Below are 144,179 nucleotides of genomic sequence, written 5' to 3' on the forward strand. Positions count from 1 at the left end.
GACGGATGGTGGGGGATGCTTCTTCTTCGTGTTTTGTATGTTATTTTCAGATAGAGGAGGAAGGAAACGGGAAGAAGGATAGAAAGGAAGTCGTTGTAGAGGGAATTATATGGAAATGAGAATAACCAATGAAGCAGATCAAAGATAACACAACATCGTTATAGTAATTAAGGAAGAGAGGAAGAATGTGATAAATAGATAAGATGTTGTATTCACATGCAATGTTATGTTATTATCCTTGTTAAAAAAAAATAAAGAATTTCTAAAAACAAAATAAAAAAAAAGTGTTCATTTTATAGGCTTATATGTAAGTTTATTGTTATAAAAAGTGTTTGCAGTCCAGCCCCAGGGGACATGTATAAATGCAATTTATTTATACGGACATTTTTTACAGGAGCAGTGATTATTATTTTTTTTTTAATTCTTAAAGTGAACCAATAAAAATGGAATATTCCTTTAACCAGTTGCCGACCGCCGCACGCCGATGTACGTCGGTACAATGGCACGGGCAGGCATAAGGACATACATGTACGTCCCTTGCCTCCCGCGGGTCGGGGGCCCGATCGGGCCCCCGCCCGGTGCCTGCGGCGGTCGGAATTCGTACGGGAGCGATCCCGGACGAGGGGACGGCCATTCATTCATGGCCACCCCCTCGCGATCGCTCCCGACGAATAGAAATCCCCGGTGACATCACTTCCTCTCCTGTAATGTAAACACAGGAGAGGAAGTGATGTATTCTCTCCTCCGTGTCGGTATTTTTCGTTCCGACACGGAGGAGAACGGATCAGTAAGTTGCACCAACACTCACACACACAGTAGAACATGCCAGGCACACTCACACCCCCCCTTTACCCCCCGATCACCCCCCCAATTACCCCTGCCCCCCAGTCACAGTGACACCAATGTCATTTTTTTTTTTTTTTTTTTTTTTTTTTGCATTGGTGTCATTTGTGACTGTAATAACTGTTAGGGCAGTTAGAGTTAGCCCCCTTTAGTTCTAATGTACCCCCCTAACCCCCCCAATAAAGGTTTAACCCCGTGATCACCCCCCGTCGCCAGTGTCACTAAGGCTGGGTTCACATTGCAGCGGTTTATGAGAACGAATGTGATTCGCACCGCACTGCAGTGCAAATCACATCCGATCTCTGTGCGATTCGAGTTCAGCCATTCGCCGCACCCGCCACACCCGCCGCACCCGCCGCAAATTCGCACGGGACCCTTTTTTTGGCCCGCAGCAGAATCGGATCGCATGGGTGTTCACACCATGCGATCCGAGTTTGCAGATCGCACTGCGATATGCGAACTGATCTGGGGGTGTCAGTAACATTTCACTGACACTCCCAGCAGTTCGCATAGGGCAGTGTGAACTGCCGCCGGGAGGCATGCGATGCGGGAACCCGCCGCGCATTCGTGGCGTTCCCGCATCGCTCCAGTGTGAACCCAGCCTAATAAGCGATCGTTTTTCTGATCGCTGTATTAGTGTCACAGGTGACGCTAGTTAGGCAGGTAGGTATTTAGGTTCGCTGCAGCTTTTTATAGCGCCAGGGACCCCCATATACTACCGCATAAAGCCCCCTGATTGCCCCCTAGTTAACCCTTTCACCAGTGATCACCATATAACTGTTACAGGTGACGCTGGTTGGTTAGTTATTTTTTTATAGTTTCAGGGCACCCGCCATTTATTACCTAGTCTCACTAGTGTACCCCTAAATTTAGGGGTGTCTACTTTCCAAAATGGGGTCATTTGGGGGGGGTTTGTGCCATCTTGGCATTTTATGGCCTTCAAAACTGTAACGCCCTTAGAAAGCCTGAAGGCGGTGCTTGGTTTTCGGGGCCCCGTACGCGGCTAGGCTCCCAAAAAGTCCCACATATGTGGTATCCCCATACTCAGGAGAAGCAGCAGAATTTATTTTGGGGTGTCATTTCACATATGCCCATGGCATGCGTGAGCAATATATCATTTAGTGACAACTTTGTGAAAAAAAAAAAAAAAAAAAAAAAGTTTGTAATTTTCCCGCAACTTGTGGCAAAATATAAAATATTCCATGGACTCAACATGCCTCTCAGCAAATAGCTTGGGGTGTCTACTTTCTAAAATGGGGTCATTTGTGGGGGTTTTGTGCCATCTTGGCATTTTATGGCCTTCAAAACTGTAATAGGTAGTGAGGAGTGAAATCAAAAAATTACGCCCTTAGAAAGCCTGAAGGCGGTGCTTGGTTTTCGGGGCCCCGTACGCGGCTAGGCTCCCAAAAAGTCCCACATATGTGGTATCCCCGTACTCAGGAGAAGCAGCAGAATTTATTTTGGGGTGTCATTTCACATATGCCCATGGCATGCATGAGCAATATATCATTTAGTGACAACTTTGTTAAAAAAAAAAAAAAAAAAAAAAAAAGTTTGTAATTTTCCCGCAACTTGTGGCAAAATATAAAATATTCCATGAACTCAACATGCCTCTCAGCAAATAGCTTGGGGTGTCTACTTTCTAAAATGGGGTCATTTGTGGGGGTTTTGTGCCATCTTGGCATTTTATGGCCTTCAAAACTGTAATAGGTAGTGAGAAGTGAACTCAAAAATTTACGCCCTTAGAAAGCCTGAAGGCGGTGCTTGGTTTTCGGGGCCCCGTACGCGGCTAGGCTCCCAAAAAGTCCCACATATGTGGTATCCCCATACTCAGGAGAAGCAGCAGAATTTATTTTGGGGTGTCATTTCACATACGCCCATAGCATGTGTGAGCAATATATCATTTAGTGACAACTTTGTGTAAAAAAAAAAAAAAAATTTTTTTTTTTTGTCATTATTCAATCGCTTGAGGCAAAAAAATAAAATATTCAATGGGCTCAACATGCCTCTTATCAATTTCCTTAGGGGGTCTACTTTCCAAAATGGGGTCATTTGGGGGGGTTTTGTACTGCCCTGCCATTTTAGCACCTCAAGAAATGAGATAGGCAGTCGTAAACTAAAAGCTGCGTAAATTCCAGAAAACGTACCTTAGTTTGTAGATGTGACAACTTTTGCGCAAACCAATAAATATACAATTATTGACTTTTTTTTTTACCAAAGACATGTGGCTGAATACATTTTGGCCTAAATGTATGACTAAAATTGAGTTTATTGGATTTTTCTAATAACAAAAAGTAGAAAATATCATTTTTTTTCAAAATTTGCGGTCTTTTTACGTTTATATCGCAAAAAATAAAAATCGCAGAGGCAATCAAATACCATCAAAAGAAAGCTCTATTTGTGGGAAGAAAAGGACGCAAATTTTGTTTGGGTACAACATTGCATGACCGCGCAATTACCAGTTAAAGCAGCGCAGTGCCAAAGTGTAAAAAGACCTCTGGTCATTTACCAGCAAAATGGTCCGGTCTGAAAGTGGTTAAATATCATGCCTGGGAAGGTATCTATAGTATGTCTGTAAACTGGCGCATTTTTCCCGTGTTTAGAGCAGTACCACAACAAAATTCAATTTCTAAAGGAAAAAAGTAATTTAAAGCTGATTGTGGCTGTAATTGTCGGGTCTCGGCCATATAGATAAAACTCATTGAAAAAAAACTAGCATGGGGTATAATATATATATTATATGGAAATTAACCATTTCACTCCTACATGTAAAAATCATAATTATTTTGCTCTAAAATTACATAGAACACCCAAACACTAATATATATATATATATATATTTTTTTTTTTAGCAGACACCCTAGAGAATGCAAAGGCAGTCATTGCAACTTTTTATCTTGCACGGTATTTGCGCAGTAATTTTTTTTCAAACACATTTAAAAAAAAAAATAACCCTGTTTCATGCTTTAAAAATTAAACAAAAATAGTAAAGTTAGTTCAATTTTTTTTTACATAATGTGAAAGATGAAGTTACGCCGAGTAAATAGATACCTAACATGTCACACTTCAAAATTGCCTCTGCTCGTGGAATGGCGCCAAACTTCAGTACTTAAAAATCTCCAAAGGCGATGCTTTAAAAAAATGTTTTTTTTACTGGTTACGTGTTTTGAGTTACAGAGGAGGTCTAGGGCTAGAATTATTGCTCTCGCTCTACCGATCGCAGTGACAACACATGTGTGCTTTGAACAACATTTTCATATGTGGGCGGGACCTACGTATGCGTTTGCTTCTGTGTAAGAGCATACGAGGACAGGGGCACTTTAAAAAAAAAAAAAAAAAAAAATTGTTAATTTTACATAATGTTTACACTTTAAATTTTTTTTTTTTTATAATTTTTATTCCTATTACAAGGAATGTAAACATCCCTTGTAATAGAAATATGACATTACAGGACCTCTTTACAGTGAGATGTGGGGGTCAATAAGACCCCCACATCTCACCACTAGGCTGGCAAGCCTGAAATAATAAAACATTTTTTTTTCTTTTTTACCTTAGAGGCCGAGCGCAACACCTTAACATCATGCCCGGCCTTCATAGAGACTCCGGCGACCATCTGGTCCACCAGAAAGCTCTGTGATCAACATCTGGGGTCGGCAGATCCTTTGTCCGACTCACCGATGGAGGCGGGGGGGGGGGACGTCCCCTTTCGCCGCCCGTAAGAATGATCAAGTGGCAGAACAGCCGCTATGATCATTCTTATGGTATAGAGAATTGCCGGCTGAAAATGCCAATATCTGAATGATGTCTGTGGGGTTATATCTGAATGATGCCGAGTATGTCATATGATGGCCTATGTATGCCAAGTGGTTAAGGGGAACCCTGCACCAATTTTATTTTTTTAAATGGCGTAGGTACCACCCCCAAAATACTTACCAGACCCTTCAGGTCTGGTATGGATTTTAAGAACACTGCTCCAAAATGTAAAAGAAAATCCATACCAGACCCTTATCGGAGCATGCAACCTGGCAGGCCGCAGGGAAGGGAGGGAGGGAGGGAGGGAGGGAGAACGCTCCATCCTCCTGAACCGTACCAGGCCACATGCCCTCCACATGGGGAGAGTGCTTTGGGATAGGGCCTCATCCCCTCAACCCTTGTACGGTGGTTAGGGGGGGGGGGTCTGTGGGCGGGGCCTTATCAGAATCTGCCCCCTTTGGACCCCCATATCCCAGCCTCCCACCCCTGTGAAATAGTAACGAGGTACAAGTACCCCTACCATTTCACACACCAAAAAAAAAAAGTGTCAAAATATTACAAAGGACAATACAATAAACGACAATACACAGCTTGGGAACAAGTCCTTTATTAAAAAATAAAGAGGTCCATTTATCTTCTTCACACCATGATGGACCGAAAAAGTAAAAAAAAAAAAAATCTGCAGCCGACCCACCTCTATGTCTATGGGAGGCTCCTGTAGTGTGACGCTTCTTCGATGACAGTTCTTATACAACTGAGGATGGAGCCACTCAGTGACATGCCTGGGTGACCCCACCCACTCTGACACCACAGGGACTTCCCTATAGATTTCTTGTGGCATCAGAGGGAGCAGGGTCACCCAGGTACATCACTGGGTGGTCCTGCCCCCAAAGCCTCACACTGACAGAGTGGTAAGGAGAGCTGATAACCGGAATCTACATGTTTACCTGTGACCAGCTGTGATTGGACACAGCCGATCATGGTTAAAGAGCTGCGGCCATGGCTCTTTACACAGATCGGGGGGTCGCACCATGTCCTAGCAACACAGCACGATCGCCGCATACCCAAACTGTGTCCCAGAACAAGAGCTGCACTATCCCACCATGATTTGGCAGAGGGCGGCAACAGTCAAGTTAAAATTTACGTTAATACGTACCAGACCTGAATGGTCTGTTATGGAAATTTAGGGGAACCCTGTGCCCCCAAAATCCATAACAGACCCAAAGGACCTGGTCTGGATTTTTAATTTTTAAGGGTTTCCCTTAATATTCATACCAGATGCAAAGGGCCTGGTAATGGACTGGGGGAGACCCCTTGCTCTTTTTATCTATATTGCCGAGACCAGACAATTCATTACAGCCGCGATCAGTTTTAAATTACTTTTATAAAATGGGATTTTGCTGTGGTACTGTTCTAAACACAAGAAAAGTGAGCCAGTTTACATGCATACTATAGACCAGTGGTCATCAACCCTGTCCTCCGGGCCTACTAACAGGCCAGGTTTGCAAGATAACTGAAATACATTCCAGGTGATCTCATTTGCTGCTCAGTGATTGCAGTATTCTAGTCTGCATCTCCCCAATGTAATACATAAAACCTGGCCTGTTAGTGGGCCCTGAGGACAGGGTTGATGACCACTGCTATAGACCAGTGATCCTCAACCAGGAAAGGTCGAGAAAGGCTGCTATAGACACCCCCCGGGCACAATATTTAAAATGAATATTTCATTTTTATTGCTTCACTTTAAGCATAATAAAAAAAAAAAAAAAAGTCAGTTTCAAAAAAACAGGAATTCTAAAACTGCTTACCTGTAATATCATTTTCTTTGATATACCTCAGGGGACATAGCCATAGTAATTACTACAAAAACTAAAAACAGGAGGCCAGAGGACTCATACTGCAGCCTGCAGTACACTGCACCCAAAGGCAATATCCTCATGACCTTTAACATAGATTTGATAAAATCTGGTAAATGTATAAACCGAAGACCAAGTCATCGCCTTACAGATCTGAGCCATAGAGGCCTGATGATGCACCACCCAAGAGGCACCAAGGGCCCTGGCTGAGTGTGCTCTAACATAAAGAAGAAAATGCTTCCCTCCCAAGTCAAAGCTTGAACAAGCACTTGACAAATCCATTTGGAAAATAGTAGATTTTGACACTGCCTGTCCATGTTTTGGACCCTCACGCAGTACAAACAAAACGTGCGTTTTGCGAACCTGAGCGGTCGCCTTTAAATAGACTGATTGTTCTTACTACATCAAGGGAATGTAGTGCCTTCTCTTCCCTCAATTGAGGCTCTAGGGAGAAAGAAGCAAGAATATTATATCTTGGTTTAAAATGAAAATCTGTTACCACTTTTGGTAGGAATTCAGGAGGACGACATAAAACCACCTCATCCTTATGCATGATCAAATACAGCTCTTTACAAGACAGAGCTGGTGGTTCCGATAATCTTTCTGGTTGCCATTTCTTCTGCTAGAAGAGTATCTTTCTTGTTAAAAGAACCAAGGGAATTTCTCATAAAGGCTCAAACAGCTGATTCAGCAAATCTGATAAGGCACCTCCTAAATCCTTGGGATTTAAATTTTGGTCTTGAGAGGGGGAATAACCTGTGTTCTCCCCTGAATAAGCTACGCACCAAGAGGCCATTGAAAAAACACTGACAAGGCTGAGATCTGGGCCTTGATAGAAGTCAAGGCCAGCTTCATTTCAGCTCCCATTTGCAGGAATCAGGGATCCTGCCTATGACATACTTCCTGGGGTGCCAACCCCTGGATCCACACCAAGAAACATATGCCTTCCAGACCCTATAGTAAAATGGATTCTGGAAGCCGGCTTCACAGCATCAAAGTATACACTACCGAAGGAGATCACCCACAATCCTTTATAAAGTGGGATTGAACAGTCAAACCTGTTAAATTTTTCATCCGTAAGATAGGATGAAATACCGGACCTTGTGCGAGAAGGGACTGGCTATAATGGCAGAGTCCAAAAGACTCCTACTGCCTACTGCCATCATAGGACCCCCATATCCCAGCCTCCCACCCCTGTGAAATAGTAACGAGGTACAAGTACCCCTACCATTTCACACACCAAAAAAAAAAAGTGTCAAAATATTACAAAGGACAATACAATAAACGACAATACACAGCTTGGGAACAAGTCCTTTATTAAAAAATAAAGAGGTCCATTTATCTTCTTCACACCATGATGGACCGAAAAAGTAAAAAAAAAAAAAAAATCTGCAGCCGACCCACCTCTATGTCTATGGGAGGCTCCTGTAGTGTGACGCTTCTTCGATGACAGTTCTTATACAACTGAGGATGGAGCCACTCAGTGACATGCCTGGGTGACCCCACCCACTCTGACACCACAGGGACTTCCCTATAGATTTCTTGTGGCATCAGAGGGAGCAGGGTCACCCAGGTACATCACTGGGTGGTCCTGCCCCCAAAGCCTCACACTGACAGAGTGGTAAGGAGAGCTGATAACCGGAATCTACATGTTTACCTGTGACCAGCTGTGATTGGACACAGCCGATCATGGTTAAAGAGCTGCGGCCATGGCTCTTTACACAGATCGGGGGGTCGCACCATGTCCTAGCAACACAGCACGATCGCCGCATACCCAAACTGTGTCCCAGAACAAGAGCTGCACTATCCCACCATGATTTGGCAGAGGGCGGCAACAGTCAAGTTAAAATTTACGTTAATACGTACCAGACCTGAATGGTCTGTTATGGAAATTTAGGGGAACCCTGTGCCCCCAAAATCCATAACAGACCCAAAGGACCTGGTCTGGATTTTTAATTTTTAAGGGTTTCCCTTAATATTCATACCAGATGCAAAGGGCCTGGTAATGGACTGGGGGAGACCCCTTGCTCTTTTTATCTATATTGCCGAGACCAGACAATTCATTACAGCCGCGATCAGTTTTAAATTACTTTTATAAAATGGGATTTTGCTGTGGTACTGTTCTAAACACAAGAAAAGTGAGCCAGTTTACATGCATACTATAGACCAGTGGTCATCAACCCTGTCCTCCGGGCCTACTAACAGGCCAGGTTTGCAAGATAACTGAAATACATTCCAGGTGATCTCATTTGCTGCTCAGTGATTGCAGTATTCTAGTCTGCATCTCCCCAATGTAATACATAAAACCTGGCCTGTTAGTGGGCCCTGAGGACAGGGTTGATGACCACTGCTATAGACCAGTGATCCTCAACCAGGAAAGGTCGAGAAAGGCTGCTATAGACACCCCCCGGGCACAATATTTAAAATGAATATTTCATTTTTATTGCTTCACTTTAAGCATAATAAAAAAAAAAAAAAAAGTCAGTTTCAAAAAAACAGGAATTCTAAAACTGCTTACCTGTAATATCATTTTCTTTGATATACCTCAGGGGACATAGCCATAGTAATTACTACAAAAACTAAAAACAGGAGGCCAGAGGACTCATACTGCAGCCTGCAGTACACTGCACCCAAAGGCAATATCCTCATGACCTTTAACATAGATTTGATAAAATCTGGTAAATGTATAAACCGAAGACCAAGTCATCGCCTTACAGATCTGAGCCATAGAGGCCTGATGATGCACCACCCAAGAGGCACCAAGGGCCCTGGCTGAGTGTGCTCTAACATAAAGAAGAAAATGCTTCCCTCCCAAGTCAAAGCTTGAACAAGCACTTGACAAATCCATTTGGAAAATAGTAGATTTTGACACTGCCTGTCCATGTTTTGGACCCTCACGCAGTACAAACAAAACGTGCGTTTTGCGAACCTGAGCGGTCGCCTTTAAATAGACTGATTGTTCTTACTACATCAAGGGAATGTAGTGCCTTCTCTTCCCTCAATTGAGGCTCTAGGGAGAAAGAAGCAAGAATATTATATCTTGGTTTAAAATGAAAATCTGTTACCACTTTTGGTAGGAATTCAGGAGGACGACATAAAACCACCTCATCCTTATGCATGATCAAATACAGCTCTTTACAAGACAGAGCTGGTGGTTCCGATAATCTTTCTGGTTGCCATTTCTTCTGCTAGAAGAGTATCTTTCTTGTTAAAAGAACCAAGGGAATTTCTCATAAAGGCTCAAACAGCTGATTCAGCAAATCTGATAAGGCACCTCCTAAATCCTTGGGATTTAAATTTTGGTCTTGAGAGGGGGAATAACCTGTGTTCTCCCCTGAATAAGCTACGCACCAAGAGGCCATTGAAAAAACACTGACAAGGCTGAGATCTGGGCCTTGATAGAAGTCAAGGCCAGCTTCATTTCAGCTCCCATTTGCAGGAATCAGGGATCCTGCCTATGACATACTTCCTGGGGTGCCAACCCCTGGATCCACACCAAGAAACATATGCCTTCCAGACCCTATAGTAAAATGGATTCTGGAAGCCGGCTTCACAGCATCAAAGTATACACTACCGAAGGAGATCACCCACAATCCTTTATAAAGTGGGATTGAACAGTCAAACCTGTTAAATTTTTCATCCGTAAGATAGGATGAAATACCGGACCTTGTGCGAGAAGGGACTGGCTATAATGGCAGAGTCCAAAAGACTCCTACTGCCATCTTTATGATCTTGGTGAATCAAGATCTTGTGGGACCCACTGGGGCCACCAGAATCACCTCCTTTCGTTCTTGCTTGATCTTGTGGAGAAGGCGCTGAAGTAGCAGAACTGGAGGAAACAGATCAGTAAAAAACTGATCCCATGGAAAGAATAAATTCGTCTGCTAGCGGATCCCTTGTTCTACAAAGTTGTCGACTTTGTTTTTTTTATTTTCAACGGGAATAGGTCCATGTCCGGAATACCCCAACTCTGACATAAATGTCTAGGAAGATGTCGGGGTGAAGAGACCATCCTCCCGGAATAATTTTTGGCAACTCAAAATTGCCGATAGGCGAGGAGTGTTGTGTTCTGCCCAAGCTAGAACATTCACCTCTTTTTGGGCAGCACGACTTCTCGTGCCCCCCCACCGGTGATTGATGTAAGCCATCGACGTGGCCTTGGACTGAATCCTGACAGGACAGTCCCGTAGTCTGACCATCCAAGATTCTAGGGCCAGACACTGCCAGAATCTTCCAAAATGTTGATAGGCAAGGTCCTCTAACATGTCCCCTGGACAGAATCTTCTTCCAGGGCTGCTCCCCAGCCTAGAAGGCTGGCATCTGTTAATACTTCCCAGGATACAGGTAGAAAAGACTTTCCCTTTTGCTGAAAACCACAAGTTTAGGCTCTGACTACATTGGAAGCCAAGCGTATTGGAAAAAACAAAAAACAAAGGCCTGGATCTTTATTTAAGACTGACAGGATGGTGTTTTGAAGCAGACTTGAGTGAAAACTGCACAAGGGATGGCCTCAAAGGAGGCCACCCTTTCCTCTAACAATCTCATGCACAGTTGAATTGAAGGATTTTTCCTCATTTTGATAAGTTGAATTAGTCCTACAATGGAACGGATTCTTTTCTGGGGTAAGAATACCTTCTGTATGGCATCTTATAAAATCAGCCCCAAGTACTGTAATCTCCTTGATTTTAAGGAGGATTTTTCTAGGCTGAGTATCCAACCCAGGGATTCCAGATAGTTACAGCTGTGAAACTCTGGTTTAGACCTGAGACTGAATGAGCCTATTTAGACAATCTACCTTTTAATAGATAGGACCAGTTATGCCTTGAGCTCATGATCTGGCTAAAGGAGGTGCCAGAATCTCAGTACACCCGTGGTGCTGTGGGCTAAACCGAATGGCAGGGCCACAATTGAAAATGATTTAATATTTCAAAGCGTGGAAATTTCTGGTGAGCAGGAAAATGTTGGCACGTGAAGATATGCATTTCTAATATTGATTGAAGCCAAAAAAAACTCCCCTCCTTGCAGGATGGACACAACCGATTGGATTGACTTCATGCGAAAGGGTCGGATGTTTAAGTGTTGATTCAGATCTAGAATGGGTCTTATTTTCATTTGGTTCTGGAACCGTAAAAGGTTTGAATCAAAACCTGTGCTCTGTTCCACTAAGGCAGTGTTTCTCAAATCCAGTACTCAGGCCCCCCCAACAGGTCATGTTTTCAGGTTTTCCATTTTTCACAGGTGATTTGATCAGTTTCACTGCCTTAGCAATTACCACAGCCGTTTTATCTGAGGGAAATCCTGAAAACATGACCTGTTGGGGGGGCCTGAGGACTGGATTTGAGAAACACTGCACTAAGGGAACCTCGGATATCACCGACTGGGATAATAGATGATCCAAAGCCAGAAAGACGCTCTGGATCCTTGGGAACATTTTCCCTTAGAAAAAAAAAAAAAATGAGGAAACGGAAACTCTCAGAACTCTAGCCATAACCTAGAGAAAAAAAACAAAAACAAAAAAAAAACAAAAAAAAAAAAAAAAACACTGCAGAAGCCACCCATCTGTCCTGCAAGATCAAGAATTGCACCCCGTCATGAGGAGGTTTTAGCCCACAAAGCAGTATGCTTTTTGCCCAAAGCTCCCTTCTGACTCTGGTGGTGTCCTTGGGGACTTGCCCTTGAACCTGGCGGTGAGGCAGTCGAGACTGCCTAGAGGCTAATGCCCCTGTCGCAGGAGAGGCAGCACAATTAAAAGGTGATATTTGAACAACTTCTTTACTGGTAAAAGAGCTTTTCTCATTAGAGATCCTTTGGACGTACTTAGCCATTCACTGTGAAAGGGAAAATTGGCTATTTAGAGATGATCTGGATAAAAGCTTTTTACACAGTGCTTCAGCTGACAAATTTTTCAGCCACAGAACTCTGCGAGAATGCACTAGTCCAAGCATAAGCCATGAGTAGGGATGAGCTTCGTGTTCGAGTCGAACGTACGTTCGACTCGAACATTGGCTGTTCGTGCGTTCGGCGAATTCCGAACGTTTTGGCCGTTCGCGTCAAAATTCGAGTGACGCGCGCGCGGACCACAATGCACTGCGTTGGCGCAGTGCATTGCTGCCCGATGATTGGCCAAGCATGCACTGTGACCCCGCATGCTTGGCCAATCGCAGCGCCGGCAGCGAGGAGAGCCATGATTGGCCACAGGCATCCTGCCTGTGGCCAATCATAGCTCAGGCTGTGTAGTGCACGCCCCACACTATATAAGGCCGCCTTTAAGGCGGCCTCCTGTAGTGTGTTACTTTGCATCTGAAGCAGTGGGTGTTCTGTGTACCTTCAACACAGTACACACCAATCGTTTTTGGCTGATTTCCTATCTTGCTGCTGTGTAGTGGTTGTTGTCTGTGCCCTGACTGCAGTATACACCACTATATTCACCTCACCTATATAGCTAGTGATCTAGCTTTAACCACTTAACAACTGCCCATTGCCGATTAACGGCTTCAGGGCGGTTGTTTAACTCAGAGAGGCCGTTAATTAACGGCCTCCCAGAATTCTGCTCTCGCGTGCCCCGAGGTGTGCGCACTCGAGAGCATCCGTGACCGCCGGGTCCATAGGACCCGGCGCATCACGGTAAACGGACGCTCATAGCGGCCGTTTACCACGTGATTGCTCCGTCAAATGACGGAGTGATCACTTGGAAACAAACCGGCGTCATGTTATGACGCCTGTTCCTCCCTCCCCTTTCTGTACCGATCGGTACAGCGGAGGGGAAAGAGATCGGTGTCAGCAGCGATGTGGGCTGCATCTGCAGTGCCCACATCGCTGCTCACCGAATTTAACCCCTCAATTCCCTGCCAATACTCTGCAATACCAGTGCATACTCTGCAATACCAGTGCATACTCTGCAATACCAGTGCATACTCTGCAATACCAGTGCATACTCTGCAATACCAGTGCATACTCTGCAATACCAGTGCATACTCTGCAATACCAGTGCATACTCTGCAATACCAGTGCATACTCTGCAATACCAGTGCATACTCTGCAATACCAGTGCATACTCTGCAATACCAGTGCATACTCTGCAGTGCCCCGCCATTACTCTGCAGTGCCCCGCCATTACTCTGCAGTGCCCCGCCATTACTCTGCAGTGCCCCGCCATTACTCTGCAGTGCCCCGCCATTACTCTGCAGTGCCCCGCCATTACTCTGCAGTGCCCCGCCATTACTCTGCAGTGCCCCGCCATTACTCTGCAGTGCCCCGCCATTACTCTGCAGTGCCCCGCCATTACTCTGCAGTGCCCCGCCATTACTCTGCAGTGCCCCGCCAATACTCTGCAGTGCCCCGCCAATACTCTGCAGTGCCCCGCCAATACTCTGCAGTGCCCCGCCAATACTCTGCAGTGCCCCGCCAATACTCTGCAGTACCCCGCCAATACTCTGCAGTACCCCGCCAATACTCTGCAGTACCCCGCCAATACTCTGCAGTACCCCGCCAATACTCTGCAGTACCCCGCCAATACTCTGCAGTACCCCGCCAATACTCTGCAGTACCCCGCCAATACTCTGCAGTACCCCGCCAATACTCTGCAGTACCCCGCCAATACTCTGCAGTACCCCGCCAATACTCTGCAGTACCCCGCCAATACTCTGCAGTACCCCGCCAATACTCTGCAGTACCCCGCCAATACTCTGCAGTACCCCGCCAATACTCTGCAGTACCCCGCCAATACTCTGCAGTACCCCGCCAATACTCTGCAGTACCCCGCCAATACTCTGCAGTACCCCGCCAATACTCTGCAGTACCCCGCCAATACTCTGCAGTACCCCGCCAATACTCTGTAGTACCCTGCCATACCCAGCCATACTCGGTGATACCCTGAAATACCCAGCCATAGACGCCCCCCACCCCTCACCGCCCTCCGGTGCTTCTACCAACTCGCCAGTACGATCAAAGCCAGAATCTTTTTTTTATTTTTTATTTCAGGCTTCCCAGCCTAGAGGTGAGATGTGGGGTCATATTGACCCCCCAGATTTCACTGTAAAGAGGACCTGTCACCCCATATTCCTATTACAAGGGATGTTTACATTTCTTGTAATAGGAATAAAAGTGATCAAAAATATATTTTTGGGAAAAAAAATGTCAAACTAAAATAAATAAAGTAAAATGAACAATATAAAAATAAAAATTAAAGCGCCCATGTCCCCATGTGCTCGCATGTGCCACACATGTGAGGTATCGCCGAGAATGTTAGAGCGAGAGCAATAATTCTAGTCCTAGACCTCCTCTGCAACTCAAAACATGTAACCAGTAAAAAAATATTTAAAGCGTCGCCTATGGGGATTTTTTAAGTAGCGACGTTTGGCGCCATTCCACGGGCATGTGCAATTTTGAAGAGTGACATGTTTGATATCTATTTACTCAGCATAACTTCATCTTTCACTTTATGCAAACATTGGGCTAACAAGTGGTTAATAATAGAGCTTGCAGTCAGTAGTGTTAGGAGATAGTGCGTGCTGTCTGCGTGCTCTGTACCCAGTACATACCGCTATAATATAGGGCAGGCCCCTACTTTCAAACATCCAACTTACAAACATCTCCTACTTGCAAACGCAAGGAGACAGCAGCAAGTGAGATAAAAAAAGATGGACGACAAAACAAATTATACAGGGGTGATAACCCTTCCCTATGTTTTCCAAAAAGCTTAAAGATAGTTTTTTTGACTGGAGCTACACTTTAAAAATGTACCGGTTGAAAATGACAAACCGATTCAACTTAACAACAAACCTACACAGTCCCTGTCTTGTTTGCACCGCCTGTATACTGCTGTTCTGAGTATATAGGGCCTGGGGGCCACACGCATTTCCTTTTTTTAATATGGGTACGGGGTTCCCCTTAATATGCGTACAAGACCCAAATAGGCTGGTAATGGGCAGGGAGGGCTACCCATGCCATGTTTCTCAATGATTTTCAACCATATTGCAGGAACCAGATATAACATTAAAACCGCAAGCAGTTTTAAATGGTGTTATTTCCGTTTAATGTCATTTTGTGCAGGGACTGTTCTAAACACGGGAAACACGTGGCACTTCACAGGCATACTACAGACACCCCGCAGGCACCATATTTAAAGGAATATTTCACTTTAATCGTCATTAAAATCAGTGCTCCCGCCAAAACGGTAGTTTTTAAAACTTTTTTTTGCAGTGACCCATGTCCCCTGAGGCAGGAGGCAGGTCGCCAAACCCTTTTTAGGACACTATCTTGCATATTAGCCGTTAAAATTAGCACTTTCCAATTCGAACGTTCGAGTCCCATAGACTTCAATGGGGTTCTAACGTTCGTACCGAACGCGGGGGTCGTTCGCAAGTTCTGGTGCGAACCGAACCGGGGGGTGTTCGGCTCATCCCTAGCCATGAGGCTTAAATTACAGTCTTTCATAGCATCTACTGTGAAACACAGTGCGTCTTTATATAACAGCCCATTGCTGGGCCTGTTGATCAGGCAGAATTTTAAGAATCTCCACAAACTGTTCATTAATGGACTGAGATGCACCAATTGCAGCACGAACTGGCTGCACTACTGAAATTGCTAAAGACATTATTTTTTAGACAGGAGTTCCAACTTTTATCTGTTGGATCCTTTAACATTCTTGCTCACTGAGGTGATTGCAGCATCAATTGATGGAACCCTTAGGCCGCGTACACACGGGCGGATTGTCTGTCCAACTTAGTCTGCTGAACCGTGTTTCAGCGGACAATCCGCTCGTGTGTGGGCTTCAGCGGACAATCTGACGAACAAAGTCTTACGGAATTTCCGTAAGACAGTCCGTTCAAACTTGGTTTCAGCGGACAGTCCGCTCGTGTGTAGGCAAGTTGGACGGACTAAGTATGGCGCATGCTCAGAAAGGATTTACACGGCCGAAGGTTGCATTGCAGTGTATAGGACATCGTTTTTCTAGTCCCGTCGTACGTGCTGTAGACGTCATCGCGCACGCTTTCAGCGGACTGTCTGCTCATCGTGTGTGGTCAAGTCCTTTCATGCAAATTTTGAACGGAGTGTCTGTCGGATTGTCTGACGAACTTAGTTGGCCAGACAATCCGCCCGTGTGTACGCAGCCTCAGGAGTTCCTGGTCCTATTACCACTCATAGCCTGAATCGTAAAGCAGAGGCACTCAAAAGAATGTACATTGCTAGGCTATAGTCCAGCGCCATTAATCCTAGCCTGGTAAAATATAATGTCTCAAAAGGGAAATGCCTGTGTCATTAACCTGAATAAGCCATCCTCCTGCTCGGTCTCTCCACAGCCAGGTACACATACACAGCGCTTTACACTTCCTCCATGTGTGGCCAGCGTCTGCCATTAGCCATGCCGCCCCTCCTTTCCAAGGAAAGTGTTTTCCCGCATGAGTGGCGGCTCAGGCATCCTGGAAAAACAGCCAAGATGTTGGTGGGGTAAATCCTCTGCTGAACGGCCATGCATTTTTTTTTTACGAAAAAGGAAAAACTGCTTCTATATCAATCCCGAAAGGAGAAAAAGATCAAGATTGGGGGTGAAGGAGGAGGACCAGACCCCCCATCTTACCAGAGGATCTGTTGGGGTCGGAGGAGGAGGAGGAAATTACAGGCTTTTGTACCGTTTCCAATGCCAGGTTGGTGAGTGCTCAATACAGCTGTGGCATAGGAATTTCTCTTATGTATAATGTGGTCATGCCTGAGAATCTCCCTTACCTTTTCCTCGCAGAAGGGTTTATCTGGGATAAAACCCCAATCTTCACACTTCACAGTGGGCTCCAAGACCTTTAGGAAACCTTCAGGAACAGGGGAACTTTAGGTTACCCACAATTCTGGACCTGCAACAGCACCCTGCCAGCAAAAACTTTATGGCCCTACTACCAAAAAGTACTGGATCCCAGGGTCCAGCTCTCTAAAAGAATCATTCTCAAGCAAAAACGTGTTTCTTCAGACATGAGGCCCGGGTACCATCCATTCAGCCCATGAAAAGGACATCAGAACAGATCTGGTCAGCATGGCTAGCCCTAGCAAGGAAGCTTCAGTGGAACTCACCACAGCACATCTTTACCAGTTGTGAGAGGTTCTATAGTGTGTACACTTCTTGCCTTAGGGTGTGACAGTGTTCATCACCCATCAGTGGCCCTATAACCCACATAGTAATTACTATTGCTGTGTCTCCCCTGATGTAGGAAAAGAAAAAAAAAATATTTTGCATTGATACATGTTCCCTGGGACAGGACCCAGGTCCCCACTTTATGACAATAATTTGCATAAGTCTTTAACCGCTTGGCGACCGCCTCACGCAGATACTACAGCAGAAGGGAATGTACAGGCACCTGTATGCTGCCCTTTAAGAACTGGTTTGCAGGGTGTGATCGTGGGTCCTGCGGACCCAATTGCTCAAACTGAAGCATAGTAAACACTAATTATAAACAAACAGTGAGTGATCATTCACCACTCCCTATACCCCTTCCTGAAACAATCCCCCTGCAGCATCTGGCTAGGGAGGAGAGGGGAAGCGTGTACACCCCCCCCCCCCCCCCCATCCACATGTCTGCCAAAGAGGGCCTAGGGAGCTGAGGGAAGGGAATCCTGTACAGCAGGGATATGCAATTAGTGGACCTCCAGCTGTTGCAAAACTACAAGTCCCATCATGCTCTGCCTCTGGGTGTCATACTTGTGGCTATCAGAATCTTGCTATGCCTCATGGGATTTGTAGTTTTGCAACAGCTGGAGGTCCACTAATTGCATATCCCTGCTGTACAGGATGGGGCAGTTCCGCTTGCATACATTTAGCCTTTTAGTGCACCACACTGCACATGACACCAGAGTTGGTGTGAACAAGACAGAAAAACAACAAAAAAAAAAAAAAACACTAAAATTTCTATATGTCCCTGCAGTGACCTGCTGTAAAATACAGGTCATTTCAGTATGTTTTAGGCAGATTTCACACTGGGGCATTGGCGGTAAAGCGCCACTGTTTTTAGCAGTGCTTTACAGTTTTTAACCCCTGCTAATGGCCGAAAAAGGGGTTAAAACAACCTGCAAAGCACCGGTTTGCCGATGCTACCCCTTCATTTCGCTCCAAAGATGCGGCTTGCTGGAGGTGCTGTTTTTTCAGGTGCCATTTTTAGCCCAAAAGCACCCGAAAAAAACCTCAGTGTGAAAGGAGTCTAAAAGCTGTGTAAAAGATCATCAGCACCACTTTTTTTCATTCAGGAAATCTGGCAAATAGTGCTTTTTATTTTTCAAAATGGGCCCGAGAATCTCATGTTGTGCATTTTATGCAAAACACAAAAAGTATCTGCCAGTTTTCAAACAACTTTTGTACTGTGCTTTGTGTCCCTAGTTCTTATATGTATATACTCCATGTTCAGTGCTTAGATTGGAAAAGCAGAACTGATCTCTATAAAATGAACCAGTTGTGGCAAGATAGTTGCAACTTACTGTCTTATTTTACTGAGACTATGACTTGATTCAAATGACATCTTGCAGATAGCGTTAAATTTCAAAACTTGTGCAGATCTTAACAGATGAACATCAGATAAACTTACTATGTTTTTTTTTTACCTTTCTCCAGCAATTACATGTGCTCAGAACAAACTAAAAGACACAGAAAAGAGGATGGGACTAGCTATACAGAGCATCTCCTAGCCGTGGAATGAAGGAACAAAATGTAAAAGGCAAACCATGCATGTGTACCTGCCATATATGTTTTCCTAACCATTATGTTCAGTGGCGACAAATGCTGGTCTACTGCTGAGCGGAACAGCAGCGAAGAGATGGTAAATATTTTTTTACATAAAAGGATATTCACTGAAAAAAAAAATCTATATATCGCTGATAGAAAAGATTTTATTCACATTTATCCTTAATTATAGTCTGCAATGATACCACACATAGAAAGAAGGGATGCAAAGCACTGAAAAAAGGACAGAAAGCAGATCCATCACCATTAAATGGAGACACTGTTTTCTATCTGACTTGGGTCCAAGTAGGGATAGGGCAGACGCATGGTCTTGTTCCTCTCCTGGATGCATTTGGAGATCTCAGACAGTTGCTGTTGGAACTTCTTAATGAACTGTTGTGGGGTCTTTTCTGTAAAACGTTCATCGGGATATTCTGCTAGATGCCTCTGCAAAGGGAGGAGACCTTGCATTATTAAATAATCACTGTATGCCATAGCAGACCCTGAAAATGCATTAGATTGTTAGGTTCTATTTGACATACAAACAGTTTTTAGGCCCAAGGCATATGTGTGTATTCTCACTACTTCCAGGCACTCACCCTATCCATGGGCTCATTGCTGAGAATCCACACAGCACTTATACCAGCAGCTGTACTGTTTACATCCGGCAATGCTTTCAAAATAGTCTCCATTGTAGTGACACCTTTGGTGCTGGGTGGGGGGCTTCTCATAGTCATGGGGCCATTAGGCATCCAAGAATAGAAGTCAAACTGCAGAGGAGACAAACACAGAACCTAAATTCATTCATTCATTTTTAGAGGACCTAAAAAATAAATAAAAAAAATATAAAATAATAAAACAGAACAAAGCACAGTTCTCATGGTTTGGGAAAACGGCCATTATCAAAATGAACATACTACCAAGTATACTCTACCTTCTACAAACGATCAAGATTAAACTATGCAATTCCTAAAAACTATTACCAGAATCAACAAAAACTTTATATGAAACCCCCAAAAAAAACAAACAAAAAAAAAAAAAAAACAGAATTAGCCACAACCAGATAATCAAACCTAAAGCCAAAGGGGAATAGGTCTACCCAACATACAGCAATATTACTGGGCGTGTCATCTTCAATGAATTGTAGACTGGCACACGCATCAACAGACTAAAGATTGGGCGATTCTTGAAAACTCCTCCCCAATCCCCATCACAGGGACCCCGTGGACCAAACTCAACCCCCTTCCAGATATTACGAGCCCCCCAATGATAATCTCCACAATGGAATGTTTTGGCCGGGCCAATCGAAAATTTGGCCTATCCAAGACAACCGGACCCCTATCGCCTATCTTGTCCAACCCACAATTCCCACCAGGTCTGGAACACTACCCACTCTCCGATAAGCAACCAGAAATAGGCCTACGCATACACCACATAACCCAAAGGAAACTTACTAAAGAGCAGATAGAAGCAATATGGACTAAGCATACATTAAACACACTAAACTACTGGCAACTGTTGCACTACATAAACAGCATAAAAAGCAAAACAGACTTGAATGAATGAACCAACTGATTTTGAAAACGTATGCTTAAGCGGCACACCACAGTGCCACACTATCTCTAAAATACAAAAACTGTTCTGGAATACACAGACGGATGAGGGAATAGCCTGCAAGGCTTGGAACAAAGACCTAAACATAGGATTGACAAGGGACTCTTGGGATACAATATATCGAAACGCACACAAAGGATCCATGAACGTATCCATCCAAGAGAAACTACAAAATAATCTCTAGGTGGTACCACACCGATTTGATGCATCCCGTTCTGACAAATTCTGGAGATGCCAATAGGAACAGGGCGACCTACACATTTGGTGGACCTGTCCCAACATACAGATCTTTTGGAAAATGGTCAATAGTCTAGAAAAAAAAAAAAAAACACCACCTACAAGCTAGATTACGCACCTGCCCAGTTCCTAATACACTTCCAAAAACCAGACGAACCCTACTTCAGGACACTAGGAATGATGCTAATCAACGCAGCCACAATGAGCATACCCCTGTTGTGGGGCACACCCAGAGCACCCTCCATTTCAGACTGGTACAAACGAACAAAATTGCAGAAATGGAGGAGCTGATCAAAATATCACAAAACAATCCAACACAAATTTACTACGCTCTGGGCCTGCTGGTTTCACTTTAAATCAACAAAAGAGTACCTAGAAAAAAAGACTAAAAATATGATATTCCTACAAGCTAGAAAAACGGAGTCGCCGATTCACACCCATAACATCTGGTCGTGCTCAAAATGAAATAATCAATCGCTTCGTCAACAAACTCACCCTCCAGGTGGAGAAACTACACCCCCAACTTGGCAACCTAAATCAAACATAACACACCCCAATCAACCTATGACAAAACCCACACTTCATACCTTTTTATCCCCGGATACCGTACCCCACCCCCCTCTCTCTCCCAACCATCCTCTTGACTAGGCCATATTTAGATGGTGCGCTGCCGCATGCTTGAAAACACAGTCATGCAACTGCAGCTGAAGCCATAAGCTAAAAAACACTATTCATCCAACACAACCGACAGGAAAACCAACATAAATGTGACAACATAGGGGGCTGAGGCTGTAACATTAGTACCTTCCCCATCCCATCTCCTTGAGTTGCAACAAAGCCTCACCAACCCGCCATATGTACCTGAGCACTTCGACACCATGAATAAATTATATAATCCTTAGCACTGGATTGATATCTGACTGAAATACTACTATATGCATGTAGTTGCTTTATTAAGAATGGCCTGGTTCTATACATGTACAAATGTATCTCACTCTGTACAGTATTTGTATTCCTTTTCCATTTTCCAATAAAGATTTCTTGAAAAAAAAAATTTTAATCACAAAATAATTTTATACATATTTTTAAAAACCACATTAACAGTACTATACAAAGTGACACCATATCACTACTGCATGAAATACATTGTCTACTAGAGCACAAAAAGGATGAAAAAAATCATTCCATATAATGTAGATTCCCATAAATTATAGTTCAGATGGCAGATGAGCAGTGTGATGATATAGATAAGTAGATAGCGTAGTAGATATGAGTACCAGGTTAATCCAAGGATGACAAACGTGGAGATTCAAAGTGTCCAACTTGAGTGAGGGGAATTTCTAATAGTGGCAAAGCTTCACTAAGAGTGCCAAATCTAGTAATAAAATAGGGCGTATAAAATGTAGCCCCCCCAGGTTAGTAAATAGCCACAGAATGTTGTCCAGCAACAGAATGTTGTCCAGCAGAGGAGATTTCTCAGTGATCAATTTTGAAATGTAATCAAAAAAGGTACAACACCATCACAACAAAGATCAGCTGTGGGGCTAGTGATCAAGAGAAGCTCACCACTTATGTTGGACACCTTGAATCTCCACATTTGCCATCCTTGGATTAACCTGGTACTTATATTTAGTACGCCATCTACATACGGTATCCATTCAGCTATGCCATTTCTTTCCATCTATTGGCTTGGCTTATTTCCGTGGTTGCCACCATTTTATTGATGGCTATATGTACCCATTTATCCCATATTTTCAACCAAAGATATATGCTCCTGAAGAAGCGCAATACAGCGTATAACCGGTAGAGCACAGCATACTACTCTATACCATCACACCGCATATCTGACATCTGAACTATACTTTATGGGCATCTACATTATATGGAACAATTTTGTCTTTCATCCTCTAGTAGACAAAATGTGTTTCATGCAGTAGCGGTATTGTATGTCACTTTGTATGGTACCATTAATGTGTTTTTTTTTTAAATATGTATACTTTGTGATTAAAACATTTTTGTATTAACTGTCGACTGTGCCTATAAAGTCCAAGACCCAATTCTTCTATAAAATGGAATAAGGTTTGGCTGCCCCAAATTCTTGGAGTATGACACCCTTCACCCTGAAGTTATGGCCATTAGGAAAGCTGTTTTTAAAAAGGTAATATCCCATAATGAACAGGCAGAGCACAAGGAGGGTTTGCTAGAATATTGAGAACTACTTCCAGGTCTCATTGAGGGAACCCATTTCTCTTGGGAGGGCGTAGTCCAAGCACCGCTCTCATGAAGTGCTCCACCAGCAGGATTTCTGACCATTTCTTTTGGGTAAAAGCAAAGATGGCTGAAATTTGCACCTTAGGCCAAACTTAGCCCAAGCCCCAAATCCAATCTGGATTGCAGGAAAGACAGGATTTGAGATACATTTGGGTCACTAGGGTCAAACTGACATCCAGCTGCAAAGCTTGTAAACCTATTCCATATTCTAGAGTAGATTGCATTGGCTGACCCCTTTCTGGGACTCGGGATGTTCTTTAGAGGCCATTAGAACTTTACAAACTCTTGTAACAGAGTTCGTAAAGTTTCAATCTCCAGGCCACTGAGGCCAGTCATGATGGTTGCGGATCATTGTAGGATCTGTCCTTGCAACAGGAGATGAGTCATGAGAATAGTGAGGTGGGCACATGCCGAGATCCATTGCCAGAGAGAAAATAGTCTGAGGCCAGTAAGGCAATACTGCGATGACTGTCAAATTCTGGAATCTCAGGAATTTCAGGATTAAAGAAATTGGAGGGAAGGCATAGGCCAGTTGCACAACCCAGGGATGGGTCCAGGCATCCATCCCCTCTGCTAATGGATGAGTGTAGCATGAGGGGAACTGGCTCACCTTGCAGTTGTTTGAAGAGGCAAAAAAAACAGGATTTTTTAAAACCGCTTACCTGTAAAATCCTTTTTTGATGTACCGTATATACTCGAGTATAAGCCGAGATTTTCAGCCTCTTTTTTGAGGCTGAAAGTGCCCCCCTCGGCTTATACTCGAGTCATCGCTGTCTGCCTGCTCGATCAGCGTGTCGAGCAGACAGACAGCGGACATTCTACCCTTCAAACGCCGCGCCTCCGCCTTCGCCTGTGATAGGCGGAACACTGAATTTCCCAGCAGCCTGTGTTCCGCCTATCACGGACATCGTCTCATCCTCGTACTACGGACGAGGATGAGACGATGTCCGTGATAGGCGGAACACAGGCTGCTGGGAAATTCAGTGTTCCGCCTATCACAGGCGAAGGCGGAGGCGCGGCTTTTGAATTTTAGAATGGCCGCCGAGGCGCCGACGAAGAGCGGCGATCCTGGCAAGGCACGGGACGGAGGCAAGGCAAGGCACGGCACGGGACGGGACGGAGGCAAGGAGGCAAGGCACGGCACGGGACGGAGGCTCGGGACACAGGTAGGCTGGACACACACACACACACACGGACACACACACAGGGATGGATGGATGGAGACACACACACACACACAGGGAGGGATGGATGGATGGAGACACACACACACACAGGGAGGGATGGATGGATGGAGACACACACACACACAGGGAGGGATGGATGGATGGACACACACACAGGGATGGATGGATGGATGGACACACACACAGGGAGGGATGGATGGATGGACACACACACACACACACACAGGGAGGGATGGATGGATGGACACACACACACACACACACACACACACAGGGAGGGATGGATGGATGGACACACACACACACACACACACACACACACAGGGATGGATGGATGGACACACACACACAGGGATGGATGGATGGACACACACACACACAGGGATGGATGGATGGACACACACACACAGGGATGGATGGATGGACACACACACACAGGGATGGATGGATGGACACACACACACAGGGATGGATGGATGGACACACACACACAGGGATGGATGGATGGACACACACACACACACACAGGGATGGATGGATGGACACACACACACACACACAGGGATGGATGGATGGACACACACACACACACAGGGATGGATGGATGGACACACACACACACACACACAGGGATGGATGGATGGACACACACACACACACACACACACACACACACACACACACAGGGATGGATGGATGGACACACACACACACACACACACACACAGGGATGGATGGATGGACACACACACACACACACACACAGGGATGGATGGATGGACACACACACAGGGATGGATGGATGGACACACACACACACACACACAGGGATGGATGGATGGACACACACACACACACACAGGGATGGATGGATGGACACACACACACACACACACACAGGGATGGATGGATGGACACACACACACAGGGATGGATGGATGGACACACACACACACACACACACACAGGGATGGATGGATGGACACACACACACACACACACACACACAGGGATGGATGGATGGACACACACACACACACACACACACAGGGATGGATGGATGGACACACACACACAGGGATGGATGGATGGACACACACACACAGGGATGGATGGATGGACACACACACACAGGGATGGATGGATGGACACACACACACAGGGATGGATGGATGGACACACACACACAGGGATGGATGGATGGACACACACACACAGGGATGGATGGATGGACACACACACACAGGGATGGATGGACACACACACACAGGGATGGATGGACGGACACACACACACAGGGATGGACAGGCATGTCTCACCCTCGGCTTATACACGAGTCAATAAGTTTGCCAGTTTTTTTGGGGGTAAATTGGGGGCCTCGGCTTATATTCGGGTCGGCCTATACTTGAGTATATACGGTACATCAGGGGGACACAGAGCCATTGTAATTACTATATGGGATATAGGGCCACTGGCACGCCCCAAGGCAAGTATACTCCCTATATAACCCCTCAGTTTTGTAGCCAAGCAATACAAGTGTATACCAAGAAGGGAGGGACCTGTGTATCCCCTGATGTACATCAAAGGATTTTACAGGCAAGCCCTTTTCAAAAATCCAGTTTTCTTGTCTTACATCAGAGGACAGAGCCATAGTACTTAATATGTGGGATGTCCCATAGCAATGGCAACTGAAGGGAGGGAGAAGACAAACAGGAGGCCAGAGGACCCATACTGCAGCCTGCAGTATACTGCGCCCAAAAGAAATATCCTCATGACCTTTAAAATTGATTAAATCTGAAACGTATGAACCAAAGACCTAGTCGCAGCCTTACAGATCTGAGCCATAGAGGTATGATGCACCACCGAAAAGACACTAAATCGCCTTGGATGAGTGTGCTCCAACATAAGGATTTTGACGCTGCCTATACACATTTTGGACCCTCTGGCAGTACAAACAAAACATGTTTTTGCAAACCCGAGCGGTCGCCTTTAACCACCTCAATACAGTGCACTTACACCCACTTCCTGACCAGACCAATTTTCAGCTTTCAGCACTCAGTTTGAATGAATTACTCAGTCATGCCACACTGTACCCATATTAAACTTAAAAAATGCCCGTTTTGCCAATTAGTAACTTTTCTTCATAAATTTTGTCCAATTTTTATACTGCTACATATCTTTGGTAAAGATAACACACATTAGTGTATATTTGGTCTTTGTGAAAGTTGTACAGTCTACAAACTATGGTGCCAATCAGGTTATTGCGCCGACAGCATATGCATACAAATTACACCCCAAAATACATTCCGCTACTCTTCCTGAGTAAGGCAATACCACGTGTGAGACTTTTACACAGCATGGCCACATACAGCGCACCAACATTGAAGTGGCACTTTCAGATGTTCTACGAGCAAAAATGACACATTTCACAGCCACCTATTACACTTTTGAAGGCCCTGGAGTACCAGGACAATGGAATTGCCCATAAAATGACCCCATTTTGGAAAGCTAACACCCCAACGTATAATCTGAGGCATAATGAGTCTTGAACGGTTCGTTTTCCAGAAGTTTTTGGAAAAATGCCTTTTTTTTTTACACAAAGTTGACAATTTATAAGATATTTCTAACACATAGCATGTATATAGCAAAAATTACACCCCAAAACATTCTGCTACTCCTCCCGAGTATGGTGATACCACATGTGTAGGACTTTTACACAGCCTGGCCACATACAGAGGCCGAATATTGAAGTAGTACTTTCAGGCGTTCTAGGAGAACAAACGACATCTCATGTCATTCCTACCCATCACACTTTTGATGGTCCTGGAGCACCAGGACAATGGAATTACCCACAAAATGACCCCATTTTGGAAAGCAAACACCCCACCGTATATTCTTTGAGGCATGAGCTGGTGACAAATATCCAGGCACTCGGATAGACTGCGAGCGCCAGGCAGTATGATGGATGGCGACAGGTCCTCTTTATTGGGGGCAATCCGTGTGATGTGTGTACTGTAAGTGTTAACGAGATGTTACCACAATCTCCTGCTCACACACGATCGGTGTGCGAGGAGAACCCGGTAACATCTCATTACCGCCGTTTACCCACGTTGATCGGCTGTGTAAAACAGCCAGCCAATGGCTGTTTACCAGCGTCGGTGACGAGCAGTGTTCCCAGGAACACCCCGCCACCGACATGCTCGCACCGTGCACAGTGGGAGTGCAACCATCTGATCAGCCGTGACTTCATCACGGCCGATCATGTGATAAACAGCCATACCCAACGGCTGTTCACCCCCCGTGGCAAATGGCGTCTCCGTGACACGCCACCACCGAAGGAACAGGGATGCGCATTCCCTGTTTAAAATGGGAAGAAGTCATATGACTTCCTCCCGCTACAATAGGTGCGCCGCCTAGCCGTCATTTGACGGCCGGTGGTCAGCAACTAGTTAAATAGATTCTGCTCGCTCTTACTACATCAAGGGAACGTAGTGCCTTCTCTTCCTTAGATTGAGGCTCTGGGGAGAAAGGAGGAAGAATAGATTGGTTTAAATGAAAACCTGTTACAACTTTTGTTTGGAATTCAGGATGACGACATCAAACCACCTCTCCTGGGAGAACAAAAAAGGAGAAAAAAAAAAAAAAAAAAAAAAGGAGAAAGAAACTGCTGCCTTTATCTTACGACATCCGAACCTTCTTAGTTTGATCCCTGTGACATTTAATGGATATGTTAGACCAGCTGTTGAATAATTTTACTCCTGCGACCCGCAGAACTGTGGACCCATTATGTTTCTGGGACACAGTCACCCGGGTTCCGAGGACACAGGACATTTACTGGATGGATCCAGTCGGTACTGACTTCTGGGGATGGAGCCAATGTCAAACCAGGTTCCAGCACTGCACTCCATTCAATAGGCTATCCTTAACCCAGTGAGGATTCCTTTTGGCTGCGCCTCTCTGACTTCAGTACTGCACAATCTGGCACCTCACACCAACTGCTGCGATGATCTCCTTTGCGGTCATTGGTTGGTGTCCTAGCAACCAATGACACCTTGGTTGCTGCACAGTGGGAGGTATATAGCCCTAGAGCAGCTCCAACTCCCAGCTCTGCGCCCTTAGCTCGGCTCTCACTTTCCTCTGTGCTTGCACTGGCTTCCAGGTCCCACTGGTAATGCAATCTGAATAGGTCTTAAAGAGGGCAGGAGGCGTTGATATAGGGGGTGGGGGTGTCTCTGCTCTCTGGAAGTCTCTAAAAGGGGTGGAGGGACACTGATACAATGGGGGTCTCCAAGGCCAAATGCTTGTAACTGGCTAAACTTATGCAATTCTGATTCTGGATTGTTAATTTATTTGCACAAGGACAGTACAATCATACTCACCTGACCACTATTGACAGCTGCATGCTGAGCAGAACATCTGAAGATCACCATTGTCAGGTATTTGATCAGAGAGTCTCTCGTTCCCAAGGAAGATGGGACTTCTGTCAGGAAAGAGAACCAAGTTTAAGTGATTTCCTCTGCTTATTCAGAATGGATACAAGACAATAGGCCATATACTTTGGAGAACAATTACATGTGAATGCATGATCTGACAAGCTTTCAAAAGTTTTCAGGCACAGATTTTCCTCTAAACATGAATGCTGTAGAGACATAAATGTTTATGTTACATTGTGCTACTGCCTAAATAGGAACGTTTTAAAGCATAACTACAGACCAAACGTTTTTGGTTTTGGATAGAGTGGAGAATGGATTGGAACGCTTGTCAGTTTGTATTGTTGTCTGTGCCCCAGTTAGGGAGATTCATCCTTTATTTGTCCTGTTTACCAAACACATTAAAAATGAAAGTAAAATAAAAAGCTCAAATTCTGGGTTATCCCCAGAAAAGTAATTAAGGGAAAATCATCCAATTGGGGCACTAGTTCATGTGAACCGGGGGTCCCAAATAAATGCCCCTAATTTGCAGGGATAATCCCTTAATTTGCAAGGATTTTCCGTCACTTCCTGTGACTGGCAGAAGAGAAAAAAAAAAAAAAAAAAAAAAAGAAGAAGGTTAGAACCCTCCCTTACTCCATCCAAAATAAAAGTTTTGCCTATAGTTCTTTAACCACTTGCTTACTGGGCACTTAAACCCCCTTCCTGCTCAGGCCAATTTTCACTTTGAATGACAATTGCACAGTCATGCAACACTCTACCCAAATTAAATCTTTTTCACACAAATGAAGCTCTTTTGATGATCTTTTTAAGCAAAAAAAACAAAAAAAAACAGTTATAAAATGTTGCAAACAGGTAATTTCACCTTCATTGCTGTGTGCTGATGAGGCGACACTGGTGAGCACTGCTTAGCGCAGGACCGATGTTCCTCTTTTTTCCTCTTCACGCTGTTAGCGTGAGGGGAAAAAAAATATATAATAATCTGATTACGATCTTCTGTTTACATCATGTGGCTGACAGCTGATCACGTGAATAAGGGCTGGGATCAGCCCCTTACTCCGGTCAGCAGTCTCATTGACTCACTGATCACAGAGAGCGCCCTGCGAGCCTCACAGCGGGCACACAGTCAACTCATGCATGGGAGGACATGCATGGACCCCCTTCCGGCAATTTAGGCCCGTGCTGTAGCAGTCTTTCAGCTATAGCAGGGGCAGGGAGAGGTTAACAAGGTTTTCTAACCCATTAAATTGCTAAAGCTGCCCATAGACTGGTTGGTTTTTAAATAAAGATTCTTTGTAAAATACATTTTTTAATCTTTAGTGGGTCAAATTAGAACACCTTGAGGAAACCCACAGGGACAGAGATACTTTTTACTCTGTTTATAAGTCTAGAAGCCCATTAATACACAGCTGGGAGGGAAAACATGAGCGCAAAGCTGGTAACGAGTCACACCATTAAAGGGTAAACTGAGCTGCAGAGAACCATTTGACCAGTTGCAGTACTTCTGCTTTCTGTTGTGAAATTTGAAGATGAATTGCTCCATAGTGCCTGCAGCTACACATGCCATTTTTAAAGTCCATTTGCTGCTTGTTAATCTATAAATATCTGGAGCAGGCTGGTCACAGGTTCAATTTAACATCAGTTAATATGCATTCACCACAAAACATGACTAAAAACTTTAAATATTTGCTTCCATGTACAACACAGGTAAAGATGTTGCGCTCAGAAATATGAAGTTGCTACCTAAATGTAATGCAAATTCAAAAACAGTGGTGGGATGTGCGTCAATGTTCCACCTGCTAATCTTTTCTTCACCAACAGATCTTGTCCAGTATTGAGGCAAAAGCAAGCAGCTGAATTTATAATACTCAAAATAATGCAAGTGAGGGGACATTTGATGGCTGAAATGACAGCATACTGGAGAATGTTTCATAAATTCATCGTAAAAGAGACCCAGTTTAAACTTAACCAGATTCAGAGGCACCTGAATGGTTGTTTGTACCACATCTTTACATGGACAATAGAACTCATGTTTAAGAAATTAGTCAGTGTTGACTAAAGGCACGTAAACACTGGAGTGAAAGTATACCTGAAGACTTATTTTGGAGGAATCCTTCCTTGAAAATCTCAGCTACCCAGGCCTGAAGTTCAGGGTCTTCCTTGACCATCGCATCACTTGTATAATAGTAATTAATTATGTTGGACACAAAACTGAAAAGAAAAACAATTAACTTACTTTCAGGGAGATGCACATGAAAGCCAAGTCCAAACAGATAGAAAAACAGATGAATGCAGAATTGTATTCATCAAGACTTTTTTGATAAAAGCAGTGTAAGATTTTGAACTGGTATTGGCCACTTGTGTTTCATTGTACAGTAGAGTTTATGCTGGGGGAGGGAGAGGCAGTATAAGGAACCATTCATGCCACAGTGCCCATGTGCTAACAACCAACATTTTAATATTTAAGTGACAGAAAGGGGAGCACAGAAAAGCACACACAAAGACACGAAGGAGCTGCTGGTTTGTTTGGGCTTACCGTTACCTTCTCCTCGATTTGTGTCTAGGGGTTTCCCGTGGTATATGGCCCAGTAACTTGAGACTGACTACAGATCCGCATAAAGGAATTTTTATTTGCAAAAACATGAACAGTCCCTTAAAATAGGATCAGAGTATTAGGAAGGAAGTTCAGGTACTGAGTACACACGATCGGAATTACGGCCAGAAAAAGACCGATGAGAGCTTTTCATCGGAAAATACGACCGTGTGTATGTTCCCATCATAATTTAGCTGTCAAAATTCCTGCCAGCCAAAAATTGATAGCATGTTCTCAATTTTCCTGACGGAAAAACTTTCTATCAGTAATTCCGATCGTGTGTATGCAAGTCCGACACGGCAAAAATCACACATGCTCAGATTCAACCATGAGAAAGAAGCTATTGGCTATTGAACTTCTCTAGTCACGTCGTATGTCACCGCGTTATAAATGATCGGAATTTGGTATGACTATGTAGGCAAGACAGCTTGAGCCCAATTCAGTCAGGAAAACCACCAGAGCTTTTCCTGACAAGAATTCTGATCGTGTGTATGCGACATTAGTGTCAAAGTCAATGATGAAGGACTTTCTTTGACTAAATCCAGAGAATAGCCATTCACAACTGTATGTTTACTCAAGTTGGATAGTCCTTCTCTCAAAAGGCCTAGCAGCCAACAAGGTGCTTTACTCAGGAACGAGTCTCTGCCACAGACGTTGTAGAACATACAGGAATATGTCTGCCACAGACTGTTGTAGAGCATTCAGGAAACAAACTTGTAGAACACTTTTGTGATACCTGGATCTTTCAGCCAGCTTGGCAATACCCACAAGACTGGATTCACTTAGCACCCACTTTGTGTTGCTGCACGGATTACCAAAGGCAGTATATGTACTACCCCTGGCAGGAGTTCAATTTGTATTTCTGCTATGTAACCCAACAAATCCGAACCATGAATTTTCACTGCTGCCTTTCTGATAAGGCAGCAATACAGGACGCAAAACCCCCACAGACAGACCTCAATCTTGTACATGTCTGATGTGCAACAATAAAATACTCTCAATATGGATGTGCTCTCTATTCAAAGGATTTGTCATGCGACTCAACATGTCAAATTGCATGCTTAAAATAGTCAGCCATTGCCATTAATAGCACTGTCTGAATCAACGCCACTTTGCGGTGGTGCACCGATTACCAAAGGCAGTATATGTACTACCCCTTGCCCAGGTTCAATGTGCAACAAATCATGACCATCAAACTTCCCTGCTGCCTTGATAAGTAACCAATAAGGCAGTAATACAGGACACAAAGCCCCACATACAGACCTCAATCTTGTGTATGTCTGATGTGCAGCAATATAACCATTATGAGCAGAGATGTCACAAGACTCAATGATGTGAATTCCTGCTGTGCAGCACAAAACCAGAAAGTACAGACCACCTTCACTGTTGTATTTTTCTGATCTGTAGCCAAAGCAGTAGCTTTAGGATACAAAGGACAGCAAACAAGCTTCAGTGCATTTCTGATGCATAGCAGTATAGCTCTTATGAGCAGAGGTGTCACAAATCTCAATGTGCATTTCTGCTGTGCCACAAAAACATCCCAGCAAGGACAAACCTTCAATACTGAGGTCTACTGGTGTGCAGCCAATGAGTCGTCATGCTGTATCCCTTTATGAAATAACAGGGGCAATTTCATAGGCATAGCCTGGGCTGTAGATACTAAACCTTCACCACCAGTGAAGGAAAAAATCCTAAAATGACTGGACACCCTACTATAGTAGTTGTCCTACCTTACCTACATAGACTGAGCAAACACTAGCCAGCTCATACCCAGATGGAGCTGATTAGCAACTAAAGTCTCAATAAGCCCAGCCATAGAGACCAATTTGAGACAGCCACTAGAAGAGGTGGTTAACAATTTAGCCTGGGGGTAAATAGCTACTTGCAGGCTTCAGAACAAGCAATGTAGCTCTTGCATAGGTTTGCACAGAAAATCCTCAATTAAAAGGATGTAGGAAGCGATGGTAAATCACCTTTTAGATCTGCCACTGAGTGGATTGCAGCCCAAAAAAAAAAAAAGTTTCTCTTACCTCCTACACTATAATATAACCACAGTGTAAAGGTGGAGTGGGAGGTTGGAGCTTATGAACGTTACCTATAGCATGCAACACCCAAAAGGAGGATCTGTCACAAGGGAACCTACTGTGCCACACAAAAGCTTGTTCCCTGCCCATAGTTGAATGTTAGGCCAGCTTTCAAGCATCTTGAAACAACTTCAGATTCCTAGCAGCTGGGCTAATAGGGCCAGTAACCTAGTGCACCTGCTGACCAGGGGAGCTTCTGAATCCACCAATCACTGCCCAATAACTTGTTCCGTGGTATACCTGGCCTGTAACTTTTTTCATCTACCAGGTCCCCTCTGTATGCTATATTTGTCCCTAATGTACCACAACTGGGCATGTAGGGAGAGGCTGGCAACCTACTGTTGCAATAACCACAATGTCTCTGCTGTAAGAGGGAGCTGTGGCTGGTGGTTTTAGCAGTGGCGTCTGGGCTATTTGTATCCTGACCCCAGGTTCTGCACTGCACCAGTCAGTATATACACACTGGCAAAAGGGAGAAATGCCTTACCTACCTCTTTCCCATCTGAGGTGGTTTAGGCACACTCGTTCCTCTGCACCACCTGTCCGCCATACAGCGTCTGATGTAAGGGAGCTGTGGCTGGTGTTTTTAGCAGAAGCTTCTGGGCCATTTGAATCCAGACCCCAGGGGAGATTATCTCAAATGCCCAGAAAGCCTCTGGCTGGAATTGGGGATTTTGCAGCTCCATTCCCAAGGCAAAGGAAAGTACTCACCGTTATCATCCCCTTTTGCCACAGCCACTGGGCTTGCTTTTCCATCCTTATGGTCCACACGAAAGGAGGATAGCCGCCAAAGTTCCCCCCCCCACTGCTGTCCCCATAGGGAGGTGCAAGGTTAGGCTGTGTCCTGCACTGTACCAGTCAGTATATACACATGGGCGGGGCAATGCCTTCCGTTCCTTATTTCCATCTGGTTTAGGCAGACATCCACCATAGTAAACTGGTGCCTCCTTGCTCTAGCGAAAGGAGGATGTGGGAACCTGTTCCTGCTGACTCAGCATTCCTTCCTGGGTAAGAACGGCGCCGCCATTTTCCTGAAGTTTGAAAATGATGCGGGTGCTTATCACAACGCCCTCTCCAGCAGCCCACGAGGGCTACCTGGATCCCAGGTGTCGGGGACACGATCCCCCTGGAAAGAACCAATGGCCAGTACCCCCGTCTGAACAGCCCCCTGGACAGGTAAGGAGGGGAGATAGCATTGCCCCTGAAGTTCTGGGTACATCACTGTACCCAGGGTCCGTCGGCACTCGGGGGGGCTCTTCCAATTTCTGCTGCCCACTTGAGGAAAAGATAAGGGGGGACCCCCCCAGGAAGAATAAGAATATCCTACCAGACTGGGATGCTTCCGAAGCTTGTGGTCCGGCTCCCAGGGGGAGACCACCAGCCCCAGGCTTCGGGTCATTTGGGGAAAAAAATAAAATAAAAAATAAAGTTTCGTTGTGTAGGGAGAAACAATCAAAAACCGAGGATCAAGGGGAAAGGTGGGGACTTAAAACAGCTGTAGATTGATTGTGTTTCCTGTAGGGAAGAGCCTCTCATCTCAGGTGTGCCGTCCTGGAAGATGACTTGAGAAAAACACATTAGGTCACACTTAACCTCTACACTGCCAATGAAATTTTTACAGTAATCAATGCATTTTTAATTGCACTGATTACTGTATTAATGCCAATGATCCCCAAAAATGTGTCAAAATTGTATACCATACATATATTTGCCGCCATTACTAGTAAAAAAAAAAAAAAAAAAAAAAAAAAAAAAAGTTTAAAATGCCATAAAACTATCCCCTATTTTGTAGACACCAACTTTTGTGCAAACCAATAAACGCTTAGTGATTTTTTTTTTACCAAAAATATGTAGAATACTTATCGGCCTAAACTGAGGAACAGCGTTTATATATTTTTGGGGATATTTATTATAGCAAAAAGTAAAACACATTGCATTTTTTTTTTCAATTGTCGCTCTATTTTTATTTATAGCGCAAAAAATAAAAAAACGCAGAGGTGATCAAATACCACCAAAAGAAAGCCCTATTTGTGGAGAAAAAAGGATGGCAATTTTGTTTGGGAGCCACGTCGCACAACTGCACAATTGCCAAAGCGGCACAGTGCTGAATCGCAAAAAGGGGCTTGGTCCTTTAGCTGCAAAATGGTCTGGGGCTTAAGTGGTTAAAAAGGGGCAAATTGTAAAGATTTTAAGGAGGTGAAGTCTACAAGCTTTTGGACTGAGATTTGGATTAGAAAGGTCAGATCATAGTCTAGGAGTATACCTACCGGTAGTACTCTGACGTGAGGTGAGGGACTGAGTTGTATTATTGATCTTGAAGGGAACAAGCAGGGTGGAACTTTCACAGGGGTGGTTTTAGAAAGTTTTAGGAAGTGATGTGACATCCATGTTAATATATCAGTTAATGTGAGGAGATTGGAGGAGTGATCTGAAGAGCAGAGATTTGGGTGTCATCTGTGTAGAGATGGCTTTGAAAGCTGCTGTGGGAGTTTATCACATGACCAAGAGAGGTGTACGAAGAGAAGGGGGTCCAAGAACAGAGCCTTGGGGGGGGGGACCCCCTATGGAAAGAGGAAGTGGAGAGGAGCAGACAGTTATAGGCAACACTGGAGCGCTATGATAGAAAGGAAAAAGCAGAATCTTGGAGGCCAACAAAGAGGAGTTTGAGAAGGAGCGAGTGGTCAACAGTATTAAAGGCTGCAGAGAGGTCTAGTAATGAGTATGGAGTAATGGCAATTGGTTTTAAAAGTTCGTAAATGAGTTTTAGTAGGGCAGTTACTATGGAGTGCTTCAAGCACGAAGGTTGATTTCAGTGAGGTAGGACCGCAGATGGTTGTAGACTAAGCATTCTTGTCTTTGAATATGGAAGATTTTTACCTTTCCATAGCTGCCCAGATCTTCATGCCATCATCTCTATACAAGTAGTTGGAAATGTGCTCCATTCCTCTTCCCTTTATATCATCAGGAAGACAAAGCCTGCTATAGGTCAGCTCAGCCATTGCTTTCTTCATAAGAACTGGAATCCCTCCTTTCCCAGTCACAAAAGCCTTGAGGAGGGAATACAGAAAAAAACAAAATGTGTAAAAATTTATAAAAACAACCTTTTCATCAAAAGATCTCAAAGTGCTACAGGTTAAAAAACAGTTCATACAACAAAGCGAACATCTAAAAAGAACAAAAATACTTCGCTAAAAAGAAATGTCTTAAGACTTTTAAAACCGTCAGATTGAGGGGCTCTCAAAATGTCAGGTAGGGCATTCCACAAGTGTGGGGCAGCTGCACAAAAAGCCCTGTCTCCCATTGTCTTCAGTCTAGTTCTAGGTATTTAAAGAAGTTTTGAATGAGTACAGTGGAGAGAACGTGATGTATTTTGTAGTTTGAGATAGGGCCCCCCCCCCCTATCCATGTATGCATTAGTATGTGAGGAGAGAAACCATATACTCAATCCTGGCGGAGACAGGAAGACAATGGAGGTAATATGCTCATGTTTCCGCACTCATCAGGATCCTTGCTGCAGCGTTTTGGATGTACTGAAGCCTCTGCAGACTTAGGAATCCCAATGAGAAGAGTTACAGTAATCCAGCCTGGGAGGAGACAAAAGCATGTACCAACTTTTTGGCATTTGGAAGGGAAAGAATGGGACGGAGTTTAGAAAACTTACAAAGGTGATAAAAAATAAAAAAAAAGTGGTCTTGCATAGGTATACCCCTGGATCTACAAATCCCAAGAGCCCTTAACCTACACACTAGTGAGCAAGCTCTTGGCAATGAAAAGACTCCATTAATTTTGTGAAATCAATGCAAGCATGTGGAAAGGCACAGCAGGCAGGGTTGACAGCACTGCTTAGAATTTCAGTGCAGCACAAGCACTGTTGTCAGTCCAAATAGGAAGTAAGCTCACTGGATTACTGTCAGATCAGGTATTTTTCTGTACTTGCATTGTATTTGAAGAGAAAATATATTGCAATGTGCACATATGGCAGATATGTACTTTGTGTATTTTGCACACACTTTAAGGCGGTAAAAAATCCAAAAGCAAATTTGTATTATAGTGCAGCTTAGCAAATCTTAGATGTGATGCTTGCGTTCGTTTTCCGTTAGGTTTTTTTATTTTCACCTGATGAGCTGGTCAGCAAGTCTATTTTTCAACAGAACCATCTGTCCAGCAGGTGTCATAAAGTGCTAGCTATAATTGTGCAAATCAATGCTGATGAAGGAAGAACGAACTACAATTCTAAAATATGGATAAAACAGGAAAGTCCACCAACATTCGTGTTGGAATGAATCTCAACCCACTAAACAGATATGAATGAGAAGTGCAGTCTATACCAGGGTTTCATAGAGCAGGGGTCTCCCAACTTTCTAACAAAGGGCCAGTTTACCGTTCTTCAGAATTTAGGGGGCCGGACTGACCTTTGGGAGTAGAAAAGGTTGTTTGTCTCAGTGGGCCAAGTATGCCCCATCATTGGTGTCAGTGGAGGAATTGTGCCCCATTGTTGGAATCACTTGGAGGAATTGTCCCATCATTGGTGTAATTGGAAGAAATTGTTCCCCATTATTGGGGGAATTAGGCCACGTCATTGGGAGAAAATGTGCCCCATAGTTGGCATCATGGGAGGGGGGAGGGAATAGTGCCCCATCTTTGGTGCAATTGGGAGAAATTGTGCCCCTTCATTGGTGGTGGTGGTGGGAGGGGGGGGGGGGATGTCCCATTGTTAGTATCAGTGGATGAAACATTCCCCCCACGGGCCACATCTGGCCCAGTTTGGAGACCCCTGCTCTAGAGCAGGCATATGCAATTAGTGGACCTCCAGCTATTGCAGAAGTCCCATGAGGCATAGCAAGACTGACAGCCAAAGGCAGAGGCATGATGGGACTTGTAGTTTTGCAAGAGCTGAAGGTCCCCTAATAGCAAGTCCCTGCTCTAGAGGTTTCCAGGGGTTCCTTGAGCAATTTGTCGCTCAGATAATTTCCCACTGACACCAATTATCCTTTTAGCTATCTGTAAATGGGGGGGGGGGGTTATTTTCAATGACCACAAATAAGGAGCATTCTTCCCAGTGATCAGACGTACATGTGCAATTTTTATCAGGGGTTCCCTGAGACCAGAAGGTTACTTCAAGGGTTCCTCTATTGAAAAGGTTGAGAAAGGCTGGTCTATACAAATGAAGATGAACCACTATCTGTAGAAGAAACACCAGGGACTGCATCCACCACTCAAGGGTAAGTACTCTTGCCAGAAGTGGTGGACTGACACCAGCAGCAATGGGTCAAACAAGCTTAGGAATGGATACAGGATCTTAGACCTTGACCACCGGAACAGCAAGAGACACCCACGGAACTCACGTCAAGCAAAAAGGTTGGTAAATCGAATCGTGAAAAAAAGCTTCCACAGTGCAGATTGAAAAACATAGGTTCATTTAATATAAAATACTAACATCACAATGATGTGTACAGAAAAAAAAAAAATAAATAAAAATAAAAATCACTGATCACCAGAGATATCCAAAAACCAATGTGTAGAGCTAGCTAGCAATAAGCCAACACTTTGTCTTACAGGATTTCAACTGGGGTATGATCCTGCTCCCCTACACTGCGCATATATAGTTACAAATAATCGTATAATCAATTTGGCATCAATCCATTCATGGCACTGATGCCTGTCCAGCATGATGGATGGCATGCATGCCACATCTCCCATTGAATGCCGGTGAGCAGAGTGACATCCATGAGTGAAGAGATGCAGATCACATGACCTCCATGTATAAAATCTAAGCCTTGCGACAAGGATAGAGAGAGTCATCAGGTCCAATCACAGCAGTAAATACTTCTACAAAGGGTTAGGTATACACATTGGCATGACAAAATTTGAAATATAGGTTTAACATTTGCTAACAGCCATATTCCATTCCTGTAAACCTATATAAAATCTCAAATGAGAAAAAAAAAAAAAAAAAAGGGGGCATTATGCTTGAAGGCGTTAATGTCCCAGTCAATGTTCATGCCATTAGGCAAATATGATTTCTAGTCAAAGCCAGAATGTCTCAAGACGTGACACCTCAGGCTAGAATCGCCTCTCCAGTGAGGAACAAACTTAAATGATTTGAAATTGAGTACCATATGGGTTCTTATTGTGATGAAGGTAATGTCTAGGTACATTCGAGTAGGATAGCATTCCTCTGCCCCCAGACTAACAGCTGCTTTCCAAATATGCCCCCTGTGCCCCTTCATTTAGAATGGGGGTACTAAAAAAATAAATAAAAAAAACACACAAGGGAGGCGTTACTGGCAGGATCACCAGGTGGGTGAAAAACAAGGAGACATCTAAAGACTGGTAAGCTGCAATATATTATATCTTTGGTTTTGGCTTCAATTCCACTTTGAGACTGGGCTCACACTACGTGTAGCCCCGGTGCACAGCAGGGGGTCCTGTGCATCCCTGTCCACTACTTCAGGTCTGAAATAGGTCCAAATATTTGCCTGAATTCAGACCTGAAACAAATCCAAAGACGCACAGGACACTTCTGCAGTGCGATCTGCGGCTGTCTCCCAGAGATGGGTGAACCGGCTCCATTGAGAGCCAGTCACTCTCCAGTAATGCAAATTTAATGCGGGGAAACCCATATCCAAGTTGCATAAGTGTGAACCCAGCCTGAGGGACTGGAGGTGCAAAAGAACACTCTGGAAATTTGGATGGCAGTATGTTGTATGCAACGTAGATTACAATCTTTTAGTTTTGTTCAGTAACAATTGCGTACAATTGTTGAAAACAAAAAAGGGGAAAACAAACATCTTTTACATGTGCCTAGGCAGTATGGAAAGAAAATAAAGCCCTAAATATAAAGCATATTAATTAACAAAAATAGTTATAGGCAGACATTGGCACAAAGCAATGATTCAGTCTCCATCCACAAATTCTTTACCCCACCCCATCTCCCAACCACCAGAACAGTAACATTTTTCTTGCATTTTCTATTTTTTGATCAATTGGGTACTTTGCTCTTGAAGCACAAAAGCGAAGTGTGTATTTTACCGATTGTGCTCTGTTTGACATCACTTTGCCAGGCAATAATGGAACAGGCTGACCAGCAAAAAAATAGCCAGCGATTTGGTCCTTACTTGATCAAAGATGCCACCTGGTCCAATGAGCCTCGTCCTTGCAAAGGTATTTATTTCTAGGGTGTAGCGAAAGTGTGGAATTATCAGCTAGGATAAAACAAAAAACACAAAAACACACATTAGTTTAAGAAATCCAGCTTTGACATTTGCTGTAGGATAGGTAAATTTTAAAGGTATCTTAATGCCTTCTAACAATTTAAAAGCTGAACTTCAACCACCATGAGAAATCTACCTATATAGCATTGTTTCACTAGCATTAGGCATCACTTCCCAGTCCTTAATTGAATGCTTTTGGAAACGTTCACCATGCTTTAACTGGTTGCGGACCAGCCGCCAGAGTTTTACTGCAGCAAGTTGGCTCTGCTGTGCAAAAATCACATTACGTGATCTCACAGGGCTTGGATAGCATGTCCATGCGGATACCTGCAGTCGTCTCACGGAAAGGAAGAATGGGTGAAATGCTGATGTAAACAAGCATTTCTCTGTTCTGCCCTAGTGACAGGACACTGATCACAGCTCCCTGTAATCGGGAGCGGTGATCAGTGTCATGTCACACATAGCCCACCCCCCCACCAGTTTGACCAAATCCCTAGGAACCACTTAACCCCTGCAGTGCCCCTCCTGGTTAACCCCTTCACTACAGTAACTATTACACAGTAATCAATGTATTAAATTGCACTGATTGCTGTATAAATGTGAATGGTCCCAAAATGGCACCAAGTGTGGTCTGTACGCCATGTCACAGGTCAAAAAAAAAAAAAAAAAAAAGGGATCACTGCGATTACTAGTAAAAAATAAAAAGGTCTTAAATCTATCCATTTTGTAGACACTACAACTTGCGCAAACCAAGCGCTTGTGATTCTTGCCAAAAATATTTATCGGCCTAAACTGAGGGAAAAAAAATAAAAAATAAAAAAGTATTATATACTTTTGGGGATATTATAGCAAAAATTAAATACTGCTTTTCAAGAATGTAAAATATAAAACAGGTGGTGCTCAAATACCAAGAAAGCTCCATTTGTCTAAAAAAAAAAAAAAAAAAAAAAAAAAAAGTTATTTTGGGAGCCACGTCGCACGACCGCGCAATTGTCAGTTAAAGCGAAACAGTGCCGTATCACAAAAAGTGCTCTGGTCTTTGGCCAGCCAAATCCTCCAGGGCTGAAGTGGATAAGTAGCAATAAGGTCAATTCACACCAGGGATTTAGGAGTGATCTTGTAGCTGTGTCAGATAACAGATGTAGGGCAAACACTGCCTATGCTGCAAGCCTAGTAATATGCCCACACAATGCCTTAAAGCTGAATGCCAGGCACAAAACCTCATTAAAATATATTGTTCAATAGACAAAGGATGTAAATCCACTTTGTGTACACCAAATGCCTTTGCAAACCAAGTTTGTAGCAAGTTAAAGTAGCAGTGTACAAAGCAGACACAGAATTACCCCTACAGGTGGGGTCAGTATGGGACATTGGCTGTGGATTACTGCATATGGCCTGGGATGTATTACAATTTCTACTCATGCTCAAATTTGAGAAATATATATAGATCTCCTTCTAAGTGCAGATCATGTTAGAAATCACGTGTAGCACTGACCCCCCATAGGAGCTGCTGGTTTTATTGGGCTTACTGTTACCTTCTTGACCTAGTCTCCGTCTAGGGTTTCCCGTGGTAGATGGCCCAAAGAAATTAGAAACTGACACTGAATCTTTTAGGTTATTTGAAGTAGAAACAGAATCTCAGTTTAGGGTACAGGGTTAGGAGGAAGTTCAGGTACTTTGGACTGCCAAAAATGGAAAATCTTTTATTGAAGTGTAGCCCCCGAAGGAGCGGCTGAGATGAATGGGCTTACCGTTACCTTCTTGACTTCGTGTGCATCTAGGGGTTTCCAGAGGTAGATGGCCCAAGGAACTGCAGAGACTGACTATGGATTTTTATTTGCAAAAAATGTTGAACAAAACAGTGTCTCATTAGGGGAAAAGCTCATGTAGTGCGTGGCCCTCTTCTGAAGAGTCCTCTCCAGTTGTGTTTCTGGTTGCTGGGCCTCTCCGAAAACAAGATGGCACCGGACCACCTTGGAACCCTCTGTTACTGCGCCTCGGGCTAACCAGCCCCGAGACTCGGAAATGGATGGATTCGCACCCCAGGCCACGAGGGTCGGTCAGGCGGACCAGGAACATGGAGTCAGAACATACTTTTGGACCGGAACCTCAAACCATGTGACATCTGCATCTTAAGTACCCTCTCCCAGAAGACACCAAGAGTGACACTCCCACTGTGTTGGCTCCGAGAGAAAGTAACCTTAAAAGCACCCAACCAGACTGTGGTTCCATGCCTACCAGAGGAGACAGTGCCCCCCATGGCCAGGCCAAACACCCCATAGTCCAGTCAGACTGATGCTGAGGTCAAAATTTGTAATCATACCCAAACCAAACTGCAGTTAAGGTGTAACTTTAAATTTCAAAAACATAGCGCGTGCTCTGCAGGAGCCGGCGGTACAGAAGAAATCCAGCTGGATTCACAAAACCCCCGGATAGATCTCCTCACTAGGCCTAGCAGCCAGTGGGGTGCCAAGTAAAGTCTCTGCTAGACTTGAATGTAGAATACTTAAGGAAAAGGCTCTGCCATAGACTTGAGCATAACTGAGGGACAGACAAATTTAAAGAGCTATCATACGGTACCAGTGTCTCAGGCAGTTTGGCGATACCATATGAGTGTAGATCCATGAAGTGTCCTTCAACTGAGCCTCCAGACTGCTTCAGAGAAGCCAGCCTTGCGCATGGCCTTCCGAAGTGTCCTCCCCTGGATGCTTCTCCAGTTGCTGGGCCTCTCCTTAGATGAGATGGCACCGGACCACTCTTGAAACAGCAGGCCCCGATATCCATTCAGGCCTGTCCCTGCAGTTGCTTTGCGTCCAGCTAGCCAGCCCCGAGACTTGGAAATGCATGGAACCGCACCCCAGGCCAGGAGGGCCATGGGGGCTGGTCAGGAGGACCAGAACCAAACAGACAGAAAAATCTTCTGGCACGGAACCCCGTAGCACACGATGTCAGTACCTTAAATACCCCATCCCACAATGCACAGCAGGAGAACACTTCCACTGGACTGGTTCAGAGAAAAAAAAAAAATGGCACTCAATACACCCAGCTAAACTGCATTCTCACACTTGGCGGTGAAACACCTGCGGTCAAGGAGAACCTAGCGCAAACCAACTGGACTGGTACTGAAGTCATAATTTAGTAAAATTAGCCCTAAAACCCAACTGTGGTTTCAGGAATATTAACTTTCCAAAACAGTGTATGCTCGTCAGGAGCCAGCGCTACACACGTTTCCTCTTCCAGCAGTGGGTGCGCACTGACAGCTGATTGGCAGAAAGGCATGCCCCCACTCCACATAGGCAGAGGAATGAAGGAACATGCAGAGCTGAACTGAATAGACTAGCCAATGTATTTGTAAGTTGCCTCAAAATTTCCAGCTGCTTTTCTCTCCTGGATTTGAGAACTTGGCAGAGGTTATGCCGATAACAGGAATGGAGCAGCAGAAAGACAAGAATTGAGGCTTTATACAGAAATTAATAACTGCAGATAGAGGTGTCCAGGTCAGAGTTAATGACTTGGGGTTTACAATCACTAAGGTAAGAAAATTATAATAGCTAGACATGCGTATTTATAGTCAAATAGCTGAACTTCCAAAGTACTTGTACAGCTTCCAACACAATGGCATGAGAGGCACATTTAAGAGGAAAGTTGCTTGGTCCATACACTTGACCTTACATGCCCATTTTTCAGAATGGTGAGGCCATTCAGTACCTACTAGTTAAATTATATACCCCCTCTAACATTTTACAAGCTGATGAATAATTTTATAGTAAAGGGAGGATAGAATAAAAAAAAGCAATTGGAAAAAATGTTAGAGGTAGGCATTAGAGTGCATGTTTTGTTCCTACAGTACAACCTTGGATTGTGAGTGAGTAACTTGGTCTGAGTGTTGTAAAAGGCTTTTTTTATACATTTTGATTTTATAAATGAGCGAGGTCTTGCAATACAAGTAGCGTTCTGTCACAACGGAGTATAAAAAACGAAAAACATTTTAGTCAATAAGAGCGGTCTTAATTCGCACTACTGAACTCCAACTTTAACAAAGTTTCCTGTACTACAAAAGCAGCTTCTATCCAACTTGTGCCCACTTTGAGGGTTTGTGGAAAAAGCATATATATATATAAAGCAGTTTTTAGCTGCAGTGTGCACGAGCCTCAAGTCTGATCCTCATCTTAATCATTTCAATACCAGGCACTGTCGCTGCCTTCCTTTCCAGACCAATTTTCAACTTTCAGCACTCTAACACTTTCAATGACAATTATGGTCATGGTACGCTGTACCCAAATGAGATTTTTATCATTTTGTTTGTACAAATAGTGCTCTTTGTGGTATTCACGATAAAAAAAACAAATCTGGTAAGTTTATAATTGGTTTGTGTGATCATGGACAGATGTACGCTAGTGGTCATGGATATGTGTGCAGACAATCATTGGGTTGTGATTTTAGTGGGAGACAGGTGTTTATTTGGGGGCATGCGTTTTGGGGACATGCCTAGCAACTGGCTCTGTTTACATCACATGACTGCTGTGATTGGACATGGCCATCATGTGATCAGGAGCGCCAATCACACAGGCCGATCGGAGATGTTCCGTGTCCGGGTGAGTGCATTGGATCACGCCGCTGTGTGGACCCGTGATCCCCCTCTAGAGGGACATTTCTGAAGGAGAGAACCTTCTATTGTTCAGTCTTCCCAGTATAGCAACCTTTACTTAGGTAGGTGCTAGTATAAGATTTTTGTGATAGGCGAGGTTAATTTAGGCAGGCCAGCAGCTAGGCCTGTTTTGTTTGTGTGAGCTGGGAGTGGCTCAGAAGCAGCTGGTGACTCATGGGCAGCATCCCCAAGACCTTTTTTCTAGAGCTTTCTGGAAAGTACTAGAAATAAAAGGAGATGGAAGGTGGATCTGTCTGGGGTATTCCAAGGAGCCATAACCAATCCCCAACTTGGATTGACAGGGAGCAGGCCTCAAATACCTATGGTCAGCCCAGCTGGGGAGCAGTTGGAATAGTTTTTTTTAGAGCTTGAAGATGGAATGCTAGGCTGTCGGGCCTTTGAGGGAACTCTCCAGTCTGGAGGGGGGGGGGGGGGGGGGGTGACCTTGGGCCTGAGGCTCGGGTGCAGGACGGAGCCCTTCAAGAAGTCATGAAGGCTCTGAACAAGAGGAGCAAGAAATAACATTGCCAGGCAAGTTTAAGGAGAGGAACAGGTTACAGCCAGGAGGGTTGGTGAGTGGCATTCATAATTGGGGGGACTGGAGAGGCATACCTGAGAGGACTGGGTGCATGCAGCCTGGGGATGGGTGCAGAGCCAGTGGAGTGGACTGTGGTGTCATGGGCAGTGGAGTTGCAGTCAGGAGGGCAGGCACTGCCTGAATAGGGCTGACTGGGAGCAGTACTACATCTGTATGACAGTTGGCACTAGAGACTATTTTCCATTTTGCTACACTATAGGGGTCTGCAGTCCCTGCTTGAAATAGGCAACTGCTAAGGCCTGACTGAGTGAGTGTCAGGCCCAACATGTGTTAGCTACTCTTGGGAGTCAAGAGATGTGCAGGAGGAAGGAAGAGGAATAGTCTGCAAGCAAGGAAAGTGCTGGAAGAGACTGAAGTAGTTGTATGTACAGAGTGTATATGGTTCTGTCACAAATCAAGTTGCAATTACTGGGCATCCCACATGTCCCTTACCCCACCCAAGTTAAATTTCCTCTATAAAAAAAAAAAAAAAAAAAAAACACAAAGCACATGGACTGTTTGTCTGGGAAGTGAGTGCCGGGCAGGGTGACAGATGGGCCACAATACTTGCCAGCCCCTACAGGGGTACTGCTACATCCAAATACTTTTTTTAACCCTGTGATTTAGCCTTCCTTCAGCAGGAAATCCAATTTGTTCTCCATGGCCCCACTGTGTCTGAGGCTCGGTTCACACCTCCGTGTGGAAGGGGCTCACAGCAGGGGCCCAGTGCATCCCTGTTCACCATTTCAGGTCTGACTTCAGTCAGAATTTTTGGCTGAATTTGGGCCCAAAATGGACCAGAAGACGCACAGGACTCCTGTGCAATGCGCTTTGCAGCAGTCCCAGAGCTGTGTGAATCGGCTCCATTGAGCTGGTCACAGGCTCCTGACACGCAAATTGGATGTGGGGAAACCTGCATCAAATTTGCAATAGTGTAAGCCCAGCCTTAATGCAAGCATTCACTCTTGTTCACTCCTGAGACGGATTAAGGACTATGGGGTTTTGTAGGGTGCATAGGGCAATACAAGTGACCGCAACTAACATGCAGGGTTAGTTTTTGTGTATGGATGATTAAGTACTATTTGTGTTTTTTATTAAGTAGTTTGTGTATGGATTACTTTTGGCGAATACAGGTATCATTTGTGTAGCCCAGTTTTCAGAACTGGCAGTGCAAGAGTAAGATTAACCTGACCGATCGTTCCCTGTGTACACCGTTTCTCTTGCTTATGCTTGGGGAGATTTGTGTCTTATCAGTGACAAACTGTGGCTGCTGACAAAAACAGAACAGCCAGTGTTAGCTGCCTTTCATCCGGGGGGGGGTGTAAGCTGCCAGAAAAGAGGCAACAACTTGAAGAAACTTGGCTGGGAGTGGATCACTGCACCTGAATAAAAAAAGGGGACAGTGTCAGTCCTCCTGTTCTGGGGCATTGGAGAAAGCCATGAATATCGGTTAAGCCTGCTTCCCAACTGAGGAGCCAGGTGGCAAGGACATTGACTGGGGTACACTGCCAGTAAGCAGAAGTAGATCCCCTGCTGACAGAGTGGTGAGAGGTCACTGGCCAACCCTGCATTACACCTTGCTAAAAGTAGAACAGTTTCTGTAAGAACTACAGTAATGCTGCGTACAGTCGGACTTTCCAACGGGAAATGTTGGATGTGAGCTTGTTAGTGGAAAGTCTGACCATGTGCATGTTCCAGCGAACATTTGTCGGACTTTCTGCCAACAAATGTTTGCTAGCAGGTTCTCAAATTTTCCACCAACAAAATTGTCGGACTTTCTGATAGTGTGTACACAAGTCGGCGCACAAAAGTTCACGCATTCGCAGAATCAAGTACGAGCCGGAATCGCTCAGTTTTGTAAAACTAGCGTTTGTAATGGAGATATCACATTTGTGACACAGCAAATTATGAAATTTCCCAATGCAGCGCATTCTCTTTATAATGCTATAATAATGAAGTTGCTTCGCTGCTATTCAGAGTTATGACAAAACTACTTCTCGTGATCTCCATAAGTTGTTAGTTGTGTGTCAAGTTAACACATTATCTTGTATTTATCATTAAAGAAAACGTTTATTTGCATGAATAAAAACACAAAGAACATGGGTGCATAATTGACACAAATGAGTGATTACAAGCCAGGATAAAGCGTAGACATGTCAACATTGTTTACATGAACTATAACAGGAGGTATTGCCTGTGAAGAATCAGATTCCTCCAGAATAGGCCTAAATAGCCCTTGGAGGCTCGGTCATCATATAACACCTCAATTCAAACTATTCCCACATATGTCCAATATATGAAAAGGGAACGAAGGTAGAAAGAGTAATAGACTAAAGAAGGAGCAGGGTATAGTAAACATCTAGAAGAAAGAGGAAGGAAGAGAGGGGGGGTGCCTATACCAAGTAGACCAAGGTAACACATCACTGGCTAACTAGTACATGAGATGTATAATCTGTAATTCCTAGGTCAGGAGATATCTGAAGGATTCAGCCGAGACACAGGACCAGCGTAAGCTACTGACTTTCACATGTGCATTCCTTCCCAACTCATCATGTCCCGATATGTCTGGGAGTATCTAAAGACAAACCACGGAGTCCAGGTCTTATGGCAGCGCTCCACTCGCTCGTTAGATTGAGCCGCTGTGTCCTCCATCTCACAGATGGATACTCTGTTTAACCAGTCCTTCAAGGTGGGTGTGGCTTTAGATTTCCAGAAAAGTGGAATAAGGGAGTTGGCTGCATTCAACATGTACCTCGTGAGAGAATGTTTGTACTGTCTGAAAGACATGGTGACACATGTAGCATGCAGCAAGCAGCGTCTAACCCAAGTCTGGTCTCAGTGATCTGGATGATCAAATTCCTAACCCCTGTCCAGAATGGCTTCAGCAACTTACAGTTCCACCATATGTGAAACAGAGAGCCCCGCTCAGTGTCGCATCTCCAGCACCTATCAGACGAATGCGGGTACCACCGGTGAATTTTCACTGGGGTGGCATACCAATGAGTGAGGACCTTGTAGGCCGCTTCCTGCATTTTTTGTGCCTAGAGAACATCTGTGAAAGAATGCAAGCCCTATACCACTGATCGTCCGAGATCGGTAGTCCCAGTTCCTGAATTCATCGCTCCCTGAGTCTATGGTCCTCCCACGGACCCAATGATTGTAACCAGGCATAGGAAAGCGATGTGGTCTTCGGGATTGGTTCTCCCCTTAAACACACCGATTCAAAGTCTGTTCGGTCTCTCAAAGTGAGGCCTACGGTTAGTGGCATTGACGTAGCTGCGCAATTGGAAGTATGTCCACATAGGCAAATGTGGCATGCTACAGTCCAATTTGAGTTGAGCAAAGTCTATCATCTTTTTGTTGAGGAAACAATTAGTCGCCAAAAGCGGTCTGCTCAGATTAGACAGTGTGAGCAAAGGGTTACCCAAGTCCGGGGGAAAATCTGGGTTGTCTCGCATAGGGGTGAGGGGGCTCAAGGGAGAGGAGAACCCGGAATTTCTGGCTAGTTCATTATCTTGTATTCAACCTCAAAAGATACAACTATGTTGGTGTCCCTTGTTAATTTGACATTGTATTAATGAAATGTACCTGCCTACTCAAACTGTCCTTTTTGAAGTAAAACATAGCCAAGTATTTGTCAAAACCAACATTTTAAATTTAAATAGGGAGCATAGGGTCATAAAAAGAGGAAGGCAATGCTGGAGAAACTGTTGGAATTGGTAAAGCCTTTGTACCCCAGGGCAGACATTTGAATGTCAAAATTGGGAACCTAAGGAGTCAATTTAATAGGGCACACAATAGGGCCCAGAACTCAGACATGGGAAGCAGTGGTCTTGCAACAGCCTGCGTTTTTTGCCAGACCACACCAAACCCAGGCCATCACTCAACACTTCCTTCCATGCTGCTGTGGTGGGTTGGGTGGCTGTGGTGTTGCCAGAGGTGGAGGAGTGTGGTCCAACTCAGGGAGGTGGGTTTGAGGAGAGTTGGCCCCTCGCCCCATTGTTTAGGGCCAGAAGAATTATTTCTTCAGATCATGCTTTGGCCCCCTCCATGTGTTCTAGTTTGCTCACAGCGACACATCCAAATGACTTGTGGGCACCAGGTGTCGTGGTAAAGTGACAGTAGCCCGTTTGAGGAAAGCAGCCACAGACTCCTCCAGGTTCCTTGCCTTTCTGTTACTTTTGGTTGGAGGGCAGAGGGGGGGGGGGAATCTGGGATTCACTCAGGCTGCTTGCCACAGCCTCCTCCTGGCTGAGACTATCCTGTGTATGAAAATGGTACATAGTTTTTTTGGTCACACACAATTTTGATATCATGACTGTTGCAAATTGAAAGCTAATAGAATAGACCATCATTCTGACCCCAGCATTTTTCATTGTTGCCCCAAATCATTTTTAGCCACTACTGTATTGATATGTAAACCACTTTGTTAAATCAGAAATTTGTGAACATCTAGTTAACATGATTCAAGATGTCAAGAAATAGGTTCAACAATGCTATACCCGGGTCAAGCTGGGCTCCTCCACATTTTACTTGGGGGGAAGGCCCAGGTTGGACTTCAGGAGACTCAGCTGATGTGGAAGAAGTGTCGAGAGTGATGGCCTGGATTCCATCTGGTCAGTCAAAAACGCAGTCTGTTTTAGTACCACAGTCTGAGGACATACAAGTCATCTGCTGCTCTGGATCTCAGGGAATCCTGGAGATTCTTGCACTCCCATTATATGTGGTCCTTAGTCTACTAAATTTGGCCTTCAAATAGTTGTCTGCCATGGGATACATAGGCTTCACCAAATCTAACAGTTTATCCAGCGCTGCCTTCCTCCTGCTTGTTAGAGTAGTCCCTGCTAGGGTTGAGCCTAGAGTTCAAATCAAACTAATGTTCGACTCAAACATTGCCTGTTCACCCAGTCACCGAACAATTTGGGGTGTTTGCGGCAAATTCAAAAAGCCACGGAACACCCTGTAAGAAGAAATTTCAAGTGCCAAATTTTAAAGGCTTATATGCAAGTTGTCAAAAAAAAAAAAAAAGTGTTTGGGGACCTGGGTCCTGCCCCAGGGGACATGCATCAATGATAAAACAAAAAAAAACAGAAATTTTTTCGGGAGCAGTGATTTTAAGAATGCTTAAAGTGAAACAATAAAAAAGTGTAATACTCCTTTAAATTTCATACCTGGGGGGTGTGTATAGTATGCCTGTAAAGGGGCGCATGTTGCCTGTGCTTAGAACTGTCCCTGCACAAAGTGTAATTTCTGCAGGAATAAAAGTCATTTAAAAGTACTCGCGTCTAAAAACAAATTGTCGGCACCCCGCAATACAGAGAATAGTGTTGTGGGCCAGGGTTGTGAGGATGAGGCCCTTGTCCCCATCAACATTGGGATGTGGCGCTTTTGAGGGGTCAGACCCCCAAAGCATCCTCCCAATGTTGAGGGCATGTGGCCTGGTACGGTTCAGGAGGGATAAAGTGTCTGGTATGGATTTTTGGGGGAACTCCACGCCATTTTTTTAAATTGGTGTGGAGTACCCCTTAAAATCCATACCAGACCTTAAGGGCCTGGTAATTGAATTTGGGGGAATACAAAGCTTTTTTTTATCAATGACTTTCAATGACCGTTTTCTTCATTATGGGGAGCAGACAATTCATTATAGCCGCGAGCGCTTTTAAAGCGGGATTCCACTGCCGTTTTTTTAAAAAATGTTTTACCTGTGTCACTGGTGGGCGATTCCTACGGTGTCTTTGCAGTCACGATCGGCATCTTTTTTAACCCCCGGCGTGACGATTTCATTGCTAAGGAAAACTTTTTAAAAAGCAGTCCGGCGGTTTTTATTTTCACTGTGGGCGTTTGAAGCCCACAGGCATTTACTTCCTGGATGCGATGACGCTGAGCTCCCAGCATCCACCGCTCCATCATGCTCATTGAGGGTCCTCTTTGTTTTCCTTCTTCTTGCCTCGTGTGCTATAGTGGTAATGGCAGATAGAGCTGCCTGCCCACTTTCAAAATGGCAATTTCAGACATGCCCTCGTCACGTGACCGGCGTCCTCCTTCCGAAATCTCACGAGATTTCGGCATGACTGTGTCCCCCACTGATTCCTGGGAAATAGCTAAAAAAACTTCCCAGGGACCATTGTGAAGCCGATAAACACGCCTACTCCCACGGGAGGAGAGCCCAGAAGTCGGCATAAACAATAAAAATAAAAAAAAGGTAAATACTGCATATTTTATTTCAATGGTCATAACTGCATCTATGTTCCGAAGCCATTTGAATAAGATGAACTTGCAATTTTCTGTACAAAACCACTTTAAAAGACTTGCCCTCTATGGGGAGTCCCCGTGTTACGATCATCCAACTTGCAAACGACTCCTACTTACGAACGGCAGGTGGTGCCGGGCACATTGGATAACAGCGGAAAAACTGCTCTGCGCATGCGCGTCCGGATTACAAACAAATCTGACTTCAGAGCAGGCAGTCCCTAACCTGTTCATAACTCAGGACTGTGTACTTTCCCCCCCCCCCCCCCTTTTAATAAGTGATCATACTTCCTGTTCTGCTTCTCCTCCCCCAGCTCTTATGCAGCTGAGAAGTACACTGAGCTTCCCAGTAGCAAGCTGTGCAAGGGGGGCGTTAGGACAAGTCTAAGCTGGAGAGCACACCATGGTGGTATGCTGGGAACTCCGTATTCATTAGGAAAGCAGGGGACTAGCAGGAATGCAAGGGATTTCACACAAAGGAAATACAAGGAAAACAGGATACTTTCTCATACAAGTACAGCAGCCACATATCAGGAATATGAAATGTTGGGGGTAACTTTGTTGCAGTATGTTATTTTACCCATTGCAATATAATTATTTTACCTCTAATTACAGTATAAATAGGCTTTGGTTTTCCCTGTTGCAATATACCATTTGCTATTTAAGTTGCTGTCCCTCCTGGCATTGATGCACCTTGAACCACCCAACGCGTTTCGTGAAAGAGTCACGTCTGGGGTATGGGTGACACGCCAAGTTGCCTCCATTAAATGAGTGACTAGCACAAGCCACCTCCTCCGTTACAGGAGCCTAAATCACTTCCGGGATCAACCCGGAAGTGAGGCATACACGTAGTGGGTCTATAGATCAAATTCGTACAATAATTCGAGTGGATACAATAGACTTTAAACAAGGGATGGCACTAATCGGTATAAATCCTAAAAGGAAAGCTGAATTAAAACACAAATGGGGCAGTGTTACTATCGGCCGGCGGGCCGCCTCCCTCCGTATCCACGGAGAGGAACCAGGCCTCACTTCCACGTCCAATGGCGTGCGGGGGACCAAGCCTCACTACCGCTTCCAATGGCGTGCGGGGTCAAACAACCAGGGCGGGCGAACGTGACGCGCACCATGCCGTCGCTCACCCCTCTCTGGTATACAGCCAAAACACCGCCTCCTGTATCGGCGTGACGACACGCCGTACGCAGTAGGTAGATGGACAGCGCGCGCTACCCCCAACCCGGAAGTGCGCGCGCACCATCTAATGCCAGGCCTCGCTTTTATTACAAAAATAGAGCGAAATTGAGTTAATGTCACAGAAGTGATAGCGCTCCATCTGCTAACCTATCCTTGTAATGTAAGTGAGGCGTAGCATCAAAGGGCAGCTATGCCAGATATATCGCATAGAGCAAAAATAAAAAATAAAAACAAAATCAGCACAACGAATTGAGTAAAAAGCTAAAAAAGACAACAGATGGAGGAGTGGACTTGTCCACACAGTCACAATATACAAAGATAACAATAGCAAATGACAATTTGGAAAGTACATAACAAAAACTTAATTGGGCTCACTATATAATAGAGCCCCTCAAGTTTATATGACAGTGTTTTAATAACGGTAAAAAAAAAACACCAAAATAAAAAATATATAATATATAGAATATAAAAACACCGTTAACTATGGGATAGGAGGGGGCATCAACTGCTATGATACAGTAACCCCGATCACCATTACACTACCTAAATCCACAGAGTATGTTTGGAAGCTGACTAACAAAAAAAAACTCCAAAGTCCATCACCTTACCTAAATCCCCAGAACCCAAAGTTACATTGGGAGCTGACACTATCCATTTGTAAACAACTCTCTAAATGTTTACAAAAAGACAGGTTTTTAATACAAAAACAAGTGTAACAGATGGGGAATGTGTCAGAGACCACACAGAGAGGATAGGGGCCAAGGAGTGCCAGTCACTATAGTGCCTGATTAGAAGATAGTGAATACTTTCACGTATATGTCATCAAATAGGCAGGAGCATCCCATTAGGCATTATTAATAAATGCATTAACATCTGTATCGATGTTCATACCAAAAGGGGTATAAGTCTTTAGCCTATGGATCCAAGCCATTTCCAACCGTGAAATCTCTCTAACCAAAGCACCGCCCCTCCAATGGGGTTGATATTTATCAATCCCCATATATAAAGTATTGGACGGATCTCTACCATGTTTTTCATCATAGTGCCTGGAGAGAGGATGTTTATCAAAGCCCCATTTAATGTTGGCAATGTGCTCATTCAATCGGACCCTGAGGGCCCTCTTAGTTCTCCCCACATACTGGAGCCCGCAGGGACATTGGATGAGGTAAACCACTGCCTCTGAAGAGCATGTAATAAACGGCTCTACTGTGCATCTCTTCTGGGTGCTAGTAGAGACAAATTCAAGGATCTTGGAACTTTTGTTTATATTATGGGAGCACACTTGGCAATTCTTACATCTGTAGAACCCTTTGAGGTTCTGAAAGAAGCATCTGTCCTTATCAGGAGGGTTGTGCACGCTGGGGGCGACCTTACTACCCAATGTGGAAGCTCCTTTAAAGATCACCCTAGGGACTTCCGGCAGAATAGTTCCTAGAGTCTGGTCAGTGGTCAAAACCTGCCAGTGTCTGCGGATAAGCTGTTTGACCTTCTGATGTTGCATCAAAAATGTGGTAACGAAGGGTAATGAAAGCTGTTTGCCCTCATCATTCTCCCATAAGGAGGAGAAAGAGCAAAAGCTTAAGAAAAAGAAGTTTATTAGGGACAAGGAGGACTACCAGTCCGGTTTTGTTTTTTGTGGCAGAAGAAACTGGCCATTGAAAAGGAACAGATGGATACTCTTCCCCCTGTTCCCCCTAATAACGCTCAGATGGGTCCCTCTGGCGTGGTCCCAAGGGACAATATAGTTCATTACCCCACAGAATGGGTGCAGGGAGATACACCGGGTAATACGGGTATAATTCCACGGCAGCCATTAGGTGACACTTCCTTTTTGCCAACTTCAAGACCTTTGTGGACAGCCAGGGGGAAGGGACCCACCAATAGGAGAAATAAAAATAATAAGAACAGGAATACGATCAATAAGGGTTCCCATCAGAGTGACCATCAGAGATTTACCCCAACTCAAGGATCAGGTAACCACCCAGCATGGGGTTCTATCCATCGGTTTGACCAAGAGAGATCGGTCTACTCTAATAGGAGAAATCAACCGTGGGGGGTTCTGACTCAAAATCGTTTTTTTCCGTTGGCAGACTTTGAAGCCCCTTACACAGGGAGTCAGATAGAGGACGTCTTTCAGCAAGCCCCCCACCCGAATAGATCACGAGAGGTGGACTATAACGTGGGGTTTAGACCCTCCCAACCCAGCCAGGACCCTAGTAATAACCGTAGGTGGGATTTTCCCAGGGACAACAGAGGCCTGAAAAGGCCTATAGAACCAAGAGGGGAGTCAGAGGGGGGAGGCGGATACAATCAGTTAAAGCGAAGAAGGCCCTAGGTGAGGGTATTTTTAACCTCAGTACACAGACACTCTCTGACTCTGAAAAACGTCTTTTGGATAAGGGTCTGAAGTTTGCTCCACCCAGGTGTTTGAGCAAATTTCAGACCTACATGGACGTGCATAAGTTTGTTCGCAGATTAAATATTAGGAGGTATATGTTGAGTAACCCCATCCAGGAGAATAACAGGCCTAGACCGGTTTTTCAACATTCTGGTCTGGCCAATGCATCTCTTTTCAATCCCCCGGGCACACTGGCTCCTAGTATTAAGGTCTTTAGGGATCTGGTACTTAAGGATTTGGATGAGATGAAGGTGAAAAAATATAAACTTCGGGGTGATCTACAGAAGGGTTTGGATTCCCTCTGTAACAACAAGTCCCTTGTCATTAGACCTGCAGATAAGGGGGGGGTATCGCTATCCTTGATAGGAGCGATTACCTCAAGGAGTTGCATCGGATTACTGACGATGGGGAGACCTATTCCTGTTGAGTAGGGATCCGGTGGTTAAATATAAGAAAGAACAGGGTTAGTTGATGAAGGTTTCCGTAGAGGGATCCTCACGGAGAAGGAAAAATCTTTCCTCATACCTTTGGCCCCCAGAACTCCGGTCATCTACCATCTCCCCAAGCTGCATAAGAGCACTACCTGCCCCCCTGGTCGCCCTATAGTCAGTGGCATTGATTCAGTGACATCCAGGGTGGGCAGGTATATAGATTTCTTTCTTCAACCACTTGTGAAGAAAACCCCATCATATGTGAAGGACACCAAGCAAATCCTTAATATGTTAAGTACCATTAAAGCAACACCTGGTCTATGGCTTGTGACAGCTGATGTCGCATCACTTTACACTATTATTCCCCATGAACTGGGTTTTGAAGCCGCTAGGTTCTATTTGGAGCGAGATTCCAGTTTGACTCAGATCCAGATTGACTCTTAGCCCTTTTAGATTTTGCAGCAAAGCACAATTATTTCTGGTTTGACAACCAGTTTTACCGCCAGGACAAAGGGGTTGCCATGGGAGCTAAATATGCTCCCAGCTTGGCCAATTTATTTATGGCCAAGTGGGAGGAGGACGTCATCGACTCTCCCAGACGATCGGAGATAGTGCTGTGGGCACGATACATCGATGACGTCCTCCTCCTTTGGGATGGCGATGAACGGGAGCTCCATGTCTTTATGGAAGGGCTAAACAACAACATGAGAGGCATCAAATTCAGTTATGAAGCCAGTAAGGAAGGGGTAAATTTCTTAGACCTAAACATCAGGGTTAGTGGTGATAGCTTTATCACCTCCACTTTCTTCAAATGCACTGATAGGAATTCTTATATCCCTTTGGGCAGCTGCCATCTAGAGACTCTTGGTTAAAGTCGGTCCCTTTGGGGCAATACTTGCGCCTAAGGAGAAATTACACCGACATTGCCAAGTTTGATGAGCAAGCTGAACTATCATCTCAGCGTTTTTTGGAAAAAGGGTATGCGGCAGATGTGCTATCTGAGGCCTGTTCCAACGCACGGAAGAGACAGGCCTAGCCTGTTGGTTGACAGGGAGAATAATGATGAGGGCAAACAGCTTTCATTACCCTTCGTTACCACATTTTCGATGCAACATCAGAAGGTCAAACAGCTTATCCGCAGACACTGGCATGTTTTGACCACTGACCAGACTCTAGGAACTATTCTGCCGGAAGTCCCTAGGGTGATCTTTAAAGGAGCTTCCACATTAGGTAGTAAGGTCGCCCCCAGCGTGCACAACCCTCCTGATAAGGACAGATGCTTCTTTCAGAACCTCAAAGGGTTCTACAGATGTAAGAATTGCCAAGTGTGCTCCCATAATATAAACAAAAGTTCCAAGATCCTTGAATTTGTCTCTACTAGCACCCAGAAGAGATACACAGTAGAGCCGTTTATTACATGCTCTTCAGAGGCAGTGGTTTACCTCATCCAATGTCCCTGCGGGCTCCAGTATGTGGGGAGAACTAAGAGGGCCCTCAGGGTCCGATTGAATGAGCACATTGCCAACATTAAATGGGGCTTTGATAAACATCCTCTCTCCAGGCACTATGATGAAAAACATGGTAGAGATCCGTCCAATACTTTATATATGGGGATTGATAAATATCAACCCCATTGGAGGGGCGGTGCTTTGGTTAGAGAGATTTCACGGTTGGAAATGGCTTGGATCCATAGGCTAAAGACTTATACCCCTTTTGGTATGAACATCGATACAGATGTTAATGCATTTATTAATAATGCCTAATGGATGCTCCTGCCTATTTGATGACATATACGTGAAAGTATTCACTATCTTCTAATCAGGCACTATAGTGACTGGCACTCCTTGGCCCCTATCCTCTCTGTGTGGTCTCTGACACATTCCCCATCTGTTACACTTGTTTTTGTATTAAAAACCTGTCTTTTTGTAAACATTTAGAGAGTTGTTTACAAATAGATAGTGTCAGCTCCCAATGTAACTTTGGGTTCTGGGGATTTAGGCAAGGTGATGGACTTTGGAGTTTTTTTTTGTTAGAGTCAGCTTCCAAACATACTCTGTGGATTTAGGTAGTGTAATGGTGATCGGGGTTACTGTATCATAGCAGTTGATGCCCCCTCCTATCCCATAGTTAACGGTGTTTTTATATTCTATAGAGAGGTGAGCGACGGCATGGTGCGCGTCACGTCCGCCCGCCCTGGTTGTTTGACCCCGCACGCCATTGGAAGCGGTAGTGAGGCTTAGTCCCCCGCACGCCATTGGACGTGGAAGTGAGGCTTGGTTCCTCTCCGTGGATACGGAGGGAGGCGGCACGCCGGCCGATAGTAACACTGCCCCATTTGTGTTTTAATTCAGCTTTCCTTTTAGGATTTATACCGATTAGTGCCATCCCTTGTTTAAAGTCTATTGTATCCACTCGAATTATTGTACGAATTTGATCTATAGACCCACTACGTGTATGCCTCACTTCCGGGTTGATCCCGGAAGTGATTTAGGCTCCTGTAACGGAGGAGGTGGCTTGTGCTAGTCACTCATTTAATGGAGGCAACTTGGCGTGTCACCCATACCCCAGACGTGACTCTTTCACGAAACGCGTTGGGTGGTGTGACGCTTTCTTGCCCCAATTGAAGGTACCGGAAGGGATATCATGTGGAGTTCGTGATCGGCCGACGCTTACCCATTTTTGACGATATGCCCTGTGTTCTTACGTTTGTAAGTGTTTTTTTATTACTTTTATGGTTTTATTAAACGTTTTTACACTATTTGGAATATCTTTTCCTTTCCATGGTGGACCTCTTATTGATTCTCCAATGAAATACATATGAGTTCTGCTCCATCAAGTGTTTTCCCCTGGTTTGGATGATTCAAGGCTGGCGTATCCCTCAAACCTGGTTCACGATAGAATGTTCCATTAGGGTGGTTCAAGATTTACCCATCTTCTGACCTGATATGTTATAAAGCGCTCCTTACTGGGGCATCTGGTAAGGGGCTAGGGTTATCTGTTTGGTGGAGGTACACCTGGTCTCGTTTTATGTCATCCCCTAAAGGTTTTAGATTGGACCATTTCCGTCTCACACGTGGTGTTTTTTTTTTTATATGGACTCATAAAAAGACTTTATAATATTTTTCACATTTATGTTTCACTTTTGTAGTCTTTTTGGACTTGATTATATAGGTTTTCTTTTTGAACTCCTGGTACCACAGACCCAGTATCATTTAATTGTTTCGGGATTTGTGGTTAACAAGGGTTAATAGATATGTTTAATACACAAGCTGTAGGCAATATTCATGTCACATTGAGTTATCAGACTTGTTTTTGAACTTTTTATAGTTAGGATATGAGCCACCCTAAAAAGGATGTGCTTCTTATAATAGAAATATTAGGGATTGCGCAGTTCTCTTCCTCTTTTTTCTCTACCAGCAATAAACACCTGCCCACCCAGATGGGACAGTGTGTGGTGCACAGAACAGAACAGGGCACCCTATACATCCAGCAGCTCCTTCTGGGGTTCATCGCTACATTTACTATAATTTTAAACCCCAACATTAACCTTAAACTTTAGCCAAAAACAGAATTATGAATATACATTATATGCAATTCACTGCAAACATTACTTTTGAGGTGGTAGTACTGTAAAAAAACAAACATGTGCACCAAAACAAATCTCACGTCCACACAAATAGTGTATGAAAACTCTTTAGGCGCATCAAAGAACCAAATGCTGCCAATTTCCAGCAAACCGCACCATGTGAGAGGTCCCCTTTCAGTTTGTGGGGAGTTTGAATTTTTTCTACTTACGAGTGATGGAAAAACCACCAACAGACATTTGCATGGTGGAAGATCGCACAAACTATGAATAAGATATATAGATAGAGTCAATCTGATTTAAGGATGAACACTTAGCTTGCACCATCATTGTTACATGGTTTGATACACATAAGGAATACCTTTATACTTGTGTGTCGCTGCAATTTCACTATTGTAGCACCTATAAAAAGGTGCCTATAAACCTTTACTAAAATATCTGCACCAAAATTAGATCTGCCTCATGCGATTCTAATGACTGGCTCATTTGCCAGCAGTTCTTCCAGCAAAATATCCAGTCAGTCAATCTCCATAAAAAGCAGCAAGTTCAGACTCAAAGAATAGCGCCCGTGAGACTAAATGAGGTGAGCACAAAAAAGGTCAATAAGAGTATACCTAGTAGAAAGTTTATAAATGTCTAAATCTTAATTATGGGATGCATAAACAAAGGTGGGAGTGATACATACAGATTTAGAAATAGAAGGCAACGTTGTAGCAAAAAATGACAGAGACACAGAGACACAGAGACACAGAGACACAGAGACACAGAGACACAGAGACACAGAGACACAGAGACACAGAGACACAGAGACACAGAGACACAGAGACACAGAGACACAGAGACACAGAGACACAGAGACACAGAGACACAGAGACACAGAGACACAGAGACACAGAGACACAGAGACACAGAGACACAGAGACACAGAGACACAGAGACACAGAGACACAGAGACACAGAGACACAGAGACACAGAGACACAGAGACACAGAGACACAGAGACACAGAGACACAGAGACACAGAGACACAGAGACACAGAGACACAGAGACACAGAGACACAGAGACACAGAGACACAGAGACACAGAGACACAGAGACACAGAGACACAGAGACACAGAGACACAGAGACACAGAGACACAGAGACACAGAGACACAGAGACACAGAGACACAGAGACACAGAGACACAGAGACACAGAGACACAGAGACACAGAGACACAGAGACACAGAGACACAGAGACACAGAGACACAGAGACACAGAGACACAGAGACACAGAGACACAGAGACACAGAGACACAGAGACACAGAGACACAGAGACACAGAGACACAGAGACACAGAGACACAGAGACACAGAGACACAGAGACACAGAGACACAGAGACACAGAGACACAGAGACACAGAGACACAGAGACACAGAGACACAGAGACACAGAGACACAGAGACACAGAGACACAGAGACACAGAGACACAGAGACACAGAGACACAGAGACACAGAGACACAGAGACACAGAGACACAGAGACACAGAGACACAGAGACACAGAGACACAGAGACACAGAGACACAGAGACACAGAGACACAGAGACACAGAGACACAGAGACACAGAGACACAGAGACACAGAGACACAGAGACACAGAGACACAGAGACACAGAGACACAGAGACACAGAGACACAGAGACACAGAGACACAGAGACACTTCTCTCAAGGGCTCTCCTATGGGAGCTTTTTAGGGGAGGCAAAGTATAGCAGGGATGGGGTAGTTGGTGCTACCCATGTGTGGAAAAGCAATCTAGCAGGTCACACTTTATATGGCTTAATATCACTGGTTAATTTTATTTTTATTTTTTTAATTTAGTATGTTTAAATGGGTGTTGTAGGATTACCAATGCACACTCATCTCCAAGGTCAAGATATAGGTTTGTCTTCAATAGGCCGACCCTTACACCCCCACATGTAGGGTGCAGGTCTATTACATCACTGTGACCCATTTTTTCATGCCATATAAAGTGAACTATCAGATCACATTTTGGGGCACTGGTATATTTTATATCCATCACTGTAGGACTCACCCTTTTGTGGTATTTAGGCAGAGGTTTGCCCTTATTTTAGGTGCACCTCCACACACATACCCCTCATGTAGGGTGTAGACCTATACCACATTTGTTGTAGAGTCCTTTGGGCCAAACAACGTGACTTGCTAGATCGCTTCTCCCCACATGGGTAGCGTCAACTTCCCCATCCCTGTTATACTTTCAGTGATACATACAAATATTGGAATTGTTGATATGAAAACAAAATTTTTATGAAGCCTGTGTAGTATTTTATATAAAAAATTCCAATATCTATGCATGTGGCCACTTGGTATGTTGCATGCATCACTGCCAAGTGGTTTGGCACATTAATGCATCCCATATATGATAAATGTTATACATTTTTAATACATTTATAAACTGTTTACTTTTATTGATCTTTGTGCTCGCCTCATTTAAAATCCCATGGGCGCCATTCTTTGTTGAATTTAATTTTGGGATGGATGTGTGTTTCACTGGCAACACCAGACCATTTTCTCTTGGACTTTTTACTTACTTTATACACTGGGTGCCCCATTGGAAGGTGCCTGATAGTTGCAATTGAGAAGACCTCAGCTAACAGATGGGTATGGAGAAGGTGAGTGTTGGCTTCATGCACCTGGACATCAGCATTACGCACCCACATCTTGGCCAATACCCAGTCATATTCCGAGTCGCTGGGCAGGAAGATGGGGACATTTTTTCCAGGAGTCTGAGATAACTGGAATACAAAAAAAAACAAAAAACCATGGTATCTATTGGCCATAAAAATGTAACCAAAACATTGTGTTTTTAGACAGACAGACCTGATGAGAACACAAAGAGCAAGACTGAGGTAGTCCATGTTTCAATGCCTGTGAAGTCCTTTTAAAAAAAGTTCATTTTGCAGTAGAACTTTTCAAACAGTCTTAGGGAACAGAGGGCACGGGTGAAGAACTCAGGCACCTTGAACTGCAGGTCTAAAAGTCTATTTCCACCCAGAGAGTAGCCACTCGCAGCTGGGTACTTCAAGGCTGAACAGATCTCTAGCCACAGATTGTGGCAGTCAGCACGTTGACTCAGAACTTGAATGATCAACTAAGGGTGAAAAGGAATCTTTCCACTGTACCCGGAACGTTTCCAGTTTCCTCAATTGTACTGGAAATGTGTGAATTTGTCAATGTGTTTCCCAACTCATTAACCAGGCACTTCTCAGGATGCCACTTGCCGGCCCTCCTCCAAAGAGTCATCCACCGTCATTTCCATGAGCTGTGATGTCCCTCCAAGCCGAGGGCACACCCTTACACCTTGAACCCTCCCACAGTTACTGCGCCTCGGACCAGCAGGTTCCGAGACTCGGGAACAGACTGATCCCTACCCCAGAGCAGGCAGGTCTATCAGGGGCCACTGACAGGAACATGTTGCAGGGTGTTGAACCCCCCCTGTGACTGGGACCCCTCACGGGGGCTACCCTGGTCCTGGAACCAGAACAGACCACACGGGTCACACGAACAACTCCAGAACTTCAAACACGTGACCACACCCCCTTAAGTACCCCTTCCCAGACTCCTCAGCGGGCCCCGGCACTCCCACTGATTGGCTCCGAGAAGGCCGATACTTAAACATCCAACCAGACCTGGTTCTGGCCTGTCATGTGCACCTCGCCGTTCACATGACCAGGCAGAACGTCCTAACTCAGCCTGGCCAGACTGGTGTTAAGGCCTAGCTACACAATTAACCCTCAGAACCTTTGTTCTGAGGCAAAAAAAAAACCCACACTAAAAATGTACATGTGTGTGACTTTTGGTCTATATGCCTCAAGAGGTTTTACACGGAGTTATTCACAACCCATGGGCACAACCCCCCAAAAGGAAAAGTCTAGCCAAGGAGTGCTCCAGGGCAACAGCCCCTGGAACTCAGATCAGTTCCCTCACAAGAGAGAACCCTTTCCTCTATACTCCAGCCTATTTAATTAGGAACTTATCCAGCATCTGGGCACCCCTCCCCAAGGTTAAGGCCAGGAATTGGCATCCTCCCACCCCAATCTCCAGAAGCTTCTCAGAGTCAGGTGGAGGTAATCAAACTCCCAGACCAACCTAAAACAAATCTGGCTCCTGTGGCTACAGCAAAAGCCCCATGCTAACTATACCTCAGTCTATGAAGATTTGTATCTGGAGAACAAAAAGGAAAAATACCTGGATGGCAATTGGGACAAGCTGATCCTGAGGATTCTTCCACAGTAGACACATAGGGGCTGCAATGTATTGAGGCTTTTCATTGATGGTATTGGTGGGAACACCCTGGAGAACCTCATAATCTGCCAGGAAAATGTGACCATTCTGAAAGGTAATTAGGAAATCTGATCAGCAATGAAATGAATTAACTTAGTCTTGCCGGACACAAAAGCAAATGTATAATTTTGTCATGTAGGACAAAGACTGAGAAAATGTATTTTGGTTATAAAACACAGATTATAATCTAAAGTGTCAGATTTCTCCTCTCTTGTCTGAGGAAATCTCCCCAATGGCACACAGACAGCAAAAAGTAGAGAGACAATGATTTTATTCCCTTCCTACTGTATCCATGTATTGGCTATACATGCAATTCCAGTTCCTTTTACAACCCAAATTAAAAAAGTTGGTACACTGTAAAATCTACATAACATACAATGATCTGCAAATCTCAAACCCATATTTTATTCACAACAGAAATGTACCAAATATTTAAACTGAAAAAATGCATTAAACAAAAATGTAATTTTGAAAATAGCAACATGCCTCAAATTGGGACAGGGCCATGTTCAGTGTAGCATCACCTTTTGGAAACACTGTAAATGTCTGAGAACTGAGACCAGTTGCTGGAGTTGTCCCATTTTATCCATAACCGAGCTCAAAATCTTTCCTCCCCATGTGCCTCTTTCCACAATTTCTCTATCAAGATCAATAGTACAACCATCAGCCCTACCCCACATGCCAAGTTGATAGCTCAGATTCCAGGATTACACCTATCCTTTTCAGCCCCACGTCCAATCACTGTTCAAATCTTAACACCTGCACCTCGGCAAAATCTCCAGAATATGCCTCTTCCTAACCAAGGATATCAGTCACTCCCTTGTCATGTCACCTCAACTACTGTAACTCCCTCCTCATAGGGTTACCTTTATATGGTCTATCCCCACTTCATTCCATCATGAATGCTGGGCTCATCCACCTCAAACATTCAGTGTCTGCTACTCCTGTCAATACCTCCTCTGGCTTCCACTCACCCAAATTCAAATTCTAACTTACAAAGCCATCCAAAACTTGGCCCCCAGCTACATCACCAATCGAATCTCAAATGACCAACCCAATTCTTCCTCCCATGACCTCCTGTTCTCTAGCTCCATCTTCACCTCCAGGTCCGCCCCAAAGTCTCTGCTATCCTATGGAACTGCCTACCCCAATCTGTCCGACCATCGCCTACTCTTCTAGATGCCTGAAAACCCTCTTCAGAGAAGCCTACTCTTCCCCCACCTATCAACTGTACTTTTATTTTCTCCATCAGCTCATCCCCCACAGCTATTACCCTTTGTAAGACTTGACCCTCCCTCCTAGATTGTAAGCTTTAACAGGGCCCTCAGATTCCTTGTGTATTAAATTGTATAGTAACTGTACAGTCTGCCCTCGTGTTGTAAAGCAATGTGCAAACTGTTGGATATTTTTATTACAGAATTGTAACTGCTCAATAGTCCTGGGTATCTGTCATGTTTGGTTTCAACATGCACCAAATATTTGCACTTGGCGACAGGGCCAGTGCTAGACTATTTTGTGCCCTAGGCAAGCCCAGCTACTGGCACCCTTAACCCCCCAAAAAGGTTTAAAAACACAGGTGCAATGCTACCCAAGATCCTGCTCACCCATAGTGCAGCGACCTGAGTGCCCGTTCACACTACCGCGACTTGTCAGGCGACTTAGCCGCCTGACAAGTCGCGCTCCGTTCTGTACTATGGAACCGTTCTAATAGGAGCGACTCAAGTCGCTCCGACTTAGAAAAAGGTTCCTGTAGTATTTTCAGGGCGACTTCAGGCAACTTGCATTGACTTCTATACAGAAGTCATTTTGCAAGTCGCTGCTGAAGTCGTGTGCAGGTCGCGTCTGAGTCGCGCTGCAAGTCGCGTCACCCCTGTGTGAATGGGCACTAACTGTAGGTGTTGATTTAACTCCTAAACACATGGCCACAGTTCTTACATGGCAATGCTACATGACAGAGTACCAACTGTTGCCATCTTTGGCATGACGCCACCAGACTTAAGGGCACATATAGCCATCTAATGCACATCACAATGTTACATGACAGACCCAACTGCTACCATCCTTGCCATATGACAATGCTGCCAGATATTGGGCTACCTCTGCTAGCCTTATAAAATAGCAATGCCACCATAAGGGTATCTACAACTGCCACCTATAACATGGCAATGCTTCAAGACATTTGGCTACTTAACACTGCCAAGATTACATAGCACGGGTAGCAACCCTAAAGACTTGTAGCATTGCCATCATGCACATTGTCATCCTCAGACATAAGGGCACCTACCAATGCCATCCATAGAAATGCTTTGAGACAATAAGTTACCTACCATTGCCATCCTTATAACATGCCAATGCTAAAAGATTTCAGGGTGCCTACCAAACACATGGTCATCCTCACGCTAGTGCTATGAGAAGTTAGGATACCCACTCATGTCACCTTTACCATGCTATAAGACTGCAGGGTACCCATCAAGGATATGCAGATGGTCATCCTGACTACATGCCAATGCCAGAAGACTTCAGGGTACATACCATTGCCATCATACACATGATACACAACATTAGGGCACCTACCACAGCCAGATAGATCACATATTGATGCTACCGGACACTGGGATATCTAAGGCTATCATCCTTATCACATGGCAATGCCATCAGACTCAAGGGTAACTACTTATTACATCTTACACATGGTCATCCTTGTCATGTGCCAAAAAGGTAAAGGACATTAGGGTACCTACCACTGTCAGGTAGATTGCATGGCAATGCTACCGGATACTGGGGCACCTACCAGTGACACCATACACGGTTATTCTCATTACATGCCAGTGCTAAAATATATTAGGGTACCTACCACCACTAAGACATCAGAGTCCCCAAGTCCATAGTATATACACATAGAAGTATATGATATCACTGAGCTGCCTCCCCCCCCCCAGGCTGATGCCTTGAACTTCTAATACTCAGAGAGGCCTTTCCTAAACTTCCCTTTTATGATGTTCCTGTATATCTAATAGTCTCTGGCCATCCCTTGAGATCTATACTCCCATCAGTGCCCAGGCACACAGCTGCTAGGCCAGCACTCCCCTCCAGCTCAGTGGATCAAGTCGGTGGGCCAAGTCCAGATGCTGGCTCTGGGCTCTCCAGTGAGTGGTTGAGCTTTGTATAGGGTCTTTGTACAGGACACATGGGTTTGAGGAGGGGGAGGAACACAGTACAGGGAGAGGGAGCACCGTCACTGATATTTTCCACAGGCCTGTTCCTCTTGCTTTCACCTTCTCCCGCCAACAGCTGTTGCAGTTCTTATGACACGTTCACCAGCTACCCAAATGAAAGTAGTAATGGCAGAGCCACTCCTGTCATACAGCAGGATAGAGAGCAAGGAACCAACAAGCTCCCAGTGCCTCCTCCACAGAACTGCAGGGCACCCTGAAAGGATTGCCAGCGGCATCACAACTGACACAGCAGGGTAGCGAACAAGGCACTGAAAAGCACCTGGCACTGGTAGCACCAGCCCTGCTTGGTGAAAAGACTGAACTGCAGGCAGGCCAGTTAAGCACCCAGATTTTACTATGAAGCCATATTGTTGTAATGGATGCACTATAGTATTGTCCTGCTAAAATATGCAAGACCTTCCCTGAAAAATACATCTGGATGGGAGCATATGCTGCGCTAAAACTTTTATACATCATTCCGCACTGAGCGTCTTTCCAGATGTGCATGCTGCTCATTCCATATGCACTAAAGCAACTCCATACCATCAGAGATGCAGGCTTCTGATCAGAGTGCTGATAAGCCAGAAGGTCCCTCTCCTCTTTAGTCCATGGTTGCCAAAGAGAGAATGTCAAAGTTGGATTTGTCCGATCACAGAACAGTTTCCACTTGGTAACAGGCCATTTTAACCACTTCAGCCCTGGAAAATTTGTCATCTTAATGACCAGAGCACTTTACAATTTGGCACTGCTCTGCTTTAACTGGCAATTGCAAGTCATGCAATGCTGTACCCAAACAAAATTTGCACTTTTCCCATAAAGCTCTTTTGATGGTATTTGATTGCCTCTTCAATTTTTTGTAATAAATTGAGATTTTCAATTTGTTATAAAAAAAAAAATCCAATGAACTAAATTTTTATCACATTTTAGGCCAACATGTATTCAGCCACTTTTTTTATACCAAAGAGAAAAGTCAATAAGCGTATATTTATTGGTTTGTGCAAAAAAGTTATAGCATCTACAAACTAGGGTAAATTTCCTGGAATTTTGTTTTTTATTCTGGGGAAGTTTTTTTTTTAATACATTTGCATATAGCCATGAATTTCATACAAGCATTTTACTGAATCAAATAGATTTTTATTAGCTGTGCCAAAGCTGAGCACATGGCACAGATGAGACCAATCACAGCTAGCAACACATTTGTACACGATAAATGGCTTGCAAGGAAGCCATCCATTGTTCACATCTGTCATTTGAACTGTTAGTGGGTTACAGAGGCTATAGGGGGCTTTTTGAAGTGTTACCTATAGAAAATAGAGTACTGAAGTTTGACAGCATTTCACAGGTGCACACAAATTTAACCACTTCAATATGGGGCACTTTTCACCCAGGCCAGTTTTCAGCCGTCGCACTTTGAATGGCAATTGTGCTCACGTAACAATTAACCCATATGAAAATCGACCCCAACAAATAGAACTCAGTTGTATTTAATAGCCACTGTTTTTCATTTTTGCGCTACAAACATGACAAGTAAAAAAAATTTGTTTCTACTATAAAATGTTGTAAAAGTTAAATTTTCTCCTTCATCGACAGGCACCAACGTAATCAATGCACCGATTATCAGCCTAGACCTGTCAGATGCTCATCAGCTCTCCTCTACTCGCACCTCTTCAGCATGAACAGAGGAAAAGCTGATAACCAGCACTTCCTGGTTACGATAGGATCAGCTGTGATTGGACATATCTGATCACATTGTAAAAAGCTTACATTTAACTCAGGGTTTTCACCAAAATCAGAGATGGTGTGTCAGAGCAACACACCGCACTACTGATCACTGTGCTGCATGCCCCTGCTAGAGGTCATATGATGCCCAATCAGGCTAATAGAACCACTTCCTGGCTGCCGACAGGAAGGGGTTAATGTGGTTGTAAACCCACCCAAAAAAAATAAATAATCGAAATTAAAATGATCAGTCCACCTAAAACACAGCAAAGCAGCAGAAGTCATCTGCCCTCAGTCTGGGCAAGAAAAAGGAGCAGCCAGCCATCTACAATCCTCTCAACCTTCCTACAGTGAACAGACTGAAACAGCCATACTTCCTCTCCTGTTACCGAGACCAATTAGGAGACTTGTGCATGAGAGAAGGTGGCTTGTGTCCCAAAGCCATCCACACAGGTCACTCCAAAAAAGGAGCTCCAGCCTGATGAGACCAAATAAATAACCCCATAAACACTGGGCAGCATTTGAGGCACAGGGGGTGCAAACTTTCATAGCAGTGGGGAGCCAAGCAACTGTTCGGAATCATTACACAGCAGAACACTGTCACTTAGGGCAGAGTAAGAGGGAGGAATACATGCTTATGGTCACCATCAACAAAGTCAAACAGACTCTCACAGATTAAACCCTGCAGCTGCCAGGAAGAGCACCATTTTATTCTGCTTTTAGTACAATGATTTTTAAAACAGCTTACCTGTAAAATCCTTTTCTTGGAGTACATCAGGACACAAAGCTCCTGCCAGTTTTATTGGGGGGGGGGGGGGGGCAGGAGCTCTGTGTCCTATGATGTACTCAGAGGATTTTACAGATAAGCCATTTTAAAAATCCTATTTTTTTTAATCATACATCATAGGACACAGAGCTTCAAGTATTTACTTAGTGGGATGTCCCATAGCAATGCTACTTTAGGGGAGGGAGACAACCCGTAGCACACTGCGCCTGAAGGAGATATCCTCATTCCATCTTACATCCACTTGATAACATTTTGCAAATGTATGTACTGAAGACCAAGTTGCGGTCTTGCAGATCTGACATGGCGGCCTTGTGATGCACTGACCAAGAAGCACTAACTGCTCTGGTAGAGTGCACCTTAACTTAAGGGGGACTCTTTCCCTTTAAATCAGTAAGTTTAAAATTCTAACTTTCCGAATCCACTTAGTGACAGTGGATTTCGACTGGACCTGTCCTTTAGGACCCTCTGGCAGAATAAGACGTCAGTCTTAGGAATCTGAGCAGTTCTCTTACTAGATCTTCACTGCTCTCACTACATCAAGACAATGTAGTGACTTTTCCTTCCTGGAACATGGTCTTGGGGGAATAGGACAAGATCCTCAGATTAAAGCCTGAAACCACTTTTGGCAAAAAGCCTGGATGAGGGCACAACACCACTGTATTCATGAATAATCAAATATGTCGCTTTACAAGAGCGGCGAATTCTGAAACCATCCTTGCTGAGAATATAGCTTTCTAGTCAGGACTAAGGGAACATGCTGTAATGGTTCAAATGGCGGTTTTTGTAACACTGACAAAGTCCCAAGGGGTTAAAGGCGATTTAACTGGCGGATTAATCCACGTCACCCCTAGTATAAAACCCCAGACTAAAGAATGCGTAGCAAGCAACATTTGAAATAAAACCGATAGGGCCAACTTCATCTCTACGCCCAATTGTAGAAAGGCAAGGATTCTGCCTATAATGAAGCTCCGAGGGTGCCAACCCTTGGATTCACACCAGGAAACAAGCTTTCCAGACTTATAGCTCTAGAAGCTGGCTTCCTGGTATTAATCAAAGTAGAGATAACTGACCTGGAAAGCCTGCGTTTCTTTAAAACGTGGTTCTCAATAGCCAAGCTGTTAAATTCAGCATTCGTAAAGTAGAATGGAACATCGGCCCTTGAGATAGCAGGTCTGGTCTTAGTGGGAGGGGCCATGGACCCTCCACTGCCATATTTACAATCTCTGCATACCATGACCTTCTGGGCCATGCTGGTGCTACCAGTATTACCAACTTTCCAGCTTGATCCTGCAATAAAAATCGAGGTAGCAACTGAACCAGAGGAAATGCATAGATCAGCGATAACTGATCCCACTGGGTCACCAACGCATCTGTTCCGTATGAGAGTGGGTCCCTTGTCCTGGACCCCAAGTTTCTCTTTGGAAAACAGCCCAAAACACTTGGGGTGAAGAGACCATTCCCCCGGGAATTGCTGGTGACTTGGATAGTCCACCTGCCAATTCTCTGCTCCCAGAATGAAAACTGCCGATAGGCATGGGACATTTTCTGGCCAAGTTGGAATCTGGTTCACCTCTGAGCCCAGAGACTTTTGGTGCTCCCTTGGTGATCGATATATGCCACAGCCGTGGCATTGTTGGATTAAATCCCGACAGGACAATTCTTTAACCTGGAGGTCCAGGTTTTGAGCCAGATACACTGCCCAAATCTCTAGGATGTTGATGGGCAAGGCTCCTGCTTCCCAGCCTGAAAGGCTGGCATCTGTCGTTACTGCCTTCCAGATAAATTGTCTGTAGGACTTTCCCTTCAGCAGGTTCTAAGATGGTAACCAACTGAGGCTTTGGGACACTCATGGGGACAGCCAGAAGTTCTCCTCCTTGCAGGAAGCTAACTTGATTTACTCCAATACAAAAAAGGAACAGATCTTCAGGAACAGATTTAGATTCCTTAGATCTAGACTTTGTCTTATAGCCCCATTTGGCTTTGGCACCGTAAATAGGTTTGAGTAAAACCCCAAACCTTGCTCTCGTTTGGGAATCTGTCTGATCACCCCTTGAGTCAATAAAATTGGTCTAATGTTTGCAACAGGGATTGCCTTTTCCCTGGATCCTTGGGAACATTTGACAGAAAAGGAGACTGGAAACTCGAAACTCTAGTTTGTATCCTAGAGACACTGAAGAGAGTCTTTGTCCTGAATCTCCCTTTGCCAGACTTCTGAGTACCTCAGAAATCTTCCCCCCCACCTTTGTGAGGGGAGATGCCTCTTCATGACAAGGTCTTGGTATTCTGCTTTGCAGACTTGCGGCCCCAGGTCTTCCTTTGTGCCTGGGTTTGAACCGGGGCACTTCCCGTAGAGTCTGATGGCGGAGGCCATCGCCCCTGCCTGGAGGTGGATGACCCTGGCACGGGGGGAGTCAGTTTAAAATGAAGGACACTATTTTCTATTGACTGGCAAAAATGTACTTTCTGCTGGAAATTGAACGTATTTATCCAAACTATTGCCAAATTGTTCTCCCTTAAAGGGGAAACTAGTTAGAAGGTTCTTACAAGGCGTTTCAGCTGACCAACCCTTTAACCAAAGGGTCCTTTGCATATGTACAAGCGCAAGACGTGATGCCTGGTGAATAGAATCCTTCATAGCCTCTATAGCAAAGCATAATTCTTTAGGTAGCTCGGCCAATTCCTCTGCTCGTTGTGCAGGGAGCTCATTTGAGAGCTTCTGTGAACTGGTCCTTTAAGGACTGACCGATGCCTATAGCTGCAATTGCAGGCTGAGCAACAGTACCTGCTAAGGAAAAGAGCATTTTAAACAGACCTTATCTGTTGGATCTTTAAGCATAAGCACATTGTCCACTGGGCAAGTTAAAAACGTATTCACATTGGAAATCCCAGCGTCAACTGCTGTAACTTTCCATCTTTTAGTGAATTTTTTTCCATCGGATAGAGACTTGAGACTCTTGGGAGGAAAAATGCTTAGCTGGGTGATCCCATTCAGTATCAATTTCTAGTAAATCGTGGATGGGAAACGCATGCAAAGGCTGTAAAGGCTTCAAGGAACCCAAGGAGGAGACCGAACCTTCAACTAACTGTTAGGGGTAGCATTAAAGCAGAGCGAACCATCCTTGTAAGGCTCTGTACTTCAGATTGTGAAGTAGGAACCTCAAGTATTGTTTCCTCTGCAGAGGAATAATTGGCTTGTCCTGCCTCCTGATCTTTTGAGGGCAATACCCCATCCTGTTCCCATAATTCTTTTGGACCCTCCACCAACTAAAGAGTCTAAGGTGGGGGAGGGGGAATCTAGGATGCTTCCCATGCACTTGGTTGGAGGATGCGATTAAAGCCGCTAATCTTCCTTCTAAGCCTTGCAAGGCAGAGGAAAATGCATCTTCAGTCACATATGCAGGGGCTGAAGTGTGTGAAGCAGTTGCACCACCGCTAGCTTCCAATGACTCACCCTGGCTTGCCATGTCTGATCTCTCCAAAGAGGCAGTATGGAGGCATAACTGGGATTTCAAGCGCCGGGGGGGGGCGCGTCACCTTTACGGTGCCAAGCACAAAGCAGAGGAACACAATATTTGCTTAACAGTTCCAGCAAAGATAAGGTCACAAAAAAAAGTTTAGTTGCCAACAATAGTTTTTCCCCTTTGTGGAAATTCCCCGTTTACACCCTTACATGCCCAGCGCTCTGGTGTGTTAGTGTGACAGACTGCCTCTCCACAAAGTAAGGCGAGTAGCTAACTTGTGGACGCACTATATACACCTCTACAAGAGGTGAGGGGGAAGGGGTTCTGGCAGCAAATTTATAGTCTTTAAAACCAGAGGCACAGGGAGTTTTCCAATGTTACTTGGTGGAAGGGCTGGGTTGTAATTAAACCATGCAGCTAAAGCGGCTGTGTCAACCATTCAGCCACTGCCCATAGACGTTTATACACATCTATTAGTAACTGCTGTATTTTTACCAAATCCCACAAGATCTATAGCAAGAACCCCCTCTGCCACTGGGACCACACATGTTCTAAGACAGAGCTGCACTAAGACCCCTCCTAAGACATTAAGGCATATTGAAGGAAAAGCATAGCTTCTTCTCTTACCTTCTGCTCGCTGAAGGATACTGCTGATTTAACAGACATATCCAAATTTCACCTATCATGGTGAGCAGTGTAGTTTAAACCTTCAAAGACTGGGGCCCTTTTAATAGGGGGTTCTGATCCTTTGGGTCTTGTATAGCACCCCTCAGGACAACTTTATGTAATGTAGCAAGACTAAAAAGTCCTGGTTTCTAGGGTCCAGCTCTCAGAAGCTTACAGGCAAAACCTCGTTCTTGAATTGAGGTCCAGGTACCATCCTATGCCCTCAGTGGCGAGGATGGATCCAGAATACTTTCCAAAATGGGGTCATGGGGGTGAGGGTTTGTGCCATCTGGGCATTATGGCCTTCAAAACCGATAGTGAGGAGTGAAATCAAAAATGTACACCCTTAGAAATCCTGAAAGGCTGTGCTTGTTTTTTGGGGTTCTGTATGCGGCTAGGCTCCTAAAAAAAAAAGTATCACATGTGATCTTACCGGACTCAGGAGAAGCAGCATATATTCTGGGGGGGGGGGGGGTAATTCCACATATAACTATGGCATGTGTGAGCAATCATTTAGTGACAAATTTGAAAAATGACAAAATTACACAATCACATGTGACAAAAAAAAAAAATATTCAATGGGCTCAACTAGCCCCAACTTTCCTTGGGGTGCCAACTTTACAAAAATGGGGTTGTGGGGGGGGGTGTAATGTCCTGCTCCATTTTAGCACCTCAAGAAATTAGGCAGTCAAACTAAAAGCTGCGTAAATTCCAGAAAATGTACCATAGTTTTTAGACGCTATAACTTTTGTACAAACCAATACACGCTTAGACTTTAACCAAAGACAATGTGACTGAATACATTTTGGCCTAAATCCACGACTAAAATTGAGTTTATTGGATTTTTCTTATAAAGTAGAAAATATTTTTCCTGAATATTCGGTCTGTTTTTTTTTTTTTTTTTTTTTTGCTAAAAGGGGTACATCTTTCTAGGAGTCTCAGGACAACCAACTTTGGGGACCTCAGTTCCTCCCTTCACAGGAAACAGCCTTAGCGTAAAGATTTAAGCCCCTCCTGCCCCACTGGGCTCTCAGTCTAAGAGTACCTCCGGCCAGCTGGGGAGACGACTTGTCATACATATAAGCTTAATCCTTTTGACTGTTCTGTCAGGGGCTCTATTAGAATGTTGAGGAATTGAACCAGCAACCCCAGTGTTGCTAGACGGAACTACTACCCACTTAACCAATGGGCAGTCTCCTTATTGCACTTTTTGGGTGGCTATCGGTGCTGTCCTGAAAGACTCCTAGAAAAATACATTACCGATACGCAACTGATTTTCCCTAGAAGTCTTTCAGGACAGCCATCCGAGGATAAATGAGCACTTAACCCTAGGGTGGGACCACCACTTGTAGGACTTTAATGATCCACAGATTCAACCTGTAGCATTTGGTTTAGGTGCTACAACCTTTTACCATCCAACATATGTTCACCCACAGGATTTGAACCGAAAGTTGGCAAAATTTCTTGGCCTTTGAAACGTTGCGGGTACCCTCTTAAAGAAAACCCCTGGTATGGAAATTTTTAGAAAAGGGGACCCCTGATCAGGAATGCCCTCTGCATACCAGCTATTGAAAAATGTCTCCGGTAGATGAAGCGGGTTTTCCTTTTCCTGCTACTTAGCAGGACCACCACCTCATCCGAGTAGTTCTTGCATTTAGCAATGCCTCCTCAGAAGCCATGCAGGTAGAATCCACCTCTTCACCTGGGGACAGCAGAAAAGACCTGAGATGAAGGTCCCCCCAGATTGGTAGTATCCAGAACATACTGGCTAGGGAACCACAGCATCCGGGGCCAATACGATGCAATGAGAACAGGAGACAACCTTGGTTTGAAGATAAATAGGAGCAGGTAATCTAGCTAGGTGGTTATTAAAATGCCCCAGAGTCGCACCCCTTCCCTGGTTCTACCATCAGCCTGCGAAACTAAAAGCTCTCCGGCATAGGGATGTGCAAATAAGTCATTCATGTCTGATTGCCATTAAGCAGTTTGGAGGGAGGGGGAACCGAGTCTATACAAAGCCTTCTGTAGCTACTGTTCCCCCAGGCCCTGAATTTAGGAAAGTCCCTCAGTCAGGAGTTGTGTTTAAGAGGAAGAACCGGCCTTCTCTATATGAAGTGGCATGCTTGGTGTGCAAACCCAGAAACTGTGCTGGTAGGCAGAAATGTTGACCCATTGTCCCACCACTTTAATCCCTCTGGTCAGAGCAATAGCTTCTACTCCTGAACTCCCAGCATGGCATGGATGGCTCCCAAGAGATCCTCCACCCCCAAGAAAGGCTTGTAGTGAGAGGGTCTAAAGGACTCACCATCCAACCTCTCTACCTCCACCTGGGAGCCTGAAGAAGCACCAACTAGCTCCTCTACCTTGCCTTGAAAAGGATTTCCTCACCTCCTCTTGCCATCCTTTGACAGCTTCCACCCAAGCTTCCAGGACCAGGAACACCCTTTTTAAAAAACCTACTGATGTGGCACTGGTAACTAGGCCCTTTACTATTCAAGTTCCAAGAAGGCGATAACCTGTCAGAGACTGAACCTATGGTTTGAGTGCTGCAAGTCCGGAGTGCTAGTCACTAAGCCACTGTTGATACAATGTTTAGGTTTTCAGGGAGGGTAGAAAGGCTGGTGCTTTTACATGCAGTTTGGTAAACTGGTGATGAGTGGCCAGGGGGTGGGGGGCTTGCAAAATCAATCTGTAACCCAACCAGAAGAAATGATTGGAGACCACTACCCGCTATGGGAGGAAGGCCCCCAATCTTCCTTTGGACTGTTCAAGAGGACAAACCCCCCCTTTGACCCCAAGACCTCTTTGGAATGTCAGTCTTTGGGACCCTGAATTCTGAGGGCGAGACTTATTCCTTCCCCCATCAACACCAGATGGGAAAGGACTCTCCCATCAGCCATCTGATCTAAATGGTTTACAGGTCAGCACCTAACCAAAACAAGCCCTCCATGAGAATCCCGCAGAGCTTAGCCTTGGACGCACTGTCCTACTGCCAAGCATTAACTGAGATAACTAGGGCTGAGGATCTGGCAGACATATGCAGTGACAAGGCATCTGCACTATATGACACCCCCTGCAAAAAGCACAAGATTGTCTGTCCCTGCCCCTAGGTAGAGTCCTTCAAGAGTGGATCCATCCTCCTTCCCATGTTATTTCTCCCAAGTAAGGTCTGTATGCCTGGAAACCTGATAGAAGGCTGCTTCCAGTATGGATACCCTACCGACTGATCCTCTGAAAATAAAACCTAGGCTACAGGGCCTTTGAAAGGAAGGGTTTCCTCCCCAGATCTTGACAATTGTTGATGGCTTCCACCAGACCTTCCTGGGCCAGGAACAACTTCTGCTTCCCAAATCCCAGATACATCTGGTCATGGAGTGATAACAGCTTCTCCTGGATTCCTAGGGTGGTATGGATGCCTCCCAAGAGATCCTCCACCCCCTCAAGGGAAAGTTTGTAGCAAGGAGGGTCTAGAGGGCTCGTCACCCAACCCCTCTACCTATGAATCCACCTGGGAGCCTGAAGAAGCACCAACTGGCTCCTCAGCTTGTCACTAGTGAACCTTGATGCCCCTCCATTAGTGGAGGATAAGACCAGCAAGCAGGTGCAATACTCGGCTGAACTGGTGGGGGCAGCCTGGGGCTGAACCTGACTGAAGGGGCATGCTGTGAATTGCAGTTCTTCAGGCTTACTACACAAAGGGCAAGCTGGGCATTGCTGTCCTCCAGCTCACTTTTTAAAACCCAAATGCAAAGCCATACCCCTAAGCAGAGTGTCACCAGGAGTGTCCCTAGGACCAACCACCACCAAGGTCCAATTGCCACCTCCCAACCCCTTGAGGGTTTGGAGGGGTCTACACCCATGGAGCTACTGGGTAAAAAGAAAAACACTCCAGGGTCCCTCTCACCTTAGTGGCTGGTACTGGCATTACCATGAGTAGCCTGGGCCACCTTTACCATCTCCCACTGAGGATTGTGGTGGTCCTGCTTTTGAGCTGGTTGCCAACATCTACAGTGTTTGCAGGCTCGCACCAGCCAGAGCCTGGCCCTCAGAACCAAAAGTCACGGCCCCGGCAGAAGTGCATGCCCCCAACAGACGTGACTTCTGTCTTGTGTTCCAGCTTCGGGCTCCCTCACTGGCCACACCGAACGCAGGGAGGAACGATGCACTTCCGATGCTCCCCTGGACAGAATGAGGGCAGGGCACCCAAAGCTTCTTCCTCACCCTCAGGAGAGCTGGGGTTGCCAAGCAGTGGACCGAACAGTACCTTCCCTAAGGCCCAAGGTTCAGAGAAAAAAAAAAAAAAAAAAAAAAAAAAAAAAAAAAGTGAGGTGGGCTTCCCTCCCCAATAACCAGCTTCAACCTCCCCAGCGATGTCTCCCCGTGGGAGGAAACCCTGAAATTTAGGGCCCAGTGGGGCAGGAGGGGCTTAAATTTTGAAGATAAGGTGGCATTTTCTGTGAAAGGAGGAGCCAAGGTCTCTTAAGGTGGCAGAACACAAATTTCATTTGGGTACAACAACTCATGGCCGTGCAATTACCAGTTAAAGCAGCGCCAAATTGTAAAACAGGCTTTGGTCATTGAGCAGCCTAATCTTCTGGGGCTGAAGTGTTTAAACACTTCATCTAAGATGCTCTTTATACCCAATCATGTTACTGACCTGTTGCCAATAACCCATTAGCTGTAAAATGTTCTTCCAGCTCTTCCTTGTTAGCATCACTTTGATGTCAGCAACACATCTCAAAGCTTGGACAGGGCAACAAAGCTGGCAATTTCAAATTTACCCCATTTTCTTTTAAAGTGGTACATTCTCTCAGTTTAAACATTTGAGGTGTTTTCCATTTTGAATAGAAGATGGGTTTATGAGACTTGAAACATTGCATTTTATGTAGATTTTACACAGGGTTTTAACTTTTTGGGAATTGAGACTGTACAATTTAAATCCATATCAACACACCAGATAACAACTTCACCTGGAGTTCTTTCTTTAGATTTGTGCAAGCCCCCAGGGATGGGGCCACCATGTGGTCAGTGACTGGGAAGTTGCCTGGAACTTGAACACATTTCTTGATCATCGTGGGGTTGAGTCCATTCAGATATTGGCTTCCGAAGAAAGAATCCTCCTTCCATATGTTACTCACTATATCTGAAATACAAGAGTTAAAAATGTGGATGCATAAAAGCAGCAGCTAGTGGGTTGTCAAGTGTACAAGTGGCTTTAAATAGAACTAAAAAGGCAGGAACACTCACCAGTAGTGTTGGGTGAATGGTTCGGCCCAAGCATGAGTTGACATTGGCTGTTCGCCCATTTGGCAAACACTAAAATTGTCAGGGAATTCGGATGTTTGTTCAGCCTGAGCACCCCACAATGCACTGCGTGCTGCACAGTGCACTGGAAGCCTTGATTAGCTGAAGCAATGAAGGCTTTGCCCAATCAGGGCACAGAACACTGTCAGAGCCATGATTGGAGAAAGTAATGACACTGCCCAATCATGGCTCATTGACCCACCCCACACTAAAAAAGGTTCCTTCCCAGAGCAGCCATTTTCAGTGCATTATTGGAGTGGAGATAGAAAAAGGGCGCTGTTCATTGCTACTAGCAAGTTAGTGTGCCATTGTTATTCTATTGAGTGTAGTGTGAATATAGTGATGGTCACACTGCACTATTTTTCAATTTAGTGTCAGTTTAGTGTGTCTGGGTAGGTTTACTGCAGTATATTGAAGTGTGCTAGGGCAGTTTTACTGTAGTATATTGAAGTATGTCAGGAGTAGGTATGTAGTGAGTCCTCAAATTAAAATTGCACCAAACAGAACTTTCCATTGATTAAAGTGTATCCAAGTACACAATTCCCTATCTATTACATTTTGTTAATAAGGCCCCCCTCCCCATTACATTTTGGCCAGCAAGAGGCAGATGTTCCCATGACACTATGCCTGTGGACACAGATGCTGCTGGCCCTCTCAATGGTGGACATGATCTGTCCTCAGGCAGGGCATCATTTCCTGTTTAGTGATGCTGCCCATGCCATCCAGCCACAGCATGCAGAGGTGGTGGACTGGCTTACTAAACTGTCCTCATCCTCCATCACTCAAGCAGAGACTCGTGTGCAGGCCATCACAGCTGCTAGAGCAACACATTTTTTTCTGCCTTGTCCACAGCTACTCCTGCCATAGCCCCAAGCTCATGTATGGAGAAGTCAGCTGAATTAATTGAACACATTGGCTACTTGCTTCTTGACGATGCAGACATTTGATTCTGATGCTGGTTCTGAGGTTGAGAAAGGCAGAACATGAGCCTACAGAGAGGGAGGAAAACTGAAACAAATTGGAAATCATGTTCCCCCATGGGCCTGAGTGTGCTATAATTTGGCTTCTTCACACAAGTTATGCACCACAGTAGGGATGAGCCGAACACCCCCCGGTTCAGACCAGAACTTTCAAACGGACCAAAAATTTGTGCGAACTTTAGAACCCCATTGAAGTCTATGGGACTCAAACATTCAAAATAAAAAGTGCCAATATTAATAGCCAATATGCAAGATATTGTCCTAAAAAGGGTTTGAGGACCCGGCTCCTGCACCAGGTGACATGGGTCAATGCCAAATTATTTTTCTGCAAGGCTTCCCAGAGAGGTCTCATCCTCTGCTCCTTCTGCGACAGCAAGATGAGGTCTGCAACCTTACCCTTGTACTGTGGATCAAGGAGAGTGGCCAGCCAGTAATGGTCCCTCTCCTTGATCAGAATACAAGGATCCTTCCGCAGGTGTTGCAGGATCAGGGAGGCCATGCAGTGTAGGTTAGCTGATGCATTTGGTCTGGGGTCCTCTGGGTCATTAAGAACATGATCCGCAGCCACCTCCTCCCAGCCATGTACAAGTCCACGTGTTTCTTGGTACTATTAATCATCCCTAAAAGACTGCTGATGAGTGCCAGGCTCCACCTCCATATTGACACAAGTCTCCTCTTCCTGTGTGATGGGTGGGACAGCAGGAACAGTCTGGATAAAGGGGGCCATGAGAGGCAAGGAAGTCCTCTTCCTGCCTCAAGTGCCCTGTCCATTATTCCATGCGCCAACAGGTGGACAAGAGGTACAGTGTCACTGATGCATGCACCGTCACCATCCTCGTGGCCTCCTCAAATGGAGGCAGGATAGTGCATACATCCCCGATCATGCCCCACTGGCGTGGTGAGAGAAAAAAGATAAAAAATCTCCCCTGACCCTGTCCTGGTGCCGTAGTCGCATAGGTACTCATTGATGGCCCTCTGCTGCATGTGCAGCTGATGCAGCATGGCCAACATTGAGTTCCACTTGGTGGGCCATGGCACATACAAGGAGGTTCTTGGGCAGGTTCAACTCCTTTTGGAGCTCAGCCAGCAAGCATTGGCATTAAATGATTGGCGGAAATGCACAGACTTTCCTGGCCTGTCTCAGGACATCCTGTAAGCCCGGGTACCTGCCCAAGAACTGCTCTACCACCAGGTTAAGGACGCGAGCCACGGGGCACATGGGTCAGTTGTCCCTGTCAGAGGGAGGAGAGGAGGTTGGTGCCATTGTCGCAAACCACCATTACTGGCTTAAGCCAGCGGGGCGTCAACCACCTCTCGGCCTGCCCCTGTAGAGCTGACAAAATATCTGGCCCAGTGTAGCTCCTGTCCCCCAAACTAGTGCAAGCACGGCATGGCATCTTTTTGCCTGCGTACTTGCATAGCCTCTTGAATGCCTATGGAGCACCGCTGGTTCCGAGGACAGCACTGGAAGAGGCCAGGGAGGAAGAAGGAGGGGGTGGAGGAGAGGTGTGTCACAACCAGTATTAGCATTTTGGAGGCATGGTGGCAGAACAACCTCCAGCACTACTGCACCTTGTCCTGCATCCTACCCAGCTGCCAGAAGAGTGACCCAATGGGCCGGGAAAGAGGCAACGTCCCCGTCCATGCCTGCTGGACCATGAGTCAGCGGTAATTATGCACCTTACTGCTGACCGCCCTGTCCAGTGAGGCAAGGACATTGCCTGCTACATGCTGTTAGAGAGCCAAAATCGCCTTCCGTGAGAAGTGGCATTTGGGGACCTGCCACTAAGGAACCGCACATTGCATAAACTCATGTAAAGGGGCCGAGTCTACCAACTGAAAAGGCAGCAGTTGAAGTGCTAGCACTTTAGCCAAGCTAGCATTCAACCGCTGGGAGTGATCTTTTGACGGTCCAGCAGCTGGGGCAAGGAAATTTGCCTGCTACAATCGGACATCAGTGTACTGCTAGCAGAGTGCCCGCAAGTACTTGGCTGTGACACCTAATTCTCCTTCATTCCTCTCAGTGCAGCGGTGTGATCTGACGCACTGGTCTCAAAAGGCCCAGACCAAAGAACTTTTGGAATAATGCACAAAGGCAGCGCCCTGCACAGGTGGAGCTCTGCAGTGTGATTCAGTCTGTGTGCTGCCCCTAAGCTGGCCCCTGGAGGGCCTCCTGCCTCTGTTGTGCCCCCTCTCTATCAGGCACCCACATGGAGTCAGTGACCTCATCCCCTCCCTCTTCATCACTGGAGCAAACCTGGCAGTATGCTGCAGCTTATGGAACATGACTGCCAGATTGCAGTCCTTCTTGAGCATCCCCTCTCTGCGCTCACGCTACTGCCTTCCTCTAGCTGGGCATCCTCCTGGAGCATGTACCCAACACTGTGCTCAAACAGTTCGGGGGACTCAGGACATGGTGGGTCTAGGGAAGGAGTAAACTGATAACACTGACATGAGGGAAGAGGACGTGTTGGCAGCTGCTTTGCTAGTACCCTAGCATGATACGGCTCAACACGTCCAGCTGCCGAAAATGACGACAAGCATGTCCCATGGCCACGTGCTGAATGACGATGCACCGTGTCCACGACCAGCAGTGTTGTCTCTAGACAGGGCCTGCTTGCCCTCCTATTGGCTCGTGACTGTCTGCCTCTCCTTGTTGGCCTTCCAGACATCGTAATGGCCTGCAGGGAGATGGGAAAACCAGCAATTGGGTAGTGTATATTGTGCTGGAGGCCCACAACACCCACTAACTCCTGCAGATGCCTGTATGAGAGAACACCAGCAATAAATGGTAGATACAGGTGTATACTGTGCTGGAGGCACAACACCCACTTTAACTCCTGCAGATGCTTGAGAAAAGCACACTGTTTTGCCTATCCAGCCCTTTCCCTGCATGCCAGAACACACTACACAAGGCCGCCGTGCTGGCGGTCTTATATAGTGTGGGGCGTGTACTAAACCCTGAGCTATAATTGGCCACAGGCAGCAAATTATGGCTCTCTTCACTGCCGATGCTGTGATTGGTCAAGCATGCGGGGTCACAGTGCATGCTTGGCCTATCATGAGCCAGCAATGGTGCAGCGCATTGTGGGCCGTGAGCGCCACACAAATTTAGCGCGTACGGCCCATAACGTTCGGTATTCGAACGTGAGAACAGCTGATGTTCGAGACGAACACCAAGCTCATCCCTATACCACAGTAAGCAAGCCTCATTTCCATCCAAAGTCTTTCAAAGACACCAGAATTTAGCCAAAAAGCTCTAATCTTTGTCAGAGTGCACTAAACTGTGGTCTCAAAATAAAGACTGGCACAAAGCCATTGTTTACAATTTAAAGAAAGCTTGCAGAAAATTAAAATGACAAGTCTCATTTTATTATTCCACTTTAAGCATCATTAAAATCACTGCTCATTTAAAACTTCTACAATTTTTTTTATTGATGCATGTCCCCCAGGTCAGTACCCAGACCCACATACCCTTTTTGTGCCCAATAACTTGCATATAAGCCTTCAAAAGGGGCACTTTCTAGTACAGGTTTTATAGATTTTAATAGTGTTCGTTCAGCTCTGAACTTATGCAATGTTTGAAAAATCTAATGTGAAAGGGGGTGGGGGGGGGGAATCATTTGGTCATCTCTACTCACCACTGCATCAACGCCTGCAAGGTCCCTCGCTGGTAGAGGAATCCTCTCCCTGGTGTCTTGTACGCCAGTCTACAACCATCTTGATTGGCTGATGTGAGATGAAGTCACTTGTGCATGTGCAGGAGTGCAGTCATCCTGGCATACAAACACTGCTGGCATTTAAAATGTGCTGCACATGTGCAGCTTAAAGCGGTTGTAAAGATATTCCAAACAAAAAATCTGCAAGACAGACAATGCACTAGTATCGCATACTAGGTCATTATGAAATGCTTACCTTAGAACAATGCCCTTCAGCGCCACCCACACTCTGCTCCCATGGCTGACATGTTTCCCGGCGTTACTTCTGGGTTAGGAGGCATTAGCGCTGTGATGTCACTCCCACACATGCGCCACCTGTCACAGCATGGGTCTTAAATGGCACAGCAGCCCATATCTTCATTGAGCATGCACTGATGGTGGCAGCCTATATAGAAAATCTCTTAAATGGTGTAACAGTATTTTTTACTGAAGAGACAGCATGTCTCTTCCAAAATAAAGAGCCTGCCTGTTTATAATTTATATTTAGCCTTTAAATCTGATTTAAAGCCATCAGAAACTGTACTTTAAACCCTGCCAGACAATTGCCAAGTGTGCTAGTATGCATAGTGTACTAGCACATTACAAAATACTTGTATTAGAAATAAGCCCTCTAGTGGTGCACCATCACAACTGACAGAGCTTCAGTCTTCACTTAGACCTCCTTCTGTGTTCATGTGCTCCGGCCATCTGATTGGCCTAGCCACGATGTCACCAGTTATAGACTATGGCACAAAGCTCTGAAGGGATGGCATGGGTATGCTGTTCCTTCAAAGTATATGCGCTTGTGACAGGGGAATAAATTCCTTAGATTCTCTCTTCTCCTCCCCCCCCCCCCCCCCCCCGAGAGGCAATTTTCTATTACCTGGATTGATTAACTTTACCTGTAAATGTTAGTATCCAGTTATATTATGTACACCTAGGATAGAATCCAGGCTTTTTTTTTAAGCAACCTACTGAGCTGGCCAGAACCACCTCTGGAGGGAGTCTATTCCACATTTTCACAGCCGATAACCTTTCCGTATTTGGAGATAAAATATCTTTTTTCCTTTAGACATGAAGAGTGCCACCTTGTCCTCTGATGACTAAACACGGACGATTTTTCGTAACCCCCCCCCTGAATTTAAACATTCAGTAGCTCATTACAAGGGATAATCTATTGAAATCGGCCCTAAACGAGGTCTGTAAATACCTTATTTAGGGTGTTTGTCTTCTCATTTCTCGATATTGGCCGTGCCATTTTTAGAGCAGTTTACTGAATCACTTCCGCCCTTACTCTGAAAACTCATGCATGTGCTGGGAGCATCAGGAAGAAGAATCAGTGCATCACCACAAGACTTCTGCCATTCAGAGGGGGAAGCTTGTTCACAGTAATTCCGACATGCAGGGAATACACAAGTTGCACACTTTACCTGCCATTAATGAAAGATACTGCGCAACCGCACAGGACATCTATGAGAAAATTATGATTTTCATTGGAATTACAGCAGTAAGTTCACTTTCACAGGCAGCAATCAGCTGCCTGTGTTATCTACTATCTGAACAGATTATGTCGTCTGATTAGTTATTCACTTTAGGTGGTGGTAAACAAACACCAAGTAACCTATATGGACCACTTATGTATTTTGTACATTATTATATCCTCCCTTAATCTCAAGAGAAAAAAAAATAATAATAATTCAGTTCCTCTAATCTTTCCTTTCAGCTGAGCTCCTCCGTGCCCCTTAGCTGCTAGATTGCCCTTCTCTGCACTCTCCAGTTCCAATACTTTTATGTTAAAACTTACCTTAAACCAAGCCCTTCAAGCACCGAGCTGACAGTGCTGCTCAGTGGTGGCTGTTTTTTCCTTTTGGGGGGGGCGGCAAACAGCCACAAACCCCCCCCCAAGACATTAAAGTCCCACACTAACCCCATCTGGGAAGCAGACAGGCAGCGTCTGGCGCCTTGTGGCTTGGACCACGGTGCCTTCCGCTGTGCATCCCACTCCTCCAAACAGGATTGGGAAGGTATTAGGCCGACGCTTCCCGATTGGCGGAGAGGAGATTCAGTGTTAGAAGAGTGACTATTCATTTGATTTTCTAACACCTAGGTGGGCTCCGAGCGTTTAGAGTTCACCCTATGGCTCTAATCAGGTGCATAAAAAAAATGTTTGCACCTGTTGGATGAAAGGGTAGTTATAGGAAGGTGAATATGTGGGGGGGAGGATGGGTGTACTTGTTGCTCCCCCCAGCCCCTTCGAGAAAAACTCAAGTTCAGTTTAGAGATAATGTTTTTACAGACCAAGTTTGAAAAGCATACCAGAGATTCAGAAGCAGATTTTAATTACAATACCTGAATACTGTGATCTTCGCAGGGAGGACACTAGTTTGATGTCTTCCAGGATATGCCATGAATCAGCATTTAGGGCAAATCCATTCAGCTTTACTTCTAAGCCACTAAGAGAAAATAGGACAATGATCATTAATACCAGTGTTATTGATGGATAATGTTGGTACACAAGTCTGTACCCTGTAAATGACACCTTATTCAGCCTTTCACTGCAGATCTTTTATCTGAAGAGGCAGAGCTACCATAAACAGCCAATAAACCAGACATGCCAGGTAACAGCCATCCTGAGGTTTGGACACCAGGGAAGTTAAGAAGCCTTACCCTGGGGCAAAAAGATTGTTTGGCTGGTTATGGCCCCAAAATCCCTCAGTGAGGAGAACCACAGACGTATGCTAACCATATTTTTGTGCCCTCCGATATAACAATTTTGTCAAATGTTAGTTGCTAATAAGACATGAATTGTACATGTAGAATGTATTGGTTTTATTCTCTACAGCATCATATTAGACTGTTGTGTAGCCAGGTGCTGAACTACAGAAAGTGATCGGCAGCATGGGAGGCCAGGAGAGACTTTGGGACCAATAGACTATAAATCTCTCCGTAAAGAGGACCTGTCACTAACCTAGATGTTACAAGGGATGTTCGTCCCTTGTGATAGCAATAAAGGTAGTACAAAAAAAAAGTAAATCCCTTGTTAAAAAAAAATAAAATAAAAAAAGTGTCCCCACCCCACTGTGCTTAAAATGTGAATGCATACGTTACCGTACGCATATGTAAACAGTGATCTCACCACATGTGAGGTATTGTTGCTCTGACATTCACGACAAGTCTAGCACCAGGCCTTCCTATGCAACTCTAAACTGGTAACCTGTAAAGGTGCTTAAAGCATCGCCTATACAGAATTTTAAGCACTGTAGTTTGCTGCCACGAGCAGACAATTTTAAAGTTGTCATGTTGGCCATCTATTTACTCGGCATAAGCTCTCACATTATACAAAATTGGGCTAACTAGTGTTTTAATTCATGAGTTTCTCCCCAGCTTCTCTAAAACCTGTCTGACTGGGGAGGGTCTGATGGTCCCCTGCTTTCGGTCTTGCAAAAAACATGCTGCTGTGTTTGGGAGAAACAATCAATACTGAGGATCAAGGGGAAGGGTAGGGACTTGTAACAAAGCTGTCAAGTGATTGTGTTTCCTGTAGGGAGAAGCCCTCATCTCAGGTGTGCCATCCTGATAGGAGAAAGGAGGAGCGAAGTGTCAGAATTGGCCTTGATGGGAATTGTTAAAAAAAAAAAAAAAAAAAAACACACACACACACACACACACACACACACACACACACACACACACCACGTGATTAGTAAAACCCACAAGTGATTTTACCACTATTTCTTTATACTGGCTTCTGGAATTTACAAATGCAGCAACTTAGAAACTGGGAAAAACTGATAAGCAGTGCATTCTATCTACACACACAACTATATAGATTAGTCCAAAATGGGACATTGTCCTGAATGAGGGACAGTCCCTTGAAATCAGGAACAGTTGGAGCTATGGCTGTACTGCAATGAACATGCTGATAGAAGCAGACAGCAGAATGACAGAGTGGAGCTCACCATTGGGCTGCATCATCTTACTATTCAAAGACTGGTGGGGCTTTACAGAACTGCAACAGTTAAAAATCAGGTCTCCTATATGCTACCTGACATGGCTGTGATGTGTGGTAGAACATTGTTAATCTCTGAACTGAATTGGCAGAAATACAAATCCCTGTCATGGAAACCAACTCATAATGTATATGCATTTTAAAACTCTGGCGTTTAGCTATAATTTGAAATGCAAATGCAGAATTCAAGAAGCTGTCCCTGCCAGGAGAACACCGTGATTTCTAGAGGCTATAGCTGCTGGCAATAACCGCATATAAAAATCTGACATTCTGGTTTTACCCAAATCAATGGAACAACTTGGGTACAATCAGCCTGCCCATAGATTGTTCAAATCTCAGCCGGTCCCTGCTGAGCCTAGGTTCTCAAACCCCATTTTTATCCTTTGATTTCTAACCATTTTCCTCAACCTTTAATCAATGCACATTTCCATTACTAGTGTCAATGCTGTAGCAACCAACCCTGGCTTTTCAGTTTGTGTAGGCATAACAATTGTTGGATTTTGGCTCATGAGTTTGACAGAGGCTGGCAATAAAAAAAAAAAAGTAATTTTACATGGCTTAAATGTTGCTTAATAAGTCTCATTTCAATTTGAATATTTTTTCCTACCAACCCAAAACCGTGCCAATCAGCTCTGTGCAGGCACAGGAAAAACAAAAAAGGATCTTTCCCGAGTGCTCCACCCATTGAGCTCACGGTGTCATACATGGCAAGTAAAGGGTCACATACCTGCAGAAAATAAGGTACTAGGCAATATTTTCACATTTCCTACAGTACAGACTGCAGCTTATGTTGCCCTATACTAAAAATCGGTGGCAGTGGGTTTACTGACATTTTATGTTGTCTGGGATTTTTTTTGCAGGTCAATAGATGCTCGATACATACGTGGACTGTAATGTAGAACCAAAATGGGCCCGCTTCAGGAAGGAGTACTGGTCATTAGGAGGCAGATTCTGTGGATCATCATTGGTTACATCAATGCAATGAGGGGCACCTTCTGCATAAACTTTCCACCTACATAATAAATAATTAGGGGCCAGTTAATATACACCAATAAATACAGAAAATGCTGACTTGGTTCTAACTTTTTCACCATGAAAATTGGGTGACAATAGTGTGCGTGTTATACGCCAATACAACAATTTTGGCTATCTTGGAAGGGACAGGAGGGGGGGGCGGGATGAGCACTGTCAGATTGCATACAGTGAGAACCGGGTTACTTGGCTTCTGTAATAGGAAGTCCGGTCTCCTGGGCCACCATTGGACCACTGTCCTGTATCATAGGAGATTCACATTGTATGCCATCTGTCGGCACTTGTCCCATCCCCCTCCCCTCTGGGCTGCAAATGGGCATCGAAAAGGCTTCACTGATAGCAATGGTGAGGCTGTAGATTGAAGTAAAGTAAAAAAGGTCAGTGCCAAAGTTCTTTCAACTTTAATTTTTTTTCCTGAAACTTCACTTAAATAAATGTGCATGTTATACACCGATATACGGTTGTTGCAACCATTCTAAATAAATCTAAATATTTGAAGAGTTTTGCATCTTGGACATAAGTAAAGCTGTACATACCATTGCAAATACTTGGTGGTAAATGGTGGGCATCTCCTGATTTTTATTTATCAAAGGAAAATTGGTAAAATTGTAAAATACATTTTTTAAAATGTATTTAACACTCCACCCAAGAACAATCCAAAATAAGTGTTCCTGCTCCTGGAGATAGCAGCAATAACGCATATATGTACAGCATCTCACAAGAGTACACCCCTCACATTTTTGTAAAGTATATCTTAATGTGACACTGAAGAAATGAGTTTGCTACAATGTAAAGTAGCGAGTGTTCAGCTTGTATAACAGTGTACATTTGCTGTCCCATCAAAATAACAGCCATTTATGTCTAAACCGCTGGCAACAAGAGTACATTGGTACTTAGAGGTGGCCTTGCGGTTCGCAACTAATTTTGCTAGTTTGCCTTTCGCCAAACTGGCTGACTTCAAGTGCTGTTTGCGCAGCAGACATATGCTTTTACATTGTGAAGAACTTTGAGGCATGACACCTATCATAAGGTACAGGACATAAAATTTGTAACAGAACACTGCGCTATTCTTTATTCAAAAGTGAGTAAAAAACCACAAAGAGCTGCTAACACATCACCGGGGTATCAAGTGTAAAATAAACAATATAAAAAAGTGTAGCGCTTCTCATAACATCAATCAATAAATCTCATAGATCCTACATATAAATGTAAGAAAAATAGTGCTCAAGATATATATATATAATTTATGTCAAAAATCTATATAAGTGACTCAAAAAATGTCCAAGTAAAAGTGAAAAAAAATTCAAAGTGAAAAAAAAAAAAATCAACCAATGGAAGAACAAAGTCCCAAAACACAAAGTCTTTAGTGTGTGATGTCTTGGTATGATCCACAAACGTGAAATAAATTGCACCTCCTTTCAAAGATTCATATATCAATCGTGTAAAATTCCCATCACCAATTGAATTGGAGGCTTACCGGAGATGTTGGATCCTCACAAATTTACATTTGGGGGATCATACAAGCTTTTGCAACTATATGCAAATCCTCACAGCAGTAGTTAACCAGGAGGACCCCAAGTATGGATGATCTCTTCATGGGTTACAAGGCATTTTAACTCCAACCAGATGTATCCAAAAACGATTTAGGAACCTGAGAGGAAAATATGTCACATTTTCCCCTCAGGTTCCTAAACCGTTTTTGGATATATCTGGTTGGAGTTAAAATGTAACCCATGAAGAGATCATCCATACTTGGGGTCCTCCTGGTTAACTACTGCTGTGAGGATTTGCATATAGTTGCAAAAGCTTGTATGATCCCCCAAATGTAAATTTGTGAGGATCCAACATCTCCGGTAAGCCTCCAATTCAATTGGTGATGGGAATTTTACACGATTGATATATGAATCTTTGAAAGGAGGTGCAATTTATTTCACGTTTGTGGATCATACCAAGACATCACACACTAAAGACTTTGTGTTTTGGGACTTTGTTCTTCCATTGGTTGATTTTTTTTTTTTCACTTGGACATTTTTTGAGTCACTTATATAGATTTTTGACACATATATATATATATATATATATATATATATATATCTTGAGCACTATTTTTCTTACATTTATATGTAGGATCTATGAGATTTATTGATTGATGTTATGAGAAGCGCTACACTTTTTTATATTATAAAGGTACAGGACAGCCAATTGAGACATTTCAGCACATGACAATTGGACATATCCCCCACCTTATAAATGGACCTGATCTGGCGGCCATTTTACTCTGTCTTGTCAGTGTAGGGACAGGACACTGGAGCAGGGTCAGTTTAAGCACTAGCTATTACTATTAGGTCCAAAGGTCCTTTTAAGGACTGGTATATGTGTACAGTATATAGGGTTGTACACGTATAATATACAAATATAGAAAGCCCATTATACTTGACTGCTGACCAATTCTGCAGCGGTCTTTTATCAGTGTAGGGACTGAGGGACAGTTTGGTGTACTGAGCAGGGACAGTCTGCAAATCACCAGCTACTAGGTCCACAAAAAGGTCATTTTAATGATTGGTATAGTGTACAGTATATAGAGTTGTACATGTATAATATGCTTTGTATATTTGAAAGAAAATATATTATAGTGCACTGCTGTCAGATTCTGCAGCTGTCATTTCTCAGTGTAGGGAGGGACAGTTTGGCATTTGGAGCAGGGACAGTCTGCAATTCACTAGCTAGCTACTTTTAGGTCCACAACGTTCCTTTTAAGGACTGGTATAGGTGTACCATTTGGTGTGCAGTATATAGCGGTGTAATACACGTATAAAAATACTTGCAAATATAGAAAGCATAGTATAGTGCATTTCCACTGTGCAGCATTGACTGCTGAGCGGTCCTGCAGCAATACTACAAAGAGTGACAAACGGAATTTAGAAAAAAAAAAAAATTATAACTGGTGTGATAGACTAGTGGCCCCCCAAAATGACAGATTGAAGTGGGGTGTTATATACCTTCTTCCACATACATACTGCACTTCTCTAGAGACTTTTGTCACAGGGTCAAAAATAAAAAATAAAACACCACATATAGGACATGCAGGAGGAAGAGGCAGACCCTTCTGCAGGGGTGGTAGGGGTAGGGCAGGAGGAAAAGGCTTGAGCCAAAGTGGGAAATTGCAGAAGGTGCAGTCGATTACGTCAAAGGAAGCACCAGACTTGGTTGAGTGGCTCACTCAGCCTTACTCTTCTGCACCCTCATCCTCTTGATCTGCACCCTCTTCACTGTGCTGTGTGCACCCCCAAAGACACTACTACCACCACCATATACCCTCCGCTTGAGTCACAGAAATTTTCCGATTCATCACAAGACATTGCCGATGCGCAGCCACTCTTGGCATTGGATCAGGAAGAGGAGGTAGCAACAACCGCCACTCAGTAGTCCGACGACAGTACCCAGATCAGCCCAAGGAGGAGGTTGGTCCCTGGTGTTGCTGCCTACTCCAAGATCCAATTATGGTGGTGGGGAAGGGGACGATGAGGACTTGTCCAGTGATGTCACGTGGGTGCCCACAAGAGGAAGAGGGGAGTTCAGTGGGAGATATGGACCAAACAGGTAGAACAAACCAGACTGCTTATGTATCAGGAGCAAGGCATCAACCATGTACGGTCACATCTGGCGCTCCCAGGACGCCAGCACATGGCTCCGCAGCGTGGGCTTTTTTTTTAACGTGTCCGCTGCTGACAATAGTGTTGCCATCTGCTGCCTTTGCAGTCAACGCATAAGTTGCGGTAAGCCCAACACTCACCTAGGGACGACCGCCTTAAGACACATGAGCTGCCATCACCGAGCCCAGTGGGAGCAACTGAACCCACAAAGCCACACTCCAGGCCCTCACCGTCCAGTCTCATCTTCTACTTCTCTCTCCAGTTGTCCTCCAAAAAATAGATGACACCGGATAACCCTCTTTCAACGGTTGAAGGCTGGCTTGTCAGAACTGATAGCCCGCCAACTACTGCCATATAAACTGGTGGACTCGGAGGCCTTTGGAAAATTTGTGGCTATTGGACCACCACAATGGAAGGTCCCAGGAAGGATGTATTTCTCACAGAAGAGCATCCCAGAGGTATATGGCCATGTTCAGCAGCAAGTGAATGCATCTCTGGCACACAGCATCGGTGCCAAGATACATCTGACCAGGCACGTGGTCTAGCAAACATGGGCAGGGAAGATATATAAAAAAAAAAAATTTACTGCCCACTGGGTGAACCTTCTGACGGCCGTCAAGCATGTAACCCGTGGCACCCGTGTAGATTTGGTTTTACCGCCACGGATTGCATGCAGGCCTGCCTCTTCTCGGCTGACTTTTTCCACTGCTAGCATCTCTTCCACTGCGCAAGATCCCCAGAGACATGGCAGTTGAGACATTGCCATTCTGTGCTGCATCTGTTGTGCCTGGAAGCCAAGAGCCACACTGGCCCCGCACTCCTTTCCGCTTTGCGTTCACAGGCAGATCAGTGGCCAACACCGCTCAATTTGACAGTTGGTAAAGTGGTGTGTGACAACGGTGCCAATCTGCTTAGTGCATTGAAACAGTGCAAAACTACGCAAGTGCCATACATGGCACACGTCTTAAACTTGGTCGTGCAGCGATTCGTTGTCAAATACCCTGGGGTCCAGGACATCTTGTAGCAGGCAAGGAAAATCTCGGCCCATTTCAGAAGATCTTACACGGCCATGGCTCGCCTTGCTGACATTCAGCGGCAACACAATCTGCCGGTCAGACGTCTTATTTGCGATTGTCTGACGCGATGGAACTCAAACTTCTATACGATTGAGAACTGCACGTTTCTGCTGGAGCAGATCAATGATAACCTGTACGAAATCTGCAGCAGAACAGGTTCTGGGGAGCTTTTTTTTTACATCTGCTTATGCGCGACGCATGCAGACTTCTGTGGCCATTTGATGAGATCACCAAACTGGTCAGTCGCAGCCACGGCGCCATCGTACCTTATGCCTTCTTTATGAAGCACGCATTGCGTCGTGTCATTGATCAAGCCATGGAGCAGGAAGATGAGGAAGTTGCAATGCTGGATGAATTCCCAGGGGGGGCTACTCCAAGAAGTCAACAGGTGTCTGAAGAGTAGTCAGAGGAGGATGGTGCTGGGGTGGATGATGAGGAGCAAGAAGAGCATGCTTTAAACCTTTCTGGGATCCCCGTTATGCGTGGATGGGGAGAAAACGAGGACGACGTTATCCTGGATGATGAGAAGGAGCCAGGCCACCACACTGCTTCCAGTTTAGTGCAAATAGGGGGCCTTTATGCTCCAGTGTTTTAATAGGGACCCCCCGTATAAAAAGCATAAGGGTCAAGGACCAGTACTGGGTGGCAACGTACTTAGACCCCCGGTACAAACACAAAATGGCGGAAAGGTTACTACCATCACAGAGGGCTGTCAGAATGGAGCACTTTCAGGCCTTGCTTAGAGAAATTCTGCTTTCTGCTTTTGCGTGCGCTGGCAGAGGAGGAATTACCATCCCAGAGAAAGTTGCAGATACCAATCCAACAGCGAGGGCGGTTTGAAGATGTGTTGGTGACTTCTGATATGAGGTCATTCTTTCAGCCGACCCATCGGCAGGTCTCATCCGGATCCAGCATCAGGGAACGCCTAGACCGACAGGTGTCCGACTACATTGGGTTAACGGCCAATGTGGATGCTCTGAGGAGTGATGAACCCCTGGACTACTGGGTGGGCAGGCTTTACCTCTGGCCAGAGCTTACCCAATTTGCAATGGAACTGTTGGCTTGCCCCTTGTCCAGTGTCCTGTCCGAAAGGACGTTCAGCGCAGCAGGGGGGATAGTGACCGATAAGCGCACTCACCTAGCTCACAACAGGGTTGACTACCTCACTTTTATAAAAATGAATGAGGCATGGATCTCGGATGAATTAAACAGATGTGACCAGTAGACCATGTATATGCATAACTCTATAAACTATTTATTTAATCAAGCACACGGACTTTTCTACATTTGGCTTACTTCCTTGTACAAAAAAAGCACACCGTACTATATGCCCATACCCTCCAGTTTGAAGAGGTTGAGCTGCGTCATATTTTTGGGTCCCGCAGCGAGTTGCTGGTCTCAGTGCTCTCCATCACGGTGGTGGTGTCAGTGCTCAGTCTCTACTGCGGGGCTGGTTTCAGACAGTGAGGGAGAGAGCAGCGGAGAAGCCAATCAGCAGGCAGTGCCAGCACCATGGCTGAGGATCAGCACTGGACTGGCACCCCCGGACCACTGCAGTGGAGCCCTGCATAGGTGGGGGTAAGGGCTGGGCAAAGGGAGGTGCTCAAGCACAGGACTGCGCTGCTTTGACTGTGGCACTGATCTCCTGCATCCCCTTCATATCCTGGCCTCTCCTCCATGGCCCTCATGCGCTCCTGAATTGTCAAAATTTCACAGGTTTAAAAAAAAAAAAAAAAAAAAAAAAAAAAAAAAAAAAAAAAAAAACTTGTTGATCCCAGTTTCCCCTTAATACTTTTTTATGTCAGTGTCCATGTTGTGGGACTGTGTGTGCACAGCTAGTATTTTGTGGCTGAAAATATGACCCGGAAGTTTAATGTTCACCTGCTATTAAAGTCAATGGGGTCCACTGCAAACCTTGCGGTTCGAACTTTTGGCCGCATTCGCGAAACGTCCCGTCAGAAGTTTGTCCATCACTATAGGTAATCTTGTTATAGCCTAGGCCATCTTTATGTAGAGCAATAATTATTTTCTTCAGAGTTTTTTGCCATGAGGTGCTAGGCTGAACTTTCAGTGACCAGAAAGACCAAAACACACCAAATTTAACACCCGAGACCTTGTAACACGGAGTCACATGACATGGAGGGAAAATAGCCAATTGGGCCCAATTTGTTCATTTTCATTAAGGGGTGTACGCATTGTTGCCAGCGGTTTAGACATTAATGCTGGGTGTTACGTTTTTTTAGGGGACAGCAAATTTACACTGTTATGCAAGCTGTACACTCACTACTTTACATTGTAGAAAAGTCAGTGGTCACAAAAAAAATAAAAAAAATAAAATAAAAAGTATAAAATATTTACAAAACATAAATGGTAAGGGGTGTATTCTTGAGATACTGTATATTTGTTTGTACCCATAGGAACCCCAATTTGCACATACTAGTCCACCATCAGGAAAGTTACCCTGAAAAATGCCTTAGAGCCATCATTAGAATGAGTGCATATACAGACACGTGCAATTTGTTTCATTAGAATAAAAAGTTTGCACAAAAAAAAAAAAAAAATTGTTATCAGAATGAAAAATTAAATTTAATCTGAATGTTTGAAGCATTCAACATAACAAATGATCCAAAGTGATTCTGATCCATTTTGTAGGCGTTTCATTATGGGGGAGAAAAAAAAAAAAAGCTCATTACATCTTTGTGGGTAGGACTAGCAGGGATTACTAAGTGCAAAAGTAATCTCCCAAAATAAACACATTAAAAAGGGGTTGTAAAGGTAAATGTTTTTTCACCTTAGTGCATTCTATGCATTAAGGTGAAAAAACATCTGACAGTGTCAGCGCCCCCAGCCCCCCGTTTTACTTACCTCACCCCTCAAATGTCCCACGCTCGTCCCGACGTCCTTTCCACTGTTCAGCCTGGCCGTTGATTGGCTGGAGTGGATGGATGGAAAGCAGCGCAGCCATTGGCTCACGCTGCTGTCAATCACATCCACTGACGAGGAGTGCCGGGACCATGTGATAGTGAGCGGCTATAGCTTCCGGCTGTATCATGGGAGCGTGCCCGCAGATGCTTCTCACCATGCGAGGGTGCTTGCATGAACGTGAGAAGCACCTGCGGGAGGAAGCAAAGACACCCGCTGAGGGACCCCAGAAGAGCAGGTTCGGGGCCACTGTGCAAAACGAGCTGCACAGTGGAAGTATAACAGGTTTGTTAAAAAAAAAATTTCACTTTACAATCCCTTTAAAATATAGCCACTCAGTGCGCATTCAGAGTACCCAAGGTGGCCACTTGAGTGGGAGCTGCGCCACACCGAGCCCCAACATCGCTTACAACACAGACTGCTCCCTGGTGAGATTCAGCGGGTGAGCCAGACACACCCCCACCCCCCAACAGCCCATCGCATGTCCGGAAACCAGGTCCGCAACTTGAACGGGCGCTGCAGCCCAGGTGTACCAAGACGGCTGCTGCGGCCCAGCGACACGCCTCAGGGAAGGAGAGCCACATGGAGCAAAGGCAAGTGATAGCCCCAGCCTCCCTCACATACACGCCAGCTAACCAGAGCATGATCATGCAGCACATTACACCAATGCCTGCATCCACTGAATCACTGCTCAGCAGAAACTTCGGAGACCCCGCATTCTCTCCAGTAGGACTGAATCTAACACCACTACGGGGGGGGGGGGGGGGAATCTTCCCCAGCATACACTCCGAGACTGGCCCCCATCCAGATGGCCTCCTCTTGAAACTGTCAGCTCTACTAGTAAGGGGTCTTGCATCCACTGCAGCAAAAACAGGAGAGATTTCCAAAACCTAGGAACCAGGATGGAAGCTATTCAGCATAAACTTGACATGGCAGTCACCAACCAAAACTTGGACCACACTGAGAATCGATGAACTAGAAAAAAAAAAAAAAAATAGGATTTTTAAAACTGCTTACCTGTAAAATCCTTTTCTTGGAGTAAATCATAGGACACAGAGCCTCAAGTAATTACTTGGTGGGTTATAGGCCTACCTTCAGGTGTTGACACTGGTATAACCAATACAGGAAGTTGACTCCCCTATATAACCCCTCATCCTTCCAGGAGCACTCAGTTTTTGTAGCCAAGCAATATAAGTAATATACTCTCACCCCATAAAACAGAGGGGCGGGGGCTCTGTCCTATGTTGTACTCCAAGAAAAAGGATTTTACAGGTAAGCCATTTTAAAAATCCTATTTTCTGTATCGTACATTATAGGACACAGTCTAACGTAATTACTTGGTGGGATGTCCAATAGCAATGCTACTTGAGGGGAGAGAGACAACCTGTAGGGTAACCCCCAGACCCGAGGACTTATACTGCTGCCTGCAGCACACTGCACCCGAAGGAGATATCCTCATTCCATCTTACATGCACTTGATAAAATTTTGCAAATGTATGTACTGAAGGCCAAGTCGCGGCCTTGCAGATTTGAGACCTGAAGGCCTGGTGACGCACTGCCCAAGAAGCACCAACAGCTCTGGTAGAGTGTGCCTTAACTTGAAAAGGGGGAATCTTTCCCTTTAAAATCATAAGTTTGAATTATAACTTGCCAAATGCACTTAAAGAGGAAGTAAACCCCTTCAAACCACTTTGACCTACAGGTAAGCCTAGATTAAGGCTTACCTGTAGGTCCAAGCAATATCTCCTAAACCTATATGGTTTAGGAGATATTTGCCCGAAAATGGGCACCGCTGTCTACGGCGCATGCGCCGTAGACAGCGGCGCGCAGGCGCACGAAATGCGGCAAGTCCAAGAATGGATTTGCCTAATTTGTCGACTCCCGTGCGCATGCGCGGGAGTGACGTCATCGCGGCTTCGCCGAATGGCAGCGTCGGAGCTGCGAGACGCGACTCCCGTGCGCATGCGCGGGAGTGATGTCATCGCGGCTTCGCCGCTGTCATTGGTCGGAGCTGCGAGACGCCACCAGCAAGATGGACGCGGCGGACTACAGGGATCAGCGGCGACTTCGCTGGCTCCTGTGTCAGGTAAGTGACACATAATGAGCTACTATGCGATGCATAGTAGTCCATTATGCTTTACCTTTGCAGGGAAAAAAAAAAAAAAGTAAACCCATCAGGGTTTACTTCCTCTTTAACAGTGGATTTTGAAGCTGCCTGTCCCTTCTTAGGACCCTCTGGCAGAAAAAATAAGACAGTCTTACAAAATCGGAGAAGTTTTCTTAAATACCTTTTCACTGCTCTCACTACATCAAGACAATGTAGTGACCCTTCTTCCCTGGAACAAGGTCTTGGTAAAAAACCCTGGCAGGACAATGTCTTCAGATGAAAGCCTGAAACCACTTGGCAAAAAACCTGGACGAGGGTGTAACAACAATGTCCTCATGAATAATCAAATATGACTCCTTACAAGAGAGCAGCAAATTCTGAAATCCTAATTGGATTATGAGAACATGCTGCAATGGTTCAAATGGCTGTTTAACACTGACAAAACTAAAAATTTAACTCCCAAGGGCTTAAGTGATTTAACTGGTGGATTAATCCACAGCACTCCTTGCATGAAACCCTGGACTAAAGAATGCATAGCAAGCAGTCTGAAATAAAAGTTGATAAGGCTGAGACTTGGCCCTTAATCGTACTCAGGGCCAACTTCATTTCTATGCTTAATTGTAGAAAGGTAAGAATTCTGCCTAGGATACATCTCCGAGGGTACCAACCCTTGGACTCACACCAGGAAACATAGGCTTTCCAGGCTCTATAATATATAGCTCTAGAAGCTGGCTTCCTATCATTAATCAAAGTAGAGATAACTGACCTGGAAAGCCCACGTTTATTCAGAATTTGAGTCTCAATAGCCAAGCCATTAAATTTAGTGTTCGTAAAGTAGGATGGAATATCAGCCCCTGGGATAGCAGGTCTGGCCTTAGTGAGAAGAGCCCTGGACCCTCCACTGCCATCCTTACAATCTCTGCGTACCATAACCTTCTGGGCCATGCTGGTGCTACCAGTATTAAAGATTTTCTTTCCAGCTTGATCCAGCAAAGAACTTGAGGTAGCAACTGAATCGGGGGAAGAGTGCATAGATCAGTAAAAACTGATCCCACGGGGTCACCAACGCATCTGTTCCGTATGCGAGTGGGTCACCTGTCCTGGATGCAAAGTTGACTAGCTTAGTGTTGAATCTGGACGCTAGGTCTACGTCCGGAGTCCCCCATCTTTGGCAAACAGCCTGAAACACATTGGGGTGAAGAGACCATTCCACCGGGAATAATTGCTGGCGACTTAGATAGTCCGCCTGCCAATTCTCTGCTCCCAGAATGAAAACTGCTGATAGGCATGGGACATTCTCTTCTTGGCAAGTTAGAATCTGGTTTACCTCTGAGCAGAGAGACTCTTGGCGACCCCTTGTGATTGATGTATGCCACAGCTGTGGCATTGTCGGACTGGATCCTGGCAGGACAATTCTTTAACCTGGAGGTCCAGGTTTCCAGAGTCAGATACACTGCCAGAATCTCTAGGATGTTGATGGGCAAGGCTCCTACTCCCCAGCCAGAAAAGGCTGGCATCATTACTACCTTCCAGATAATTGATCTGAAGGAATTTCTCTTCAGCAGGTTCCAAGATAGTAACCAACTGAGGCTTTGGGACACTCATGGGACAGCCACATTGGCAAGTCCAAAGCTTGAATCGTTTTGTTCCAAGCAGACAGAATACTGCTTTCAGTTTAGAATGGAATTGAGTATAGGCAAATGCTTCGAAGCTACCATCTTCCCCAACAACCTCATGCAAAGGCGAATTGAAGGATTTATCTTCGACCTGATCATCCTCACCAGCTCCTGTATGGAGCTGATCCTTGCAGGAAGCAAGAACACCCCTTTTCTGGGCTGTGTCTGATCAGGCCCAGATACTCCAGCCTTAGTGGCTTTAGGGAGGATTTCTTTAGGTTGAGAATCCAACCCAAACCTTCAAGGTAACCGCTTGTGATGGCTACACCTTGCTTCAAGCAAGCCACTGACTGGTCCATTAATAGATCGTCTAAGTAAGCCAAGACTGTCATGCCCTGTGCCCTTAACCTGACTAGAGGTGGGGCTAATACCTTAGTGAATACCTGAGGTGCTGTAGCAAGCCTGAAGGGCAAGGCCATTACCTGAAAATGCTTGTGTTCTACTTTGAACTGCAGAAACCTCTGGTGAGGAGGAAATATATGGACAAGCAGCTATGCATCTATGATGTCGATGGACGCCAGAAGTTTCTCCTTGCAGGATGGAAACAACTGACTTGATTGACTCCATGCAAAATGGAGCGGATTTTCAGGAACCGATTTAGATTACATAGATCTAGACTTGGTCTGATATCCCCATTTGGCACCGTAATTAGGTTTGAGTAGAACCTCAAACCTTGCTTTTTTGGGAATCTGTCTGATCACCCCTTGAGCCAATAATCGGTCTAATGCTTGCAACAGGGATTGCCTTTTTCCTGAATCCTTGGGAATATTTGATCTCAGAAAACGAGATGGAGGAAACTCTCAAAGCTCTAGCTTGTATCCTAGAGACACTGGAGAGAGTCCATTTGTCCCGAATCTCCCTTTGCCAGACTACTGAGTACATCAGAAGTCCCCCACCTTGGTGAGGGGAGATGCCTCTTCATAAGGAGGTCATGTATTCTGCTTTGCAGACTTGTAGCCCCAGGTCTTCCTTTATGCCTGGTCTGATGGCAGAGGCCAAACAGTTTAAATGAAAGGCACTTACATTTTATTTTGACTGGCAAAAGAGTACAATTTCCACTGGAAATAGTTTGAATGTATTCATCCAAACTATTGTCAAATAATCGTTCTCCCTTAAAGGGGAAACTAGTTAGAAGGTTCTTACAAGGCGTCTCAGCTGACCAACCCTTTAACCAAAGGGTACTTCGCATATGTACAAGTACAAACACAAGGCGTGATGCCTGGTGAATAGAATCCTTCATAGCGTCTACAGCAAAGCATAAAGCTTTAGGTAGCTCGGCCAGTTCCTGTGCAGGGAGCTCATCTGAGAGCATCTGAACTGGTCCTTTAAGGACCGACAGATTCCTATAGCTGCAATTTCAGGCTGAGCAATAGTACCTAAGAAAAAAGGATTTTAACAGACCTTCCAACTTATCTGTTGGATCTTTAAGCATAAGCGCATTGTCCATGGGGGAGGGGGGGGGGGGGATTTCCACACATTGGAATTCGCAGTGTCAACTGCTGGAACTCTCCATCTTTTAGTGATTCTTTCTTCTATAGGATAGAGCTTTGCGAGTCTCTATGAAAGGGAAAAAAAAAAAAAAATTGCTTATCCGGATGATGCCATTCAGTATAAATAAGCTTTTTTAGTAATGTGTGGACGGGAAACGCATGCAAAGGCTGTAAAGGCTTCAACGAACACAAGAGACCTGCCCTTCAGCTAACTGTTAGGGGTAGCATGCAAGTAGAGCAAACCATCTTTGCTAGCCTCTGTACTTCAGATTGTGAATTAGGGATCTTTGGGAACTTTAAGTATTGTTTCCTCTGCAGAGAAATAGAACCCCCTCTGCCACTGGGACCACACATGTTCTGAGACAGAGCTGCACTAAGACACATCATTCATAGATGTAGGATACTGCTAATTTGACAGATTTAACTTCCACCCATCACGGCAGGCTGCGTTTAAACACACTTAAAGACTGGGGACCTTTTAAAAGTGTTTCCGCTCCTTTGGGCCTTGTATAGCACCCCTCAGGCCAACTTTAGGAAATTTAGCAAGACCAAAAAGCTTCCTGGTTCCTAGGGTCCAGCTCTCAAAGAGAAGCATTACAGGCAAAACCTTGTTCTTGCTTCGAGGTCCAGGTACCATCCTATGGCCTCAGTGGTGAGGATGGATCTGATTGTGGAGGTTTCTTTAAATCCAGCATGGATCCCTCCTGGAGCTCCTTTAGAGCACATGTTCACTCGTGACCAACACCTTAGACATTGGCGAAAAAAAAACAAGTGCTCCTGGAAGGAGGAGGGGTTATATAGCGGAGTCAACTTCATGTATTGGTTATACCAGTGTCAACACCTGAAGGTAGGCCTCTAAACCACCAAGTAGTTACTTGAGACTGTCCTATGATGTACAATAAAGAAACCGATCCAGATGATACAATTTCAGGATCAGAGGCCTCCCGGAGTCCATTGTTGATGTGTCACAAGCAACCCAGGAAATAATCAAATTTCTGATTCTGAACATACCACAGCATAGTCTGAAACTGGTCAGTCCAGAGCCCTGGGACCTCCCAGAAAGGATGGGACTCCCAGAGACATCACCAAGCCACACTTCTATCTGGTCAAGGAGGAGATAATGAAGCAGTCCAGAGTGACTAAAATCTCGTCATGCTCACCCTATACAAATCTTAACAGACTTGTCCCCCTTCCACAAACCAGAGAAGAGCCCTGAAACCCCTTCCGTTGGTGCTAGCCCAAAAATAAAATACTGGTGGACATTCTCATTCGCTATCAAATTTCAACACAGGGGCAAACACTACTCATTCTCCAGTTTCCAAGATGGAGAGAAGACCCTCCTTTCCTTGAAGTTAATCTCACGGGAAGCAGACATGGACACTTGCAACCTGCCATACAACTCAGCTAAACGACCACCCCCAACTAGCCCGATAACCCTGTGGAACAAGCAGCAGCCAAAAGAGAAAAAAAAAAAAAAAAAAAAGAAGAAGAACACTCAGACCTGAGCGCAGAAATATCACCTACTCAACTTAATACCACCTTTTCTTTACTCCAAGAAGGAGTAATCCCCAGGGACTTCCTCCCCCACTGATAGGAGCCATAGCTCCCCCACTTTCCAAGTTATATCCCCCTTGACTCACCAGAACATATCTGGTCCTCCCATGGACAACCCCTTTTCTCCACTGACCTCAGATGGGTCAGACTCTGGGGGAAGCAGGTCCAAACTTGGTAATTTCCCAACTAGATCAGCCTAAATAACCACTGTTCCTCCAATTTACTAAGAGGACTTCCTATGACCATAGTCTCCTAGATCCCAGGTTGCTTCCTGTTTTTTTCCAGCGATCTTGTTTTTTGCTCCAACGGAGGCACAGTCAGGAAGGTTTATAGGCCGTCTCATTACCAGGGAAGACAGAGGAGAATACCCAATAAGGGTACTCAAAGAGGAACTGAAACAACCCTCTTAAGATGATCACTGTGTTGCATTTTCTTTAAAAGTTCTGTTCAAGCGTTTACTTTTATATTTTATTTTAGGACTTTTAACCCTTTCCCGCCGAGCGTACGCAGATATGCGTACTCTGCTTCCGGGGGTTATACCGGGATGATGCCCGCACCTGCAGGCATCATCCCGGTACCGTTTTTTGCAGCAGGCGATTGGCTATCCAGGTATAACAACCGATGCGGCTAAAAGCCACTCGGCTGTTATGCCGGAGGAGCGGGAGGGGACGTCCCCCCCCCTCCCGCCGCCTCTCGCCGCTGCTACCGTTCGATCGGGAGCACCGATTCCGTGTCCGATGCCTCCTGCTGCTGCGGAAGAACTGGAACGAAGCCGTAATCGGCTTCGTTCCAGTCTCCTCATCGTAAACATGGAAGCGACGTCATGACGTCACTTCCCGTTTACTCGGCTGCCAATGGCGCCGGTTTTAAAAAATATCCGGTATTCAGAATCACCGTTTTCGGCGATCGGAATACATTGAAGTGTAAAGGAGGGGTGGGGGGTCTTTTAGACCCCCGATCCCTCCATAAAGAGGACCTGTCACCACCTATTACTGTCACAAGGGATGTTTACATTCCTTGTGACAGCAATAAAAGTGATCAATTTTTATTTATTTTTTTTTAAAACAATTTAGTCATTTTAAAATAAAAAATTTTAAAGCGCCCGCCGTCCCCGCGAAGCAAAGAAAACGCATACGGAAGTCGCGCCCGCGTATGTAAACGGTGTTCAAATCACACATGTGAGGTATTGCCGCGATCGTCAGAGCGAGAGCAATAATTCTAGCACTAGACCTCCTCTGTAACCCTAACCTGGTAACCGTAAAAAATGTTTAAAGCATCGCCTATTGAGATTTTTAGGTACCGTACTTTGTCGTCAATCTACAAGTGCGCGCAATTATAGAGTGTGACATGTTTGGTATCTATTTACTCGGCGTAACATTATCTTTCACATTACGCAAAAAAATTGGGCTAATTTTACTGTTTTTTTTTTTTTTTTATTCATGAAAGTGTCCCTTTTCCCAAAAAGTTGCGTTTAAAACACCACTGCGCAAATACCGTGTGACATAAAATATTGCAACAATCGCCGTTTTATTCTCTAGAGTCTCTGCTAAAAAAATATATATAATGTTTGGGGTTCCAAGTAATTTTCTAGCAAAAAATATGGATTTTAACTTGTAAACACCAAATTCCAAAAATAGGCTTAGTCATGAAAGGGTTAAAATATTAACCATAGGTGCTAAGGTGCTGTGCATGTGCTTCAGCATGTCCCGCAGATTACCAAGAATCTGGTCTGGGTTGTCTGCCCTTAGCTGAGCATATGTTTCTTGTAGGCGTAGCACCCAGGGTACAGTTAGGTTCCCAGGGAGCTAGTCCAAAACTTACAAGGTGGCTTCCTATGGCCCCTTCTTTCTTCCCTCTTCCTTTCTCCCCCCCCCGATCTCTTCTCTCACCTCCCTGTCCATCATCTAGTATTCTCAATCATTTATCGAGACACACAGACAGAGACAGAGAGACAGAGAGACAGAGAGACAGAGAGACAGAGAGACAGAGAGACAGAGAGACAGAGAGACAGAGAGACAGAGAGACAGAGAGACAGAGAGACAGAGAGACAGAGAGACAGAGAGACAGAGAGACAGAGAGACAGAGAGACAGAGAGACAGAGAGACAGAGAGACAGAGAGACAGAGAGACAGAGAGACAGAGAGACAGAGAGACAGAGAGACAGAGAGACAGAGACACACACACACAGAGACAGAGAGACACACACAGACAGAGACACACAGACACACACACAGACAGAGACACACAGACACACAGAGAGACAGACAGACCGACACACAGACAGACAGACAGACCGACACACAGACAGACAGACAGACCGACACACAGACAGACACACAGACACACAGAGAGACAGACAGACACACAGAGAGACAGACAGACCGACACACAGACAGACACACAGACAGACACACAGACAGACACACGGTTTGGCAGCATCTCCACCATGGCTGACCCCCCCCCAAAAGGGCACAAAAAGCCACTCATAACGCCCAGGGACTGAATTCTCCCCTCAAAATGAGAAGGTTATTCAACAGCTACAAGTCCCTCAAATTTGACATGGTTTTGATTCAAGAAACTCACTTCCCCAAACTGTACAGCCCCAACTACTTGCACCACCACTTCCCACTGTTTCCTAGCAAGAGGGCGAGACAAAAAGGAGTAGCAATTCTGTTTTCTAAAACTAGCAACTTCGCCTGGCAGAATACCAAGACCCAGAAGGGAGATTCATCCTGGTCAAAGGGTCAATATAGATGGCCAAGTATACTTCTTTGCATCATACTATGCCTTAAAAGGACAAACACAAATTTTTCCAATCAATGATGTCAACCCTAAATTCCCTCCTGGAAGGGACTCCCATTCTTGGGGAGTTAGACCAAGGGTTGGACAAATCCAACCCAACCAAAATCACGCTAACTTGCCCCACCAAAGCTAGCCTAAAATTTGCTAGACCGATTCATGCTCAGGGAATGTCAATGTTTGGCGAGAAGCCAACCAAACGAAGAGGGATTACATCCACTTTTCTAGCCCCCACCGATCCTATGCCAGGATAGATCACATCCTCTTGCCCACACATCACCTACCCAATGTAGAAAACTCCAAGATCATAGACACTTTGACCACTCCATAACTCTTTCCACAGACCCAAGCACTTCCACCGGAGATTAAACAAGTCCATTTTAGCAGACCCCATTAGGATGATCGAGATCAACAAAGCACTACTAAAATACATCTCTATTAAAACACAGTCGGGGATGTCTCGGCAGAAGTTTTATGGGCAGCCCATAAAGTTACAGTCAGGGGAAAAAATTATACAACTAGCTTCACAAAAAAAAAAAAAAAAAAAAAAAAAAAAAAAAAAAAAAAAAAAAAAAAAAAAAAAAAAAGGGAAAAGAGGCAAACTTGAAAACCTATGTGACCCTTTGGGCTCAGCACAAAAGACTCACACAGAATCACGTCTCAACTTGACACCGCCAGGCTAGGCTAGAACTAAACCTAGCTCACAGCATGAGCTGAGAACAATTACAATGGAGCGGGGCCAAATTTTATTCACAAAAAGACAGGTTAGGCTCAATGCTAGCCAACAAACTAAACCCCAGGACAAGGCTTAGAGCTATCCTTAAGATCCGGATAGAGGTCGACCAATATTTATCCGTTTTTATGAAATCGGCAGATTGTGCAGACCATGCCGACTTGCGGGTAACACTATACCCGGCCGCCTCCAGTACAGACGTGTCCCCGCTGCAGCAGCATGTAAAATTAATCCTCGATCCTTCACCCGTGCGGCTGGCCACACAGAGGAACATCATTTAGACTATCACAAGCCTCTGCAGGAGATCGTAGCCAGCACTAGCTAAGCTCCTCTTCCTTCCCTGCAGGGGCAGAGCCTGCTGGCTGCTTCTAGCTCACTATGCGATTGGCTGGTCAGCTCATCAGCATGCACCTAGCCCTATCAGGTGCATGCAGATATGTATGCACGGTAAGTCACAAAAATGGAGTGTGCTACTGTGCCCCCTTGCAGACTTTAATATCCTTTTAAAGTGAAACCTGGCTGAGGCTGACATTTAGAAAACGGATGACCATCCTCCGCAGCCGCCTCTCTGCAACCCCCCCCTCCTCCACAGCCGCCTCTCTGCAACCCCTTCTCCACAGCCACCTCTCTGCAACCCCTCCTCCACAGCCACCTCTCTGTACCCAAGTGGAGGTGCATCCATAAGGGGCACACAGGCGCCAGCGCCTCTCTCCTGTCACATCTCTATCACCATAAGTTCACGCATGGCATTTTTTTTTGGAAGCACCCGATTAGAGCCATAGGCTCTAATAGGCATCCAAAAAGGTGCTGGGCGCTCGCTGTTCACTCAGCGCTGTGTTAGGAAACCAATTCATTCACTTTCCTAACCCTGAACCGCCTCTCAGCCAATCAGGTGCTCGGGTCTGTTACCTGTCATTTGATTGGCTGAAACAACAGTCACTTTGATTGGACGCCTATAAAGAGGACAGGAGAAGACATCGAGGATTGTGGAGCACACCGCCGTGACCCGCTGCCTTACCGAGACAAGGTAAGTGCAGGGCAGACGGGGATGCACACTGGCAGCATTTGATGGGGCACAGTGGCTGCGTTTGATGGGGTGTGTTTTTTTTCAGTTTGTTTGCGCCCCCCAAAAACGTTTTAGCACCAGCCGCCACTGCTGTGCCCTCCTTTAAAATGACTAAGATTGTAATTTTAAATTTTTTAATAATTACAGTCTGATGACGGCTGAAAAGAAATCAAACCCAGTATGGCAGTATTTCAGTGAGCCAACATCAGGGAAGGCCAAGTGCAATATCTGCCAGAAATTGCTGAGCATGGGAGCAGAAAAAGGAAAGGCTAAAAAATACCACAAATGTGGAATCATTTGAAAGTCCACCACCTCCAAGCTTATAAAGGCGCACAGAGGGAGAAAGATGCAGCTTCTTCAGCCAACTTTCAGCCCACTGTAGTACAGATGTTTGATTCTAAAAGAAAATGGCAAAATACTGATCCCCGGTCCAAGAAAATTGATACCCTAATCACAGAAATGATTGCCACAGACAGCCAGCCCTTTACAGTTGTTGCAGATATTGGCTTCCAAAACTTGCTGGCAACCATAGAACCAAGATATTCAATCAAAAGTGAAAAATACTACCGCACAGACATGCTGGAAAGTGTGTACAAGAAGGTTACACAGCGGATTAAGACACTAATTGCAACAAAGAATGCTGGCCCCCATTTGTCCTTCACAACAGACTGTTGGTCTGGTGAAGCAGAATCACTTATGAGCCTAACATGTCATTTTATAGACAGTAACTGGGAAAGGAAACAGGTAATTCTAAAATGTCAAGGCCATGTCTGGCTCCCATACTGGGGACTATCAGGGAGATGTTCCTTAGCATGCTTAATAAATGGGACATCAACCAAGACAGAGTGGTGCTTGTGCTACGAGACAGTGGTGCCAACACGATTAAAGGCCTCAGACTGGCAGATATACCAGACTTAAGCTGCAGCGCACACACATTACAGCTTGTGGTGAAAGAGGGCATCAGCGAGTAGTGGGGGACATCATTGCCAAATTAAAGACTTGTGCTACACACTTTAGCCACTCTGTGCTTGCAAAGCAGCGTCTTGGAGCCATCCAAAAAGATCTTGGCCTCCCCCAGCACAGCATCATTCAGGATGTTCCCACACGCTGGAACTCCACATTACATATGTTGCAGAGGATGCTGGAGCAGAAGCGTGCCCTGAATCTCTATGTAGCAGAACATGGCAAGTTTACCACACCTCCAGCAGAACAATGGGATATCATCTCAAATTTGATAGATACACTGGGCCCTGTTGAGGAAGTGACTTTGGATATCAGCAAGGAAGAGGCCTCCATCTCCTGCATCATCCCATGCATTGCTGTACTGAAGATGGTGCTTCAGGCAGAGGGTCACACCACAAGGAGGATCAAAACACGGGAAACCATGTGGCAAAGCTTGGAGAGATGATTCACAATGAAGATACCTAATGTTTGGTGCTGGCAACACTGCTTGTTCCTTGGTACAAGGCTCATGTATTTGCAGGGGACACACTGAACAAAGCAAAAACTTGGCTGCGAGAAGAGAATAAAAGTGGTCAGCCTTCGCGCCGCTAAGTGGTAATAAGTGACTAAAGTGGAACAAAATCCAAAATCAGATATAATGAAACACAGATGCTGTGAAAAAGAGCCTGAGTGATATAAAGTGCAAATGCCAACTAAAAAATGCAGCAGGACAAAATAGTGAGCACAAACTATCAAATAGAGATCCCCATGAAGAAGTCACATGACGTAACGCGTAGGGATTGGCCAGAGGACGAACCGGAAGTAGAGTAAGGCGGGAGGAAGTGGTCATTATACCCTCTTCCTGATTGTGCTTGTTTTTGCAATTAAAATGTGAGAGTCTTTACTGCTTTTTAATAAATCTACCTGCCGTTTTTTAAACTACTACACTATGGAAGTCTCCTGTTTCTCTCTCTCTCCCCCTCCTCTCTCTTATTTTGAGCCATACACTGTGAAATAGAAGTGAAGATCCATTTCACCTGTTCTGGAAGCTGGGACTGGCCCTCTAGTGGCGGAATTGTATCATTGCATCCCTCCTTTGGATTTCCTGATGGCTATTATTTATTATTTATGAATGAAATAAGAGAATCCTGGAGTTTGTTTGATTTGCTTATTCACTTCGTTTAAAGGTGAGAGTTCTGGGAGCCTTGAGTAGCGGACATTTTATTATTGTTCTATCATTAAACCTTTTTTCCATTTTTTTATATATTTTTTATATATTTTTATGCGTGCTGTTTTTTGGACTATATTTTTTTTCACGGCATTGTATGTATGCACATATTTATATTATTTTGAATTTGTGTATTTTATTTGAGTGGCACGATTTGCGCAGGACCCACCCCTTTATATTCATTATTTGCGAGAAGAGAATGCTATTGTGTCCGAACAAAAAAAGAGCCACCAGTGGAGATGAAGAGCCAGAACAAAAACCAGACCAGGACAAGGGTAGAACAGAAGGAGGAACCCAGTCCCTCTGGTCTTCTGGAGAAAATGTAAGCAAACATTTTGGGGGCTCATGGAACTCCTGCTGAAGAGAGTGATGAGCACTTAATTTCTGAGCAGTTGGAAAAAGTACCTCCGAGAGCCACTGATAGACGGACTGGTCTGCCACTGGAATGGTGGAAACAGAATGCATCCCGCCTGTGTCACCTTGCACCACTGGCAAGAAAATTTCTGTCCATCTGCCTCTTCTGTTCCCAGTGAAAGAGTGTTCAGTGAGATTGGGATCATCTATGACAAGAAGAGGAGCAGGCTCACAGGAGAAAATGCAGAGAGACCGTTTCCTGAACTACAACCTGAAGCTCTTAAACTGGGAGTACAAGAGAACTTTTAGGTGATGGATGTGGGTGAAGAGAATCGAGAACGAACTGAAGCAAAAAGCCTAAAACTAAAGAAAATTTGCACTTTTCTATTGTTTACTATCTATTCTGTTGATTACGTTGATTTCTTTCAAAAGTTGATTACCTTAACTGTTTTTGTGTATTTTTAAGATACATAGTTATGTTTTTATCTAAATGATATACATGTGCACTGACTGGAGGCTTGTTGTGTACTTCTGTTTAATAAATGGTTAATTTAAGCAATTTTCTGTATCCCTTTATTATTTAACTAAACTGTTAGATTTAATGAAATGAAGGAAGGACAAAAAAATGGAATTACGTACCGGTAATGTCCTTTTCCAGGAGTCTCAGGACAGCCACCTTAGAGAGACACCGGCTCCTCCCCTCTGAGGAAACACCGCCTTCAATTTCATAATTTAAGCCTCCTCCTCCCTTCGTTCCTAGGTTCTTCCAGAGTACCTCCGGCCAAACTGGGGAGACACAAGAACACGTCAAACAAATAAACTTTTTAAGTCTTACCTGACGATCTCATGTAATGAGTTCCCGATGATCTGCAACAATTTGGGTGGGAACCGGTGCTGTCCTGAAAGACTCCTGGAAAAGGACATTACCAGTACGTAATTCCATTTTTCCCCAATCGTCTTTCAGGACAGCCACCTTAGAGAGGATAAGCGAGTATATTACCTTAGGGTGGGACTACTGCCTGTAGCACCTTACGACCAAAGGCTTGGTCTTTGGCTGACAGAAGATCCAGTCTATAGTGTCTCACAAACGTAGAAAAACTGGACCACGTTGCAGCTCTACAGATCTGTTCCGGAGACGCACCAGCCCACTCTGCCTGAGAAGTTGCCACGGCCCTGGTTGAGTGTGCTCTAATGCCAGCTGGAGGATCTAATCCCCCTGCCACGTATGCCTGCCCAATGGCTAACCTTAACCATCTAGCTATGGTACGTCTAGAGGCTTTGGAACCCTTCCTGGCCCCTGAAAATAAAACAAAAAGTGAATCTGTCTTTCTGAACTGACTTGTGCAGTCTAAATAATAAAGAACACATCTTCTAACATCTAGTCTGTGAAACATGTGTTCCTGTTCTCTAACTGGATTTGAACAAAATGTAGGTAGCACAATCTCCTGCATCCTGTGGAAACTAGAGGCTACCTTAGGCAAAAAGGCCGGATCTATCTTCAAAACCAGACGATCCGGAAAAACCTGAAAAAAGGGAGCCCTGACAGAAAGGGCTTCGAGTTCACTTACTCTTCTTGCTGTAGTGATCGCCACTAAAAACACAGTTTTTAGAGTGATCAGCTTTAATGAGCAAGATTCTAACGGCTCAAAAGGTTCCCCTGTGAGAACCTGTAAAACTAAAGAAAGATCCCAAACCGGGAAGGGGGAGCTTGAAGCTGGTCTTTGCCTACCTAGGGCCCTGAAGAACCTTACAACCCAAGGATCTGACGCTAGATGTTTCTCTAAAAACACGCTCAAAGCGGAAACCTGAGCTTTTAGTGTTCCAAGCGCTAACCCCTTATCCGCCCCTGCCTGTAGGAACTCTAGAACGGCTATAGGGCTATGCACCTTGAAGGAACCCTCTGAACACCAGCTGTTAAACCGTTTCCATACCTTTAAGTAAATGGACTGGGTTTCCTTTTTCCTACAGTTTAGAAGAGTGGCTACCAACCGGTCTGAGAAGCCCTTGGCTTTTAGCAATTCTTCCTCAGAAGCCACGCTGCCAGGTTCCATCGTCCTACCTGAGGGCAGAACACCGGACCTTGAGACAGGAGATCCTCCTGCACTGGGAGAATCCAGGGGGGTTCTACAGACAGGCCCTTCAAGATCGAGAACCACGGCCTCCTGGGCCAGTGAGGTGCAATTAGAATGAGGGTAGTATTCTCCACTTGAAATTTCCTTAATACTGCTGGAATGAGCACTGGAGGGGGGAAAGCATAGCACCTGGAGAAACCCCAACTCTGTGCTAGTGCGTCCACCGCCAATGCCCCGTCCCCCCTGTTTATGGAGAAGAACGTTGCTACCTTCGCGTTTTCCCTTGCGGCAAAGAGATCTATTGCAGGAATCCCCCATCTCCGGGTGATCATTTCGAATATTTCCTGCTTGAGAACCCAATTGCCTTCTCTCAGAGTTCTCCTGCTGAGAAAATCTGCCACCTGATTTTGTTCTCCCTTCAAGTGGATTGCTGAAAGGGACAGGATATTTGCTTCGGCCCATCTGAGGATGGCTTCCGCTAGGGCCCATAAGGACTTGCTCCTGGTGCCCCCCTGTCTGTTGATGTAAGCTACCACCGAGGAGTTGTCCGACCTTACCCTTACGTGATTCCCCCGGAGCTCCTTCTGAAAGGTTCTGAGAGCTAGATCTACTGCCCTCAGCTCCCTCCAATTCGAGGATCTCCTCGAGTCCCTCTTTTCCCAAATACCCTGTATTAATTGGGAGTCTAGGTGTGCCCCCCAACCTGAGCTGCTTGCATCGGTCGTGACCACCCTGGAGGTTGGCATGACCCACTCTAGACCTTGGGACAAATTTGCTCCCTTCCTCCACCACCAGAGGGACCTCTTTACCTGATCTGGAATCGAAACCAGAGAATCCAAAGATTCCTGGCTGTGATCCCAAACCTTCAGCACAAATAATTGTAGAGGGCGGTAATGTAACCCTGCCCACTGAGCCCTGTCTATCTTTTGAATTTTTTCCAAAGGAAGAAAGACCCTTTGTACTGTAGAGTCCAACTCGTACCCTAGGAAAGTGACCCTCTGGGAAGGGATTAAGTTGGATTTCTCCAGGTTCAGGAGCCAACCCAGGCTTACTAACAGGTTTCTTGTGACCTGTAAATCCTGAATTAATTGTGCTGGGGAAGGGGCAAACAGAAGGAGATCGTCGAGATATGCGATCACCGAGATTCCCCTGAGACGCAGAAATGCCAGAACTTCTGCCATCACTTTGGTGAAGATTCGGGGGGAAGAGGATAGTCCGAAAGGAAGCGCTCTGAACTGAAGGTGTAGTACTTCCATTGGGGTTCTCACTGCCAGTCTGAGAAAACGCTGGTGGGACTCTGCGATTGGAATATGCAGGTATGCATCTTTCAGATCTATTGATGCCATGAAGCAGTTCGGAGGTAGGAGTGCTTTTACTGAGTAAACCGAATCCATCCGAAACCTTCTGTAGGTAACTGAGACATTCAGGGGCTTCAGGTTCAGGATGAGCCTGAACTTTCCCGAAGGCTTGCGAATCACGAAGACGTGAGAGTAGAAGCCTCTGCTTGTCTCTCCTACTGGAACCCGTACTACCACCTCCTGTTCTTCCAACTCCTGAAGAGAGGAAAGAAGGGCAGATGATTTTTCTGCGCATTTTGGCAGCTCGGTGACAAGGAACCTCAGAGGAGGGAGTTCCGAAAACTCCAAATGGTAACCTCCTCTGACGATCCCCAAGACAAACTGATTGGAGGAAATCATTTCCCACTGTGGGAGGAAGGCCCCCAATCTTCCTCCCACCGTGACCCTGTCACTGCGATTTTTTGGGCTGTTCAGGAGGGCGAAAAATTGCTCCCCCGGGGCCCTTGCTTTTGAGTCCCCAACTTTACTTCTGCTGAACCGTACGGGGTGGTACAACCCTTTTCTGGGGACGAGTCTTTCTTTTGGCTTGTTCCCCAAATTTCCTTTTAACAGGAAAGGCCTTTCTTTTGTCTGCTGTGCGATCTAGCACTGTTTCAAGACCTGGTCCAAACAGTAGATCTCCTGTAAAGGGGATTCCACAAAGTTTAAGTTTGGATGCATTGTCTCCAGGCCAGGTCTTCAACCATAAGGCTCTCCTGGCAGAGTTGGTCAGGGCCAAGGACCTTGCCGACATCCTCACGAATTCCGCCGAAGCGTCCGCTATGTAGGCTATCCCTTTAAGAAGCATGGGAAAGGAGGATAGAATAGTCTCCTTTGCTGTCCCTGCTTCAATGTGTGCGCTAATCTGGGTGAGCCAATACTCCATGTTGCGGGCCACCACCGTAGTTGCCATGGCTGGCTTAAGATTTCCCTGTGACGAATCCCAGGCCTTCTTAAGAAGGTAATCCATCCTTCGATCCATAGGGTTAGACAGTACCCCCATATCCTCAAAGGATAGATCAGTGTGTCTGGACACCTGGGAAAAAGCAGCGTCTAGTCTGGGAGATTTATTCCAGACGAGAGTCTCTTCCTCCGAAAAAGGAAACCTACGTCTTAATGCCCCAGAAAAGAAAGGTTTCCTTTCGGGATCCCGCCATTCCTTCTTGATGGTATCGATCAAGACGTTATGCACTGGGAACACCCGCTTCTTTTGTTCCCCCATGCCCTTGTACATCCGATCATGGAGTGACAATGTCTTAGTTTCTTCTTGAATGCCTAAAGTGGTATGAATCGCTCCCAAGAGCTCATCCACATCCTCCAGGGAAAGCTTATATCGCGAGATTCTGCTGGATTCCCCATCCAACACCTCTGCGTCAGACTCCCCCTGGGAGTCTGAAGCGACACTGTCAATTTCCTCCTCAGCCTCTTCCCTGGGACCCTCTGAATTCTCTCCCCTTGCAGGAGGAACATCCACAGGGCTGGATGGTACACTCTGCTGCGCTGGTGTAGGAGTGCTCGGAGGCTGGGGCCACTGAAAACTGGAAAAAAAGTTTTGGAAGGACTGAAAGGTACCAGAGAGTTCCTTCATAGAAGCTACCAGATCTGCACCCTGCTCTACTGCCTGTTCCTTAAGTAAATCCTCAATACATTGTTTGCAAATAGCTTTAGACCAAGAGTCTCCCATAGACGTTCTACATGAAGGGCACTTCTTAGAACCATGGGGGGACTTGCTCGTGGCTTTCTGAAAGACACAAAACACAGGAAGGGGCAGCATGAGCCTAAAAAACAGCAACACCAGCGCTACATAGAGGACCACCGGGAGTGCCCCCCCTAGGATCAACCATCACCAGGATCCCAGACACTACCCTTCCCCCCGACCACCAAGGAGGAACACCAGTGGAGCTACTGGATACAAGTAAGGGAACACCTCCCCAGGTTTCCTCTTACTTTCGAGTGGCTGGTGCTATTATCTCCAGGAGTTTTTGAAGCCTCTGCCTCGGACATTCTCCCGTTGAGGAAGCGTGGTACGAACGCGCCTCTAACAGCTACCTGTGCAACTGTGAAAAGAGGCTGCACCAGCCGAACGCTAGGTTCCCTTTCACGTGCCGCGTCCGGAACCGGAAGACGCGGATCGAACGAAGGGGTCCGCCCCCACCGGAACTGACGTTGCCCGCCTACCGGTCCGGCTTCCAGCTCCCAGCCGGCTGCGTACACAGGGGGGCCCTGGACGCCTTCGTTCAGCACCCCACTGGGCGAAACGCAGGGATGAACCTCTCCAAAGACTTCCTGCTTTCCCCAAGCGAAGATTGGAGTGCGTGTAAAGGTCAGTCGAGTATTCAGCCTCCCCAGCCGACTGGACTGTTTGTTCCGTTGACACCCCCGCGGGTGAACGAACGGACGACCCCATAAACTTCCCGCTTTCCCCAAGCGGAGTTTAGGGTATATGGACAGTACGAACACTTCAGCTCCCCGCTGATAGGACTGTCCTGGACCGAGCGACGAACGGTCAGATAGCCGAACGGGGCCAGGGCTCCGCTCGGATGGCTTCAGTTTCACCAACCGAATTTAGCCTTAAGGTTCCTTGGCGATGTCTCGCCGGAGGAAACACCATAACTGAGGAACGAAGGGAGGAGGAGGCTTAAATTATGAAATTGAAGGCGGTGTTTCCTCAGAGGGGAGGAGCCGGTGTCTCTCTAAGGTGGCTGTCCTGAAAGACGATTGGGGAAAAAATAAAAAATAAAAAAAATCGGCCTCATATATCGGCCATCGGCTGCCCCGATTTCTAAATATCGGCCAGAGGAAAACCCATATCGGTCGACCTCTAGATCCAGACACAGATTACAGCCTCAGACCCCACCAAAATCTCGGCTTTTCAGGAATTCTATAGCAAATTGTATAAAGACAACCAACAGGGCACTAACAGCTCCATATCACAATTCCAACACCCTCCCCCATCCCCACACTCTGAAAAACATAACGCTATCATGGAAGACCAAATTACATTAGCAGAAACTTTAGAGGCCAAACCAGACAAACCATTGACAGTTTCAATTTTACAATCTAACTGGCCTGGAGGCTCCAAACAGGATATGTGGCATTTCCTAGATATATAAAAAGCGCTCAACTCCATGTCCTGGCAGTATATATTCACTCTTAGAAGGATGGAGGTTTGGCAAGCGTTTTATAGGAATCATAAAAGCTCTGTACAACACCAACAGCTTTTATCACATCACAGGGATATCTGCCCCAATTCACATTGCTAGAGGCACAAGGCAGGGCTGCCCTTTATCCCCACTATTCACCATAGCTATTGAGACGCTAGCGATCCAGAAGAAGCCCTCCCCATCCCACTAAGGAAGGACCATCTCCGTTCCTTCCAAAGCAAAAAGTTCTAAAATTTGTTTGTTTTATACTATACCCTGAGCCTCCCCAAACTATCAAAATGAATCAAATGAAAACAAGGCGGGCTAGGCCTCCCACATCTACATAGATACTACCTTACTGCCAGACTGGCCCAATTCTCAGTGATCAATTCCAACCAGGAAAAACCAGACTGGACACAGCTCTCCTCTCACAGAAGTTGTCGCTGAGGAGTGGAGTGGATCTCTGCAGCCAGCTGGTGATCAGTGAGTACAAGCCGTTTACAGCTTTTTGCTCACTGATCACCAGTCTGTCACCATACAGTAAAAAACACAGCTCCCACATATACAAACAGTAAAATCACATGTCCCAATGATCATTTGCCTAACATGTCCATGATCACACAAACCAATTATACACTTAACAGGATTTTTTTTAAACAAAAACCATGTAGCAGAATACATTGACTTAAATTTATGAAAACATTTTTTTTTTTTTTTAATGAAGAAAAGGTTTCCAAATTTCGGTTTGCTTATATCGCTATATATATATATATATATATATATATATATATATATATATATATATATATATATATATATATATATATATATATATATATATATATATATATATATATATATATATAAAGACCACCAAAAGAAAGCTCTATTTGTGCCAACAAAATTCTAAAAATGTAATTTGGGTACAGCGTAGCATGACCGTGCAATTCTTATTAAAAGTGCGAGAGCGATGAAAGCTGAAAATTGGTCTAGGAAGGAAGGGGGCGAAAGTGCCCAGTATTGATGTGGTTAAAGAACAATCAGCAGGAAGGCTGGAGCAGAAGTTTTGTCATTAGCAAGATGCGAGTGAAAATGAACTGTCCTATAATGGACAACCCCCTCTCACCATACAGAGAACGTATGTGCCGATCACTCACTTGTGAGTCTCTCTATTCATCTCCAATTCTAATTTTCTTTGTTGCTGGAGAGAAGGGTGAATATTCTTAGTTATCACAACACCTGAAACAGAACAGATTATACAGTCACATTTGCTACCACAATTCCCCCATTTAGCACATAAATCTGACAGATGTACCAAACAGCCAGTTAATGTTTGTGCTCTGCAGGATCAGATACCAAAATGTTACTGTAGCCCATAACAGCCGTGCATTAGATGCTCAGTCTGGCACAGACATTAAAATGACTTATGTTAATAAACTAGTTCTGTCATGGGTGGAACTAGGAATATACTATTAACAGTGGGTTTAGTAGTTATCTTAAAATGTATTTTACCTGTCCCCACCATTCTCAGATGTCCGGGGTTCAGTCTACAGGGAGCCATACAGTCTAGTTTCCAAGAGTCTCAGAGCCAGGCTCTGCTGCCTTTTCTACAAAAGTGTGCAATAATCTTCAAACATTACTATAGAAAATCTGTCCCTTGTTGGGACAAATATGGAGGGCAAAGTATAGGACAAAGCCGATATAAGCACAGGACACAACACTGATGGGTGGGTGAGGCCAAATTGAGAGGGGCTTGCATGGGTATAATTAAATAAAACCCAGGCATACACTGCTCTGGGTTACAAGCAGGCCCAGACTGGCCATAGGGCAGACCGGGCATAGGGCAGACAGGCCCGCTCCTTGGCCTGTTGATCAGGCTGCACAGCGGAAGGCAAGTGGCGACTGCGGCCTGATCATGGGTAAACACAGGCCACTGTCGCTGCTAGCCTACCACCATGCAGCCGTGCCTGTGTCATGCGGACCTGGCGGCTGCATGGGCTGAGCCGTGCGTCTCACACACAGCTCAGCCTCAGAGCCGTGCTGACAGTTCCGCTCTCCTCCTCCAGCCGTGGAGATCTGCAGGCTGCCATCACAATATTCCCCTCCTCGCTCCCCCTCCTTCTCATGTTGGCAGCAGGGGAAGAGGAGGAGGATTTACTGTGTTAGTTTTCCCTCCCCATTGGCCAAAACAGAGGGCCAATCAGAAGCAACTAGAGGGGCATCATGGGAAATGTAGTCCGAGATACATGGCACCATTGGTCTCAGCAGGGAGCAGACTACAGTACCCAGCATGCACTCTGCTGGAGTGAAAGAAAACCCAGAAACAAGCTGAGGAGTGCTTGTAGCAGCTATTACAGGAGACATGGAAAACGAAAGGAGTGTGCTGGGGGAACTAGTAGCCCCAGCACCACCAGAGAGCCACGCTCTACCCGCACCAGAGCAGGTCAGTGTCACTGTGCCATGAGCACAATAGGAGACAGACAGTATTGGCACTGTATGGCCACAATAGGACTGGGACACTAATATAACGGGAACTGCCTTTTTAGTATACTTTCCTTTATATCACACTGTCCCTGCACATTACAGTGTGGCGTACCAACCACAGCCACCCCCGCAAATGTCTAGCGACTGCGATCCCTGAAAAAGTTGGCTGCTCAGTCTAAAATGACCGGGCCTATTTTTTGTCCCAATCCGGGCCTGGTTACAAGTACATAATGCTCAAGTAGTGCAGGGGTCAGGAGTGGATAATTTATACAATGCACGGGCCTAGAGTACAAGGTAAATGGGTAAAGCCCTCCATCTCCCAATAACCCACCCCCTACTGGAGGAAAAAAAAAAAAAAAAAAAAGTTTGAAAGTACATGTATGCTGTACACATGCTGCTATGGGCATGTTCTTTTGCAGGGAGTTTTTGTAGCGCTTTAAAGATCTCCATAATTAGACTCAATGTTATGGTTTGGTAATATTTCATGTCTGCCTCAGAAAAGTACCTACAATAGACAGTTAAATTAACCTCCTCGCGCCCGCCCTATAGCCGAATTACGGCCGTAGAGCAGGCGCGTTCGTTTGGGCGGTCGTCCCTGGACGGCCTGATGTTTACTTCCGCAATGCGCGCCGCCGCGGGCGCGCATCGCGGAAGTTCTGTGTTCGCCGTGTCCCCCGGGGACAGGCAAACACAGATCGCTGTAAACGGCCAATCACAGCGGCCGTTTACAGCGTGATCGGCGTGTCCAATGGGAGATGATCTCATATGTAAACATATGAGATCATCTCGCAGCGCCGCTCTCCTTCCTCGCAGACAGTGCGAGAGGGGAGAGATGAACGGCTGCAGCGGCAGCCGTTCTGATTCCGGAAAAAAAATAAAATAAAAAAATGAAATAAAAAGTGCCATCCGCCCCCAGCAGTGCCATCCGCCCCCAGCAGTGCCATCCGCCCCCAGCAGTGCTATCTGCCCCAGTGCCATCCACCCCAGTGCTACCTGCCCCCAGTGCCATCCACCCCAGTGCTACCTGCCCCCAGTGCCATCCACCCCAGTGCTACCTGCCCCTAGTGCCATCCACCCCAGTGCTACCTGCCCCTAGTGCCATCCACCCCAGTGCTACCTGCCCCCAGTGCCATCCACCCCAGTGCTACCTGCCCCCAGTGCCATCCACCCCAGTGCTACCTGCCCCCAGTGCCATCCACCCCAGTGCCACCTGCCGTCAGTGCCACCTGCCGTCAGTGCCACCTGCCGTCAGTGCCACCTGCCGTCAGTGCCACCTGCCGTCAGTGCCACGTGTCATCAGTGCCACGTGTCATCAGTCATCAGTGCCACGTATCAGTGCCATTTGTCATCAGTGCCACCTGTCAGTGTCACGTGCCATCTGTTGTCAGTGTCACGTGTCATCAATGCCACTTATCAGTGCCATCTGTCATCAGTGTCACGCGTCATCGGTGGCATGTATTAGTGCCATCTGTCATCGGTGGCACATATTAGTGCCACGTATTAGTGCCATCTGTCATCGGTGCCACGTTTCAGTGCCACGTGTCATCAGTGCCACGTATTAGTGCCACGTGTCATCAGTGCCACGTATAAGTGCCACGCGTCATCAGTGCCACATATTAGTGCCATCTGTCATCAGTGCCACATATTAGTGCCATCTGTCATCAGTGCCACCTGTCAGCATTGCCACGTATCAGTGCCATCTGTCATCAGTGTCACGTGTCATTGTCCTGGTGCTTCAAAAGTGTAATAAATAGTCAACAAGTTAGATGTGTAACTTATGTTCCTAGAACACATGATGGCGCTACCTGCATGTTGGGCCTCTCTATGTGGCCAGGCTGTGAAAAAGTCCCACACATGTGGTATTGTAATACTCAGGAGGAGTAGCAGAATTTTTTGGGGGGTGTCATTTGTGGTATACACATGCCACGTGAGAGAAATAACCTATTACAATGACAATTTTGTGGAGAAAAAAAACAAAAAAATGAAAAATCTTAATTTTGCAAAGAATTGTGGGAAAAAAATGACAACATCAAAAAGCTCACTATACCTCTTACTAAATACCTTGGAATGTCTACTTTCCAAAAAGGGGTCATTTGGGGGGTATTTGTACTTTCCTGACTTGTTCGGGTCACAAGAAGCGAGATAGGCCACCAGTACATCAGATGTGATCAATTTTGTGCGATTCGCACCACAGCTTGTAGACTCTCTAACTTTCACAAAGACCAAATAATATCCACTAATTTGGGTTATTTTTACCAAAGACATGTAGCAGTATAAATTGTGACCAAAATTTATGAAGAAAAATTAATAATTTGCATAATTCTGTCACAGAAACAAAGAAATATGCGTTTTTTTTCAAAATTTTCGGTCTTTTTTCATTTATAGCGCAAAAAATAAAAACCCCAGAGGTGATCAAATACCACCAAAAGAAAGCTCTATTTGTGGGAAAAAAAGGACAAAAAATTCATTTGGGTACAGTGTTGCATGACTGAGTAATTGTCATTCAAAGTGTGAGAGCACCGAAAGCTGAAAATTGGTCTGGGCAGGAAGGTGTTTAAGTGCCCTGTAAGCAAGTGGTTAAACACTATTATAATAATGATCAAGTCATAGCTCACCCTTCCCTTCTGGGATCTCCACAGACTTGGATATCCACTGATACAATGGGAATTTGTAGAGTTGGCCTTTGAGACAGGTCACAGTGACATAATTGCAGTACCAGGGATCCAGAGGGAAATTTAGGTAGCGCTCCATGGACAGCCTAATCATCAGGAGCTCTCCAAGGTCTTTATTTACAGCAATATTAAACTCTGTCACCTGGAAAAGCCAAAAATGGAATTCAACCACTGATCATGGATAATTCAAAGAGCATGCTGGTAGAGATACAGACTAAAGCTGATAAAAGACCAAGTGATGTTTTGTACTTTGAAAAGGTACAAAGTGCTGCACTCCCAACATGCATAAATACTGTGCTCATATAAAGAACGTGAAAAATTGCCATAAATTATCAAATATTCAGCACAATAAACATAGCAAAAGCCACAAACTTTAATAGGTCAAGTTTTAATAAGTCTTACCAATATTTCTCATGTTAAAGCATTTTTTAGGTTTCATTGGTAGCCTTTATTTATATTTTTTAAAGGTGCTGAAAATAAACTTTCCCGACTAGTTTTTAAGTAGATTGAATCGATTCAGCTGGTGGAAAAACAAGAGCAGGAGTGATGTTTTCTATGATGCCGGATGGGCAAGGTGCAAGAGGGTACCAAAGAGAACCAAGATTGTGGCAATAGTAAGTAAATAAAAAAAAAAAAAAAAAAAAGAAGTAGTACATAAAGAGGCAGAGGGGGCATGCTAAACATCCATCCCTGACATTAATTGGACAAACACATTGGGCAGGGCTATTCATCACAATAACCCATCCCCTCCAATGTTTCAGCAGATAAGTGAGAATGTGTAATGGAAATTACATTCCGTCGCCATCTTGCTACACCCTGCACTCCACAGCAAGGATACACAGATGGGGCAAGAGGCCATCTTGTTACACCCACTGGAGTTTTGCATTTAAACACTTATTTTTAACAGTTTATAAGGTGAAATGCAGTATTTAGACACCCAAACTGCTTAGATGTTGAATTTTAAAGATTTAATGGTCCAATGGCTTTCCAAATACTCCATTTCACCATATAAGATCAGTTTCTTCTAAATAAGTCTGAAATGAAAAACTGATGGGTGTAACAAGATGTCCGCTTGCCCCTTTTCAGTGTATTCTTACGGTGGTGGAGTGTGGGGTGTAGCAAGACGGCAGCAATAGAACATCACTTTTGTTACATATTCTGATGGGTCGCCTAATCTTATGAAACATCGGCCTGTAGAACACATGCTGGAAGTAGACAGGAAGTTGTGTCATCAGTGGCCATCTTGGATCAAAGTTGCATAGTAACCATATTAAAATGCTGGCCTTTGTTTTTAATGCGAGTACGCACTTGGAAGAGTTTTTACATTTTTTTTAATAAAAAGGTCTACATTATTGCATTCTATTACATTGTTTACTCATGATGGTCAAAATGTATTTAGAGGATTAAAGGGTGCAGAGACCCAAGATTTGAAGGTGACCTGAAAGGCTGCCTAGAGTGACAGCACAAAACACACTTATTAGGATAAGAGGGTCATGAGAGTCTGGTGAGTACATAGCTTGTGTGAGCAGAAGAGAGCATGGGATCTGTCCAGGGAGGTGTACTGTAGTTCACTATGCACGATTTGTTGGAGCATTTAATGAGAAAGAAGCACTGGATTATTCTTAGGAGACACTTATGTTTGTTACTAAAGACTTCTTTTAAAGAAAACACATTGATGGGTCTTGTTTTTAACTGTCTTTCCCCATATGTTTATTCCAGCATTTACAGTGCCTTATTCATACCTCTTGAAATTTTCCACATTTTGTCATGTTACAAAAACAAATTTGAAAGTCAAAGACTTACATAGATGGTTCAATCCATCATCTGATAATGTAAAGAGTATGGCACAGCTGCAAACCTACCAAGACATGGCCGTCCACCTAAACTGACAGGCTGGGCAAGGAGAGTATTAATCAAAGAAGCAGCCAAGAGGCCCATGGTAACTCTGGAGGAGCTGCGGAGCTGCAGAGAGCCAACTATTAGTCATGCACTCCACAAATCTGGCCTTCATGGAAGAGTGGCAAGAAGAAAGCCATTGTAGAAATAAAACCATGCAAAGTCCCATTTGCAGTTTGCGAGAAACCATGTGGAGGACACCGCAAACATGTGGAAGAAGGTGCTCTGTGGGGATGCTTTTCTCTGACAGAGCTTCAGCTATTTTACAAAGAATGGCCAAGAAAGTCACTCTAGATGTGAAAAACTGGTAGAGACACCCCCAAAGAGACTTGCAGCTGTAATTGCAACAGGAGGTTCTATGAAGTATTGACTGAGGGGGGCCCCAAATACAAGTGCATGCCACATTTTTCACATATTTGTAAAAAAAATAATAATAATTGAACCATTCATAATTTTCCTTCCACTTCACAATTTTTTTTATCATTAAAGCAAAAGACAATAAATTAAGATAAACACAATGTGATCCATTTTTGTACAGTCATATTCAAATGAAAGTTATCCATGCAACCACAAACATTAAGAGCAAAGAGTGACAATATATGGTTGGATGTCAACTTACATTTTTTTTTCCCCTCAAGTGGCTAATCCAGTATCCCATAATACAACTGAATAGGATTAAAAAACTGAATTTGAGTACCTCAAGTGAGATTAACCGAATTACTGGTCCCTATTGTGTTGGATAGGAACTAGGAGTATAAGAGGGCCTCAAGAGAGATTTGTAGAGAGAATAAGTAGTAGAGAGAAGTATATATAAAGGGTGAAGGGGGGGGGGGGGGGGGGGGAGTAGAAAGCAAAAGAGAGGATAAGGGTCAACCCACTTAACCAAAGGCTTCACTACCATGCAACTTCCGGTAACATGGGGGGCGTTGGACTGGCGTACAGCGTAACAATATCGGAGAAGGCCTCGGAGTGTTTGAAAAGAATCCATGGTTGCAAAGTTCAAGAAACACTCCACCTTTTCATTAGCTTGTGCCCTTGTGTTTTCCATTTCATAAATTTCAGCGACTCTGTAGAGCCAGTCCCTTGTGGATGGGACCAGTGAGGACTTCCAGTGGACTGGAATCAATGACTTGGCTGCACCTAATAAGTGTATGGTGAGAGTGCGCTTGTATTTTTTCAAGGACCAGTTGGATATGTGCAGTAAGCAGCCAGTAGCATCCAAGGTCAAAGTGATTTCTGTTATGGTTTTGATGAGCTTCTTTACCAAGTCCCAAAGGAGTAATCAGTGGACAACACCACCAAAATGTGCAATAAAGAACCCACATCTCCCCGACACCTCCAACACAGGCCGGAGACCTGCGGACTCCATTTGTGTAGTTTTTGGGGCGTTGGATACCATTGTGTCAGTTTATAAGCCGATTCTTGAATCTTGGTGCTAATTGAGCACTTATGAGCTAAAACACAAGCATTCCTCCATTGCTTTATACTGATTGTTACCTGTAAATCCTCTGACCACCGTCTCCTGAGTCCATCATCTGTTGGTTGTTTAGCCTCCTGCAACCACTTGTAAGCTGTTGAGGTAGCCCTAGTTATTTGTGTACCAGAAAGACACCGACTCGAAGCCTGTCAAGGGTCTAGAAAATTCACCCAACTTCCCGTGCTTCTGGAGGTAGCTCCGCAATTGGAGATAGGTCCAGAATGTCAACTCGGGCAACCCGATATCCCTTTTCAGCTCAGGGAGGTCTTTCAACTTGGCGTGCGTATAACAGTCCCTGGCTAGTAAGGGTGTGTCCCCATTAGTAGTCCTAAGCTGTGTGTTTGAGCCCCGGTATAAAGTCTGGGCTGCCCTGTAGTGGGGTCAGGGGTCCTCTGACGTAATTTAACATAGTAAATTAAACATAGTAAACATATTAAACCCTGCAGCAGATATGTTCTTCCTGAAACAGAGCAGAGCAAACAGGAAAGCAGCAGGTTCACAATCAGACCAAGGAAGGGAAGACATTCATAAAGCCCATAGGGTAAAGACAGACCACTGTCCCCGCTTACCTGGGCCTAGCTGATCAGTGTGGCTCCTGCCCCTGCCACCGCCGATTGATCCATCATCGGCTTCTCTGGCGTTAGGTGCTTAAATATTTAGATTTTTGTGGGCTCTTGCCGCTGTGAGGACTGGAAGAGATGTCAGCCAAGATCATCCCCTCTTCCTGCTTTCCAGCAGCCGGAACCTGCATCGCCAGAAGTCCCTCCCCCAGCCAGAATGACGCACTCTCCATCCAAACCCTGAGGAGAACAGCGCGGAAATCAAGAAGCGCCTTAGCCTCATGCCGCTGGTCTATTAGGGAAAGTGGGACCTCCAGCAGCCAAAGACTCCCCTGGGCTTGAGGGAGAGGATGCCGGAGCGACCCCCACACGCAAGGTAGGAGGCCGGGCTGGTCTGAGTAAACAAAAAAAAACACCACAGGCACAGGTATGCTTCCAGCTCTCCCCACCTGGAGAAAGCGCAGCACCCCCTGGTTCCCTGCAGCGCTTCCACCATGGCCAGAGAAAAACACTATGACCGAGGCCATTGTGGAAGTGACCGGACTTTAAAGAAAACTGCAGTGTTTCCTGGGAAAGTGGGTGGAGCCATGCTCTCTCCAGGTGCTGTCCTGAAAGACAAAGGGAGAAAGATAAGCATCTTCCAATATTTGGGAAGATCTACCTGATCCCCAAAAGGGCCCAGAGGACTAGATGGGAATCTGCCATGTTTAGTCCTATGGAGAGACAGCAATAATCTTTTAAATGGTAGAAGAAAAAAAAAAAAAAAAAAAAAATCTATGAAATACACAGGGACAGACGTGTTCTACTCTTGACTGCTAATCTGGCTGTATTTTTCTTTTTACCTCTCAGGGGAGGAAGACATTTTGTAAGGGTTTTTAGTTTGTTGCATACCATTAACCCCTTAGAACCCTTGGAGGAGTTCGTTCCCTTTGTCACTGAGCTTACAGTACAAGGCAGAGGCAGTACCAGCAAAAGAATTCTTCACTTGCTAGGCTATAGTACAGAATAACTGCTATCATAGCTATACAGTACAATGTTGTAAAAAGGGAAATGCCCGTCACCAAACCTGACCACCAACAGCTCTGCTCTGTCCCTCCACCACCGGGCAGCAGCTTCATTTGCAGAGCTCTAAACTTCCTCCACGTGTGGTCGGTGTCTGACGCCATTTAGCCAAGCCCCCCCCCTTTCCTCTTTCAACAGAGAAGTGTGTGAGCGCCGGCATCATGGTGAGCGGCTACTATTTCCAGCTTCAGAAAGGCGAGTTCTCAATACAGCCTCCAGAGGTGAAAGACATAATACATGGAAGGAGAGATTCCTGAGAAAAATCTCCCCTACCTTTCCTCGCAGCAGGGTTTATGAGAGAAAAAAAAAAAAAAAAAAAAAAGTCGCCCTTCACAGTAGGCTCCGAGACCTTGAAAAGAAACCTTCAGGAACAGGGGTACACTCAGGTAATCCCGCAATCCTGGACCTGCGAGAAGACCCTGCCAGTAAACTTATTGGCTTTACTACCAAAAAGTACTGGATCCCAGGGCCCAGCTTTAAAAGCATTCGCAAGCAATACCTCATGTCGATGAATGATGAAGCCTGGGTACCATTCATTTAGTCCATTACGGAGACATCAGAATGGATCCAGTCAGGATGGCTGGCTCTCAAAGGATTACTGCCCGTGGAGCTCAGTACAACACATCCTTACACGTACCCAACACCTTGTGGCACTGGTAAAAAAAAAAAAAAAAAAAACACACACACACACGACTCCCAGTAATGTGAGGGGTTATATGGGGGAAGTTCCCGCCGTAAGGGGCGTGCCAGTGTCCAGCACCTGATAGGCCAATATAACCCACATAGTTATGGCTGTGTCCCCTGATTTAAGAAAAGAAAGAGGCCACGGAGCAGCAGCCATAGGCTGCTAAGCGGAGGGACAGCATGACAATTGTTTGCATGCACTGTCGCCGCTTTTAGTTGTATTACACGGGCCGCTTTAAGAAGCCGGGAGGCGGGGCCATTAGGGGGGCGGAGCCAACACGTCCAGCGGGAAGCCGAGCGGAAGCCAGGTCACTCGTGGAGCGGAGGAGGAAGCGATTGGACGTACCCTCGCCGCTCCTCAGTTGATCCAAGATGGCGTCCGCGGAGTGGATGGCCCAGCTCAGGGCTGCGATAGCACAGGAGGGCGCCGCATGGCTACAGGGGCAAGTGGCGGCCTTGGCGGCAGAACGGGAGGCGGCGGCGGACGGGGGGACGCCGGTGACACCTCGGGCGCGGCGTTCCAGGCCGCCCGAGCGGTACAGTCCCGGAGCGGGCCGCGTGGGGCCCCCGCGGGGGGGGGGGCCCACGCCTGCAGCGAACGAGGGCGGCAGCGAGCGGGATCCACAGCGGAGGACTGGGCCACCGACCTCCACCCCATCGGGGGAAGGGAGTAGCAGGTACTCGGCCAGGAGCAGGGCCAGGAGGAGGGGACTGGGGAGCGTGGCTGGGAGGCAAGGGGGGATCGCCCCTGGATTCAGCGCCCCCTGCTCGGCGTAGATGCATGGGCCAGGCCGGGGGGGGGGGGGAGAGAGAGGTCGGTCTACAGCGTTCGGCTGGACAGCAGGTGGGGGCACGGCCCGGCGTGGCGGCCCCCAGTCCCAGGGGAGATGGCGGGCTTTCCGGTGGCAGCCTGGACGATGGACGCAGCCTGGCCGTGGGGCGGGGGACGAGGAGCCGGCGAGCTGTGAGGTGCAGGAGCCCTTCAACTAGCAACGTGGGAGGAGCGGGCGGTCGGGCGGGCCGGGCCCCTAGAGATGTGCATCGCAGAACCCCGGATGGCGGAGCGGGCCCATCTGGGTGTCCTTCCAGACCGGAGACGGCAGTGGCCAGCGACCGATCGGAAGGTGAGCTGTCGGAGTCCGATGGCGGTGAGGTCCGTGACGCGGAGTCGGCGATGGGTCCCGGTGCGGCGGCTGCAAGGCCCAGTCCTGGGCAGCCCGGTGAGTGTGACACTTTTTCCATATCTACACTGTTGCTTGACTTGTTGGGGCAGGGTAGCGAACGGGGTGCGCCGGCGGCGGGTCTGCGGGATTGGCGGGTGCGTCAAAACCCGGGGAGCCGGCAGCGGGTGGGAAGCAAGAGGGCCTAGGGGGGTTGTTGGCGGGCCTGAAGGAACTGGTTCAGAAATTTGAGGGGGGCTTGGCGGGCGGGCCGGCCCAGGCGTGGGCGCCGGCGACCGCCGGAGCGGTCTCTTCTGGCGCGGAATCCGCTCCGGTGGTGGCTCTGGGGGTCCCAGCAGCAGGGGGGGCAGCGCCGGCGGGCTTGGCGGCCCCCGCAGCTGACGGGGTTTCGCCGAAGGCGGGGGAACAGAGCGCGGACCGGGTCAGGCTGGCGGACGCGGCTAAGAGTGAGGTGTACGTTTGCTTCGAGGGACCCTTGGGGGCGCACTTGAAGCAGGAGGTGAAGGAGAAGATCTGGAAGGGTGAGTACATCGAGATCTTTACCCTGCTTCCGCTGGAAAAGTTCAACCTTGACCGGTTGAAGCCGGAGGAGCGGAAGAAGGAGGACGAGGAGAAGCGGAGGTATCGGTTGATTCCGCAGACATTTTCTAATTGGCTCCAGGCGTTTGCCATTCTGGCGAGCGTCGTGGGGGAGAAGGCACCAGAACATTGCTCTGCGTTGTTCGTGTATCTGGAGGCCATCAGTGAGGCGCATAGGACGTACGGTGGGGTAGCATGGCTCAGGTATGACGAACAGTTCCGACAACGGATGGCGGTTAGACCCTCGCTTCGCTGGGACCACAAGGACATCAGCCTGTGGATGAAGTTGATGACGGCTGCGAGGGCTCCCAACCCGTTTTTTCAGCACGGGGTCGGAGGTTCAGCTACCCCCGGACAGCCGACCGAGAAGCGCTGGGGTTATTGCTGGCAGTTCAACGAGGGCACCTGTAAATTCGGACCCACCTGCCGCTTCAAGCATTCGTGCTCGGGTTGCGGTGGGTCCCACCCCCTCACCAGATGTTTTAAAAAAGGGAAGGGACGCGCGGGAGATGCTGTCCCGAAGAGGGACGACCCCGGTGCGGGTGGAAAGGATGCGGCCTTTCCTCAATAGATATCCGGATCGGGAGGGGGCGCGGGTGCTAGAGGAGGGTTTTACGGTTGGTTTTAGGATCCCCAGTTCGTTGGCTGCCCCTCCTCCAGTGGCCAATAATTTGAAGTCCGCAATGCAACACCCGGAGGTGGTGACGGACAAGTTGAGCAAAGAGGTGGCATTGGGCCGCATGGCCGGCCCGTTTACGGATTCGCCCCTCCCCCAGTTAGTGGTATCGCCGCTGGGGGTAGTCCCCGAGAAGGAGCCCAACAAGTTTCGTTTGATTCATCACCTGTCCTTTCCGAAAGGAGGCTCGGTTAACGACGCCATCTCGCCGGAGGAATGTGCGGTGACGTACACATCCTTCGACGCGGCGGTGTCCTGGGTGAGGAGGTACGGACGGGGGCCTTAATGGCTAAGTCGGATGTCGAATCGGCTTTCCGGCTCTTGCCAGTGCATCCTGATAGCTTTTGGCTTCTCGGGTGCTGTTGGAAGGGGGGGGTTCTACGTCGACCGTTGCCTGCCCATGGGTTGCTCCATTTCATGCGCCTTGTTCGAACAGTTCAGTTCTTTCTTAGAGTGGGCCGTGCGGGACGTGTCAGGGATCAACTCGGTCATTCATTATTTGGATGATTTCTTGTGTATAGGCCCGGCCGGCTCGAATGTTTGCACCGTCCTCTTGGGGACGTTACAACACTTGGCAGGCCGCTTTGGGGTCCCGCTAGCGCCGGGGAAGACGGAAGGGCCCACGGTCTGCATTACGTTTTTAGGGATCGTGATCGACTCTGAAAAGATGGAATGCAGGTTGCCCCAGGACAAATTGGAGGCTTTGCAGGAGGAAGTGCGGGCGACAATTGGGGTTCGCAAGCTGCAATTGCGGCAGTTGCAATCTTTATTGGGCAAGCTCAACTTCGCGTGTCGGATTATTCCGATGGGGCGGGTTTTTAGCCGCCGGTTGGCCTCGGCCACGGCGGGGGTCCGGTCACCGACTCATTTCGTGACTCTAAAACAGGAGCACAAGGACGATCTTGTGGTGTGGCAGGCCTTTTTGGCCTCCTTCAACGGGCGTGCACTGTGGATGTCGGGTCCCATTAGCAATTGGGATCTGGAGTTGTTCACTGACGCGGCTGGGTCGTCGGGTTTCGGCGCTTACTTTAAGGGCCAGTGGTGCGCAGCACCGTGGCCTGCGGAGTGGGCCGATGCCGGGCTCTTGAAGAACCTGGTGTTGCTTGAACTGTTTCCCATTGTGGTGGCCTTGGAGATTTGGGGGGGGGGGGGGGGGGGGGGGGAGTCTTTTAGGAATTTGAAGGTACGCTTCAATTGCGACAACTTGGGGGTGGTGCATGTGGTTAATCGGCTGACGGCGGCCTCTGGGCCGGTGGTCAGGCTAGTACGCCACTTGGTGTTGCGTTGTTTGCAGGTTAATGCGTTCATCTATGCTGTGCATCTGCCGGGGGTGGAGAACAATTTGGCTGACGCTCTGTCTCGTTTTCAGTGGGACAGGTTTCGGGGGCTGGCACCGGAGGCAGAGCGTCACGGGGTCGCATGTCCGGCTTGGATGTGGAACATAGCGGTGGAGTTGCAGCACGGTTGATTGAGAGGTCGGTGTGTAAGGCAACATGGAGGGCATATTCAAAGGTTTGGCAGGAGTGGTCGGAATGTCTTGCGGCGATCGGCATGGCTCAAGCTGTATTTTACTTTCTTTGCAGGGATATGGACAGGGGGGTTTCGGTGGCCTCCATAGACAGGAAGCTGGCTGGGTTGGCCTTCTTGTTTAAATGGGAAGGGAGTCCGGATTTTACCAAGGAGTTTTGGCTGCGACAAGCGGTAAAAGGGTATCGGAGGGCGCATAGACAGAGGGACGGGCGGTGTCTGGTTTCCTTTCAGATGCTTCGGGGTCTGTGCAAGGCGGTGGAGGCGGTGTGCGGGTCCTATTGCGAACAGTGCCTCTTTAGGGTGGCTTTTTCTTTGATGTTTTTTGGGGCTTTCCGGATAGGGGAGCTGTTCTGCCCGGCCAAGTATCGGGTCGGGGGGTTGGAGGCGTGCGATGTGGAATGGGGTCAGGATGGGGTTAGAATTTGGTTGCGCAAGTCGAAGACGGATCAGGAGGGGAGTGGGGGTATTGGTAGAAGTGGCCCCCATTGCGGAGAGGGACATATGTCCGGTGGGGACGGTGGCGGCTTTCCTGGGCGTCCGGCCACGGGTGGCGGGCCCCTTTTTTATACATGAGGATGGTACCTTTTTGTCCAAGTTTCAGTTTTATGCCATATTGCAGAAGTGCGTCACGGCAGCGGGGTTTGACCGGGGCTGTTTTTCGTCACACTCTTTTCGAATAGGGGCGGCTACGGAGGCGTCCAGGGCCGGGCTAAGTGCGGAGGCGGTGAAGAGAATCGGACGGTGGGAATCGGGGAGGTTTAGACTGTATGTTCGGCCCCATTTGTTGGGTTAGGCCCGATTAGGTGGGGGGGGGGGGGGGAAGGGGGGGACATACATTGGCATAGGACATCTGTTGTTGGTTGTTATGTATTTACAGGTTCGGAAGTGGCTTTGGTCTGGATTCTGGGCCATTCATATGTGTTCTGGGGAGCGAAGAGAGCTGATGTTCGTCCTAACGGGAGACAGCTTGGGATTCCCAGACAAGAAGCCCAGGTTCTATGGATAGGGGTCCCTGGTATGCGATGGAACAGGGTGCTGGGGGAAGTCCACAGGTTTGCCCGCTTGGACCGGCCGCCTGACGTATTGATCCTACATGTGGGGGGCAATGACATGGGGGTCAGGTCCATGAGGGACCTCATACGGGATATTAAGTGCGACAGCCTTCGGTTGAAGGCTGCCTACCCGGGCATGGTCTTGATATGGTCGGATATGGTGGGCAGGATGTCATGGAGGTGGGCGCAGTCAGACAAGAAGGTGGACAGGGCCCGGGTCAAGGTCAACAAGGAGGTCAGCAGGTTTTTCGGCAGGAACGGGGGATTGGCCATCAGGCATCGGGAGTTGGAGTTTGAGACCTGGCGATACTTGAGAAGTGACGGGGTTCATTTAAATGAGGTGGGGACGGACTTGTGGGCGTTAGGCCTGCAGGAGGGGATCCAGAGGGGACTGTGCGTGTGGCGGTGCTCGAAAGGGTAAGGCTTTACCACCTTTCGAGCTGTGGCTGGTTGTTTGGGGGGTCAGTTTAGTGGTAATTAGGTTGTACCCATCCATGGGGATGGGGATGGTTGTTGATGTACTTCCTGGTTACAAGGGGGTAACCGGAGGAGAAAAGGGGTAGGTCACTGCATTGGTTTGGGTTTAGCCTCCGAGACAGGGGATACCGTCTGGAGGTCAAGAGGTAAAACAGATGGTGCAGTGACCAGTAGGGTCTTTGATATGCTAAGGACCCATGTTCCAGTGTTAAAGGGAAAGTTTACAAGGTATTATTATTAAAAGTTATTTATAAAAGTTTATATTTGTTATTTATACATTTTGGTTAATAAATCAAGGCCTTTGGCCATTTACTCCAAACTCAGTCTGGTCTGGTTTAATGGGGGGGAAGGGTTTGGAGGAAAAGAAGGGTAGAAGTGTCAGACAATACAAATGTCAAGAGGTGACAAACGTTTGGAAGTGTCATAGGGTTTACAGAGTGTTAGCATCAACCTCTCCAACTCGGAGTACTGGATTTGGATCTACACATTTTCTATGTTTAATTTCCAATACCAGCCTCCTTAATCAGCCCCCTCTTCGCAGACCCCATAGCAGCTGTGTTGGCTGCTATGACTGTTGTAATGCCATTGTAACCTATTACAAACACTGTCAGCACAATGTAGTGATACTCACAGCTCCAGATATGAAGTTGTTCCATTTATGGGGCAGTTTGTGTATTTCACTTTCTCCATGCACCCCCACAAGGACTATAGAGACATTACTACAGGTGCTAGCAGCCAGGTCAGTTCCAGTCACTACCTTCAACCTATACATCTTCAGGATTTCAGGAGATGATCCTTAAGGAAGCAGCTCTGCAAGACATACATTTGAACAGTCAGCTATATATCTCTCTTATGCAATTTACAAGTTCACACCTACAATTATAAGATCAGTAGCATGAACCAATCCTGTCTGGACATAGTACATAGATAATTCAATCTAAAAAATATAGCACAACATGCATAAGATTAGTTTTTTTTTTATATCTGTTCTGGTAAATATATACTACTGAAAAAACTCAGACAAGGAAGTTGGCATGGCACTTCCAGGAATTTTTTTTTTTAATGTCCTACAACATGGCAGGAGTCCTGCATGGGTTAATGTACTATGCCACATATAGGTTGGCCAAAAACCTTTTACTATGCTTTGATCTAGCTGATGGGGGGCGTTCTGGGCATGATGTACAGACATGCAGCAGCACCATACATGCTTTCACTCTTTACATTTACAGTCCCCACTGTAGAGGGGCCTTATCTTAAAAAAAAGAGAAAAAAACACAAACACTTTACTGGGCCTAAAAGTATATCCCCCACTCTGCATCACTGTCTAAATAAGTGTTAAGCTGCTGCTAATGCATCAAAACTACTGAACAGGGGCAGCTGGTGGTATATTGATTGGGGGGCAGAAAACACTGGTCAGGCAGTTGGTCACCAGCCTGCACTTAAACCCCATCTAGGTCGCAGGCAGCGGATTCCCCCGAAGCTCCTCCTCATGGCCGCTTTCGCCATGCATCTCCTCCCTCCTAGGTGGCCAATTGTCCAATTGGAGAAGCAGTCCTATCAGGTGATGGTTCTCAGGACCTGCTTCCTGATTGGCCAGGAGGAGAATCATGGCGATAAAAGCGAATCCGCTTTTGTCACACAACTGGGTGGACATGGGGTGCAGTGCTTGGTGCAATTAGCCCACCTTTTTTGTCAAAAATATTTTATTGAACATATAATAGAGTATTTGACAATAGGTCAAGTACATAATATACAACAGAAGTAATGAAGCTCAGAGTTATATATTCAATACAATGTAAAAGATATATTCAACTATAATTACTACTATAACAGTAACACATATTAATGGTATGGTTTAGCCCCCCTTTTTTTTAAGCCAATTACAGCATCAGGCTCTAATGTGTTAAAAAAAAGAAAGGAATCAGCTTGGCCGACGTCTTGCATGTAGATTAGAGGCAATGCACATGGATTAGGAGGGGGAAGCGCCGCATCTGGACAGTCCACCACCGATACTGGAGTAGATAGAACTACATTTGATGATAAACACGTCAACTAGGTGGGTTTCCATGAGCTCACCTAGTCACTGCAGCTAGAAGGGACAGCCTTCCATGTAGTGACCGTTTTCTCTGCAATACAGCCAAGGCTAATATATTTTGCGCCTATTTACATCTTTCAGGAAAGGAGGACACTTGGGCTGAGGTTCTGGTAGTAAGAAAAGGGTTTGTAGCAAAGTCAGTGCAGGCTAACAAAGGTAATTATAGTCAAGTGGTCCAAACTGCCCTTACAGACCAAACAGGACACTCAAGAAAAACCATGAAAATGCAGGTATGCTTGGCTTTACCCATCAAGGTAAACTGGGCACTTGAGGGCATAAAGAGAACACTGATGTTTTGATCTTGGACAGCAAAAAGTCAAGGAGCCACAAGACCAGGAAAAAAAAAAATAAAAAAATAAAAAACTTAGGAAGCACCTGGTCTCCAGTCCTGAAGCTGCAGAGGGAATTTATGGCAGCAAGGATAGACCTGCAGGCAATCACTCATCAGATCTGTTACCCATGAAGTGATTTACATCCCAGCTTGACAAGAGCACTGCAGGGAAGTTCCCCAGATTAACCACTTCAGCGGAAGGATTTACCCCCTTAATGACTAGGCCATTTTCTGCGATTCAGCACTGCGTCACTTTGACTGACAATTGAGGACATGCGACTTAATACAAAAACAAAAAATTGATGTCCTTTTTCCCCCCACAAATAGAGCTTTTTGGTGGTATTTGACCACCTCTGCAGTTTATTTTTTGCACTATAAACAAAAAAGCATGACAATTTAAAAACAAACATTCTTTAGTTTATATATTTTTTTTCAGCTTTTTTTTCAAAAAACACACACACATTAAGCGTATACTGATTTGCGCAAAAGTTAGTGTTCAAAAGATAGGGGATAGATTTATGGCTTTTTTTACCAGTATTGGCAGCGAACTGCGATTTTTATCAGGACTGCGACATTGCGACGGACAAATTGGACCCTTGACACTTTCTGGGACCACTGACAGCGATCAGAGGTAAAAATAGCCACCAATTACTGTATAAGTGTCACTGGCAGGGAAGAGGTTAACACTACAGGCAATCAAGTAGGTAAATGTGTTCCCTCAGCATGTTCTAACTGTAGGGGATGGGACTGCCTGGGGGAGACCACTGATCGGTGTTCCTATATACTAGGAACACAAGCCGTGTCCTCTCCCCTGACAGGACGTAGTTTTGTGCGTTTATACACAGATCCTTGTTCTGGCTCTGTCAGGAGCAATCGTGGGTGCCCTGCAGACATCACGGCCGCCGGGCACAAGCATGGCTCCGTAGTACCACAGCCCCTTATACCCTTTAAAGCGTTTGGTTAATGTGACAGTAACAAGAAATTGCAGTGCAGAAAAAACACCTTGTGTCAAAATTTTACTGTTCTGGGTTATGGAATTGGGAAAAAAAAAAAAAAAAAAAAAAAAAAAAAAAGCTACAAATGGCCTTCGGTCATCTATGCTGGGATGGATACTGTCCATTTATTCACGCCACCACTCCAATGGCACGTGGCAGGGCTGCCCCGTCACCTCTGATCTTTATACTTTCATTGGACCACCTTCTGTGCAGAATAAGGGCTGACACGGGCATCATCGGTTACCCCAAATCTTCAGAGACTCACAAAGTGGCTGCATTTGCAGACGACCTGATCTTTTTCCTAACAAAACCACTCCCTTCCCTCCCAAACCTGCTTCAATCCCTACAGAAATATGGCGCTCTCCCAAATTAATCTAAACCCTCTATTTTCATCATAACAGTGGGTAGGGACACTGTTCAACGTCTATGATCGGCCTTCCCGCTGAGATGGGCAACTAGCCTAATTCAATACCTGGGAGTCGATATAACCCCTGATCCCACCAATTTGTACTTGGCAAATTTTGCCCCACTGCTTGTAGTGAAGGCCTGGGCATGGCCTCCGAGACATGAAAGCATATTACAGGGCGGTTCACCTCACCAGGGTAGTGGATTGGCACTGCCACAGAGGCAAAGCACTGGGTGGCTATGGAAATGGGGGATTCTGGGGACATGGCCAAGAGCTGGCCTTGGATTGCTATACCTCTGCCGAGGGACCTTGCGGACCACCCGACACTAGGTAGCACTCCAATAGTGGCTAGAAACACCTTCCAGCACTCTTCAGTGGCTCCACTACCCTCCCCCATGGTACCGGTTCTGGGTAATCCAGAATTTACAGCCGGCCTTCAGAACCCTCACCTTAAGTGTCGGGTACTAGGCCTAATGGGAAACTCTACTGCTACACAGAATGTTGTAGTGTTGTGTAAATTTGTATGTGTCATTACCAGTTTTAGCTCGTACAAGCAATTGTCGAGATGTCTCCCCGGCCCCCGCTACCATCTCTATGCTGGGGGAATCTTTATTTTACCCCCACATGGTTTACCTGATGTGCAAAGGCGGAGAACTTGCTATGTTGACCCAGTCTTATGACTGTTTAACCCCTTGCCGCCGAGCGTACGCAGATGTGCATATTCAGCTTCCGGGGGTTATACCGGGATGATGCCCGCACCTGCAGGCATCATCCCAGTACTGATTTTTAGAGCCTGCCATCGGCTTTCCAGCCATAACTGATGCAGCTAAAAGCCGCTAGGCTGTTATGCCGGAGGAGCAGGAGGGGACATCCCCCTTCCGCCACTCTTACCGGGGCTCCCGTTCAATCGGGAGCACTGATGCCTCTGGCGGCTGGGAAGAGACTGGAATGAAGCCGTAAGTGGCTTCATTCCCATCTCCTAATTGTAAACACAGAAGCGACGTCATGATGCCACTTCCCGTTTACTCGGCTGCCAATGGTGCTGGATTTAAATATACAGTATTCAGAACTGCCGAAACAGTGATCTGAATACTTTTGAAATGTAAAGGAGGGATGGGGGGGTCTTTTAGACCCCCCGATCCCTCCATAAAGAGTACCTGTCACCACCTATTACTGTCACAAGGGATGTTTACATTCCTTGTGACAGCAATAAGTGATCACTTTTTTTTTTAACTATTTATTAATTTTAAAATATTTTTTTTTTTTTTTTAAAGTGCCCGCCGTCCCCGCGAAGCAAAGAAAACACATAGGAAGTCGCGCCCGCATATGTAAACTGTTCAAATCACACATGTGAGGCATCACCGTGATCATCAGTGAGAGCAATAATTCTAGCACTAGACCTCCTCTAACTAACCTGGTAACCGGGGAAGAAAGGGGGAGGGGGGGAAGGTACCAGTTACTTACCGGTAACTGTCTTTCTGGGAAATCTTCCAGGATGGCACACCTGAGAGATGAGAGGCTCCTCCGTACAGGAAACACAATCAATCGACAGCTGTTTCAAGTCCCCACCCTTCCCCTTGATCCTCAGTTTGTAGAGAAGTAACTCCTGAACCCGGTTCACAAGGGAAATTATTCCTCATAGGTACTCACCTTCAAGTGTTCTAGAATTTTCCCTTCTCCAACAGGTGGGAAGTAGGCCTGCCGTCCTGGAAGATTTCCCAGAAAGACAGTTACCAGTAAGTAACTGGTACCTTTCTCAAGTCATCTTCCAGGACGGCACACCTGAGAGGATAAACAAGTACCTCAGGCCTACCGTAGGGTGGGGCCACTGCAAGACTCTTGGCGAACCTTGGTTCTGCAGTGAGTTTTACCTCCACTCCATATGCTTGATGAAGGCATCTTAGCTGGATCATACAGCTGATCTGTTGGTCTGCTCCACAGAAGTTCCTGCCTTTTCCGCTTCGGATACAGTATCTAAGTGAAATGGGCTCTTAAAGATGGAATCAGAAAACATGTTAAACTTGTAGTTTAGCAATGTTGCCTATCTCACACATCTAACAACCATGGCCTATTGTGCCTGTAGGTGCTACTTAGAACCACTAAAAAGAGAAATAAGAGACCTGTGTAAGACAAGGACACTACATTAATCAATAAGAGGGCCCGTCTTAACACTACCCTGTTCAGGGAAATAAAACTGCAAAAAAAGGGGGGCCCTGACAGACAATTTTTTTGTTCCTTTTTAACTTTGCTGACATAGACTAAAGGGAAGCCTACTTAAGGGAAATAGATTAACAGAAGCTTGATCCCTGGGTTTAAGGCATGCCCAATCTGTGTCTTTAATCTCCTGAAGTAGGCTCTCAGGCATAAGTAAAGTCCCTAGCAGGAGTAGACTACCCATATTGCTACGTCTAGTTTTGCTAAAAGGGGGCGAGATGAAGGCCATGCACCGAGGCGAAACCTATTCGATCGGGTATACATCTTTATACTTCAGCCTTAGGCCCTAATACTCCTCTGAACAGAACTCTCCAAGTTCTTACTAAACAGGGCGATTCATTATCCCCTTCCTCCAGTGTCCCATAACCCTACAGGGCTTCAACCCTAGGAAATGGTTCTGGCATCCCTGAATGTAAGTGGTCAAGGTTTTCTGACATGTGGCATCTGCAGCCTGAAGTCCTGGCCCCTCCATGGAAAAGAAGGCTGAAATACAAAAAGGTGATACATGTGTTAATATCACAAATAAAATGATCATAGATTGTGGGCACGGCACAATAGATTTAGACAGAAAGGACACAAGCATAGACAACAATGTTGTGTGCCTGAGTGTGACTAGCTAAACCCATATATCAAATATGGGAAGAGACCCAAATCTGAACCTCAATGTAGACGAACAGTCCTCACAGTCTGGTTTTCTGATGTGCTACCAAGACATAACATTAAGACACAAGCAAACCCTAAATGCTGCGCATTTCTTTAGTGCAGCTAGCTAGGTCATAACTGATCTATAAATACAGAAAGGACAGGAACCCCCTTTAGTGCTCATGCACATGGACGTTTTAAAAAACTGGCTGCAAAGCTAGCTCCGATGCCTGGAAAAATCTTTATTAAAATTGCGATTTTTACTGCGTTTTGCATTGGCGTTTTTGCGCGTTTTTTAGCGTTAGCATTAAGTAGCGTTTTTTTAAGAAACACATCTCTTGGCTATAGCACTCAGAAAACAAAGAAAATATGTTGTGCGTTTATGCACGTTTGTGTGCGTTCCCGCGATTCGCGTTTACAGCTCTAGCTCCACGCCACGGAACGCACTGGTCCTGGGTTTTTTTTTACAGCTTAAAAACGCCTATGCCATTTGCAGCTCAAAAACGCCTAGGTGGGCATGAAGCCATAGACTAACATGGACAGCCATTTCTAAGCTGCAAAAAAAGCTCAAAAAAGCGGCTGTAAAAACGCTAGTGTGCATGAGGCCTTACTGTTGTGTTTTACTGATGAACAGCAAAACAAGGCTATAAATATAAAGGCAAAAAGACCCAAACTTCTATGTTGTTTATTTCTGACAAACCACCAAATACAGATACAAGATCAATATGAACACCAACTCCCGTGTTGTGCATTTCTGCTATGCCACAGGGTAAAACACGGAACACAAGACAATCCTTTCTGTACTTCTGTAGTGTAGTTCAGATGGAACCAACACCGAGAAAGGACACAAGCAACCTGCAGCATTGTGTTTTTCTGAAACAGAAAGCACCAACAAGCTTCAATCTTGAGTATTTCTGCTGTGCAACATAAAAGCAGACACTGAGGAAAAAGACAGACAGCCTTTACAGCTGCAATCTTTCTGGTCTGCTGCAAAATAAAACCTCAAATCAGAAGGGACAGATAAGTTTAGGGTTCCCACACCAGTGCGACCCAACCTGCGACTTGGGACTGCAAGACGCATGAGAAGTCATATACTATGGCTTCCAATGGGTACCATTTGTGTGTGCGACTCCAGCAGTCCCCGATTCCTGGATGCACAGACCTCAAGATTACACAGGTCGCAGGGAAAAAAAATAGCAATTTTCAGGTCGAACAAGTAAGGGTTCCCCAGTGCTGTGACTCCCTGGAGGATTGCAGCCAACAAAACCCTGCTGTGTATCCCTAAAATGCAGAAAGGTAGATCAATGAGAAACACTGCTCACTGCTGTGCCTGATATACAAACGATAAGGCAGTAAATATAGGACACAAACATTCAATCTTTGTGTATGTGATGTGTAGCAATATACCAATACTGAGCAGAGATGCCACCATCCTCAATGTGTCTCAGCTGAGCAGCAAAAACAACATCAGAAAAAGACAAGCAATATTCACTGCTGTGTCCTTTCTGATATGCAGCCAATAAGGCAGTATATGCAAGACATAAAGGACAGACAACCTTCAATCTTGTATATGTCTGATGTGCAACAATATAACAATTCTGAATAGAGATAGCACATCCATATTGAAATGATTTGTCATGCGACTCAACATGTCAAATCGCATGTTTAAACTCGGCAGCCATTGCCGTTAATAGCACTGTCTGAATCAGCACAACACCACTCAAATCAGGACCATCAGACTTCACTGCTGCCTTTCTGATAAGTAACCAACAAGGCAGTAAAACAGGACACAAAGCCCCACAGACAGACCTCAATCTTGTGCATGTCTGATGTGCAGCAATATAACCATTATGAGCAGAGATATCACCAGACTCAATGATGTGCATTTCTGCTGTGCAGCACAAAACCAGAAAGTACAGACCACCTTCACTGTTGTATTTTTCTGATCTGTAGCCAAACAAAGCAGTACCTTTAGGATATAAAGGACAGCAAACAAGCTTCAGTGCAGCACATTTCTGATGTACAGCAATATAGCCCTTATAAGCAGAGATGTCACAAATCTCAATGTGTATTTCTGCTGTGCCACAAAAACATCCCAGCAAGGACAAACCTTCACTACTGAGGTCTACTGGTGTGCAGCCAATGAGGAGTCATGGTCTATCCCTTTATGAAATAACCAACAGGCAATTTCATAGGCATAGCCTGGGCTGTAGATACTAAACCTTCACCAGTGAAAGAACAAATCCTAAAATGGTTGGACACCCTACTATTAGTAGTTGTTGTCCTACCTTATCTCCATAGACTGAGAAAACGCTAGCCAGCTCATACCCAGGTGGTGCCGATTAGCAACTAATGTCTCAATGAGCCCAGCCCTAGAGACCAATTTAAAAAAAGCCTCTAAAAGAGGTGGTTACCAATTTAGCCTGGGGGGGGGGGGGGGTAAATAGCTATTTGCAGGCTTCAAACAAGCAATTATGTAGCTCTGGCATAGGTTTGCACAGAAAATCCTCAATTAAAAGGATGTAGGAAGCGATCCATGGTGAATCGCCCTTAGATCTGCCACTGAGTGGATTGTAGCCCAAACCAAAAAGTTTCTTCTTGCCTCCTACATTATAATATAACCACAGTGTAAAGGTGGAGTGGGAGGTTGGAGCTTATGAAAGTTACCTATAGCAAGCAACCCCCAAAAGAAGGATCTGTCACAAGGGAACCCCTACTGTGCCACACAGAAGCTTGGTCCCTGCCCATCCTTTAATGTTAGGTCAGCTTTTAAGCATCATGAAGCAACTTCAGATTCCTTAACAGCTGGGCTAATAGGGCCGGTAACCTAGTGCACCTGCTGACCAGGGGAGCTTTTGAATCCACTGACCACTGCCCAATTAAAGAGGAAGTAAACCCTTCCAAACAACTTGGACCTACAGGTAAGCCTAGATTAAGGCTTACCTGTAGGTCCAAGCAATATCTCCTAAACCTATATGGTTTAGGAGATATTTGCCCGAAAATGGGCACCGCTGTCTACGGCGCATGCGCGGGAGTGACGTCATCGCGGCTTCGCCGAGTGGCAGCGGCGGAGCTGCGAGACGCGACTCCCGTGCGCATGCGCGGGAGTGACGTCATCGCGGCTTCGCCGCTGTGATTCGTCGGAGCTGCAAGACGCCACCAGCAACATGGATGCGGCGGACTACAGGGATCAGCGGCGACTTCGCTGGCTCCTGTGTCAGGTAAGTGACACATAATGAGCTACTATGCGATGCATAGTAGTCCATTATGCTTTACCTTTGCAGGGAAAAAAAAAGAGGAAGTAAACCCATCAGGGTTTACTTCCTCTTTAATAACTTGTTCAGTGGTATACCTAGCCTGTAACTTGTTCTGGCCTAACTTTGTATCTACCAGGTCCCCTCTGTACGCTATATTCATCCCTACTAATGTACCACAACAGGGCATGTAGGGAGAGGCTGGCAACCTACTGCTGCAATAACCACAGTGTCTCTGCTGTAAGAGGGTGCTGCGGCTGGTGGTTTTAGCAGTGGCATCTGGGCCATTTATATCCCGACCTCGGGTTCTGCACTGCACCAGTCAGTATATACACGGGGAAGGGGGAGCAATGGCCTGCCTACCTCCTTCCCATCTGAGGTGGTTTAGGCACACTCGTTCCTCTGCACCACCTGTCCACTATACAGCTTCTCTGATGTAAGAGGGAGCTGCAGCTGGTGTTTTTAGCAGACGCTTCTGGGCTATTTGAATCCAGACCCCAGGGGAGATCTCAATTGCCCAGAAACCCTCTGGCTGGAATTGGGGATTTTGCAGCTAAATTCCCACGGCAAAAGGAAAGTACTCACCGTTGTCTTCCTCTTTTTGCCACAGCCAGCGTGCTTGCTTTTCCATCCTTAAGATCCACGCGCAAGGATAGCCGCCAAAGTGCCACCCCCCCCC

At 45.6% G+C, this 144,179-nt stretch overlaps 1 protein-coding gene across 1 annotated transcript; it reads right to left on the minus strand.

The window, feature by feature from the left end:
- Nucleotides 1-19,375: 19,375 nt before the first annotated feature.
- On the minus strand, nt 19,376-106,737 carry LOC143984189 (polyunsaturated fatty acid lipoxygenase ALOX15B-like). Its single transcript, XM_077484483.1, has 12 exons — nt 106,643-106,737; nt 88,934-89,062; nt 86,391-86,494; nt 79,030-79,202; nt 64,116-64,259; nt 62,459-62,662; nt 40,684-40,770; nt 36,443-36,612; nt 30,978-31,099; nt 28,838-28,938; nt 19,749-19,919; nt 19,376-19,596 (listed from the first exon to the last, which is right to left on the minus strand). Exons 1-12 carry the CDS (start codon nt 106,735-106,737, stop codon nt 19,417-19,419), a joined length of 1,680 nt encoding a protein of 559 aa, XP_077340609.1. The 3' UTR covers nt 19,376-19,416.
- Nucleotides 106,738-144,179: the final 37,442 nt, after the last annotated feature.

Source organism: Lithobates pipiens, unplaced genomic scaffold (assembly GCF_037356315.1).
Source record: "Lithobates pipiens isolate NorthernLeopardFrog02 unplaced genomic scaffold, aLitPip1_a1.2 Scaffold_16, whole genome shotgun sequence".
NCBI lineage: Eukaryota > Metazoa > Chordata > Amphibia > Anura > Ranidae > Lithobates > Lithobates pipiens.

Excerpts from the sequence above, each read along its gene's own strand:
- LOC143984189 (XM_077484483.1), bottom strand. The coding sequence starts at position 106,737 with ATGGACTTGTTTAATCTCCGGTGGAAGTGCTTGGGTCTGTGGAAAGAG. Across the intron at positions 36,613-40,683 it reads CAGGTGGCATCTTTGATCAA|GCTTTTGTGACTGGGAAAGG; the intron begins GTAAGGACCAAA and ends TCCCTCCTCAAG. Across the intron at positions 19,597-19,748 it reads GCAATGAGCCCATGGATAGG|AGGCATCTAGCAGAATATCC; the intron begins GTGAGTGCCTGG and ends CTCCCTTTGCAG.